The sequence below is a fragment of the Melospiza georgiana genome, chromosome 1, assembly GCF_028018845.1.
Source record: "Melospiza georgiana isolate bMelGeo1 chromosome 1, bMelGeo1.pri, whole genome shotgun sequence".
NCBI lineage: Eukaryota > Metazoa > Chordata > Aves > Passeriformes > Passerellidae > Melospiza > Melospiza georgiana.
In genome coordinates, this window is record NC_080430.1 from 42,164,677 (window position 1) to 42,307,912 (window position 143,236).

The 143,236-nt window shown below is 40.9% G+C and overlaps 4 protein-coding genes and 1 long non-coding RNA gene across 7 annotated transcripts; 3 read left to right on the forward strand and 2 right to left on the reverse strand.

Moving 5' to 3' along the window:
- The first annotated feature begins 482 nt into the window (after nucleotides 1-482).
- On the forward strand, nucleotides 483-35,210 carry CMTM8 (CKLF like MARVEL transmembrane domain containing 8). The gene is made up of 4 exons (XM_058035584.1): nucleotides 483-650; nucleotides 27,952-28,125; nucleotides 31,994-32,110; nucleotides 34,655-35,210. Exons 1-4 carry the CDS (start codon nucleotides 483-485, stop codon nucleotides 34,736-34,738), a joined length of 543 nt encoding a protein of 180 aa, XP_057891567.1. The 3' UTR covers nucleotides 34,739-35,210.
- A 3,896-nt stretch (nucleotides 35,211-39,106) lies between these two features.
- On the forward strand, nucleotides 39,107-63,534 carry CMTM7 (CKLF like MARVEL transmembrane domain containing 7). The gene is made up of 5 exons (XM_058031427.1): nucleotides 39,107-39,268; nucleotides 58,076-58,249; nucleotides 61,305-61,403; nucleotides 62,435-62,516; nucleotides 62,874-63,534. The coding sequence occupies exons 1-5, from the start codon at nucleotides 39,107-39,109 to the stop codon at nucleotides 62,885-62,887; spliced, it is 531 nt and encodes a 176-aa protein (XP_057887410.1). The 3' UTR covers nucleotides 62,888-63,534.
- Nucleotides 63,535-77,586: 14,052 nt separating this feature from the next.
- CMTM6 (CKLF like MARVEL transmembrane domain containing 6) lies at nucleotides 77,587-85,309 on the reverse strand. Its single transcript, XM_058026062.1, has 4 exons — nucleotides 84,801-85,309; nucleotides 79,814-79,990; nucleotides 78,738-78,833; nucleotides 77,587-77,752 (listed from the first exon to the last, which is right to left on the reverse strand). Exons 1-4 carry the CDS (start codon nucleotides 85,257-85,259, stop codon nucleotides 77,597-77,599), a joined length of 888 nt encoding a protein of 295 aa, XP_057882045.1. The 5' UTR covers nucleotides 85,260-85,309; the 3' UTR covers nucleotides 77,587-77,596.
- Nucleotides 85,310-92,162: 6,853 nt separating this feature from the next.
- DYNC1LI1 (dynein cytoplasmic 1 light intermediate chain 1) lies at nucleotides 92,163-117,675 on the reverse strand. The gene is made up of 13 exons (XM_058029640.1): nucleotides 117,473-117,675; nucleotides 117,106-117,179; nucleotides 106,385-106,501; nucleotides 104,657-104,887; nucleotides 101,341-101,510; nucleotides 100,093-100,186; nucleotides 98,316-98,451; nucleotides 97,847-97,958; nucleotides 96,396-96,455; nucleotides 96,225-96,269; nucleotides 95,572-95,692; nucleotides 95,245-95,403; nucleotides 92,163-93,109 (listed from the first exon to the last, which is right to left on the reverse strand). Exons 1-13 carry the CDS (start codon nucleotides 117,637-117,639, stop codon nucleotides 92,997-92,999), a joined length of 1,599 nt encoding a protein of 532 aa, XP_057885623.1. The 5' UTR covers nucleotides 117,640-117,675; the 3' UTR covers nucleotides 92,163-92,996.
- Nucleotides 117,676-117,776: 101 nt separating this feature from the next.
- On the forward strand, nucleotides 117,777-140,975 carry LOC131093925 (uncharacterized). 3 transcript variants are annotated; one of them, XR_009115635.1, is made up of 5 exons: nucleotides 117,777-117,928; nucleotides 131,232-131,294; nucleotides 136,933-137,105; nucleotides 140,047-140,125; nucleotides 140,484-140,975. It is a non-coding gene; the product is annotated as an uncharacterized LOC131093925 (long non-coding RNA). The 3 variants fall into 3 exon arrangements; XR_009115637.1 differs by lacking the exons at nucleotides 117,777-117,928; nucleotides 136,933-137,105 and adding exons at nucleotides 128,630-128,796; nucleotides 130,014-130,116; XR_009115636.1 differs by lacking the exon at nucleotides 136,933-137,105.
- Nucleotides 140,976-143,236: the final 2,261 nt, after the last annotated feature.

Here is a 143,236-nt window from a genome sequence, read left to right on the forward strand (position 1 = left end):
GGCCCCTGCCAGCCTTTGGGGCCTTTGGAGCCAGGAGTGACGGCCCGGAGCTGTCACGATGACGGCCGGGGCATGAGGCTGGCCCCTCCAAGGGGCTGTGGCACACACAGCAGTGGCTCAGCCTGGCTCCTCGCTCGCACTGGAAGCAGACGGGATCCCAAGTGTACAAAAGTCTGCGAGGTCAGAGATAGTTTTGAGGAGATGGTTTTGAGAGGGGACGCGCTTTGTCCCTCAATCCCCAGCGCTGGGGATGCCTCGCACCGGCATCGCTGTCCCGCCCCGGGGGCAGCGGCGGGAGGGCTGGGCGGTCTCCGGGGAGGGCGGCCCCGCTCCGGACCCGCCTCCCCGGCCGGCCCCGGGCGCCGAGCACCCTCCTCCTCGTCCCCCTGGCCCAGGCGGGGGCAGCCCGCCGCGCCGGGGCCACACAAAGCGGCGAGCGGCGGTGCCTCCGCGCCGCCCGTCCGGCGACAGCCGCGCCGGCCATGGAGCCGCCCGTGCCGCCTCAGGAGCAGCCGCCGCGCCCGCGCTCGCACACGGTCACCACCACCAGCAGCTCCTTCACCGCCAACCTGTCGGCCAGCTCCAGCACCCTCGCCTACGACAGGGAGTTCCTGCGCACCGTGCCCGGGCTCCTCATGGTGACCGAGATTGTGAGTGCGCCGCGGGCGCGGAGGGGCGGGGGAGCCTCGGCCGGCGCTGGGGTGGGGAGGGGTCGGGGCGTCCCTCAGCGCATCCCCCCGTGCGGGGCCCTGCCCGCAGGTGAGCGCGGGGAAGGACGAGCCCACGGAAGCAAGAGCGGCTCTGCGGCGGAGGCACAAATGTCCCGCCTGGAAATTGGAAAAGGGAGCGCAGGGCACACGCGGTCTGCTCAGCCTCCCGTGGTATCTGCGGTATCATCACGTCCCGTAGCGGAAAGACGAGTTTTGGCAGACAGGGAGCTGAGCTTTGGAGACTTTTCTGTAACCACATTGGTTGTATATGCTTTGCACTTGATAGCACACGAATAGGCATGATGTGAGAGTTTATTGAACAATTTATCTTTGTTTCCTAGGTCAAAAAAAACCCAATTTCCTTACGTTCTTACTGCTTTGGTACACCTGTGCAGAGTGGGAGATGAACTGATGCCTTTTGGGTTTGCTAGTGAATTTGTTTTTTGCAGGTAGTCCATAAGGTGTAAATGAACACACAGAGAGCCAGGCAGTGCTAAATTCGGTCACTTGCCTTAGTGGTAGGCGCTGAACTGCGCAACGCCGGGATCCCTCTGCAGGCCCGTGTGCCCTCAGTGCGCTGAGCAACAGATACTCAGCATCTCCTCATAAAAATGATCTGTTTCATTCCACTCATCTACACTATTAAAAATTAAGAGTCTTAAAGAGCTGGCTGCCCCAACTAACTTTTTGAGTTTCCTATGTGAAGTTTGTGTTGTACTGAAGCTTCAAAGATTAACTTATCAGATCACATTCGTTTTCACGGCTTGAAGACGTGCTTCACCAGAGCAGTGGAATGGCTGTTGGTTTTGCCGACTTCAAAGTTAAAATAACCAGGCGAAGCTTCAGGCTGATGTGTGATGTGGGACCTCTGGCAGGAGCAGTGCCATTGGAGAGAGGATGCACACTGAGATGCCAGATTGCTGTGCAGGCCAATAGTGATGGGGCTGTGAGGTCAGAGCCTGCTCCCAGCTGGTGCCCTGTGTGCCAGTGTCCTTGGGAATTCTGTCGATCTCCAGCAGATAGGTGATTGTCGGCTTGTTTTTGGCTGTTAAATACAGGAGATGCTTCACTGTCAAAGCTGTGGTAGATCTGTGAATAGACAAGTCTTGGAAATAATAGCTGCTTTCTTTTCCACTCTTTTTCAGTTAGTAATTACCACGGAGTTATGTACCTTTCTAGTACTTTATCTGAAGAGTGATCCCACTGTAGATTGTTACAGAGGTGCCCAAGGCTTTTCCAGAGCCCTGCTGGAATGTCATATATTCATCCTGGCTGTGAATATTGGATCAGCTGCACTCACATTGAGCTACATGGCCACAGGGCATGGACAGGCTCCTGCTTACTCTTTGTTGGAAGTGTGCCTTCTGCTTTGTGCTGACAGGTGGTGTCGTGCAGCTTACCTTTCTAAACAGTGCTGATGCTTTTTAGGGGGATTTTGTTTCCTCTCAGCCATTCCTAGTTCCTGGGATAATTATAAAATGTGAAATGAGCAGTTCCTGGCCAACTCAAAGGAGCTAATAGAAGTCTCTAATGTAGATTAACTTTTACAGGTTTGCAGTGGTGTATTTGAGAGAACAGAGTACAGTTCTGATATTAAGCTGAAAGGTGTAGGGCAGGTCCTACAGAAGTGGAGTACTGTTAGATAGTGCCTTTAAGGAAATACTTCTAATTCCTAACTCCACTTATTTTAAAGCAGCTAGACTAACTGTTCTTCTGTGAAATTAAACAAAAATATATAGTGAAGACCTTTATATGGAATTAGCTGAAAGAACCCCAGCTACTAAAATCAAATAGTGAGTTTATATATGTATGTGTGTATATATATGTGTATATATATTTTTATATATATATATATATTTGGCATTGGGTTTTGGTTAAACATTTTCCACCAGTTTGGTATGTTCTTTTTTATTCTGAGAGAGAATGTGCTTTAACAGAGCATGACTAGAGATCCCAAGATCTCTACTTCAAAACTTGCTGTGCATATTCAGCAGTATTGGAGTTGTGTACCCTAAATCATCCTGTTCTGATTGCTGTGCCTTGCCTGTACCAATTGGCCCTTCAGGATATTTCTGATGCCCCAGCTTATAGCATAATCCTTCTGCTAAGGATTTGCAAACCTGCAAATGAGACCAGCATGTAATTCAGTCTCAGGAGTTTGCAGCCTGGTAGATCTTTTCCAGTCTAAGCTCTGAGCTCTAAAGAACAGCTGCTGTGATAGGAGCATCCCTTTGCTTCTGGTGCCCCTTCTCTGGGGCATCTGTGACACGGACAGGGAAGAGGACTGTTTTTAGTGATATCTGCTATCAGTGCAGCTTCTCATCTGCCAGATCCCATGTCCATGTTAAAGCTGAGCTAGGGGCATTAAACAATGGTGCTAAATGCTCTGAGAGTTTGCACTGTGGGGCTGCATAAATATTTGATTTTTGCTGCTGTCAGTCAGCAATGTGCATGCAGCAAGAGGGGTGCAGTCTGTGTCTCCTGGCTCTGAAACTCTCTTCTCTGTGTAGGCAAAGGGCAAATCTGTATTACTCTTTGACCAAAGAGAATGGAAAAGCAGAAAGTTACCCCATAAATAAAGCATTCCAGCCCCTTAAATGGAGAATCTTGATCAGGTTTTGCTCCCACGCCCCTGATTTGCGTACTGTGAAGATGAATTAACTGCTGTGTGGGTTTCCATGTGTGCTGGTAACCAGCCTACATCTGCACTGAGGCTGTGGTTTAATGGCACAGTAAATTCAGCTTAACAGTTCCTACTAAGAGATCCTTTGTAGTCATGCAAAGCACTGGTCTGCTGTTAACTCGGTCTCCTGTTTCAAATTTGTTCAAAATGAGTTAGCTTTATAAAGACAGGTTTTATGATGGATCAGGTATTATCCATCCTTTATGTAGCTGCTTTAGAGCCTGTGTAAATGAGGGGTGAGGCTGACTGTGCCTATTCAGCAGTAATAGAGTTATGTACCCAAACGTGGTTAATCTTAATTCTGTAATGCCTCTTGGTCTAGCACTGCATACATCTAGCATGAATGAGCTCAGAAATGCAGCCTGAAGTGTAGGCTAAATTACCTGGTGCTGACAGATTTCCATTGCCTTTGATGTCTGCCTCCATGACCAGAGCAGGTGCAAGGTTTCCTGCCACTCACTTGGAAAGAACTGGGGTCAGTTCATTTCAGTGGAAAAAGCAAAATGGAAATTGACACCGGGTTTCTGAGAGGCCTTTGGAAACTGGCATAAAACACAACTTTGCTGTGTGGAAGGCTGTCCAAAGCACTTATATACAGAAGTAGTGGTGTTTGCTGGGCAGGGCAGGGGGTTCTGACTCTGGAAACTTGCATTTACTGGCCTTAGTTGGCCATTGACTCTGCAGGTTAGTTTATCTGCATCTCTCTAACTTCTCAGAATGTCTCATCCATTCATGGAATATGTGTACTAATCTTTGTAAAGAGCACTGAGATCCATTGGTGAAAAGTAGTACAGAAGATGTAAGTGGTGTTACACCAAGTCTGTAAATGAGAAAATGAGATGTCAATTGCCTGGGTTGACACTGAAGTAAAAATACATCATATAAAGTAATTGATACTGATTCCTACAGTGTAGCACCCCCAGTCCCCCTGGAGGATTTACAGTTTCAAAATGAGCAAGTATAGCAATTTCTAGAGATATCTTTTGAGTGTTTCTTTTCTGTGAAATGATGGCCCAGCAAAGCTACATTTATCTTCCTGGGACTTTTATGGCCAAGAAAAATGATGGCAAGTGATACCTTCTCAGAGCTTTAAATCAGCTTCTCAAGTCAAGCATTGTGGATCACTTTGGGGAGGTGGAGAGTTTTGTGGTTGCTATGGATGTAGTTATAAAAATATTTACTTTCTAGCAGGATGACATTGATCTCTTCGGATTGTTGCTTCACACCAGTGTGTTGTTAGATGGAGTCTCTTGTAAAATTTGCACTACTCATTTTAAGGCTTGTCATGGCTATTTGACCTTGACAAAAACAAATACTTATATAGCTTGGAAAGGTTTAGAAGGTTGATACTTTGCTGCTGCTGCATGAGATCTTGTGATGGTGTAAGTTTTAGTTAATTGTACTTACAGTTGCATTTCTTTGTGCTGTTCTGTGCACATTATTCTTTGAAATGCCCAGAATAAAATAGATACTTGAAATATAAGCCTGATAGGAATTCATTTACTTTATTAGCACCACATAAAATTGGAGTTCAAATTTATGTTTCTGGACAATAAAAATAAGTTTGATCACTGGTTCATTATTCTTCTTCAAATGTTAGACCTTTGAAGGTTTAATTCATAAAGGAAATACTGTTGACTTTGTTTATTCTAGTAGACTGGTGACCCTCAGAATATTAAATAGATATTGAAAGTTAGGTCAGATCTAAGATATTGAGGGTGCCAAAACCAGAACAACTGGAAATGTGCAAGTGTTTGTTCAACAGACTTTTCACCTTTGTCTTTTTCCTGAGAGATGCATCAAACTCATCTACCAATACTCAAGTGTTAAATTAACTCAGCAATAAAGTCATATAAATGTTAAGAAAAACAGAAGTAATACAGAGGGGATGATCTACTGTGACAAAGTTAAAATACAAAAATTCTACTTAAAGCTCTCCTTGCATTTAGATTTTCTTTTAGTCTTACAGCCTCTCTGACTGCAGTTCAGTTTTATGTATATTTACCATCCTCCTCCTGCCCTCCCATGTCTTGGAAAAGCTCAGAAGAAGCATGGAGGGAGTTCCAAAGAGCATCTTTGCTCACCTGAGTAGCAGCAAGACTTTCTCTCCTTTCAGGAACAGTAGTGATTTTTTCTTTTTTCTTATAAGGTGATTTTTACTCCGATCATAGCATGTCTGCTTGCAAGTAGTTGACAACACTGAGCTACCTCCTGACATGTTGAACAAGTGCTCTGCCTGGAGGAGATGTACACAAGCACCATCTTACTATTATTCACTTTGAATTACTGAATGGAAAAAAAACAAATCCTGTAGTGACTAGTCAGTCACTTCATCCAGCAGCTTCATGCTCCTATGCACGAATAAGAAAACACACAATATAAACTCTCAGCTCTCTCCTTTGGTCTTGATCAGACAAAACTCTTGCTGAAGTCAGGTTTCAGCTCTGCCTTTCTTAGGTGCTGTTGTTCCACTGCTAACGCTTAGCTGTCTTTAGTGTACTGAACACACACATCTATATGGTTTCCATCTTCCTTTAGGATCATATAGTTATTTAAAGTTCTGTTTCCTGTAAGGTCTTTGGTTTCCTGGACAAGATCAGGGTGTTTCCTTGGGAAGAGAGAACTGTTTGGGGGACACAAGGAAACAGAACCCTTTGAACGTGCTCCAAGTGATGATAGAAACAGTGTTAGGACTAAAATGGTGGGAGGGTGAAAATGCCTCTTAAAGTGAATGAAGATATTTTACCAAAGGTCAAAAATGCAAAATATTCTCAATACGTCAGAGTTAAGGTACAACACGTATGAAATGTCTTTATCTCTTCATGAGAAGAATGCTTTCAAGTCATACTTAAACATCTACTTTGTTGTTGGGTGGGTAGTGAATATAATACAAATCCTCCTCCCCCCCCCCCCCCCCCCAAAACTGTAGAAATTATTTTTCTTTTGTGCCTGCAAAAATTCTTATGTGCACAAACTTAATTTTAAATGAATAAATGAATAAATAAATAAATAAATAGATCTTTTGGGGCTTCAGTGGCCTGTGTCTGCATGACAGTGAAATGTGCAGTCCTCCCATTATTCCTAATGGACTAGGCAGAGCTTCCCAGTTGCTTGGCTTTAGCATGATGCTGTGGCTGGGTGTGAGTCCTGTGTGAGGGTAAGTGCTGAGGGGACCATCATGGTCTGAGGACAAAGGTCAATGATGTAGTTGTAAAGAGACTATGACTGCATTCCTGAAAATTGCCTTTTCCCAGATATGCACAGGAGTCCCAAATCCCTGGGTAATCATGCTATGGGAAGACAGTGATAATGCCAGATACCTGATAATGATGGAGACACCTGATGGTGCATTTTGTCCTAATCCTGGACTTGTCTGTTCTCTTTTCTTTGTGGTTGTTCATTTGTTGTTCAGTTCAGATTGTTGGGATTTTTTTTCTCCCATTGTGTTATTTTTTTTTCTTTCTACACTGTCATTCCTGCTTTTTGTTTGGAATTATTTATTATACACTGTTAAGCCTGCAGATTAGAGGATCATGAAGTGGTGTATGCCTATCTAAAACCCTCTGTATTCCATGCAGTGTATGATGAAGAGGTGTATTTGTTGGCAGCAGAGTAAGAAGGTGAGCAGGAAAAGGACACAGAAAGAAGTTGCCTTTGGGTCACACTGGATTCTTGCAAAATCATTAATGACCCCCAGGTTTCTGAGTCCATTAACAAAAAATGCTGCTTCTAGAGCAAAAGCAGATGCCTTTCACTCCCTGCCCTTTGGATGGGAGTACTCCTGTGTACCTGGGGAGCCCACTGATGTCTGCTCTGTTCTGTGCTCTGAACCTCCTGTGTAGTACCAACAGGCAGGGTTGGAGCAGAGGTGCCTGAAAGAGTCTTCTTAAAAAGAAGAATCTCAAAACTGCAGAAAAACTCTCTTGGGGACTCTGAACCCTTCAGTATGGAAAGTGTGGAGGGAATGATGATGTTTTGTTCTTGTTTGTTGATTGCCTTCTCATTCAGCCTACTGTTTTTTCCTGTTCTCTTCTGGCAATAACAGTGCCATATATTTAGTTTATAATGGTCACGTAGACAAATATGCATATATATGTGTACACATACATTTATATATCTATAAATAGGTCTTAACTTCATTTTACTTTGGATAAAGTATATATTGTATTGTGTGATATTTCTGCACTTTTTCCCCTTTGAATTCCAGAAAAACAGCATTAAGTGTCCTTGCAGAGAGGACCTAGCTCTTTTTTTTTTTTAGTGTCAAACAGCAAATAGCTTTTAGCATCCATCAGGCCTTTGGCAAGGTAGTTCTGTTCCTGTGGCCTGAGCCAGTTCCCCGTGGAAGCTGCTGGTACTAATTCACCTGCCTCTGAAAGGACCAGATCAGGTATAAAGCTCTTGAAACTCCAGTGGAGGAGGGACTGAGTAAGGAAAGAATCAAGTCACTGCTTTCAGTGGCACCTGGGACTGGTCCAAGGAAAGTTTGGTGTCATGCTTATGTTAATGAACTTGAAGAGGCTGAGCTCCTGGTTCTACAGACATTAACATGGTATCCAGGCTTTGCCAGACCTCTTCACTGCACAGGCTTGGATCAGTCCTGGGCATGACTGCATTTTTGCCAAGCTAGAGAACAATATTGAGTGTTTACGCTGACCATTTTTGCAAGCTATGGGTGTGCAGATGACACTGATGCAAGCACACGTTTGTTGAGAGAAAAATCTTCAGACCAAAGCAAAACCAGTTTCAACAAATTGGTATTGTTAGAGGTATGCAGCCTGTGCAGTTTGTTCTGGGCAGCCACAATGTTTCTGGTCTGATTTAAGATGTGCTAAAACCAGATTTTGTAGAACTGAGACAAAGTAAGTAGGTGTGGTAATAATCAATAAGGTGTCAGTCTCTGGATATATCATAATCTAGTTATGAAGAATAAGTAAATTGAAAACATCCCAAGCAGGACCCTGGAAAGAGGCCATGTGGGAAAAGCAGCCTCTCTGATCATACTCTGGTAATCACTTCTGGTCTTTGACTGGTAGCCTAATGTGCACAGCTTGAAAGGAAATCTGTCAAGAACCTCTGCTTTATAGCAGAAAATAAGAACAATTTGTATCATCAGCTTTAAATGTGGCTGCTGTGTCCAGGCCTGAATTTAAATAAATTCAAGGTGGCTCTGTCTTTGCACGGATCCATTTATTTAGCCTCGAAGTTGTGCAGCTGCTAACAGGCTCCCTTTTTAAAAAATCTTTCTGGGCTTTTTTATTTTTTCTTTTTTTTTTCTCTGTCTGTCCCTTTAATATATATTTTAGCATAGGTTCTCTGCATTCAAAAATAATGGTATTCCAAAGGCTTCAGCTCACATGGCAGGTAATAGCTGAATGGGGCAGCATGGTTTTGAGACAACTGTTGGTGAAACTTAAAAACTGAGACAGTGTTGCAGGCAGGAATTCAGTGCTGAGGGACAGTGGAAGAGATTAAAAAAAAAAAGTCCTCTACCAAGAGGAAAACATCTACAATGTGCCTTTAAAATGACACTTCAGCTGATAGCATCAGCCTTGGTTGTGCCCAGCCAGAGACAGCCACTGCAGGGCAGACTGACAAGGATCAGCCGTGATGATTGCCTGTTACTACTGCTGTAGGTTGGAAAGCATAAACAAATGCACAATTGTCCTTTACAGGATCAGGATGCAACTATGATACATGCTGGCGAGAGTGGTGCTATAATTCAGTCCTTAGTGGGGAAAAAAGACCAAAAAATGACAGCATTTGTGCTGATTTGGTTGTAGCTTAATTTGTAAACAGTGATGTACCTTGCTATCAGGGACCTCATGTGCTGTTTCAAAGAGCTTCCATGTGTATAAGCACTTAATAATTACAATCAAAAAACATTATTATGTTATTAAGGTCCTGGATATTAAGCACCAAAATTAGTTTCACCCTGGCAGTGTTGGTTTCGTATTGAATTGTGTGCAGGTACTGGAATCCAGTCAAAACCTGCTTGATTATGGTTTTTTTATCAAGAAACTTCTGTCATGGTCATTGCACAGAAGAGCTTTTCTAGGCGTGACTGGGATATTGTGCACACAGCATTGGAGGAAGTCAAGTTGTGAGTAAGGAAAGGGATTATTCAAAGGGAGAGGATGGTCTCCTGGCTAATTGCTTCCTTGGAAAATTTGATTTTTATCTTCTCCTTGAAACACAATGTTCCTATGGGATGCTACACAAGGCAAGTAAGCCCTACATTTCATTGTGTTCACTCTACTCCTTGTTTTCTGAATCCCCAGCTTTGGGTCTGAGTTGCAGAAAAGCCAATTAATTCTCAGATGTGTCTGAAAGTCAGTAGCAGCTCTGTGTTCTGAAGATGCAAAATGCACTGCCATAATAAATGCTGTGGGAAAAGAGTTTTCCAGAAATTTGGCAAGAATTGGCTTTTGACCCTAATTTTAGTGCACTGTCTAAAATTGGGATAGCATACTACTCTATCTCAGAGATGTGTTTAATAATTTATTGATGGACTTGTGGGGCAATACAGATAACACAGTGTTTTTCAAGAGCCCAAATGCAAAGCTGAGTTGCAGTTCTGCAGGCCATGCAAGTAAACAGGCAGAAAACAAAATAAGGGGAGGCATTAGTTCTGAAAGAGGTTTTCCCCTCTGTTGCTGCATGCAGGTGGTTGTGGGGAGAAGGGGAAAGTATGTGGTCAGAAAATTATAGGCTATAGCATAATGTGTGCTTAACCAAGGATAGAATTAGGATGTGTGAAGAACTCGTTTCTGGAAGTGTTGCATACTTAGCCCCAGGTATTTCAACATGTTTGTCCCTCTCTCTCGTCCGCCCCTCTGCCTCTGTCCCAAGTCCTAATTTCCCATCTCTCTTCCGTGATGGGCTTGGTTTGGTTTTGTTTTGTCTCCCTGCCTCATTTCTTCAAGCCCTCTTGTCCAGCAGCTCTGGGCAACTTGCCAAAGGTCTGCTTTGCATGATTTTCCTCTGCTCTTCTTCAGGCTTGACAGAGAAAATCAACGTAGAAAATGCAGCTCCTACACTAAAAATTTGGCAAAATGTTGTTTTAGGAGAGGAGGTGTTGGGCAACTGAAAGAACAGGCTCTGCTCGATATGAGACATCCATCTTTAATGCTTTCATAAAGCTGTGGGTGGACAAAGCCATGAAAAATACCATAGTATTTTAGAACAGTATTAAAAGTAGTGATACAGTGATTTAGGAGGTTGTTGGTGAATATTGTGACATGTTTAGTTCTTCCATTCAGCTAGAATGCAACTTTTTCTAAAACAAAAGGCATAAAACAGGCTGTATAGAGCTGGATTTTTTGAGACCAACTACAGTCTTGTGGTGATCTCAGTGAATCTCTTCAATATAAGAGATTCAGGCAGCATGGAAAAGCAAGATCCCTGCTGAAATTTCTGATTGATGCTTCAAGGCCTCTCTATGTGCATAAGCCATGTTCATTGGACTGTGCAATACAGTCATAACAGTTACTGACAACAGTCATTGCCAGTTGGCCTCCAAGCTGAAAATATTTTCCCTTCCCCATGCTGTTACTAAGATATAGCACAGTACAAATCAATACATTAATTAGTGTTCTTTTTATTTCTCCTAATGCATGGGAAGGAGTTGGGATGCCAAATAAAATTCATACTTGACAGAAAGACAGTTGTCATTGGGAAACCACTTATATTTAATTTTGGAAAACCACAATCCTTATTACTCTTTTGAGTACATTCTTATATTGCTGGGACTTAACTTTAAAAGGCAGTGTGCAAGAGGAAAACAATTACCTACTTGAAGAGATGGCTCCTCTTGTGATGTGTTTTCTGTTTGAAACATGAGCATCCATGCAAAGATGTATAAACTAATCTTGAACATACAACACAGGCCTGTGGAACTGTAATTTAATGATGGAACTTGCCATGAGTGAAACAGTGAAAAACAGCTTATATGTTACTAGGTACCATTTCATTGTTCCATTTGGCATATTGAAAGGATTTTCTGTTTAACTTCTCAGAAAAAATGGTAGGAATTTTACCCAGGAGAATGAGGTTTCCAAGCAGTTTTTTTTTTCAAACTAGGGATTTCTTCCTAGACTTTGGCAATCATGAAACGTGACCAGACGCTTGTACAAAGAACTTGACATTCTCTTTATGCAGTAACAGACAACTATCTAGCAAATGTTTGCCTGAAGTAAGCAAGTCAAGATAATGTGTTAGAGGTGAGATGGGGTCTCTTGTAAAGTGTTTTACCAGCTGAAGTTAAAGTTAAACTGAGTACACAGCAATAAATGAAAAGGAATTCTCTAAGGTTGGTTACATCTAATTTTCACTCTCCTTATTAAGCTGTACAGTATAATGCTAGTCTTGGAGGGGAAAAAAAAGAAAAAACACAAACCACAAGAAAAGTCCCCCTCCCACCCAAAAAAAAAAAACCCAACCCACCCTATACTATGTCTGAAGTAATTTTCATTCTAAAAACTTAGCTTAATTTCAACATGCCTCTTCAATTTAGGTCTCAGTTTAAAAAAATGGCAGAGAAGGGAACTTAAAAAGAACACTTAATTTTGACTTGTGTTGGTTGGTGTTTCTGTAGATTACATGTTGCATGAACAATGGGCACGAGCAAGATGACGACCCTGAGAACTGGTGCAAATACAGTCTGGGTGAGTTGATGGGAACAAAATCAGATTAAGATCTAATGTACACAAACAATGTTGTTATGAAGAGAAGGTTTTAATGAATCAGTTCTTGATGCTCTTAAAACCTGTTGTGAATTTCCCATTGACTTCAGCCATCCCGCCATATCTGCACAGGAAATGAAGAGAACATGAAAGGAACACGAAAGCCAATCTACCGTGCAGTCTGTGTGCTCTAATGAGCGCTGGCATTGTTTGTCAGACTCCTCAGGACAGCAGCTCCTTCCCCAGAGTCGTTTCCTATCCCCTTGGTAGTGTTTGTGGAGGGCAGCTCTGCTGTTGCTTCCGTTTGGCACAGAAGAAAAGGGTATGCCCAGGAACTTTCCCCTCTGGTTTCTTCTGCCAGGGCCACGGATTAGCCTGATAAAAGAGATCACCTCCCTTAAGACCTTTCCTCTCCAATCCTCCTGCATGGAGCACTTGCTGTCAAATTAGATTCAGATCAGGAGGAGCCTAATTAACAGCTTGTACCATTTTCGTGTTGACCTGTTGTGCTAAAATTGACTTTGGAAGGATAACAGGCACGGTTAACCCACTTGGTACCAAGATTAGCCCAAAAGTTCCCTGTCATGCTACCTGTTTCTTGTGCACAGTTTCTTTGGCTTGAACATCTAGCTGATAGATGGTGAAAGGGGAAGCTGTTCAGATCCATTGCTTGGACATGCTCCTTTATAACCCAGCTGCCTAATTTATGTATTTCTTCAGAGCTCCCTTTAGTTGTGTATCCCACAGTCCCAGGACATACCTTATTTTGTAATGAAACACTGATAATTTTTTTACATCCACATCATGATTCTGTTAAATCCTGTGTATCAAAACAGCTCAGCATCACAACTATCAATCTAAATTTGTTTATTCAGTACAACAGATGGGTTTGTCCCGTAGCTGTCCTGCCTTATCACTGGATTATCAAATGATATATGCCTTTTCCTGTATCAAATGGCTGTGCATGCTGTGCTCTTCCTTTTCCCTTTGTGTGAACTAGCAAAGCCCCCACAATAGCAGCTTGTGATGCCTTTCAGTGCCCTAATTCCTTTTTGGTTTCTTGGTTTTATGTGCTAAGACCTGTAATATTGTTTGCAGTAGGAGATTACACTACGTGCCTCTGTGTTTGTGCACATTTCATCATAGTGGGCTGAGTTTTCAGTGTGTGTGGATGTGGGCATTTTGATATAGCAATAATTCATAGCTTGAAGAAAGGGATATCTGCAAAGTACTACTTTTTTAGTACTACTTTTTATAGATGTATAAAATTTTTTAAATTATTTGAAGATTTTTTTCCCTTTTTGATTTGAAACTAGTAATACCAGGCTTTGCAGGGAAAATGTGCTAAAGATCTCTGCACACAGACTTTTTGAACAAAAAGCTGCCATGTCATTGTACAGGCTTTCCCTTCCCCCCTCAGTGGGAAAACAGGAACTTCAGAGGGGGCAGTAAATAGCTGAAATACTCAACAAAGAGCACTTGAACAAAAGGCTGGTAACACCTCATTGTTGTATCTGCACTATTGTCATTCTAGGGAAGAAAATACTAGGCAGAAGAAAGCCGTGATCCAAATCTGAGGAAATAGAATGGGGAAAAGGTGTGGAAGTTAGCTAAGTAAATATAATTTAGTTGATTGTGTATATTGGGATGCTGTAATATAAACAGCACTACAGGAAAAGGCTTGGGTTTTTCAGAAGAACCATTTGGGTGGGAAGGTCAAGCTGTAAGCTTGCATAGTGATATGGAGGCTTTTTATTCAAAAAGCTTGTGTGCAGTGAAAGATATTTTCAAAGTGTTTTTCCCCCAAAGCAAGTGCAGAGCACACCCTCACTCTGCCTGTAATTGCTCAGCAACTTGGCTGTTGCAACCTTACCTGGAGCTCTCCTCCCCATAACCTTGGTGTGTGCTGCATCACTTGCTGCTCATGAATCGCAGCTCACACGCAGACAGCCTTTGACAAAGCCAGTGGCTGCATTTTTGGACATTGGTACTTTCAGCTGCCTGCACTGCCCCAGCAGCTGACCCAGTCACGGTTCCCCTCAGCCTGAGCTGTGACTGAGCACAGCAGTGGTGGTTGACTCCAAACTGCTTGGTGGTGGTGGTCTGACAAGGTGACTGCCCTCCGTTTATCTGCCTTTCTCATTCCCAAGTGCTCGGTGCTGTGGGAGCCTTGTCTTCCCTTCTCACAGCTCAGTCTGTGCACGAAACTCACTGTCTTAGTCTGCTCACTGGGCTTTGACAGTGCAGGGGATGGGTGGAGGCTGGATGGGATGGAGAGCAAGCAGTGCTATCTCAGTTTCATGATGTGCTGAGGAGATTTCCCTGAAATTTAGAACAAAGCTCTAGCCTGGGCTAGGACTGTGTGCTTTGCTAGATCCATCTAGGGGTTGTACCAGCTTTCAGTCTAACAACATGCTTGTCTCCCAGAGGAAACAGCCCTGCTGACAGAGGAGCTGGAAGGAGAATGTGTGGGGAATACCTTACCACTAAGAGGTGTAATTGCTCTAAACACTTTCAGCCATGAGGGATTCATTAATCCACAGTAATCCCTGTAGTTTGTAGCCATTCTGACATCTGTGAGCTGTATTGGGAAATCAGATTTAGAGGAGAAATGGAATGAAAAATTCTTGAAAACCCAAAATATATTAGCTGTATTGTGGAGACAGTGAAACATGAGGGAATGCAGTGAGAGCAGCAGCTCTTGGCATTTCTGTGTTTATGCATTATGGGAGGCAAATACAAAATTTCTGGTTGCAGACTGATAGCTTATAAATGCAGACAGCTGACAAGGTCTCCATGCCTTGCTGTTCACTGCAGTTCACATTCTAGCCTGTGGTGATACCACAAACCAGTGATTTGTTTACCTCAAATACACTGAGCACTAGAGTGCAGTGACTGAGGAGCAGCTTTGTCTGCAGTCACCCTTGCAGGGCATTAACCTCTGGCACAACAGCAGGGCAAACATCTGAGGGACATTAAATCATTTCTGCTCACATATTTAAATCTGGATAAGCCAATGGATTGAGGGGGATTTTTTCCCTTGATTGAAGACTTTTTTCTTGCACTAGAAAGCTGGCATTTGTCACCAGTTGTTCTGTTCTTTGTTTACATAAGGCTCATTGAAGCAGTTGGAGAACATTATACCCTGCCCCACAAATAGGCATGTATACTTAATTTATGACTTTGGTAGTTTGAATTTCGAGTGTCAGGTATCCCACAGACCTTTTTACTTTGTTCTTTTATACTGCATGCACTGCTTGAGTATTTATTATGGAGAGCAGACAGGCTGTGGGAAGTCCTTCAGGCTTGTGGATTTTTTCTTCAGAACCTTGAAAATAAAGTTATGGAGCTTGAGGAAAAGGAGTTCTCTAAAAGTATGACTCATGTGTAGAGTTGTTTTACTTGCTTGGCCAATTAATTTTTTTTCATTTGGCAATTAATATTTTCACTTGCATATAATTCTTCACCCTAAAGTTGCTTGTTTAGTACCCTAAACATCTCTGCAAAACATTAAATGTGGAACAGTAGTAATAAGCCTTATATAGGTCTTATGTAGGCCTCTGTTGAAAACTTAATTCTGGATTTGTTCTTGATTCCTTCAAAGTCAACTCTTTCTATTACTACCACAAAAATAATAAAGAGAAAGGTAAAGCAGAATTTAAAAACCCAATGTAGCTTGTTGCCAGAAGCAATGCTAGCATTTCTGATTATCTCTTGTTCAATTGTGTCTTGTCAACAATTTTGGATATGGCCCTTAGTTCAAAGTTATCTTTGATATATTGGTGACAGATGGCCATTTTGAAAAAGGACATGACTTGAAACTGACTCAGAAAAATTCAGATGAGAAATGGGTTGGGGTTTTTCACCAATGAAAGCAGGAGACATTACGGCAGTTTTTTTAGAGACAAGATGAATTTTATCATTGCAACACTTGTGCCAAGGTGTCATCTCTTTCCAAAAAGCAATGTTGTAAGTTGAAATCTTTATGCCATTGGCAACATGGCCAAAATGGTCCTTTCTGACAGTGAGGTCTTTGAACATAAATGCCTCCAAAACAGCATATGCAAGAGTTAAATATTTATAGGCATGCAGTTCTTCTGTGTTGTTATTGCAAAGTGTACTCAGGAAAGAAAGCAATTTTGTCAGAGAAGGAAAAGGATTTTTCATTAAGGTGCTTCTACAACATGTGGATCAGTCTTTGTAAAATCTTTAAGCTTTACCTAAAAATGTGAATCACAGTTCATAGGGTTGGATTATTATTCCTGGGACTCAATATAGAAGTAGTCTGCTTCTTAATAGGCAGACAACAACAGATCTGAATGCAGATTCCTTATTTCTTTATCATCTTATTTTCTCCTCTGTTTGTTGGGCAAGGGGAATTGTTTCAACTTTTGATGACGAGAAGATTCTGGCTCACAGCAAGAAAAAATTCTGTATTGTACAAAATCAATTTTCGTGGTTTTCAGCTGTGGAAATTAAAAGATATTTTCAGTCTAAAGGTTTTTTTTAAATAAACAGTTAAGGATTTCCTCCTGTTTAAATGGATGAAGAATGCAGCAAGAGGTTTTCATAGCAGGTACTCCCTTTGAATTTTCCATTGCATCATATCTGGCTTTATGACTTTGTATCTTAGCTGTGGGGCAAAATAAAAGTTATTCCCAAAGAAGTAATAAGCTTCCTATTTTAATGTAGCAGCTAAGATTTGTGAAACAATGCTGCGTGCCCGCTAATTTTAGGCATCTCTATTTACATGGCCTAACAGGAAGATGGAGATGTAAAAATAGCAACAAAGAGCCAGTGACATTATTAATAAAGCAGCTGTATACAGCATTGTTCTCTTGTAGACAGCCTTTAAACAAAGTGAACTACATAAATAATCATTTATAATTCATAAGGTAGTCATTGTTAGGGATTCTCCTTTAAAAATAATTCACCTTATTAATGTAAAAACAATGGCAAAATTACTTTTTTTTTTTTTGTATATGTGTATTTCACATGCACCAAATGTTAAAATTAACTTACAAAATCATTGCTATTTATTGAGAAGCTGGTATTTTTCTACCCTCAGGAAGTATGTCCCTTCAGAGGAAGAAGGATGATAGAGTGCTGCAAAACTTCTTTCAAGGGAAGAGTTTGTATGTCTGTAAAAGAGGCAAGATCAAGGTTAAGGAAGACTTTTCATGTATGTGATTTTATTGGATCAGAAGAACAAATCCTTCTGCCATCATGCTCCAATAAGAAACAGTAGTAGTTGTAGTAATAAAAAAAATAGTAAATAGCCATATTGGGGAAGACATGTTCAGACAGATACAAATGGCCTTATATCTTTTGATCTCAGAATCTGCTTCTGCAGTTTAAATAATAAAAGAAAAAAGTAAATGAGATTACAGACAGTTACTGCATTTTTTTCCTAGTTTTTCTGTACAAGGACAATCATTTCCTCACAATGCACATCCCAAAAGCAAGAAACAAACATTGTATTCAGTGAGCACAGCAGATCAAGCCTGCACATTTAATTTGTATAAGTGCTTTATAAAGGAGAAATAGTATTCAGAACTCAAGGGCTATACTGTGGTCATCACCTCCATAAATACGCCTCTACTGCTTGGCTTGAAGTAGTCCCTCTCAGGAAGGACTTCTCAGGAAAACTCTCATGTGTTTATGAACCAGGCACTGCATTTGTGTAAAGGAAAAGGAATATATTAAGCTTTTTGTCTGCCCCACCCAAGCTCCTGAGGTGGAAGGGGGCAACCCTATCCCAGAGTTAAACTGCAGCTGCACTCTGAAAGTCCTTTCTGTCTTGAGGAGAGATGTGAAATTCATCATCATCTGACATTCTTGGTGAATGTGAGGAAGCTTCTTTCTTTGTCCACATCTTAGGTTCATGTTTCAAAACAAGAATTCAAAAAGCTTGCCAGTGTGGTTTTCCTTTTTTTTTCTTTTAATTTAAATTGCCTCAAGGAAGCACTGCAAGCTCTTTTAAGTCCTTCCACCAAGCAGCTGATGTTCCTGACTAATGTGAGCTCTCAAATCTACACATAATTTTATAGTATGAAGATCTAAAATTTAAATCAATTAAATCATATGGCATTGTATGAGTGCAATGATAGGTCTCCTCACAAATCAACTCAGTAAATTGCAGCAGGATCTCCTGTGAGTCACATAGAATTTATTTTTACTTCTCTACTGCCTGTTTGGGGACTAAACTGTTTAGAGGACTAAACTGAGTGTTAATTCTCAAAGAAATCAGTTACAAGTTCTACTCAGAACTCCAAAATGTAGTAATATTTGAACCTTAAATTAAAAAATCATTCAGTCTTTTAGTTTCACCAATCTTGATTTATAAGGAGGCTTTTGAAAAGGAAAAATTATTGGAATATGGAATTTCATCACTACTTTTATATCCAAAGGTGTTTGTACTGAATCTTCAATTTTTTCCCAAAAAAGCCATCACCTCTAGAAGCTGTACAAAAGAAGCCACTAGGACACAAAAAAATAGATATCCTGTGCCTTCTGTGTCTCTATGTGACTATTCTGCTTTGTAATTGTCTGCTTTAAAATTCATACTTGAAGGCGTGGTTAAATGAAAATTTGCTCAGAAAGTAACTGGAAAGGCAGATTATTTTTTATTTGATTCTAATGTGCTATTATGTTACATTCTCCTTTCTCTGCTGCTCAAGGGCAAAATGTAGCAGCAATTCCAGTGAGTAATTCCCAGCTCCATGATAGTGCAGCGTTTACTGTAGCAGTACCACTTCACGGTTTCCTGACAGGGCTGGGAGGAGGCAGGGAGTTTGGAATCAACAAGCATTTCTGCACAATATCACAGTGTTTCTCTCTAGGAAATCCTAGGTGGTGAGAGAAACTCCTGCCACGGGCAGGCCTTGCTGAATTGGAAGGAAGAGGGAGTGGCAGCAGCATTCCTTTCAGTAGCATCCCTTGGGACTGTTTGATAAGAGGCCAGGCAGTCTCCTCTCCTTGGTGTTTAGATGCTCTTGTCGACCTTTAGAGATTGAGCACTGTGGAGGTCACTGCCTTGCACTGTCACCCTTCCAGAGAGGTGAGTAAGTGCTGCTAAGGTCAGGCTGCTTGTCTCCAGTAGCGTTTGTACCACCCCTCTTTATTTTCACATGACACTGTGGCCCTGATGGAGCCGCTGATAGCAGTAGCCAGTGTGGTCCCAGCCAGCTGCAGCAGCTCTGAGCCTGCAGGTCCTTCTCCTGTCTGCCTGTCTCACTGTATTCTGCATCAAGACACTTTCAGACTAGAGAATGTGATGGGCACAGACAAGGCTGTCTTCTGCTGCCTCTTTGTAGATGGTGGCACTGTGATACCAAGTTAATGTATGCACAGTGTACAGTAACCTATATAAATTACTCCATGTGTGCAGGTCCCCAGGCAAAACACAAGGTTGAGTTAGAATTTACAGGCATGGATAAGCAGTACTGTGCTCCTGAATGCAGCCCTCAAACTCCAGAGCATTTAATGTGGAAAGTGCCCTGGGACAAGGACCAATCTTTATGCTTTGTACACATTTTAATGGTCTGTTAATGATCAACCTCCACTCTGAGAAGATAAATTTCATGATGATATAATTCAAGCCAGATTCTTCACAGTTGTTTGAGATTATTGTAATTCTACTTTAGAAACAAATGATATATTGATGTGACATGTAATCATCTCATCATATTCTATTCACACTTCTACATCTTCCAGTCCTTGGTTGTCAGGGTTGCAGGAAAGGAAGGCAAGTTAAAACCAGAAGTAATGGATCTGGTCAGTGGTTTGTTTAGCTCAGTCTCTAATATTTACTGATACTGAAAACTTAGGGAGGAATGTAAGAAGGAGCATGTACTGCAAGCTTTTCTTCTCTATTCTGGTTTTCTAACTTCTAGCAAACTGCACATTTAGGAATTTCCAGTGCTGAAGATTGCTGACTATCCTGACTGTCATGTATGTCCATAATATATACAGACAGGACTGACCCAGAGTGTGTATGATGTTTCCTATGGCATTGTGTGATTTGGTTATGTACTGTGGGGTTTTTTCCTTCTTTTTGATTTTGTTTTTAAAGACCATTTCATTCTGTTTGCTTTTCATCTTTTTGTGTGATAATCTTAGCAGGATGCTTCTTGTGTTGCAAGTCCTAATCTACTCCTCGCTCCCCTCTTTGTGCCACCTGACATTGTGCAGATTTCTGTCATATCCTCCTTCAGTCTTCAACAGAAAATTGGATCGGTCTTTTTTTCCAGCTTTAACTTTCTTTTCTTGTAGGAGCTGTTCTCTGTGCCTTGAATAATCCAACTGAATCATTTTGTAAGTGGAAGGGAGGAATGAGCAGAACATACTCAATGTGTGGGTATATCATTGATTTATAAAGCACTATGGAATTTTCTCTTTGGTAGAGGTTTTTATTACTTTTTTTTTTTTCCTAAGAGTTTCTAATCTTCCATTGTAACATTTTGATGACACAAACAGAATTTACGACCTGAACAAACTCTTGTTTCTTATTTACCTTCTGAATATCCACTACTCTGCCTCTAGTTATTAATAGAGCTTCCTGAGAAACTGTAAGAAATCTGTTGTAGTGATTTCATAATTTTGATGTGGTATGTCTGTGTTTTCCAGAAAACATATCTTGCTTTTTTAATATAGCCTACCTCCTTAAATTTACTGTGTCACTGGTGTTAGCTCTGGTCTTCTGGTCTCACACATTCCATGCATATTTCTCAGGTGAAGCAACCTGTAATGTGCTGCTGGCGTGGACAGCACGATTTCCTTACTGACCCCCACCCCTGAGTGATTTTTCTGGGATGCCAGATGCAGTGAGCCGGAGCACCGCATCACAAAAGATTCCTCATGCATGGACTGCAGTGGAGAAGGAGTACCTTTGTGATTTACACCTTTTTAGTAGGTGGTAGATTACTAAGGTGACATGAAATTGGGCGTGCTGCTGCATTTTGCCTGGGTGCTGCTGTCTTTATGCCTGGGCAGTGCCCATTCTGATCAGACAAAAAGGTTTCTCACTTGCATGCCTCCCTCTCTCCACTCTTCCCAATGAGACTTCATAGTTCCTTGGGCACTCCTGAGTGCTGGCTGAACACCAGGACTGGGCTTTATTTACTGGCTCACACATGAGGAGGTCTGGTTCCCGGTTTTTTAGGCAGAGGTGTTCCTGGACTCTTTCTGGGGGGTTTGGGGTGGATGTGGGAGGACTTCCCTGCTTTGTGGAGCTGTGGGAAAGGCAGGGGAGGTCTGTCAGCCCTCGAAGGGCTTTGTCTGAAGTCTCATTCCGGAATAGGTGTGTTCCCTATTGAATGAAGTGTCTGCCAGAAGGCTTTGACCCATTTCAATCTTGGGTCAGGAGGTTTTCTGACAAGTCACAGGATTTGGACTAAACTCTGGGGTAAGAGAGTTCAGTCTTTGATGAAGATATACATCCGGAGCATACTTTGGCACGTGCTGCTTCCAGCAGTTTTCTTTCTTAGGAAATCTGTCCTAAACAACAACTCTGGGGAGGTGATTCTCTGAAGCAATGGTCAGTATTGCCACCATTTCAAGCCCATTTAGCCTGTAGTGAGAGGTGTGTGCTGGTGCTGCCACAGAGCCAAGAGCATGACAGAAATCTTCAAGATTAGTGGGAAGATTCAACACTGAAAACCAGTCACTTGAGAATAATTAAACAGGTACTCAGAAAATTTTTAGAAATTCTGGGTAAGTAGAAGAGACTGAATTTTGGGCTTTGATTAGGCAGAAGTGTTTTCAAAGCTAGGAGAGGCTTGAGACCCATAGCTGCTGCTTAAGTTTGATGCTAAGAGTTGTACTGTGCAAATTATAAAATTGGTATGTCCACTATGACCACTGCATGCTTCTGTGAGCACTGTGGATTTTAGAATTTTTTTCTAGCAAGGCAAAGCCATGAAAAATCTAATGAGAGGGAGACACTAGAGAGTGGCTGATGCCAGCTCGCTGTAATGTTTGGTGCTTGAAAAAAAATGTTTGAGACTGGGAAAGAGAAGCAGTAGGGTAAGGCAATATATAGATTAGATTGTTCCAGAGTACATTTGCATGGCTCTTGAACTGTCAAAGACACTTAAGCAAGGTTCTTATATCTCTAGAAACTGTAGCTGAAAAACATTTTTGAATTTCTTCATCTTTGCACCTTTACTCAGTGTTAATGGAAATAGTTGAAGTTTGAATCTTTCCATTTAAAAACATGCTTTTCTCTTTTTCACCTTTTCTCTGACTGCAGCAAGATTTTTATATTTTGTATTTTAGTCTGGATTGATGTTTTATTTATCCAGCAATTACAGGCTTTCACCTTATTTTTTCTTACACTTCTTTTTTTTTTAGGTTGAACACATCAAGTATTCTTATTTTGACTAGTTCGTGAATAAACTTGCAGTTGATGTTGCTCTTGTTGTACCTGGTAATGAAATGAACCTGTTAAATTTTCTTGGGGAAGACACTCAAATTTGGAATTACCCTAGTGAAAGATATGTATATATATATTGCTTATTTTGAGTGGTCCTTCCCGATTTGCAGGGGTTGCATTGAATGGCAATTGCCCTGATGCTGCTGCTGGGCAAACTGCTCCTTTCCCTGAAGAAAAAAGCAATGATTGTGCTCGCTCTAGTGGCAGAAGGCAGAATTGTTGTGTCACTTCATGGATCATGTGTGAGAGCACAAAAATTCTGATTTAAAGACACTTTTAAAGTGCAGTGCAAACACTTACTCCATTTAGCCTGAGCTGGAAAAAACATTAAAAAAAAGTAATTCTGTATCTGTAAATAAGCTGCAAATAAATCAATAAATCTGTAAAATAAAACCAGCTGGAAATGCTACCATTAAATCTGCCTGTTCTTATACTGACTGTCCTGGATATGTTTAACAGGAAAGATAGAGGGAGAATTCTCTTTTTCTCACTCTTTTTTTTTCCTCATTAAAATCCACACCAGCACCACCATCTTGGTATGTAGCCAAGGCAGAAAAGGATGGAGGTTGAGACATTGACAGGCTGCTTGTGCTGCTGCTAAGGTAGCTCCTAACTTGTGATTTAGTAATGAAATAATGATGTGCAATAATTTAGAATGGTCTCTCTGTCTTCTAGTCATAAATCTCCTCTGCTAGGAAGAAGAGGCAAGATGTCCTGCTTTCTCCTTGCTGGATGCTGTCCATGTTAAGTGGCTCTGCATACAGCAGGCAATTCGTGCTGCAAATGCACAACTCTTCTAGTATCCATCTGCCATCCTTTCCATCTGTGCCAGCAGCAACTCCATATAAATCCTGCAGTGCTTATGGTCACAGGAAGCATCTCCTGGATAAAGAATAGGAAAAGCTTCTGGCAAATGTACCAAATTTTTGTTTTGGTTTGGGGTTTTGTTTGTTTGTTTGTTTTAAATAGGTGAGCCGTGGGTTTTTCTTCCTGTCAGTTCTGCTACATCGAGACTTCTTTTATTGTGGAAAGGACATATACACATTTTTAACTGTGTTGCTGAGTTAACCACTCAGGAGAAATCCTGGAGAATTCCAAACCCTGGTATTACTGGAGAGGAGTTGTTACATTGTAGTCTTTTGAATGCAGGTGGCAAGTACAAATTTTCTTTTGCAGTCTTTAAGCTGCTTTGAAAAGCAAAACTGGAAACACAGATTCAAGCTCACACCTTGAAGCTTTTATACCTGCTGAATTGTGACACGAGACAAGTGTCTCATGTACTAACAACAAAGCCCTCTTTTTTTTAAAGTGACTAAATAATCCAATACTTTTGAAGTTCTCAGCACTGCAGAAGAATTATGGCGTTTATTTAAGGGTTTGAATATGTAATTAAGCATCTAATTTTATACCTGCACACTCAATAATGTTGGATTTTGCTACCAAGTTACTTCCTTTTTACGGTGTCTGCCAACTGCTGAAGTATGCATTAGTGCATTGACATATTAATGCATTTTAGTAATGGAGGTACCTGATCAAGCAGCAGCCAAATGACCACAAAATAAATGTCTGAGTTGAAATCAGAACCTGCCATAAACAACAGAAAACTGCTTGACTTTATCTTGCACTGACATCCCTATTCCCATCTGACTGGAAAAACTGGACCCATTGGTGGAGCCCTTATAGTCTTAGGACCCAGCATCCCCTCTCATCCATTTCCACATGAATGCATTATTTTCTTGGGCTTTCTTCATGCCTTTCCCTCCCCCTTTCTTGGGCTCATTTTTTCCAGAGTAGTAGTATGTTCCTGTAATTCTAATTAAGCATATTCTGACTTGCTCATAATTTAAAACCAAATACTTAGCTATTACTAATACACTCTAGCCTACCTGGTCATAGTGAGAAAGAGACCTTCCCAGTTCCTGGGTGGAGCCTTCTGCCTTGTCTTAGAGCTGACCTGGAGCAGGGAAGGTGTCTGTGCACCATCTGTGCTCACTGAATTACTGCAGGCACTCCCCAGCTGTTGCTGATGTTGGCTTCCCAGTATTGCTTGCCTGTCACTCACTTGCCAGATTCTCTATGCTGGATGCTCATTGAGGTGACATGTGAATACAGTCCACTTTTTCCCAGTGGGGAGGTGTGATACCAAACCAGTAGGAGAAGTGGCATTCTCAGCTCCAGCAGATACAGCAGTGTCACCCAGTTTGTACTGATCTGTTGAACAGCAAAGCTGTCATGTAAGGGGCAGTCAGAAAATTACAAGGCAGGCATTTAACACCAGAGAAACAATCTCGGTATTTAGCATGCTGAGAATACCAGCTAATCACGGAAGGCTTGTCTAGATGTCTGGATTCCTTTGGCTCCTGAGGTATTTTGTAGATGCTGACGGCCAGTGTGAACTTTAAATCAATTTATTGCATATGTTTACATATGCAGTGAAACCATTTGCCATATCATTTAACTACACGGAGTGAATTGTTGACCATGAGCTGATCTGACCTTTTCAGATCTAATCAAGAAGTCTGAAATATTATTTTAGCCTGTCAGCTCCAGTAATATGCTGTAAGAGTATCTGGATCTAACTGAAAATGTCAAATGTGCTCTAATATGCAACCCATCAAAGTTACGATGCAGGAACCAGTTAAGAATATAAATCTGTAACATCTGTGGTGCATCTCAATTGCCTGGGTGAGTTGTTCTGCCATTGATACAAGCCAGCTAAAAACATAGGCTAAAAGCAATTCTTCAGAATACACATGAGGTGTACAGCCACCTAAATATTAAAATGATCTTGGAAGAGGGGTGATGACTCCAGGTTAGAATACTACTGGAAAAAACAGGGCCCAGCATGAATACTTGTGTTCTAGGGAATGTCTTGCTAGCTCTAGTGTGTGGTTACATAAGATTAGTGGTCTTGTGCAACCTCAGAATTTTCCTTTTTAATTTTAATAATTTGCCACTTGTGAAGATTTTGCTCTTTCAAATAATAATCCATTATATAAACTGAGGTATCCTTATCAATCTTACTGCATTTAGTACAAATTTTTCATAGTCCTGTGCATTTCATGAGAAATCTACTTCTATATTTAAAAGTGTTCTAAACACCAACACTTATAAGAGTATTTAATGATTAAATTTTAAATTTTTTTTTCCTCACATTCAAAATAGGTTCTGTTCTTGGTATTTTATAAGATACTCAGACCTAGGATAAATCTGCCTTTAATAATTATTTATCAAGCACGAGATCAATTGTTTATCTGTATAATTTCTGGATGATGAATTTAAATTTGGATTCAAGTGTATGGGTGTAATGAAAAACAACTTTGTATCCTATGAAAATGGTAATTTTTTTTAGCTAAACAGTCTATCAAAATGGTTTAGCCTTAAAACGCTTGTTACACTAAATTTGAGTTGCTTTTTATCTGATTGTGGGTAGTTCTTGCAATTTGAGGTGCTATTAACTGAATTGCTACTATTAGTAAAACGTTGTTGGAAGTAGAATTAAAATGAACTATGGGAAGCATTGCTGAACCGGTAACTTTGCATTGTAAATAGTGTGTTTTAAAGGCTCCACTTAACCCTGTTTGAGCTGTTCTTGCTTGGCAATGCTGCCCTCCCCTGGAATGCTGCGAAAAGCAGGATTTTTTTATTCCAGTTCTAGAGCTTCCTGTTGGAGAGAAATCGGTGTATTGGTAAAAACGTTGGGAGGAAAATGCTCTTAAACAGACCATTGTATGCCTTCTCTCTTAAGAGAGAAAAGCAAACTCCAAACAAACCATAAAACAGACATTAGTACAGGGCTTTTATGTATGCATGATGTACACGTAGATGAATGTACAAATAACATATATCTAATCTACTGTCAATACATGGTAGAGGGCTGAATTAAGTTTGTGTGGCAGTTTGGAGGATGAATTGAAGACAAACAGATACAAGGTGGTAGGAGGACCAATGACAAGAAGCTTTTCTATAACAGTATAGTTTTGTATTGTAAACATGAATGATAAATCTCAAAACATTATATGTATGTTCAGTTCTGCAAATGTAAATGTAAATGTGACCATGGCCAGCAGCTTGCATGGGAATAGGATTGGCTCTTGTGCAAATGAAGCTGTAGCAAAACCATCATCTGCTGTCAGGGTGTGTTGATGACAAAGATGTCACCACCAGCTCAGGAAGTCCCTTCACTGCACAGTCCTGAGGGCTGAAGAAGGTAGTCCAAGGAAATATTGCTGTTGATGATCTGTTCTTTAATGTATTTCCTCAGGTGTCTGGTACTAACTGCTGCTGGAGATAGAATATTGGGGTAGAAGGTACTTTAGGCTGTCCAGCTGTGGCTCTTGTGTGTTAAATGCGCTGCTATTTGCTTTAATTTTGTAATCCTTCCATTTCTCACTGCTAGATAATTTCACCATAGTGCAGATAGAGCAGAAAGAGTTAAACCTTGTTGCAAATACAGGAATTTTAGTTCCCACATTTGAGTCTAATAAAGTGTGTGGAATGAGCTTTGCTTTTTTGTTTGTTTGTTTGTTTGTTTTTAAGGTATAAAATGCCACTTTCATTTTATGGTAAAGATTTTTCTTATTGCTGGGCAACTTGAAAAACACACTTTTTTTTCCTGTGTCATATGACTTACATTTTGCTTGCTCCTCATTCCTTTTAATGCATTGGAGATCACCTAGCATTGGAGAAAACTGGAGAGAGTATGTTAAAACCTCTGGTTTGTGTATTTCTTTGTGTCTTAGATCTGAACAGACTGCCACATCAGGAGGGAGGTTTTTCTCCCACTGGTTTGCTTGAGAACTTTGCTTGAGTGTGAGTCCTTGTCTACTACTTAGGGTCAAGTCACCTGGGAGATGTTTTAAGAGCTGTGGAATATAATGACATTCCCAATCTGACTTGCTCTTCTCCAGTTACAGTTGAATGTTGTAGTGGTGTTGATACTTTACTACAGCCTTTTACAGCAGGGTCTAGGAGTTGTTCTGTGTCTGTGGTGCCTGCCAATCCACAGAGCAGCTGTGGGCCATTCTGAGCTCCACTCCAACTAGTAAGTGACCTGTGACTGTGGCAGGTAGAACCTGAAGATCCCAGTGGTCTTTCACAGGCTGTTGTTTCTAAAGTGACATTGCTGGCAGGAAAACAGCAGCATTTGCCTTCATGCATCAGCAAGAAAGTTACAATAATCAATCCTTTTGGGAGCTAGCTGTAAAACCACTGCAAGTATGGCTCCAAAGTAGTTAAAGGTTGGGCTAAATCAACAGATAAGATGCCTTTCCCTTTGTGACACCCTGCTACAGCAATACCAGTTTTATATGTTCTTTTTTGTTAGATCAGTATTTTGCCAGTGCAGCATCCCCATTCAGGTCATCAAATGGTTCATGTGAACAGCAGTCTGAGGTCTAGAACTGTGACAGTTTTCTTTCTTCCCCATAACTTTTGCAGGTGCTGGGGCTGCTGGTGTGGACCCTGATTGCTGGAACAGAATACTTTCTCTATCCAGCCTTTGGCTGGGTGATGTTTGTAGCTGTGTTTTACTGGGTTCTCACCGTCTTCTTTCTGATCATCTACATGACAATGACCTACACCAGGATCCCCCAGGTGCCATGGACCATGGTGGTAAATATACCCACTCTTTGTTGTTCCAGCTTTGCTGGGTTTTGAAGAGAATAAAATATTGGTGCATTCTACATGTATATTTTACCAACTCTACTTGTACTCTTTGCAGATTTTTCCCTGATTACTGTGTGGCTGCAGTGTTTAACTTTCAAACTACCCAGACACATTCAAAGCACTTTTTCTGTGATGTTTCACCATTTTGTTCAGCCATTGATGTAGTGACTTGATTTTTAATGTGTGTGTGACTGATACTTATGCACAGTGACCTCTTTTTCTCTCTGTAGTGGTTATGTCCCATGAAGAATGAGTCTGTTGCTGCCTCTGAGGTAACAGACTTGGCCATATGGCTTAAACAGCAGAAATCCCTACTGGAATCAACACTATGCATTAGAAGCAGGACTTGGGCTCTTAAAACATGAGTCTTCCTCTGCTGAAGTTAAAGCAAGGATAGTTCAGAGGTAGCAACACTCTGACAATCCATATGTAGTCTACTGTGAAAATGGTGCTGAAAATTATTTATATGTAAAATATGTACCATGTAAAGGATGTACCATGTAATCCTTTGCTTTGAGCTCAAGAGTTAAAGCAAATCAGATAAACAGCAACTGTAATTACAGAAAAAATTCACAGGCACTTAAAATGCAGATCCAGTTTTTATGGTTTGAGCAAACCTGGCCAGCTCTAACTCTCAACAGTATATTTTTACCTCATTTGCATAACAGCCTGGTCTTTGGGACAGTAGATCCTAAAAGTCATTGTCATTTCAGCCAACTGGCTATTTGTGACCCATCTAAGAATCACTATAAATTTCATCTTTACATTTGTTGGATACAGTGAGATACTGTTATTTTTTATTTTTTTTTAAACAGCTAAATATCATTGACTAGGATTCTGTTATTTCTATGATGAAATGTATTTGACTTCTGTGTTGCTAACAGCCTGTTATCAGCTATATTGTGCATGTGACTAAAATTGAATACTAGAATACTCTCCTCTTTTAGTGTTCCCATTTGCTGCAGCAATAAATAGCCAGCTATAGCAATTACTAATAAGAACAACCAGGATTATGTTCAGATAGCTTCTCTATTTTCGAGTTTCATAACCAGCAATTACCATTAAGGCTGTAACACTGCTATAGAAATGTTGGATTATTTCAATTACAGCAGTAATGTATCTGGGTATATTTAAAGGTGTGTTTTTTTTTTTTTTTTTCCATTGCATTACATGTAAGTAAAGTACATTCAAAGGGAAAGCATCTTTATATCCATTTGAATAAAGCTTTGGTCATTACCCTTCTTTCATCTGTTGAATGCTATTATGAGGCAACTGCACATAAATGAGTTGCCCCTGATCTATGTGGCAGACAAACTGGAATATTTGATTTGTTTCTATTTCATATCGAGTATATTTCTTGCTCTGAGTTCCAAACAAATGTAAGTCCAAAAGGTAGTCTCCTTTTATATAAAAGGGTCATTTAAAGAGAAAATAAATACAAAACAAATAAAAGATGCTTGTGTTCCAGCTTGTTTTGCCCTAAGGTATTAAAAGAGCTTTTGGGAACAGCCCTTGAACTGGTCCTTTGCTGCTCCTGTATGGCCAAGAGCAACGTTGAGTCTCTTTTCAGAGAGGTGCTTTTAAAGTCTTTGTTAGAAAGAGCATGACACACACCTTTTTGAGGGAGTTCACACCCACCTTTACCCTATTCTCTGAAGAATCCTGAATTTCAGTATCTGCCAGTTATTGCTGTGCTTCCTTAGGTGACAGTTAGCTCAAACTGCTCCTATTGTACACAGTATCCAAAATTACATCTGGACATCTCTGTCATAAATTCACTTTTTGCAGGTTAAGCACATTACCAAATTGCTTCAGATGCAGTTACTTTTACTGCAAATTAACCCAAAAGATGTGCTTCAAAACTGACTCTCCTTCATCGTGCAAGTTTTTTGCTAAAACAATCAATGGAAGCTTTTAAAATCTGGTGAATTTGAATTTAAGAAGCAGATGGTAATTTAGCATGAACCATTTGGTTTGAGTAATATATTGGCAGCAAAGGCCCAATCAGCTTGCACTGCATTCCATCTTCCCCAACAGTGTTATTTCCCAGAGCAGCACTTTGCAGAAATTATGTGCTTTTCTCTTTTTTCTACATGACAAGATATTGCAGGGATTTGTAGCTTTCCAGGGTAATTGAGTCTTTTTGGAATGGGAAATCTGAAAATAACAACAAATATTCTAGGTAATCAAGTTTGGGGTTTCTAAATCAGTGCTTTACAGAAGTTCACCAGAACCTGCCAATTGTTGGCATCTCATCCTAAAATTGACAATTTGATATTTTATTGCTGTACTGCCCAGATAAAACAAGGGGAGAGATCTGTGGATAGATATAGTACCTTTTATTAGACAAGCTGATATAGGTGAGATGAACCCCCACTCATTTGTAAGTGTGTGAATCAAATCTCAAGTGCCAGTCCCTGGACTCCATCTGAGTGCTGAGGCACTGCCCAGCCCAGTTCCCTGGGAAGGGATGGATGGAAGGATAGAAGGATGGTGGATATTTTCCACTGTTCCTTCTTAACTTCTCTTCTTGAGCTGCAGCTTTTTTTATATTTTGCCAAAGCTGGTTAAAAGTGAATTAAATTGTGGGTAATTGGCATAAATTCCTAGCATCCACTGGGTCACACAGTGGGGATTAGTAAGTTGGAGTTGCACCAGCTTGGCAATATTTAGGCAACTAGAGCAACAGAGTTAGGGGTTATATTTGTGTGACAGTCTGGAGTGAGAAACTGGGGTCAGAAGCTGAAAGGAGCTGATTATGTACATGAGGAAACCAGGTCTATATTGAGTTACCCATTCCTGCAATTATAACTAGATGCAAAGCATATCAGAGGCATTCCACTTAAACATGGCACCAAATTTGTATGCCTTAGACAAGTAGCAGAGTAGAGTTTAAAAGGATTTAACTTTTCTTTTTTCAAGAAGAAACTTCCATGGCCAAGTAGTAAAAAAGCAAAGGACAAAGTTTCATACATACATTTTTCATCTTCTTAGACATCTGTTCTCTCTTCCTTTCCTGTTCTCTCTCACATGCAAATACCAAACAAACTTTTTGTTTGCTCTCTGTAGGGTTATGTGAGATCATTGTTATCTGCTTTGCTTCTTTCTTAGTAATAAATATAAGTACCCTGAGACATTAACTTTGCCTCTTGAAAGAGAAAATGCATTATCTGCCATGACTACATGATGACCCATGTAGTCCAGTCAGACTCTTCTCCTACTTGGATTTACCTGCTTCTTTCTCCACTTAAAAACAGGCAGAAGTGAAAGGTACTGAGAGATGGAAGAATACAGCTGAGAAAAAAAGTCACTCTCTTTATGTCCTTCAGTAGTGTAGAAGACAAAGTTTTGGAAGCTTTATAAATACTCTCCATATGCCAGGAGTTGTTGGTTCCTATCTTTGTGTAGGTTAGAAGTGTAATCGAAGTGCAGTTTGGTCTTGTTTCTTTGTTTGTTTTTTATCATGTAGAGTCATATTCTTACTGCCTAACTCTTCGATTGTGGTAACCAAACTGAGTCCTTACTTTCACTTCTGGAAAATCACGGCACACCGACTTAAGGACTTTTCTGGATTTAGTGTGATGGACAGAACAGTTTGTCCAAAATATCGTTCAACGTTTATGGATTTTCAAAGCAGTTAAATCTTAATCTTACAGATAGAAACATTGAAGAGGGCAAAAAGTTAAAAATGTTAGTTAAGAATGACATTTCTGGTGTACACTGCATGTGTTCACTGTATTTCAGAAGAAAGTTTTGTAATGCTGGAAAATGAATGCCTGTTCATATTAATGATGTATGTTTGTCTTTTCAACAGGGTTTGTGTTTTAATGGAAGTGCCTTTGTTTTGTATCTCATTGCTGCCATTGTAGATGCATCTTCAGTTACCAAAGATCTGGACAATCACAATTACAACAGCTGGGCAGCTTCTTCAGTGAGTTCAATTTTTGTTTAAATCAATTCTACATCCAGTAAAGTTATAGCAAATGAAAACTCGTTGGAAGTATGGGTTGAAGTTGCAGGTGTTCTGCATTTTGAAAAGCTGCAGAGTAATAGGGGTCACATGCAAAACCTATAAGTAGCTGCAATTTAGTTCATAGTTTTTAGAGGTGACTAGAAATTTCACCAGGAGATGATGGTCACATCAGAAAAGGCAGTAATGTTTTTAAGATCACACTGATTTCCTCCTCCCTTGCCCCCATTTATAACCAGCTCTCTGGCTGAGGTCAGAGCCTGCACATCAGAACAGACAAAAAAAGTTTGTGTGAGCATTGAGTCACCCCAATGCACCTGGACAACTTCAAAAGCAGTTTAAACTAACTCAGCTAACTTTGCATACTTATGCACAAGATGCATTCAGCTTCCTGTGGCCTGAGCTATTGTTCACACTGTCCACACAGCACCTTGGAGAAAGCCCTGGAATGGTATTGCTGTTTCCACACTGATCTTCCTGTTACAGCTTCAACTTTTAATAATCTTTCCTTTGAGTTGCAAGGGCAACATGTGAAAAATCATGTAACATGATTAAATCACTAATTAGTCTGACATTACTATCTTAGTGCTTAGATTTAGAAATCCAAAACAGTCAAAGTGGACAAAAAATAACTTAAAACAAAAAAGGAATAGAAATCAGCCTAACTTTTTGAGATAGGTAAACACATTCCCTAGCAAAGTGAAGGGAGTTGTAGAAGAATTTATTTCATGTTGTGGCAACAGGAGTCAAATTCAATTGTATACAGGAATTCCAAATTAGTGAGTGTTCATGCTTCTGCAGTTGTCCTACTGACTATTCACAAATCCTGTCTGAAGCTTTTTTTGTATGGCCATGAACACAGGAACTATGAGCACCTGCTCTGTTTTTGTCCTGGGAATTTGATCATTAAATCCCTGTCATTTCAGTGGTGTTCAGGGTCTTCTCTTGGCAGTTTGTAACTACAGATCTGTTACTCAGCCACTGCAGCTGACAGGAACTTGCTTGCTGCTAGATAAAGCTTCCATGCTGATTCAGGTTTTATGCAAAATGCATGACTGCTCAGTGTCTCATGGGAGGTTTGGATTCTCTTCTAATACTTCCTAATAATGTTTATCTAACACAGTGTCTAAATAAACTATTAAATGTGGATTCTTGCTTTCAAAATCCATTAAGGGTTTCAGGGATAGAGGATTTAGCAAATCATCTATCCCCAGTAGTCATTCTGTTAGAAAGATTTTAGATGGAGCTTTTATTTAATAAGAAACAAAATCATTGGGAAAAGAAGAATGCTCCAGTATTTTATTGTAATAAGATTTTACATCACTATCTACAGTTTTTTGGAGTTAGAGATTAAATTAGCATTAGACAATGCTCACCAAGAGCCCCCTGTTAAAAGGCTTAGATTTCTGCCTGGATGCTCAGCATGTGAGCATCACAGTGCCTACTGTGCTCAGCAGTGCCTACCCATGCCAATGATGGCATATAAGCCAGGAACAACTGTAGAATCATAAAATATTTTTAGGCTGGAAGGGACTTCTTGGAAGCCATCTGGCCCAACTCTCTCCACTCCTACAGCTGGGCTAACTCATATCAGCTTACCAGGGCCTTGTCCACTTGAATTTGAGTATTTCCAAATATGGCCATTCCACAATGCCTGTGTTTGATTACTCACACTGTGTGCTGGGTTTTTTTTTTCCCTAATATCTAATTGAAATTTCCTGCCTATAACTTGTGTTTGGTTCCTTCTTGTCCTATAATTGCTCAGCTCTTAGAAAAGTGGTGTTAATCTTATTTGCAGTGACAGCTTTACTTGATTCAGTTACTAGCATAAAACATTCTGGTATTTTCTTTAAGACCATGTTGAATATTGTCTGTTTTGAACAACATGCAGTGATTAACAGGAACTTAAGCACTAGTGCTGAATTGGACTTAATCAGTACAAGTGAAATAAACCTAGCCTGCTATAGAAGGCTTATAATGGTATCAATTTCTGACAATGTAGTAATATGACAGCATGGTTGCTGTCACTGAGGAATACCTTTATCCATCAGTAGAGGACCTCTGAAATTGGTAAGCTAATCAGCAGTGCTGTTTGAGAACATGTCTGGGCCTGCATTTAAATCCAAGCTTTCTCTGTAAGCAAACAGATGCATTGTGAGCCGTGCTGGGGTACAGATGGGCTGTGAGCAATATCTGAAACACAGCAGCAGGGCAGGAGTGCTAGCTTGAGCTCACATTGTCCATATAATGAGGAATTTATTTAAAAAGTTGAAATATGTCATGTTTTGTCTGCTCCAAGCCCATATTTCTAGGCATAGTGTAAGCTTACTTTTACACAGTGCTGGCTGTGATGGCCACACAAGCGCAAGGTGAGAGTGTGCCATTTTTTCTCAGCTCGCTATTTTCCTTTTTCCCAAGTCCCATAACTATTTTTTTTTGCCTTAGAAATTACAATACTTTCAAATATCTTTATTTCCTAATCTGTTTTTTCCTCTCTCTCAACAGTTCTTTGCCTTTGTGGTTACCTCCTGCTATGCTGGAAATACGTATTTCAGCTTTATATCCTGGCGATCACGAACTTTGCAGTAAATACTTTGTTAAAGTGAATCCTGTTGTGTAAAGTACCTTGAGGATTATTCAATTTTGATAAAAGCTCGGAAGAGGGGTGAGGTATTTTTGAACATTTCTCCTAGAATTGACATGATATAAACTGAGATCAATGGATTATTTATAATAATGCCACCTTTAGAGACATTTTTAACCTGACTTTGTACTATATAATAAAATTTCATACTGCTTCTTTTAAAATCAACATAGTATTTTTCTAGACATTGTATAGTTATTACTACTAGACCTTTAAAAAATCTTACTCAATGTGCCACTTATGTAAATGTAACTTTTTAAATGTTACAGTTATACTTTTGATACTGAAGGCTACCAAAACTAAGATTGATATTGTATCATTATTATGTATGAAAAAGTGACATTGTGCATAAAAAAAAAACACCTGAAAGTTTAAAAAATAAATAAATAAATGATCCAACTGTACATGTTTTGTAAACTGAGAGTAGAAGCTTGCTTTTTTAAATTTCTTTTTCAGAGTACAATAGATACTACCAAGAATTCTGATGATCCTGTCGGTGTGCATAGTGTAACAGCTTCTCAGATCACGAGGTTGCTTTTGGTTACTGTAGGTCTGAAGCTCAGGTCTGAAGCTGAAGAAATGCTGTTCCTGGAACACATTATCTTAACAGGTTTCTCAGATCCAACAGGCTCCAAAGCAGGAGCCCAGACAACACCCCCTTAGTGCTCAGTGCTCAGCCTGCTGAGGGCATCACAAATCTCTGGCTGAAGGTAACAAACACTTCTTGTTTCTCAGCAGACTCTGGTTGTTTGGGTTTTCTTCTCCTCAGATTAGGCCATTTCTCTCTCTTATTAAAATCTGGGCTTCTAAATCCTATTAAATGATACAGAGATTAAATCCACAGCAGAATTGTCAAGACACCAGTTCTACAAGAAAGGAATTTCCTCCCTCCTTTCCTGTCTACTGGCATCATCTGCAACTTGTTAGTTTAACAAATGAAGTTGGTACTCCTATTTAAATAACTTTGAATCAAGCAGAAGTATGACAGAATATGACTTTCAAAACAGATACCTTTGAAAATTACTTTCAAATACAAATTACCTAAGGATTTTTTTCCAGAAATTACATGGTGAGTGAAAGGTTGTGATTATTTTATGATGTTATTTAAAGCTTTCCTCATTTAAAACTACTGGTGAACCTTTTATTCTTGGATTAAGAAGGTTTGGATTCCCTTCTAGTCTTCAAAAGCTTATTTAGTTGATAATATATGGCAGCAGAGAAACCTTACTGCTTAAAAAAATCTTCTTTATTTCTCCTTGTAAATAAATGGTGTGTGGTTACTTACATATGTGCCTTGCAGAAGATTTATCAGCAGACAGCTAATTCCCTTCTTGATCACATGCTTTTTTCCTTGATTATCTGTCAGTCATAAGATTTCAGTGTAAGGGAAGCCAAGATATTATTTAAAAACCTATACTTGTCTACAAATTGCATTTGGCCTACACAACATGGGTCAGGCTGTCTGCTGCTTGCTAAATTTATCCAGTTGTGAGAAGGAAGAATGGCTACCAACTCTGCATTTTATCTACACAGATAAAATGTGTCATTAAAATCCTGTATGCTCTTTTCCATCGCTGGGAATAAAAAGAATCAAAGGCATTGAAATGATCCAAGTGCCAACTGATAAAGTGTGACTTTATCACTCACACTGTTAGAAATATAGCCAAAATTAAAGTTTCATCAGTGACTTCTCATCAGTCAAAAAGCTTCAGTAGTGATAGAAATTCTTTCTTAATTGATATTTGATGTATCTATTTCAACTCCAAAGGATGTGACTATGTTTGCACAAACATTTCAAGATTTTGTAGTAACTGCAGTGGTTTGGTCTAAACTCATAACCCAGACCTCATTTGTGGACAGAGGCAGTAAGAGGAATAGAGCTAAGAGGAGGTTCTGATTCGTCCAGTTTACTTAAAACTGTCATGGCAACTGTGTGTTACATGTCAGAGTTGCCCTTTAATGTAAGATAAAACCAGATAAGGAGTGAGTCTGGAAAAATATCTACATGCTCTCTGAGACTTCAGTGCTGATCCTCGAGGGAAGATTTGCAGAATGACTTCTGAAGACAAATCTGTGAGTTGAACCCTTAATTCTGAATTTAAAAAAAATTACATACTAGGCAAAAATTTGCTTTGTACTTGGCCTTGGTTTTTTTTATTCTTTTCTTCACAAACCATAACTTACCTTCCTTGCTCTGTCCTTTCGCAAAGATAATTATCTTACTTCCCATGCTCTTTTTCATCTGTTGCCCAGGTACCAACTGTCTTATTTTTGAAATGCTCTGAATATCTAGTTAAAATTGGAGGAGTCAGCACAAGCTGACCATTCCTTTTGGAATTTGCTTCTCCAGTTTCAGGCCTGAAGAAAGGCATAAGCACCCAAAAGATTATCTTCCAATTCACTAGTCTTAAATATTGATTTAGAAAGTATGAGTTAAAATGCATTTGTATATTCTAATATTGATAAAGAAGATAAGCTAGCTGTGGTTTATCATATAACAATTAAAACATGGTTTGTATCTGCTGTAGGTTATAACTTGTAAGATTGAAAGAAGCCTTAAAAGAACAACTAGTAAGTGAAGTCATTACTGAAATGCTTAATACAGGTATTTAGAAGAATAAACAAACTGCTAATAAACTTGCAAAATGAAGGTGTTTGACTTATAACTAACTTGTTTCAGACAAAGTCTCTGAAAAATCTAAGTCACATACATAAGGGTACTTGATGTCAACTTATGGCCATTAATTTTCATTTATTAAGGAGTTGTCAGCACCTTTTTTCATCCTCATACACAATGCCCCTAACAAGACAAAGTAAAGAGCATGAAAACTAATAAAAACTTCAAATGCAGTAGAGTTAGGTTGACTTTGTCCCAGTGCTTCACAGAAGATGCCTGTATTGCTGGGTAGAAAATATGTCTTTTATTCTACTGGTATTAATTTAAAGTTATTTCTGTTTCACTGCCCTGAACTCAGATCAGCAGGGTCCCAGTCACACACACACATTTTCAAAAGAAATAGAGAACTAAAGAAGCTGAACCAGCAGGTAGAACTGCGTATTTCTAAATAGGAAGTGAAGAAGTTACTGGAATCTTCCTCCACAGGGCTTATAGAAACCTGTAGCCATGCATGCTTCCGAATGGGAACTGTAAGGAGAAAAAAAACCAAACAGCTGTTTAAAAGTGGAACAAATTTTTCTTTTATTTCTCTGCAGCTAGCATTTTACTCTTGTGGCAGTAGCCAGTGTTGTAGCTTTGATATCTAGTGACATGAGATAAAATGTGGTGGGACCACATTTAAAAGGTAATACCTTTTACTGCTACCACAAGATGGCTTAACAGAAGTCCAGAACTATGTACTGCTTAATCTAATGAGGACCATTGCCCACATTTTGCTTCAAGTAAATTGCTTATGCTGGGGCCTTATGTGTGTTGGGGGTCATCTGGGCTTACACGTCTCCCCTCTTAGGACAATTTTAGTTGCTGAAAAAACTTATTAAATACTAAATATGAACAGAATCTGCATCATAACTGCAGAACAAAGCAGCAGAAGATGGGATCACTACTGCAGTGAGTACAAAAGTAGCATACACCCAGCTCAGAGGCCTGCTAATACCTCACTTGTCAGAAAGCAGAACAAGTTATTTTTAAACGTGAAGAAATACATAGCTTCCTTTGCTGCGTTTCATTACAATTGCTGTACGATTTAATTCAAACACTGGGCCTGAGGCATCTGGACAGCCCTTATAGTTTTACCTGTTGCTGCCCATTACTGCAAATGTTTTTATCTTTTATGAGAACGAGAATCAGAGGGCTGGGAGATTGGCAAGAGTGGAAGCCGTGTGAGAAGGCGCTGTTTGCAGCTGTGCCTCCACAGCAAAGCACCGCAGTCGCTCCCCTCCCAGGGGTTTGTCACTGTCCCCGCCGAGCTGCTCGGTGCGGAGTTCCCTCCCGGCAGGCGTCCCGCTCCCTCCGGCCTGTTTCCGCGGGTCCCGCTCCCTCCGGCCTGTTTCCATGCATCCCGGGCGGGCTGCAGGGCGCGGGGGGAGCCTCCCTGCGCGGCTCCCGCTCCCGGCTGTCCCGGACCCGCTGTCCCGCCTGGGTGCGGCGGCGTCTCCCCGGCGGCCGGGAAAGCCCCGCGGCTCCCCTCGGCCTCCCCCGCCCCGCGGCCCGGGCGGGCGGGGAAGCGCCGCGCTCCGCCCGGCCCCGCCAGCCCCGGGGCGCCGCCGCCCGCCCCGCCCCGCCCCGTCCCGTCCCATCTCATCCCGTCCCGTCCCGATCCCCGTGCCGGGCCGAGGGGAGCGCGGTCGCAGCCATGTCGCACGGGGCTCGAGTGATCCGCACCGGGGTCAGCAGCGCGGGGCCCGCCGCCCCGCCGCCCGTCACCGTAGCCTCCTCCTCGGCGAGCTCGGACGGGGAGCTCATGGACGGCGGCTATTTCCGCTCCTGCGCCGGCATGCTGAAGGTGGCCCAGATGGTAAGGGGCGAGCGGGGCGGGGGCCGCTGCCGGGGCTCCTCGGGGCCCTCGCAGCCCGCGGGAATCGCGCCCGTCCCGGCCGACGGCTCCTGTGGCGGCGCGGCCGGAGAGCCCTCAGGCTCCGCGCGGGTTTGGCCCCTCAGCCCTCACAGCTGCCAGCAGCACCAAAAGCCGCGTTCCTCTGGCAGAGGGTCTGTCGGAAGCTGTCCTTGCCTCCTCCTAACGCAGCGATGATCCCTTCTGAGCAGACGGACGTGTGCGAGCCCAAAGTGTCAGTGTTAACTTTTTGCCATTGACAGCGGTAGCACCGTGATGCGATGGCACACCGTGCAGCGCAGCACCTCATTCCATAGTGTGGGTAAGCTTTTAGGAGACAGCGGGGACAAGTGGCGGTGCCCACAGCGACCTGGGTAGAGTTGGGCACCACAGCTGAGGCTGCAGCTCCCGCTGGCTCCGTGCCCTGCCTGCCAGAGACCTCCAGCAGTGACCCAGTGACACGGGGAGGGATGCGGGAGATGTGTGGCTGAAATTCAGTAGCAGTCGATGGTGGAACGCTGCCAGGATTTGAGCTGATGCCTTAAGTCAGCGCATGAAATTCAGCTCCATGCAGATGTGGAGAAGATTAACAGATGGATAAGCTCTTTCTCATTTTTATGGGCCATAATTATCTGAGGGGTGATTTGTCAGCTTAATTACGGTAGTGGCAGTGATAATGCCCAGGAAAGAGCATGAAAGACATAGTGTACGGATAGCTCCACACGTACGTTTTCATCCTGCAAAAACTTGTGCCTTAACAGAGTTTTATCCTGGAGTTGTCGCCTTCATTTTTTGTAAGCTCCCAATGCCTTCTTTCCCCATGCCTGTATTTGTCTGGTCATTTTTTTAAAGTTGTGTAGATTATTAGATTTCTAAACTGACATTCAAAGTTAGGATTCATTATGTTCTAAGTTATTGAGTAGTAACATCAAATCCTCAGGTTTCTCTTTAAAAGCTGCCTGGTTTCTTCCAGTTTGTTATTAGCTGTCAGCTGCCCTTAGAAATGACCCTCGGTAGCAGGAGATGAAGTTGACCATGACTGTTCATGGCTGCCTTTACCTGCTGAGCATCTGCCCTGCCCTCATGAGACCTCGGAGCTGTCCCTCACTATGAATTCTGTGCAGTAGGAACACACAGAGTTGTCTGCTGCCTTCTTCTGTCCTGGGCTCTTCCCAAACCACTGAGTGGATCTGGGGAGTCTTTGCAGGAGACATGTGAGCGTGTGTCTACATTGCAGCTGAACCTGTAGCCCTAAAGCAGTAGCCTTGTGCTCTGCTGATAAGCTGAAAGTCTATTTGCTTTCACCACTGTAGAAAGAACAGATCCTTTTATGGGCTAGAAATAACTCATCCTCTCTGCCCTCCATGCTGCTCTGGTGTCTCTCCAGCTCTGAGGTGTGACTCCTAAAGCTGCCACAGCATGGGTATTGGTGCTGTAATGTCAGTTTCTGGTGTGCGTATTAAGTGCGTGCATTCTTTACATGCTTGACATATTTTCATGTGCTGGATGTAAATCTATCTAATTTTATGTAATGCTTCACATACTTTGCATAAAGTCATATTTTATCGATGCCATTCAATCTAAAATTCATCCAAATTTAAGCAACTGGCTTTCTGTGGTGACTTTAACAAAAGTTAAAATAATCTAAATTATTTTTGGGGCTGCACTCTTTCAGCTTCACCTTCTTATATTTTTGTGCTTTTCATCTTGCCTGTAAATATCAGTAGGAGTTACCTCGGGTATTCAAGGAACTTTGGCAAATGAACTTCTTGCAATATCACATATCACAATAGTGCCTTCTCAAGTAATTCCATATGAAAACCAAATGTTTGTGCTGTAGCCTGTAGAAATAACCACGATACATTAGTTCTAGATATACTCCTGCACCCAATAAAATAGGAAGAGCTAAATATTTTTGCAATTCTCTTTTATCTCTTCTCAGACCGTATTTATACCCACAAGTCCATTTGTATGAGCATTCAGTTCTCCTAGTACAAAGTGTTGGCAGTAACTTTTCCTGGTAAAGATTTCTTCATGCTAAGTCTGTAGACACTCCTGCACTAGTGTAGGTGTGGCTGGTGGCTGTAGTCTTACTGAGAAGCAGAGCCCTTATGCTGGCAAAGGGGAAAGGTAAGGTCATTTGGGTTAGATATATATCACATTAAATTGTATGCTGGGCCTCTGAGTGGTTGTGGTTGTGACGAGGAAACGTTACAAGTTTTGTTTTCTCTTTCTTTGTGGTCCCCTTTACCAAGAAGTAGAGGATGTTGTAGAGAGCAGGAAAGAAACATTTCATCATTTACTGTAACATTGAGGGCTGTTTGCTGTGCTTGCAAGATAAAAACCCCAACGGTTAGATGTATGTGTGAGTGACATTAATCTAATGTATGACAACAACATGCTATGGAAATCATAGGAAGAAAACAGAAGATAATGTTACAGCTGTTCTGCTGTAAGACAGGACTAAAACTCAGGATTATTGAAGAGATTGTGCAGCCTGAATTGTTGCTAATTTTGAGTGTTACCCGTGCTTTCTCTTGAAATTCTGGGTGCTGTGGTGTCTAGCATAGAATGAAACTAAGAAGAAAAAAGTGTTTCTTGCCTGTAAGCCTATGCAAGTTCCTTTACTTTTTTTGCTAGAGAATTTCTTTGACCTTGCAGAATGATTATAGCTTTGAAAAGACCTTGTATTTTATGCATTTTCTTCATGGCCTAGGGAATAGTCTATAAATATGTTGAAAATAAAATGGAGGAGAAAACATAGTTATGCAGACTTGTGCATTTTGTGTGGCACTAAGACAATTTGAAAGTTGCTTTTCCATATGTGACTGTCACTAACCTTAGTTGGGGCTCTTCAAAATCCAGTGTGAACTGACATTCTGATTTTAACAGGAAATTGCAAAGTATTTCAACATCTAACTTGCTCCAGCTTGTTTAAATTTATGTTGCTAATACAGATTTTGCTTTTTCTTTCCTTTCCTTCTCCTTTTTTTTTTTTTTTTTTGGGTATTTGCTGTTGTGCCAAGACCTCTTAGGGATACATGCAGGATCCCACTGTGGCCACCTTGGTTCTGTAGCAGCAGTGCACTAAGCAAGTGTGTGAGTGGGTGTGTATCAGTGTGTACAATACACTTAGACCAGAGAAACTGACTTGAATGACTTGAATTTTTGCCAGCTTGCCAACACTGACACAGGTGGCACTCTCCAGCATTCTGCATGAGCTGTGCTGGTTTGGTTGAGGCACATTTGCTTTGTGTTTGTTTCTTTTTCTTGAAAAAGAAATTCACAAAACCAAGTTCTGCTTGGAATTATTTGAGAGCTACTCAGTCTTTTAACTTGATCTTCAGAATGGAACATCTTTCTGTCCAAGGAGGTGATTGAAGTAAAACATCTAATTCTGTGCTACTGCTAACTTGTTTTATTGTAAGCCTTTGTAGGAACTGTTGCTAGCCTGGCAAGTTCTCAGTGGATGGGTTCTTGGGAGTTTTTTTGAGGTATCCTGTGCCATTAGGGTCAGTGGTATCAGTGTGCCTTTGTATTGTCACCAGGGTGGCTCGAGTGCCAGCGTTGATAGATTGAAACAAGTCTGGTTCCACTGAACCAGACTCAAATGATTGCATTTGTCCTGGAGCCTCATGTGCTTTTTGTATTTTTACAGCTGAAGTCTGGAGGATGCCACTGATGCTGTTCTGGATGAGATCCTGCTTCCAGCCCAGCCCATGTGAGACAGGGAGCCTGTGCAGGTGTCCCCCTCTCCTAGGCACTCGTAGGAGTGATTGTATCACCTGTGCACAGTGTCTGGGGCAGAGCTTTGCAGGAGTGTGCCCATACAGAATGAAGAGAGAAAATTGAAGAGCTGAGAGCTCACATGTAGGAGAGCCATCATGGCACAGCACATGCTTGTGTAGGTTTTCAGGCTTCTCAAACTGTTGTTGGACCACTCCTTTTTCCTGAGAGGTGCACAGTGAGCCATGGCCACTTTGCCTCTCTTTCACCTCCCCCAGGTTGGGCCAAGCTAACTGTGCTCACAGTTCAGACTGAAGGCCATTGTTCCCACAATGACACCACTGTTACAGCTCTGTCAGAGAAACCACAGCCTCAGAACACAGGGTGCTTTAAGCTAAAACCAGTGCTGATTCTGTCAGCTCAATGTGAGCCATCAGACAGAGAACAAGACAATCAAGATTACCTTCTCAAGGCTGAAGAAAAGATTTACAAGCAATTGTAATGTGAAAAAAGGATAAACTCAATAAAAGCTGACTTAACAACGTCATCTTAACTTGTTAAAAATGCTAAAGCAATAGCTAAAGCTTTTCTGCAGAGTATCTATTTAATTTCCAAAGTATGCCTTGACAAAAGCATGACATACTTGACAAGTGAATGGCCAACAAGACAGTGTGTAATTCTGAGCAACTTTGAAGTGTGCTGAAACCTCTCTGGGTTATTTGTATACTAACATATAGTTGCATAATAGCATTCAAGAGAATATTCCTTCATCCAACACTGAAGGCTAGAGAATGCTGGCAGTGAGGCTGCTGTAGCCAAGCTCCATTTCTGAATGTGTTTCCAAATTTACTGAAGAACTATATTCAGAACAATTTAAAATATGAAAAGAAAGCAAAATCTGTTAGTGCAAGAAAACAATTTCTGATTAAAATCATTGATGCAAGAAAAAGAAATTCACAAAAGCAAGTGGTGCTTGGAATTATCTAAGAGCTACTCAGTCTTTTAACTTGATCTTCAGACTGAAACATCTTTCTGTCCAAGGAGGTGATTGAAGTAAAACATCTAATTCTGTGCAGCAGTGTGTCAGTGACATGATTTTGCCTTTATTCTAATAAAGCTGTTCAGTCAGAAGAGAGGCATTCTGGTGACATGCAGAGGTGCTGAAATTGTAAACCTGTCTGTGAGTCCTGTATAGACTGTGCTTTCTGGGGGATTGTGGAAAATCACCCCAAAAATGTGCAAGATAAACTACTGGCTGAGCAATGAGATGCATTTTCTGAGGCCAAGGTCAGAGCTGTTGTAGCTGCTCATTATTTTTGTTGTTCTGCTGGAAACTGCAGTAAAATCACCTTGCTGGGCATGCTGAACAAAGAGAAAGAAAAAAACTCTCTGAGTCTTAGATGGCTCCAAAGCTGGAACACTCGAGTAAGGAATGTCCAGGCTTAGTAATTAAGCCCAGCAGGACTGGGAGGTGCTGTTATTTCCCCTCTGAGGACACAAAGCTGCCTGCCTCAGCCAGTGGTGTTTTTAACGTGCTGCTGCTCTGGGTGGCCATTTTTTCTCTCCAGGTGTTTGTGCAAGAGCTGGAAGCAAACACTGTGTTCTCTGCATGCCAGCCAAGGAGTGCTTGCTGGGAGCCTGACACACTTTTGTTTGATGATGTGAAATTCCACAAGCAACACCATTTTAAGGAGTTTCCCCCTTCTGTCTTGTCTCCATGCAGCTGTTCTCAGCTGCAGTGATGTAGGTGTCTGCCAGGTTACACAGTACCAGGGAACTAATGGAGCTTCACTTCAGCTCTCTGGTTTGCTTTTTCCATAAGTGTTTTTAGGGAACAGTGCACCCACAGAGGCTGCTGTGGGCAAGAAGAGGTGTCTGCCATGGAAGGGCAGGAAATACATGAGCTTGAAGTGGTTCCATGTGTTTCAAACCACAAACTGAGAATGTAGTCCTTTTGCTTTTTCTCTTGGGCAGGGGAAGGTTTTGTACCATCTGTTTTAATTTCTATCTGCCTCTTTCAGGAAAAAAAAAAAAAGAAGCTTGTAGTTTTTCTGATGTCAAAGCTGCTCTAGAAAGCTCAAAAATCAACTCCAAGGCAATTATAGTTATTACTAAACACTAGGATATCTCTGCTCTGAATGTGTCAGTGAATGTTTTATTTTTTACTTACTAAAAGAGGCTTTCTAAAAGCTCAAAGTTGGAGCCATCTTTTATTGCTTATTTGGTGCATCCATTTGGATTTGTTGCAATCCATTCATTAGCAATCTCTGTGCATGTAGAGGTGACTGTTTCTGTAGAGGTGATTGAACAGGGGTCAACAAATAACATTTTCTGAAATAACAAAGAAAGGGAAATGAAGCATAGGAATTTACCACATCACCTGAGATGTGTTCAGTATTCCTGAATGAGCAGAGTGAAATATTGGCAGTGGTTTCTTAGCACATTTGTTTTATGGGAAGTTAAATTTTAAGGTGGTGTTTGAAAATCTTAGGTCATACGGTGTCTGCGGATAATAAGATATGGTGGAAAATGTGGATTCTTACTGCTCTGTGACTTTCTTTTAAGATGTGCAAGAGCAATGTGTTCCCTGTCCTCACTTTGTTTGGATTTGGATCCCTTTGAACATGCTCCTCTCCTGCCACAGGGTGACAGACCCCACTGAATCCCTTGTTTACAAGCTCAGTCTCCCTCTGCCCAGAGCCTGTACATGACACAGAGCACCTTGCCAAGCACCCTTCACTGGGCTCCAGGGCTGCAGGGGCTGGGACGATTTGTTGTGTCTCACTGGGATCCAGCAGAAGCCATGAGTGAGAGAGAGAAGCACACCTGACCCCGAGGCTCTGGTACCTGCTCTGCATTAGTGGGGTGTTGTTCCCCAAAGCCAGACAGTGTTTCCTTCTATGAGTAAGTGTTTCCTCCACTGCCCTCCCTGGGGAGTCCCTGTGAGGTGCTCACTCAGTCCTCTGCCTGAGCTGTCCCCTTTGTGCTATTGTCATATCGTGTGTGCTGTGGTCTTGTCCTCCTATTTTGTGGTCATATGTAAAGTATGCAGCAGCCAGAAATTGCTATTTTCTGTACACAGAGCTCAGACTCTGGAGTTGCTGTGATTTCCCTTCACCCACCTGTAAGCTTCCTCTCCTTTGTGTAACTGAGATTCCTGAAGGGGTCATTGTGGCTGAAACAACTCCCTGGCCTGTGATGATGGTCATCTGATGAATGTAATGGCAAGGACAGATGTGCCTGACTGGTCAAGGCTAGCTGTCTGCAGCTTTCAAAGCCAAAACAAACCCGGCTGCTGTTCCTGCAACAATAGCAGCAGCTGCAATGCTTAGGGCTTCCTCTTCTGCTCACAGCTTCCCTTAAGGAAAATGGAAGTGTTGTGATGACAAAATTGAAAACTGCTTCAGGGGGAATTTTCTCATAATATTTTTGGCAGTTTGTTGTTCTGTTTCTGTTTTTTAGGAATACCACTAATGAGTTCAAGACACAAGTGCTGACAGCTGGGCAAAAAGTATGCTGTTAACGTGAGATGACCATTAGCAGCTGCAGAACTGCAGACTTACTTGGCCTATTTTCCTCAAGTCTGTAATCATGCTCTGCAAGAGCTCTTTTCTTTGTTTGGGAAAAGCACAGTCCCCACTTGCTGCTACTCACCTGCTGGCTTGTTGAGCCTTTTGGCAATTGCTTGAGTATCCAACTTCCCAGCAGACACAGGAGTGCTGTCCCGGCCTGTTGGAGAGACCTGTCAGTCTCCAGGCACTCACTGAAAGCTGCCAGCTGCAGCAGTGCCACGGGGAATCTCATCTCTTCTCATTTTTCCCTCTCTTTCAGTGCCCTTCACTCCTCTGGCACCTTGCTAAGCATGGAGTATTCACACTTAGAAAAGGTTGCTCTGTGGTGTGCAAAGACCCACCCTGATCCAGCAGCTAGGCTGTGATGTTGCCAGTTCATCTGGGCATTGTCTTGATGTTTTCTGGAACTCTCACCTGTGTTTTCCCGATGAAAATCATTATGTACCAGCACAGCTAACAAGGTGGACTGGGTGATGTAAATGAGTCCTCTTCTTATTCAAGGAGACCTCCTCAAGGATCCTGTTTCCATGGCTCAGCAAAGCCCTTACTGGAGATGATAGATAACAACTTTTTAACTGCTGTCTGTGACTGCCAGATGTCAGTGTGGTGATCTCTGAGGCAGGGAGAGATGTGGCAGGTGTCAACTGAAGATCTGAATCAGTCAAGCACTAAATGCCTCACTCAGACAGTGAGAAGGGGCCGTGTTGTGAGCAGCATCTCTACGGGGGAGTGATGAGCAGATTGCTCGCTGAGGGTTGGCAGGCAGAGGCACGAGGCATCACTGAGCCCTTCACATGGTATCCCTTGATCTCAGCAACAACTTCCAGCAAGATGAGCTTGCTGTTTGTTTTTTCATGCATCTAATTTGATAGCTTAGTTAGAATGATTGTTGCCCTGGGGTACTGGTTTTTGTGTTGTATGTTCCTATCTTAGTTTTAACTGGCTCTGTGCTGCTAGATACGTGTTGGATGTCCAGAACATGGTGGAAACTTTGCTGCCTGTAAATATACACAATGTACCCTGGGCTTCTAGCAGCCAGGCTTGGTTGGCCAGCCAACGTGGGCTCCTTCTCTGCAGGTGATATTGCCATGCACAATTGGTGGATCCATTTTTAGACAGCCATGAAATTGATCTACAACATCTCTATAGCTCACAAGTATGGATTAAGCTCTTTCTAGGTTGTGTATCACTGGCAATATAGGACTTCACTTTGGGGCTTTTTAATGGGCCAGCAATACAAGCAAGCCAAACAATCTATCTGAGAATGGTTCAGAGTGGTGGTCTCAGAGGTGCCTGGTTGCTGCAAGCAGTTTATCTTCCCAATCAGCTAGAAGGAGGTGTGGCAGGTGAGGTGGGCAGCCTCCTGCAGTCCTTCTCCACTTACACAAACCTACTCACACTGGGGACTGTCTCCTCCTGACCTTCTGTCTGACTCTCAGGTTTACCAGATGGACAGAGCAGCTGATGTGGCTCTCCAGGAGGATCTAGATGTTGGAAGTGCTTGACTTGCAGAAGACAGAAGTATCAATCACAGCTTGCTGTGCAGTTCTTGAATCTGGAGAGATTTGGTTATACTAATTCCCCTCATTTTTGGCTGCTATAACCAGATACTCCAGTTTCTCCTAGGGGAGTCTGGAGATTCAAGTCTCTTACAATGTTTTTACTTCCTGTAGTCTTTTGAGATGAGTTAGAGATTCTCCCTACTATGCAAGAGAGATAATCTTCTGCAGTGGGGTGAGCCACAGCAGCAGCCATGGGCTTATGTGGTTTTTTGCAGCAATAAGGTTGCCTGCACAGAGGCAACCTTAATAATCCCTTATTAATAAATAAACAAGCTACAAAGTAAGGGTTCTCCTGGTCCACAGTAATATTTCCATTTGTTGCAGGTGGCACTTCTTTGAAAGTTAGAGGGAAAGCAGCTGTGTTTCCCAGAGCTAGAACCTTGCTAGGGCATTTGCTGTATTAAAATTTCTGTTCCTATCCATTGCAGACATGCTAGCAGTCAGCTGTGCCATTAATAGGGTTTTGCAGTGGATTTTACGTGTTTGGGGAATTGTTTGTAACTTGCATTATGTCACTTGTGCAATGTTACTCAGTTGCTGCAATACTTTGAGGGCCATGTGTGCAGCTTTTATATAGATTGGGAAAACTTACTGATAGTGCTTTCACAGTTGGAATGTTTTAAATTTAAGTAGATTTTTAAACAAATTGGAGAGAAGAAGAAATAAAATTATGAGGTTGTTGTGGGTAACAAGCTTTTATTTTTTTTCACTAATTCACTGCCTGATGGGAATATATCATATTGCTTGCCATGTAACCATGAAGTCCTCAGCTTTCAGTAAATAACGTGCAGGATTGTGTGGTGCCTTTCAGTGTGTGCAGGCAGCTGTGGGATTGAGGCAGGGAGCTGGTTCAGCTGGCAGGGGTGGGATTGAAGTCCTGCATGCCCTGTGATCAGTGGCAGGCCGGGCTTAATTGCAGCTAGTCATTACAAAGACTTGCCTTTTTAATGATCATGGCTGACACCCTGCTTCAGGGGCTCTTTAATAATGTCCTTCATATGCTGGCTCTGGGATTACCCCACATCCTTTTCCACCACTGAGGCCTGGGCCTGAGCAGATAGATAACTTCTTATTAATAGATACACAACACCCCTCGCTTGTACTTAGGATTGTCCTCTTATCTGTGTTGTAGAGGGTCTGAATAAGATTATTTTGCCTTTTCTCACCCTCCCACCATTTTTATCTTCAATAAATAGCCTGTGGATGGTGGTGCACAAGAGAAGTGACTTATCAGAGGCCAGGCAGCCTCCTTATTTTAGCAAAGCAGCCAGACAAGAAGGAAATCTGCCCAGACGCAGGGGCTGAGAGATGATTGTGCAACCAAAGACTGACTGCTTCACAGAACCATGCACTTGCAGGCAGCTGATTTCATCTGCCATTAATGAAGTTTCAAATGGACTGTGCCTTTTATCTTCTTTTTCTGGTGGGGGTTTACAGCTCACATTTCCAACACTGCCCTGGGAGAAGGAAATCTCGTTTACAACAGCAGTCAACATTGCTGCTTAAATTAGCTGGACCAGTCTTGCCTGAGCTGCAGTCTTGGTCTGTGCTTTGCTCATCTTTCTGATTTGGGAAGCTGTTAAAAAATTATTTTACTCCATCCAGAAGTATGAACTTAATAATATGTGGGTGTTGCTGCACTGTGTTGAGGTGTAACATTTGGAAATGTCCAGCTGTAATCAGTGACATTTCTCCAGGGCACAGTTATCCTGATTGGCTCTCATAGGGATGGAAAATTCCATCTACTATCTTGGCTGGTGTCACAAGCTGGAAACTTTGACTTTTTTTCGTTCAAATACAAAAAGCATTTAGCTCTTATATTTAAAAAATGCTGTGATGAAACTGCATGAGTCAGTGCTGTCCCTTGCTCCAAATTTGCAGACACACTTTCTGTACAATTGCTTGCATTAAAACTTGGGTAAGTTTTAAGATAGTGGAAATCAAACAGGTTTTATCAATTTTATGAATAGTTCTCAGGGTCCTCCTCTTTTCAGATTCAGGAGGAGGGACATTAAAGCAGTACAAAGGTTCATCAGTCCTCCAGCAAGTACAATGGATGAAAAAGAAAACCGCTTTCAGGTCTTACCAATAGGAAACTGGTGAGGCAGAGCTGCTGCCTGCAGTGTTTGTGCAGGTGTAGCACTATGCTGAATCCTGTCCTCTGACACTTCTCCCCTGAATTGTGCTAATTTTTGGTTAGCTAATTTCAATACGTGCCCTGATGCAAGACAGTGGGCGAGATAGTTAGGAAACATTAAAAGAGGGAATTGGGGTGCACTGTCATGTGTAGAGGGAGATTTGGATGGGAAAGAATGAGAGATACAAAAGTAGAAGAAATATGGAGTGTAATGGAGGGAAAGAAAAGGAAAGGGAAATACGGAGCAGAAAAAAAAAGGAAAGGAAACACCAGAGACAAAATGTCTCTTCTTATGGGAGGATATGGTAGAGGGGAAAAGTCAAGGAAAAAAATACTCTGAGAAACACGAGGATGTGGTTATACATTGCATGGCAAAGTAATTAAATGAAAAGATAACACAGAGCTGGGTGGATTATACACGAGAATGTGTATGTCCTGGTATTATGGTAAAACTTTGAGATAAGAGTTATAATGTTCCTCTGTTACTGTGCACCTTGAGGCAATTTTGCTTCATATTAAGGTTATCTTTCCTCCTGCAGTTAGGCTGGCATTTCACATCTTATTTCTATATAGAGAAAGAAAATTATTATCCAGAGCTTAAAGTTACATGGTCAGATAGCAGTTTCAGCCTGGCAATTCAGTACATCATCTTGGTATTTGTAAAAACCATAGTCTGTGTGTTTCTGCAATGAAGCTTTTTAATATTGTTCTTTGTACTACCACAGAAGATAGAAATCCAGATAAGGGGTAGGCCACATGCAGTGAGTTAACCCCAGCCAGCAGCCAAACACCCAGCCAGCCTCTCACTCACTGCCCTCCCCTGCAGGATGGGGAGAAAATAGAAGGAAGGCAAAAAGACCCATGGATCCAGATAAAGGCAGTTTTATAAGGAAAGCAAAAGCAGCACACACAAGCAAAGCCGTAAATTCTTCCATTACTCTGTTCAGGGCCAGGCTGGGTAGGTGCTCTAGCTGAAGGTGCCTCTGCCCATGGCAGGAGGCTGAGAACAGATGGTCTTTAAGGTCCCTTCCAGCCCAAAACATCCTGTGATTCCATACATATTGGTTGCTTGGGAAGAGAAATGCCATAACCTAAAATATTCCCCCTGAAACCTGCTTGCCTTGAGCTTTTATCACTGAACACATCATATGGGCTGGAAAATCCCATTGCTCAGCTGGAGCCAGCTGGCACTGCCAATGTCTTGCCCACTTGTGAGTGTGCTTTGGGATGAGGGGAGGGAGAGGAGAAGCAGGAAGCCTTGCTGCTGTGTGAGCCCAGTTCAGCAGGAAGCACTGATAGGTTATCAGCAGAACCACCTTTCTGTGGATTTAACCGCAAAAAGGGCAGCCCCTGTGAGCTGCTGTGAGGGCAGCTGGTGACACACCCACAGCAGGGCATCACCACTGTGCAGGGGCTTGCAGAGCTGCCACAGTGGGAAGGGGCAGCCTGTGCTCCACTGGCAGAGTGGTGACTGAGAGTGTGCAGCTCTGAACTGTCAGGGATGGACAAGAGGATGAGCACTGAAGCAGTCCTAGCGTTAAAGGTCCGAAACCAGTTTATTTGCAATGTCTTGTGCATAGTGTGCTTTCTGAATCACTGCTCACAGTTGGTTTTAAGTAATAAGTGACAGACAGGAAGTAAATACTGATTTCCATTTTACAGTGAGCTAGTATTCTCATTTTTATCTTGTGTGCTGAGCTAGCAACTCAAAGCAACTCTCAGAAAGTGAACCTTTTCCTCCTTTTGCTTGTCGTGTAGCTTCCTCCTTGGATGATTTTCACACCTGCTTGTCTGTTACATCTGTTGATTGTCCATTTGGGCTTTTGGGCTTTTTGGAGAGGGAAGCAGGGAGGAAAAGGATATGGGTATTTTGGTATGGCTTTGGGGGGTTTTGTCTTGTCTTTTTTTGATTCTTTGCTTGTTGGGGTATTTTTAGTGAGCATCTATTTTCATTCACTCTGTAAAAGAAAACAGCCATCTTGCCCTAGACATTTATTAGCAGTCCTCAAAATTTTTGCCTTTATTTTACATGTCTGAAGTGTTTTGAAGGAGCAAAAGTTTAGCACAATGCATGTGAAGTCTTTATTAGTCCTCATTGGGTGACTGGAGGAGCTGAAGTGGGGAAATACATGATTTACTGAAGTTCAGACAGAAATGGGGTTACAAAACTGGGGTCAGGATTCAAGAGTCAGTGACTTACAATTTCTCCCTTGTTGTGTCAGTGGAAATGGGCCTCTCATCCTCAGAACATTAGGCTTTCCTTTAAGAGTATGTTCTTGTCAGTTTTGGAGATCATGGGATTTATGTTAGTGCAGGTAGCTGTGTCTGTGGAAAATTTAGTTCTCTCCTGACGTTACAGAGGAATTACGTATTGGCAATAAAGCCAGAGCCTTATTTATGACATCCATTATAGCAGGACAGTAGAAAAAGATCATACAAAGCACTTGCACAGATTGATTCCTGGGTTATAAAATTGTTCTGTGGTCAGATAAACTACAATCATCTACCACATGAGCAAAAAATGCTTTGTGGTACCAGTAGGTACATGTGGAGCAAAACAAGTCCTTTCTTTTGTTATCCTCAGGACACTAGTGAATAAAATTGTACATGTAATCTCTGGGCTGGTGGGCATGCACTCCTGCCTGTTCCTTCCTTGGAACAGGTGGTTCTCTGTTAATTTTTTGAACTTTCTGGCTTGGCCTGGGCTTTTCCCTCTGTGCTGGTGCACTCCAGCCCCGAGTGTTGGTGCAGGAGAGCCCAGCCCATCAGTCGTGAGGGCAGGCAGCTCTTGGGCAGTGTTCCTGGTGGCCTCTGGGGCCAGTGACAGGACTGGGAGCCACAGGAGCACCCAGGCAGCAGAGAGAGGGCTGAGGGTTGTGTGGCTGGCTGGCTCTGGGTCTCAGCATCATGCCCAGCCCTCTCCCATGTGGACAGGGGGTTTGGAGCTAAGCTTGCTCTGTAACCTAATTGCAGGACTGCAGCCACCCAAGAGTGAGCATGGGGAGTTAGAGGTGGAATTCAAATCATCTAAAATGAGGAGTACAGCAGCATCTGGGCCTAATGCCATGGGGCTTTTCTCCAGTATGCATTTGCCTTAGGATAATTGGAAGTTAGATCTTCCTTCTATGTATAATTTCTTCTTCATATGAAGGCATGATTCCTCTCCTTTTATTAAGAAGGTGTTGAATTTTCCTGCAGTGGAAGATTCATTTCCTTGAAGTCTTGATACACATTTTCTCTGTTTTTTACCGAGTATAATAATGATCAATAGACTCCAGATGCTCATGCTTTGTCAGGGACAAGAAGAAACAAGGAGGAAACCAGCTGATTTTTAAAAAGAAGCAGCATTTCCAGCACTTCCAGAGGCATTTTATAGCACAGGGGAGGAGAATGTATCCCTCTTGTCCAGTCTTTCCCTATCTTCTCTAGCCTGAGAAATACAAAAGGAAGCTGTGCCATTCTGAACAGATTGAAGTAATGTCTATGGGTTGGAAGGAAGATCCAGGGAATTACAGGTTTGTCAGCTTCACCTCAGTCCCTTGGGAGGTGATGAAGAAAATCCTCTTAGAAAGCATTTCCAAACACATGAAGGACAAGAAGGTGATCAGGAGTAGTCAACATGGATTAACAAAGGGGAAATGATGCTTGACCAGCCTTGCTGCTTCTTTAATGAGGTGACAAGCTTGGTGGACAGGGGAACAGTGATGGATGTGGTTTACCTTGATCTTGGTAAGGTTCTGGTCTGCCATAACATCCTCACAGACAAGCTGACAAACTGGGTATGGGGGAAATAAGTGGGCAGAGAGATGGATTTAAAACTGAACAACCCAGCCCAGAGGGTTGTGATCAGTGGTGCAAGGTCCAGTTGGAGGCCAGTCACTAGTGGTGTACCTCAGGGGTCCATACTGGGACTGGCACTGTTCCACATCTTCATTAATGACCTGGATGATGATGCAGAACACACTCCTACAAAGTTTTAGGTGATGAAAAACCTGGGAGGAGTGGCTGATGAGCCAGGGGATTGTGCTGCCATAGAGATATCTTGGCAGTCTGGAGAGAGAGGAGTCTCAAGTTCCTCACAGAGAAATGCCAAGTCCTGTATCTGGAGATGTTTGAGGGTAAGCCCCTGCACCAATACAGGCTAGAGGTTGGAAAGCAGTTCTCCAGAGATGACCTTGGGATCTTGGGGGACAGCACAATGACCATGAGCCAACCATGTGCTTATGTGGTGACAGTGGCCAACAGCTTCCTGGGCTGCTTTAGGAAGGAGACCACATCAGGAAAGAAAGAACTGTGTTTCATTTTTTTGTAGATCTGAATTAATTTCCAATACAAATGGGGTTTAGCTTGTGAAGGTATGTCAGTGCCATTCAAGAGGCAGATTGTGAGGATGTGGTTACCTCATCTTCAGCTCCAAGTAGGGAAGAGAATGCAGGTTCTGTGAAAGTCTTGCAGGCTCTGTTATGTCTTTTCTGTCTGTAAGTGCTGACTGCCTTTAGCTCACATTGCCTTGACGGCAAGATAGTTCCTGATCTATACCAGTGTCCCTAAACGTGCTTCACAACTCATTTCATATATCTGGTCCAAAGGAGAGTCAAGAAGTGGGTTCATTTAAGCTGATTGACTTCTGTAAAACAGAGTAAATGTGGAACTTTATTTAAATCCAGAAATCCCTCCTTGGGGTTGATTAATGCATATGGTCTTTATTTTGTTCTCAGAAACCAGAAAGCATAAAGGATAAATAATGCTTTACCTGCAATGTGTCCCTCACCCCTTTTGTAGTGCAGGTCTGGAGCCCAGGTGTATATTGTGGAGCACACTGAAATCTCATGAGACTGCCCATCACTTGACCTGTACTTGTGCTCACCCTGGCTTGCTGGCTATGGGTTATTACATCTGTGTTGCTGTCATGACCTGGAAAGTGCTATATTGAAATGGAAATAGCAGTGCCCTGGTTTTTTTTTGATTTTTTTTTTTTTTATGCCTCCAGTTTTTATTTTCAGGGTGTATAAACCTGCTCCCCTGAGCACAGATGCATAAAGAACACTCATAGCATTTGATCACTTCAGTGCTTTGCCATTCCTTTCTCTCTCTCTCTGTGCCTCCGACTGACTTTTCAGATAGATGTTCAACTGTATCTCAGACAGTTACATATTTACCACTTTATCACTCAGTTCTCTGGAAACCAGAATCCCAGGGGGAAAAAAGGTACAGTCATCCCCTGGTATATCATGAGAAAGCAGTATCTGGTGAAGGAACTTCAATATTTGTCAGTTTCAAAGAACAAGTGATATTGGGTGGCTCTCTTACTTGTATTTGTTAGCTTTCTTTTTTTAACAGGTGAGTTTTAAACTCTGAATGGATCTGCAGGCAATATAGTGTGGCAGATAGGGTACAGCTCTATAAAAAGTTGTTGAAAGGTCCCCTTTCACCTGTCTGTGAAACAGAATCACATGCCTGTGAACTGAGGACACTCTTTAGAAATCTCATGTTGCAAGATTTATGCTAAGAAAGTAAATCTTTGAAAGAAATATCTCTTTCCATGCAGTGTTTTCTTCCTGTCTGTGTGCTGAGGCACATCTAAATTAAAAAAAAAGGGAGAATCTTTACTAATTGGATTTGGAGTTGTTTTAGTCATGAAGAACTGTTGAAATGGAAAGCATGTTTGTTCAAATCCATGGTTCTACCCTGTGAGGAGTTGAGCAGATTCTTCATTGGTACCATGTATCTTCTGATTTCTGAGGATTGTGACACCTGCGATGTATCTTCTGTCCCTGGATGACTCGCATTCTTCTTTATGCTTCTCAATTTCTTTATACCTTTTAACTGAAAAGAAAAATACTGCTATGCTTCCATGAAATTGAAAGAGCTGGGTCTAGCTTAAACTAAGGGTTTTTCCCCACTGCTTTTTATTATTTGGATGGTGGTTGTACTTCAAGAGTCCAGTCCTCCTCGTTATCCTTTGTACACTGAAAAAAAACTGCTAAAGTTAATTGTTCATGCATGAAATGAGCCAGTGAGCAGATTTAATATTTCTGTGAATTAACATTTCCTTCTTGATTTTTACCATGTAAAACCTGGGAACTGATTATTGTGAAGACACCTAAATAAGGGAAACTTCTTCCAGCCTTTAGTGGTTAGAGAATGTTGTCCTCATCCCATCTTTATCCTAGAGCAAGGCTCAGTGCTTGCTGTGACTTGTTGTTGAGTCTTCCTATAGAATAAAATTTCATTAAATTTACTTTTAATTTATGGAAATAATAGCTTTGTCTTGCATCACTTAGAGTGTGCTCCTAGCTTATAGGGTAAATTATCTCCTTCTGATTGTTCAGGTTATTTTTATTATTATTTAAGTTATTATTATTCAGTGGCTAAGTCAGATGACTCTGCTTAACTGACATTAAGATTCAGAGAGCAGGGCTCACTTACAGGACTAATATCAGCTCCTTGGACTGCCACAGTAAAAATAATGGAGCTGGACCAGGTGTGACAACAGCTTAGCCACTTGTGTGGGAAGGAATCCTGAAAACTTTTTCCTCCAGAGCCACCGTTTTGAAGTGGTTCACTGTCAAGACATTGATGTGGCTGCTTGGATGGAATTTAGTTTGGTGAAGGTCCTTGTGAATTTTGTACATACAGACCTTTTGGTTGCCCTTGTACATGTGTATATTTATCCTGTCCACTCAGAACTGAGCAGGTGAAACCTGGCTAACACTTAGGGAGAATCTAAGCTATGTTGTTTGGGCGTTGTGGTTGGGTTTTTTTCCCTTTTAATCTTAAGGAAATTATTCTGATAATTAATGCAGTTGGTTAGGAGTTTGGAAGATGAGTGTGCAGGAAAGGATGGTGCAGTCTTGAAGTGCTGGCTTCCTCAGATAGCTTTTAATGTCCAGGAGAAACACTTAAAATGTGAATCATTACAGCTTCTGGCTGACTTTGAATGAACTAAAAATTACAGTGGCTGAAAGCATGCATTGACTGAGTCTGTAATAAAAAAATATTTTAGTATATTCTTGGTAGATTTATTTTGATCACCCAGGTTAGCCAGGCTGGTGGAAGCAGCAAGATTAGTAAAATAAACAAGTAGCTTTAGATTAAAGAAAAAAAGGAAATAACTTTTGTCCTTAGCAAGCATACAGCTGTAAGAAGTTGTGAAATAATGCTTTATATTTTATGTGGCAGTGTTAACTTATAAAGGTTTTGGGGCTGAGGTGAATTAAATCAGTTCTTCCAAATGTTTCTATTATTTACTCTGATACTGCCTTACAGTCCACTAATACTTCTGCTCTGTAGGTGGCAGAAAAGGAAGAGTAAAACTGTTAGCTCAGGTCCCCTGATTGTGCATGTGAAAAATGTCACTAAATGAAAGTGAAAGGTGTGTTCATGGACACCTCCATTTTCACAGCTTTCAGTGGACTCCTGAAAGTCTCTGGGCTTCAGATGCTTCAGTCACTGGTGCAACTCCTGGCATACAGTTCCATTTCTCTATTTGAGACCTCTTCTGTTGTACAGAGACATCTTCAAGTTGAGTTCTTCAGGCTGAAACTGCTGCTTTCCTTCTGGCCATTGTCGCTTTCACCAGGGAGTTGCTTCAGCTCATTTATCAGCTAATTATAAAACCTTATTATCATGCTTGTCCATTTTGTTGGGACCACCCCATTTACATTAGATATTTGTCTTTTGTTTCTAAGTGCCATTTTGTTGTGCTTAAAATCATCTCCACAACCCTCTGAGCACCAAAGTGAACACCTTGAATGTGCCTTTTGTCTTCCAGATCACGCTGCTGATTGGATTCATCAGTGTAAATAATTCTCCATGGACAGATTACAGTGCATACAGCTTCTTTCAGATTGTCACCATGTGCGACCTGGTTATGATTTTGTTCTTCTACATCATGCACATTTTCAGAGTCTACAGGAAGCTGACTTGTGTTAGCTGGCCGCTCGCGGTAAGCCTGGGCTCCTCTCCTCTCCTCTCCTCTCCTCTCCTCTCCTCTCCTCTCCTCTCCTCTCCTCTCCTCTCCTCTCCTCTCCTCTCCTCTCCTCTCCTCTCCTCTCCTCTCCTCTCCTCTCCTCTCCTCTCCTCTCCTCTCCTCTCCTCTCCTCTCCTCTCCTCTCCTCTCCTCTCCTCTCCTCTCCTCTCCTCTCCTCTCCTCTCCTCTCCTCTCCTCTCCTCTCCTCTCCTCTCCTCTCCTCTCCTCTCCTCTCCTCTCCTCTCCTCTCCTCTCCTCTCCTCTCCTCTCCTCTCCTCTCCTCTCCTCTCCTCTCCTGGGGTTGATGGGGCTTTCTCAGTCCATTCCCTTGTGCTGTTTTTCACTCAATTCTCACTCAAGATAGGCTGTCTTTCACTCAATTCTTTTTTGCCTCCTGTGCAAATCCTTTTGTTGCTTGCATTCAGCTCAGCAGATTATGTAACTGTAAGATTTTTCAGCTGATTTGGATTTGATTCTGCCCTCCTTTGCACAAACATAAATCTAGATTTACTATATGGAAGGCAATAATTTCATTAAGAGACAATTGAAAGGAAGCAACTGATCATCAAGCCTTCAGCAGGTGGGTCCTAGCTCAGGTTATTTATAGCAGCTCAGGGATTGCTAAAGTACCAAATCATAGCTTTAGAATTCATGTACTACATACATCCTGTCCCAAAATAAAGCCTGTGAGTGCTATTTAAATCAAATGTGCCTCTTTTTGGTATGGTTTTAGATAACTTAAACAACAGCAAAAATAGTAGCCTCAGCCTGATTGCACAGCCTGGCCATTCCTGGGGTATCCTGCAGGATGTTCCTGCCTCATTCCCTCATTTCCTGTACACATCCATCTCTCATACCCTAGCAGAGAACCCACAGGCAGCAGCAAAAATGTGAGACCTGAACTTCCTCAGTAGCTCTGCTCAGGTCAGCTAACAGAAGAGTTCTGCATCCTAGTGTGGGATGGTGGATTTTAACAACCTCTTAGAACATATGTTAGTGTCCCTTGCATATGTTAGTTCCACTGAAGAAGGGCCAAAGGAGTGGGGAAAACCAACTGGAGAGATCGAGAGGAATTTTTATACCCAAGAAGTGGTTGGGTGGTGGTTAATGGAAACTATGTAAGCAATTTACAGATCTAAGATAACAGTTTGTCCATCCATCCACATATAACCAGAGAGAAAAATTTAATTTTCTTTTTCTTTTTAGCTGAAGAATATGGCTAGACTTTTTTTCAAATAGTGCCACCACTATTTGTTTCTAAAGGTACTTATTTATCTAGAGATAGTACAGATGCAGGGATTCAAATAAAGGAGTGAAGTAAGCTAATAAATGACAGTTTTGCAGAGCAATCTTTAATGTGTGCATTGCTGTAGCAGGACTATGCTATTTTTGCCTCTGCATTGGCTGCTTCTGGGGGTTTTTTTTGTTATGTGTTTAATTATTCCTCAATGTTCCAGAGTTTAAGGCACTGAAGTTTGTGGCTGCTCAGCTTCAGAAATCTTTATAGGATGTGATGCTTGAACATTGCTACTCTGTTGCGAAACAAACAACCTCATTTTCAGTCACATTTAAGTATCTTTAGAACAGAAGAGGAAGACGTGAGAGAGTCTGGAAAACTACAGCTAGCATTTGGATGAGTTTCCTGGCAGGATCTTTACATTGCAATCAGGGGTGTGATTTGCAGCCAGTAAAGCTGAAGTGGTTCAAGAGGTTGTTCATTGCTGACACCTTTTAAAGCTTGGAAGTATTTCTCCAGAGGGGCACTCTTCCGGCCCTGCCGGCGTTGCTTCTCCACCTAATGTGGCCTCTGATGACTCTGTTGCAGCTTTGCCCATCCCTTGGACTCCTCTAAAGTAGTAGCCTGTGCACAGTGCTTTATTTGATGTCTCTAAGGAGGCAGTGGAATGTCCCATTTGCTGCTGCCTCATGGGCTAGTCAGAGAAGCCTCCTTGTGCATATCATTTATTCTGGCAAATGCAAGGCTTGAGATTTTGATTACCCGAAACAAGTTTACAAATTAGGAAAGTAACTTGTGCTCTCAGAGCCTACTTTACAGGAAAAATTCTCCTCAGCTCTTTTTAACACCTGAGCAGGGTGAAACTGGTATGGTAGACTGTTCATCTTCTGGGCTTTCCTTGGAAAATTTCCTTTATGGATTGTATTCCTTCTTATGATTTGAGACAGAATCTCTCCTCTCCTTTCCTTTGTATTTGCTTGGCTCAAGCAGATATCCACCTGCCCCACCCCACTATGCACAAAAAAACAACCCATGTTCAGTGTCCAAACACTTGTACTGGTATCATAAGCTTTGTGGGGATTCAAAATCAAAATCCACAGATACACCATGCTTGTAACTAGATAAAATTGACTCCTGGACTGATACTTATCATCTCAGAGAAGAATTTAAATGTGGTGCCTTGGTCCTCTCTCAGAAAACCCCATGGCATCATGTTTTACTACAGCTGTGCTTTTCATGGCTTCCCTCCCTTCCCTCCCTTCCCTGTGGTTCCCAGTCTCAGCTGATATAAGTTTTTTGTAAATGCAGCAGTAGATCCAGTGCTGGCTTCCTAAGATTATCAGAAGTAGGAGCATTTGGTTTCCCACTTATGCCATTTCATATAGGCTAGAGAAATATGTCCTTAAGGCTCCTTCCTTGCTCCAGAACCATCTCTTTAGATAAGGTGCATACTTAGTGCAATGAGGTAATGTACTGAATTGAAAGGACTGCATCCATAGCCAGCAAGTAAATCCTATTCCAGTAACATTAGTTGACCAAACTGTTGTTTTTGAACAGAAACTGAGGTTTGGTATAGAATCCACTCACAAGGTGAATTGCTGGGTTTTGGTGTTTGCTTTGTTGCTTTGTTGCTTTGTTTTACTTTGCTTTTTTTCCCCCCCCTTTTTGGCTATGTTTTGTCCTCTGGGTTTAAGGGTTTGAGTCATCTCTGCCAACTTACTTTCTTTCTGAGACATATCAAAATGCTTTGTAGATAAGTTTCCCTTCTGATGCATGCTGTGCTTGTCTTTTCAGGAGTTTCTTCATTACTTAATTGGTACAATTCTGCTTCTCATTGGATCGATTGTAGCAGCATCCAAGAGTTACAATATAACAGGACTTGTGGCTGGAGCGGTAAGACTGTGTTTATTAGGCTTGACACTTTTAAAATTGCAATATATATTAAGTAGGCCATTGGAAATCTATCACTTGTACCTTTGTTTTCTTACAGACTTGCCTTACTTGTGTCTTGGTTGGGTGAACAACCTTCTAGCTCATTTTAGTGAATGTTCTGTTACACAGTGCCAACAAAAATATTTTGTTGTCAGATGCTGGACTCATCACTAATGTTGGTATTTGTCTTGCCAGAGCATTGAAACCAAAGGCTTCTGCTTTAACTCACAGGAACTAATGTGTTTAGGTGAAGAATTAAGACAATTAACTTTTGACAAAAGACTGTTGTAGCAGCTGGAAATTACCTAAAGGATTTCATTCCACTTTTCAGCTTTCAACGCTTCCTGCTCCTGAACAGAGCCCTGTTCAAGATAATTTCTCCTGAGCTAAAACCCAGTGAGGCTCTGAGCTGACTTCTGGCAGGTGCTGTCTGCTTCTCTTGGCTGGAAGGCTTTACAGAGAGAGGCATGACTTCCAAGTGTGGGTGACAGTATTTTCACAGCAGCAGGACCTGAAATACAACTCCTCCACAATAAAGAATTACTTTCAGAAACTCACGGTTTGACGGTGCAAACAGGCTAGGAGACCTACCTGACTTGTTTATTTGGCAGACAGCAGGGAAATACTTGTTTGAATGGGGCAGTAAAAGAGCAGTAATCAGAGGTGCTAGAAACAGTCTTTTCTTTGTTGCAGAATCCTAGTGAGAAGTTTAGAACTTGACATTCCATGCTGCGGTCCAGCTGTTTCTCTCTCCTTGTGCATGACTCTCAGTCTGTCTTTCAGCTTTAACAAGACATAAGCTGCTATTATACTACAGAAACTTCTGGGTTTTTTAGTCTTTTGTCAGAATGGAGTAAAAAAACCCACAATTTTTTGTGTCTGTTAATCCCATAAAATGTGTAGCTGAATATACAAAAGTGTCCATACATGCATGGAATATGTGTCATCTAATGCTCCATAAGTATTTGTGGTTTGTTTGTTTTCTCGTCCAGACTTTCGGGTTCCTGGCTACGATACTCTGTGTTATAAGCATGTGGTCATCCTACAAGGTTTCGTGCATCACACAGTCAACAAGTAAGTATCATGCTTAGTAACTGCCTGAATGCTTCCCAAAATGAATATTTATATTGTCCGGCACAGGGCTGTGTCTACCTGGAAGAATCTATTAATGCCCTGGTTGCTGTGACTCAGAATTACTCAAAAAGCAATAATTCCAAATTTTCTGGCATCACAAACATTGCCACAGCTACTGACAGCTGTTAACAAATAACTACTGGAGCGAAATAACTTGCTTCTAGCTAATAGTGAACATAGCAGTGCTTTCTTTTCTCCCTTCCCCACCCCTTACCAAAAAGTTTCCAGTATGTTGCTTAATAAATTGGATGAATTTGTTTGTGGCAACACAAGTGACACTTGTCTTCCTTTTCAAAGATGCATCTGTGTGACTCCATCACCTGTGCAAGATGTCTGCCTTACAAAACAGGATGCCAAAGAGGAGTGTCCACTACTGAGGAGAGAGACATGGGTGTTTTGTTACTAGCCTGGACAAGCTGGTAGCTTTGGAAGATCTACTTGAATTCCTATGCAAAACAATGTTGTGAACCAAAGTTTTTTTGCTCCCCCCACCCAAAGAAGTTTATAATGGAGAATCTGCTTGTTTCAGAGAAAGACAACTTCTATCTCTCAAGCTGGGCTGTGGCTGTTTCCTGCTATTTGCAATAAGTGTTATTTAAAACTCATTTGGACAGTTGTTTGGTTCTCCTTTCAGAGGGATGGAAAAATTCCTTCTGATTTCCTCCATCTGTTTACACAAGGGAAATCCTGCAAATTCCTACCTGATTCTTAACTTCCAAGGATTATATGTTTAACAAATGAACAGTTACAAACTAATTCGTGCCTGGATAAGCTGACCCAAGCCTTTGTTAGCTCTTTCTGTCAGAACTGTGGACTTTTTCTAACATCAGCTCAGCTAGCATCAAAATTTAAGAACTGCAACTTGAAAACATCATTGCAAGCACTTCTTCCTAACCCCAACAGTACACGATGAAATCAGGGATTTCCTCCATGAATTTTTAGCAAAGATTATTCTTTTAAAATTCCCTTGCCAAATACAGGAAAATATGCATCCAAGAACACACATTTAATATTTTATGGGGTCTTTTTTCTCCTTTTCATAGTAAGACCACTTCTTTAGAAAATTTGTATGCATTTGCTATAAATTATTTGCTTTGTAATCTACCAGTGTTCATGGAAAGCCCATTGTGAATGGAGCAATGTGCTTCTTTCTCTCTCTTACATGTGGTATTGTCACTTCTCTGCCTCAGCTGGAATCTGTGCTCCTGGGGACTCTGCCCAGAGCCTGGACAGGCAGAACAATTCAGTTTTGTCCAACCTGGTATCATAATGAAATTCTATGTAACTTCAGTGCTGAGACAATGCCTTCTTGGCACCTTTGTCTTTCCTTTTGCAATCCATCTCTGGTGAGCTGGGAGTTCTTTGCAGGAAAAAAAGGAAGCATGGGCCTCTCTTCCTCTTTGGTTCTTCTCCTATCTTGTTTAGCTGTGAAGTAGAACTCAGTTTATTCTGTTGGGATAACTGCATGATGGTGCAGCAGAAGTTGGGTTTATACAGTTTACCAGGGACAGTCTGAAGAAAAAAGCATTTTCTGGCCTCCTATTTATTTTTCTATTTGTCTGAAATTCTGCATCAATAATGCTAAGTAATTTAATGGTTGTCTCAGAAAATTCTTTTTGTGCCTCATGGCAGGTCAATATATATTGCTATTTTTTGCCACCTTTTTTTTTCCATCCTAATATATGTATCTTTACTTAGAATTTATTTTTTAATTCTGACAACAGAAAATTGGCCAGCTGCTAAAATGTCAAAAATTTTAAGTAAGTAAATGAAAATAGATAACTTGAAGAGGTAAGAATCCCCCTCCTCATGGTGCACAGATTCTGTGATTCTTTTTGCTATTCCTTTTCAAAAGTGTCCTGTTTGGAGCAACACAGGGCAGGAAACAATTCAAAAGGACACAATTCTGGTTTTAGTGGATGGAGGTACATACATTCACTCCAAGATAAAGTGCTTCAGTATTAATACAGAGGATTATTCAAATAAACCATATAACAGGCAGGTATATTGTTACTAATTTCATATTGGCGATTATTTTTCTACAGTGTTCAACTTCTGCCCCCTACCTTCAGATGATGTGTTTTATGTTTAGTCAGGAATGAGCCATTTTTTTTCTTTTTGACAACCAGAATTGAGCATAGCTCAAAGGCTTTCTGGCTAGAGAGAACAAACATTCTCCTCAGCTGGGAATCCATTGTCAGCAGTGTCAGTGATAGCTCAGCCTTCCTTGTGCTGCCAGCACAGGACCACTCAAATGGCCTTATGTGACAAGAGACTTCATTCTGGGCACTGAGTGAAAATACCTGCAGAACAAGGTACTCACACACACACACACACACACACATATGTGTGTGTATAATTTTTTGCAACAGGGGTGCTTGATCTCCAGTCCTCCTGCCAAGACTGACTTTACAGTTTTTGGAAAGCAGCACTCTGGCTTTAATTTGCACTGATATGACAGATGTTTGAGGATACAACCTCTCCTGTTTTCCTAGAAGAAAAAGGCTGTGTTATTTCTCCTTCACCTCCTGAGGTATGACCTCAGATTGACAGTAGGAACCTTCCCACATTAAGCTTTAAGCCCACTTGGCAGTCCTGTGGCAAGCAGTGTTTGCTGAGACCTCAGCGCTGCAGTGGCAATAGGGAGAAGCACCTGCTAAGGATTGGGGCTGGAGCCTGAGCTTGCTCTGCAGAAAATGCTGTTTCCACTTTCTCCTGGAACCATGCTCCCTCTCCTGGCACTATACTGGCTTTTTTTTTTTTTTTTGCCTCTCACATCACTACTGTCAGTTGTCACCATATGGAGAAAAAAAAAGTCAAGGGGAATTTCATGCAGTCTAACGACCAAAGAATTTCTGAACTATGTTCTGTGATCATCCAAAGAATATGTTTTGCTGTAAGTGCACTTGCTTGTACTGGATCAAGAGATATGAGTTACCAGTTCCCTTTTGACTTTTGTGCCTACTGACAGGGCTAAAATATTCCTGCAGCTTTGGCTGTTGTGACAGCGCCGGGTCCACAGACCCACCAGATGCTCCTAATCAGGATGCTCTCAAGCTGGAAGACTGACATCTCTGCTGCCAAAGTTTCCTTGCTTTCCCCAAATCCTCCTTGTGAAGCATGTCTACCAAGAAGAGCACAGATTTTCTGTTACCACCAGCTCCACCGGGGGTTGCTGAATGACAGCTCCGTCTGGCAGGGAATTCAACACCTCTCTGCTGTACCTCTGCCAGCAAAAGTGTTTTAAGTCTCCTTCAGTGTCAACCTGGTTCTGAAAGCTCCATCTGTCTGCAACTTTGTCAAATATGGGATTCCAGCTGTTTTAGAAATAAACTCTGTTAGCTATCTGGGTGATGTGGAGAATCAGACTGTTGTCCTGGTCATTTTTTCCTTCCTCTACTGCAGCAGTGGCTTTCTCTCAGGGGAGTATCAGAATACATCCTGTAACTGGAGGAAGATAGGTAAGAGCCACAGAAAAACCTGCTGTTGAGTTTGGATGTGCTCCCACTATCCCACCCAAAAGTTGTCCATCCTCCTCAGCTCCAAGATGAGTGTAGTTTATCATTTGAGCTAACACAGAGTTTGAGATTCAATTTTTACTGAAAAATTAAAGTGTAAATGTTGGGAGAAGAAAACTGGTAGTACAAACTGTTTCATACTGTGAAAAAACCGAAACCTCATGTTTGAGCTCTGGGGATTTGAGGTAAGCTAGAGAGTGAATGGTGCTTTTGTCAGGTAGAAACCAGGAAAATGAGAAGGGGAAATGAAACTTTTAAAAAAGGGGAAGAGTGTCTTTGAAAAGCTTGAGGACCACAGTGCTGGATGAAGACACTGCAGGTTATGTGACCTGCATAACTTGCATGCTTTTTCTGTTGCTGCGAATTGGTTGTGCTGTTTGGAAACAGTTCACTATGTGGGGCAGCAGGACACCAGGATAATGATAACTTGTAAGGAAGTGTATGTGTGCTGGTGGGGTGTTGAATGATGCTCCATGGAAGAAGGCTAGGAATTTTCTAGCACAAAAAGGAGCAGTAGAGAAGGAAAATCAGGTGCAAACATCCATAGAAAGCTAATGAGGGGAAATTAATGGGAGTGCCTTGTGCACTAACAGAAGTGGTGGCAGATAGTAACAGTTTCTGTGCTGGTTATTAAAGGGCAGATCTGCCTGGAGTGACAGAGAAGTCTCTTTACTGCTTGCCTGCACTTTATACCCTGTGTCTGGGATTTTCCTGTTCTGCTAAAGCTGGGGGGGGATGCACAAGCCCTGACCACAGGCTGTGGAACGTGGCATCAAGTTGCCACATGCTCTGCCCTGTTTAATTTGAAATTGCTGTGGGCTCCACTGTGCTTAGAGACAGCATGGAGCCACATGGGCTGCTGAGGCTGTGTGCTCCCCAGGGGCCTTGGCCATCCCTGCAGCTTGGGCAAAGTGTGGACCTACTTTTAGGCTGAGTGCCATCAGAAAGCCCAGGAAAGCTGGATTTACCTATCTTGGGCCCTGTTGGGCATCCTGGAGGTGCTGCTGGTTGTGAGAGCCAGGGAGAAGTGGGGAGCAGAGGAAGGGAGGCCCACATCCTGTTCTTTCTGCCTGCAGAGATTTACACCCCAGTGGCAGGAGAGAGCCCTCACCACAAAGCTCTAGGGTGCTCTTAAGCAACCCACCTGTTTGGGCTGTTTCAAGTTTCACACTGGAGCCAGTGCAAGTGCCGTGCCCTTGGCTTACCCCTCACTCCTCTGCAGACACACAGGGCTGCACACTTGGGAGGCCATCCTGTTTGGAACAGGTGGCTCATGGTTCCAGTCCCTGATCCCAGGGCTTTTCTAACCCTAGCAGGTCAGAAAGTGGCACCAGTGCTTGTTATCTCCCTATCCTGGAGAAGAACAGTTACTTTTTTCCAGCACAACGGCAGCTGGAAAACAGGAAAAGAATGATGTCCTATCCAGAGGTCACTGATTACCCACAGCAGGCTACTCCAGAGTTTATTTCTGTTCTGCCTGTCCCTGAGCCCAGTCCATCAGCCTCAGCTGGTCCCCTGGGTCAGCACACTGGTTTCTCACAGCCAGTATGGCAAGTACACAAGTTTGTTACTAGGGACTGATCAGCATCCGCAGCGGGTTCCCACCACCCCAGAACTTGCACAAAATAAAGAAAAGGACATATTTCTAACCATCTGATGATTCATCCTCTTGTTATCTCATATCTGCACTGTTCTACTGTCTAAATGACTTGCCAATTCATTAAGGATCAAACAAGCCCTCATCACATGCCTGAACCAGTCCCTCTGCCTTGGGGCAGTTGGCAAAAACCCCAAAACTGTCTGCTTTTTGCCCTTTACCAAACCTCTACCTGAGCTGTGCTAATAGTGAAAGTGAAGCTGTCTGGCATGCCCAGAAGCAGCACTTCACAGGTGGGAAGATTGAAAGTTATGGGAAAAAAAAGAAAAAAAATAAGGCAAGAAGAAGAAAACAATAATTAGAAGAGTTGCAGCATCACAGGAGTTACCTGCCTCAGGGATGAGGTGGCTGCCAGCTTTCAGTTTTTCAGGTGAGCTTTCAGTTTTATATGGAGGCAGAATTTAGGTACCAAAATCCTTGGCATTGTTCTGGCTTAGTGCTGTGAAAGCTTGGCTTTAGGATTCCAGCACTGAATAGTCAAAGGTCTGGTTTGACTGTGGCTGCTTGTACTGTGCTGCAGGGGACAGCAGCATGATAGGGAGGGCTCATGAAAGGAGGATGTGAGGGACCTTGGCTTTTTGTGTGTTGATGGTGAGGAATAAGGGCAGAGCTCAAAGAGAAAGTGCAGATGAGGGAGCTAAAATCCAGGGGTCACTGCAGAGTAGCAGCACTACCAACCTTTCCTGAGGGAACAGCTCAGCACAGTGCTGTTCCTTGGATTAACATTTTTATATCGCTTCTTGAGCATAACACCACCTCCAGCAGCACCTGGTTTTGCCATATTGCTGAACTACAGCCTTACAGAAAGGCACAACTGTATTTTCAAAAGCAGTTTTTGTCACTGGCTCTCAGGTGAGACATGTATTTGGGTGAAGTATGTCCTTCAGAGCACTAGCCAGCCATAAAGGCCTGAACTTTTGAAGCAGATAAAAAGGATTAGGGCATAGATAAATTTGCTTCAATTAAAATTAATTTTTGATAATCCTGGCTTGGACTGATTTAAATTCAGAGTGCCCAAGATTGTGTAAATTTCATTTATTGCTCTTTAGATGTTTGCAGACCTAGAGTAACAGCAAGACACCAAGCAACCACTTGAAAGGAATAAAGTGCCATCTCTAAAGGCCAAGCCAAAGAACAGCAGTCCTGCCCTCCTCACGGTGACAAGAAGTTCTGCCTGCAGAGTGATGTAACCCAGGAATGCCCAGGTGCCAACACGTGGTGCTGCAAAGCCCCCAGGTTACTCTGCTTGGCCCTGCAGTGATTTCAGCCCTGCCTGGTGCACAGAGGCACTGTCACATCTGTCACTTCAGAGCCCTTCTCCCAGGGGGCTCCAGACAGCTGGGGCCATGCAAAGGCGGGCAGGCAAGTGTGCAGCAGCCAAGCCCCTGGGAAGGAGGGGATAGCACAGAAGAAAAGGAGCAGGCTGAGCGCTCTGTGCTTGCATGTGTGGGTGTGTGTAGAAAAGCAGTCTGTGAGGGGATGAAGGAAGCACCTGTGTGTTTCTGTGGGTGCAGAAAGACAAGGAGAGCACACCAGCTCTTGAGGCAGAGCTGGCATGTGTGTGAATGCCATGACAGCTAGGCAGGGTGGTGGGGCATTCCTCCCCAAAGAGGGGAATGTCCCCAGGCCACTAATGGAGAGTCATTGCTAAATTAAGTGTGTCTGAGCCACTTGTTCTTTTCTTACATGTTTGCACTTGTGCAGGAAGAGCAGCAAACAGAGGCAGCCCTCTTAGCACAGGAGGAATGGTAACAAGAAGGAACTGGAATGAGGGGATGAAGACTCCCTAGGTCTTGAGGCATATAACCCTTGGGCATAGGAGGTCAGACTAGGAAATTAGAGACAGCACTCCTTCTGCAGTACTTTTACAGCTCAAAGAGGGTAAATATCCTTGTCCCAGGAAAAAGCACAGTGTATCTTAGAGACCATTTGCATGGGACTAGCTTTAATACTCAGCTACTCTCCCCTGCACATCTGATGAAGGAAGAGAAGAATCTCTTCTCAAGAGTGAATCATAGCAGCGAGTCAGAGTGCAGGAGTTACCCTTCCCCTCTGATTCACCCTCTAGATGTTCCTCTTCCTCCATCAGCTACCAGGGCAGCTTGGCCTCTCAGCTGGAACAGCTCAGGGTGGAGCTGAGACACTGCTTACACCTTCCCATGTGCAGCTGGGGCAACAGCCACCTTTTACTTCTAGCACTTGTATCTCACACATAACAGAGCTGCTGCTGTAGCTGGGTGGATGGAAAGGGACCAGGCTAGGGGTTTGATACCACCTAAAAGCCTGTAGCCAGCCAAAAGCACCCATTTGCAGCTTCCTTCTATTACATCTGCAAGCCAGCTGTGATGGTGGGGTATGACTCCCCTCCTCCCCCTGCCAGCACACACACACAGTTACACTAACACAACTTTCCTTCATTATGATTATTGGGGGTTATATGAGGTGGACTGGTGCCGGGGGCTTTGCACCACCATTAGTACAAATTACAGCTCTGCTGGTGTAACAGCTCCTTTTCCACCAGAAGTGCTTTGTCTGTCTAGCATAGTCTACTGTTATTGCTACATCTGTAAATCACTCTTAACATAAAGCTTAATGATCTGCATCCCCCTTTTCCATGAACTCCTGCCAAACAAGAGCACAATGCTGCAGCTGTAGCTATTAAGCTATGGTGGCAGCAAAGCACTCCATTAATACCTCATGCTCAGCAGTTTGTGGTGCATGAGAGCTGAATAATTATGCCCTTGTTACCCTCAAATGAGATACACAATTGCCAGAAACAAGCGTTTACAATTAAAAAAAAAACCCAAAACTGTATCAAGTCAAGGACAACATTGGTTCATTCATAAAACAAGCCTTTCTGAGCAAAAGGACGATGAGGCAGAAAACAGGCTTACATTAATGAGCCAGTTGTTTCTAGAGCTCTATTGTACCCTCTCAGAAAGGCCTTCACAGCCTCTTTATCCCAGCTGTTTTGAGAAACTTAGCAGGCAGAGATTTAGCCAAGGCTCTTGTTGCTATGAGTTGCACTGATAGGGAGGTTTAGTTTAGGTTTGAGGTGCAGGAATGGGAAGCAAGGCTTTAGCAATGTGAGTATCAAATCCCAGTGCTCTGAAAGCATTTGAAACTGAGCAGGCAGGCAAAGGAGACTGAAAATGAAAATAGGAGTGATGAGTCTGTCCTCTTTGCTGAGGATGCCTTGCTGCTCACATCAGCATAGCAGCTCCACACCTTTGGTTAGTGGAGTGCAAGAGACCACAGAACAATTAAGTAACTGCCCCTTCTTCACCTAGACCTCAACATGAGCAGGGATTTCAGAATCTTGTCTGCACTGATATTTCTGGGAGAGGAACAGCTGGTGCAAAGGAAGTAGCTAAAAGGAGAGCTGTAGTGCAGACAGGCTTGCATTATTTTGAGCAACATTGCACCATTCTCTAAGCAAGGGTAGAGCATATGGTCACAGAAAAGTTGTCATCCTTTTTGTCTTCCCATGTTATGCTTCCTGTAAGTCCAAGTGAGGACTAAAAAGAGAGCTCTGACATACAGCCCAAGCTTAGCACTGCAGAGTAGTGCCTGCCTGTGTGCAGCACATCAGGCAGTGCATACCTGACTGGGGATGTGCTGTCCCCATCTGGCTGTGCATGCATCAGGCTGCAGAAGAATGTGTATGTGCTGTCACCTCCTCATGAAGCCTGACTCTCACCTCAGGACTTGCTAAGTTCAAAACAGCCACGTCTGGTTTATTTTCCCACCAATAATTCAGCCAAGAGATAATAGGTCATAAGAAACAAACTGAGTAAGTGATCAGGGCACGTGGGCTGGCCAAAGCAAGTTCCACTGGGATGCCTGGAGAGGACTGGAACTGCAAGAAGTCCCGTCTGGCACGCTTTACAGCTATGCTTGCCAACATTGCTGTTTGTGGGCCCTGATTTTTTTTCCAGCATGCATAATTTGCATTTTTGGATAATAAGCTTCCCTCATTTAACTTCTTCAGAGTCTAGGAAATGCACAGGTACGCCCTACTCCATTCCTCTCCCACCTGTGATCCACAGGCCTTTCATTGAAAACCACAGCATAGTACAGACCACAAAGTTCCCCAAGACTGCAGTGCAGTGTTTCAAGTGCAGGTGCTGCCATGCAGCTGAGGCTCGACTTGCATTTTTAAAAACATTTATTGGCAGTTACAAAACACAAGCAATGCACGTAAAACCCTTTCAAACTGCTCAGGCAAAGTATCTCCCTGGGACAATACTGATGAGATTATATTACCAAAAATACTTCAAGCTATATATTAAGAAATAAGAAAATTAATGGAAAGAGTATCCCTAAAGAGCACAGTTCAATTTATAGAGGGACATGAGGGCTTCAATCCCACTGGAAATACAGGGGGGAAGAGGACGGAGTCCTTCAGACCAAGTAATTTCAATCCCAGGATCATCTCTGCCCTCTTGTGGACAACCTTCCCTCCTGCAGCTTCTCGGCAGGTTCCCGTGCAGACGGCAGGAACAAGGCAAAACCATTTCTGCCCTTCGCTGTGCTTCCTTCCGCGGGCTAGGAATGGCCATTCCCAATCCAAGGGGCAGCCACACCCAAGACCCAGCCAAGCAGCGACCCTCGCTTGGCTCCTGCTTGATCGCAGCTGTGTGAGAGAGCAGGTGGCTGGTCCTGCTCCTCCCTGGAAGGAGAAAATCCCAAAGCAAGGAAACGGATCTGTGCCTGGGCCGAGGGATGCACACACAGTGACCAGGTGGTGCCTGTGCACTCCCAAAGGAAAGCTGCGTGCTGCCAGCCCATATTCTGCCCTGCTGCACTACATTCTGCCATTTACACTGAACCAGCCTGGATTAGGCTCCTGAGGAGGGGGTTGTTATGATTCTAGCAATAACACAATTATACTGTCTGGTCAAGCTTCAAATTATTAAATCTAGTATTTCTGAGTTATTTTCTCATGGTGTAAAATCCACCACTGGCATACCTTTCTAATACAACATTTTGCCTTGATTGTTTTCTTGCATCTAGGTAATTAAAAGTATTTGAGACCTTTTTCCCTTTGAGTCCTTACAATTGCACTCATGTCTGGCAACTTCATCAAAGAGACAATTTCATCTTTAATATGATTTCATCTTTTCGTGTTACAAAATAAAGAAAAGCATACTGTGGCACCCCAGTTTCTGTGCCAATGATGAAGGAAGCATCATTCTCCTCCTGCGGACAAGATGACCACCAGCTAATAAGTAATCTGCAGGACTAGGAAACAAAAAGGTGCTCCCCTGCCAAAAAGCAAAACATGCAGGTTTGCTTCCTTTTCCTCACCCCTTACCACTGACAATCAGCCAAACAATTTTTTTAAGATCAGGCGGCTCTCCCTCAACCAAGGAAGTCAGTGACCTGTGTTTTTCTACACCAGAATAAATTATTTGCTCTCAACACCTTTTGCTAGGTTGTGCTCCTTCCTTTAGCAAGTCTGCCCCTTTATTTTTTCAGTTCCATGGAATCAAGACAATAGGAAGCAGCACCTGATTATGCTTCTCACAGGAACTTACAGACCACACGTAAAAGCTACTGCAAACCACTTAGGCTGGACCCTGTGTCAGGGGCAATACTGACCTTATCAGATCTTTTTTCCTGGGAACTTCTAGTGAGAATATCCAGCCACTTGGACCCTCTTCCCCAGGAACAGGCAAACACAATGCAAGCTCTTTCCTCCAAACCAGGGACAAAAGAATGATGTTATTTCCTATGGCTGGTTTTGGGAAAAGTACATAGCAACACCAAATCATAGCAGCACAAACAAGACACACTTATTTACTAAACCTTTATTTTAAAAAAGATTACAAAATATTTTATAAAGTTCCTTAGATCAATAAAACATAATGTGTTAAAAAAGATCACAGGTTTAGAACGATAAAAAAATATTTAGGCATTTAAAAATTATTTAGATGGAAATTCAAGGCAACGCTGGAAACGACAAAATTCTTGCTTTATATATAGAAAATTATTGTATTATCATCCTGCTTTAATAATAATGAAAAATTCACTTAAATTCTTAATGGTATTAAAAGCGACATATAGCTCTGTCCAGCATAAAATTTAATATCCAGAGAGCTGCTTATGTTTACAGCAATAGACTAAAACAAAGATGAATTTTCATCTTGAAGGCAGTATCAGCATCTTTATTTGCTACGATTTTATGGAACCTTTGAAAATTTTCACTAAGAATTTCCCTTCTGTGTAGAAAGCTTGGTACTTTATTGCACAATTTTGATCAAGGATCACCACGACAGCCATTACACAAAACCATCTTGTGCTGAGCTCTGAGAATTGTGTGAGATCATTCACTGCTCTCTCAGGTTGGAAGATGCAAAGGTAGAACTCACCTGTAACAGACCACAACCCTTCCCTGCTCTTTTCAAGCACAGGGTACAAGCAGTAAGGCACAATTCCTTCCCACACTCAGAACCAAAGGGCACTGGCAGCACTGTGTTTAATGTGGGCTAAACATCAAACACAAAAATTAACATTCACAATCTATGCAATGCCCAGTACAGATCTTCAGAGCAGTTCACAGTCCAGCTACTGGACAAGTCCTCATGTATCCTGAAAAATCCTCTCCACTGATTCTCAAGGTACTACAAAAAAGCCTTGAAAGTGGTTGCAGAGCCTTAGCCTTGACAGGTTCAGCTGGAAAACACCAAAGCTGAGTGTCCAAGCAGGCTCCAACCCCACTGCCAAGCACTGTGAGAAGAATGGAGAAGACAATCCCCAGACAGATGTACTGGGCCAGCTGCTTCCTTCCAACAGGCTTTACTACCAGTTATGATGTACAGAGATGTTCACTTTGCCAACAGAAGAAATTTGAGGCAGTTGTATCTAACAGCACTTCTGCCAGAGCTCCTATCACTCTCCTGAACAATCCCTAATCTGCTTAAACCAAAATCAGCCACCTTAATGGAAGCAATTTAAATAGCTGGTTTAAGTAAGGTTGGCAGATTTCATCAGAAGCAGGCTGGGAAACAAGCAAAGGGCTTTGCTGACAGAGCACAAGGAGTAAGAGGCATCCAGCATACACAGAGCTCCTGCAGAACCAGACATTTAATCCAGCTCCAACAGCATTCTCTAGGATCAGTCTAATTAAGAGACAGACATTTAAAGCCATCACCTGACACCAGAGGCATCAAAGGGGCATGTCAAGACTGCAGACAAGTCTGCTCAGACACTGCAGCAAGGAAGCCTCTCCCCCACCTAGACTGGGAGGGCAGAGGACCTAGGAGTGATAAGGAAAGCTAGGATATAGGAAGCTGATAAAGCAGTTTAAAAAATAACCTCACAGAAGCAGAAAACAGCATACACACACGCGCAAATCTGCTTCTCAACAATTTTAAAACAGAGCAAAAACATCCTACAAGGTGCAAGAATTGACAGCACTATCACACATGTTAGCCAACAACTGGTTTGGAAGCAACATTTTAGGCAACTGCCTCAAACCTACAACCATTCTGTGACTTGCTCCTAGGATTTAACTACTATGTGAGACTATGGCCAGGTAAACTGCCAAGGCCAGGAGATGACTTTACAGATCCCTTTCTGTATTTCCAAGAATGGACATCAGTAACACACTGATGTGGAGAAAAGCCTATAGAAAAAAAAACAGCCAAAACCTAGACTTCCATTAACTTATCCTCAGGCTGACAAAAATAACAGGAGAAATTACCTCAAGATAAAAGTCCTTTCATGGTGCTGCATTGCTTAATAAATACTCAGCAGCACAGTGTTGCTCTTACACTATATTTACAGCTACCAATTACAGATGAAGATTTAAAGACTATAGACATTTTGGTGTGGAAAAAAAAATCAGCAGGACTCTAGGCAATAAAAAGAAACCAAAACAAGACTGTCGGAATGTTACTTATATGGGTATGGTCCCCAGAGTAAGACATTGCAGATCATAGAGGAGATATTTTTCATTATGGATATTTTGTATCACCAGTAACACTGCTTGTAAATCAAACATCTCTAATCAACCCAGTTATCAGAGACAGCTACAGCAAGCACTGACCGAAAACAGATTTTAGTGCAAACAGACACTAATAAATACAAGGGAAAAAAAAAGCCAGTCCAAAGAGCATTTCTCCTTTACAACACAGAAAATTCTATGAAGGAAAGTATCTCTTCTATGCATAGTTCTAAAACCAAGCTGCAGCTTTAATTTGGTGCTTCACACCACCCAGCAAAATTTGGCATCCTCCAAGCAAAGTGTAGTGTTAGGCTTAAGTCTCAGACCATAGAGAGAAAGAACATCACAAAATCACACTCATCAGAAAGTGGCAGCAATGGGAAAAAAAACAATTTTGACTTGCTACTACAGTCCTTTGTCTTAAAACAGTTTCCTCTTCCTTTCCTAAATACAGCTCAGGCAGTTTCTGGAGGGCTTGGTCTCAATGCTGCCACAATAGGTTACAGGACTGGGAACACACCAGGCTGGGATACCGGCGAAATGCAGTTAACCCCTGGGAGACACAGCAAAAGGCTCAAGCACTCAGTCAGGTTTTTCTTATTTGCTTTGCTATTTTGAAACATCTCCTGGCTTACAGTAATTTGCTCTGCTTTTGAAAGCTTTCCTCTTAAGAGAGGCATAGCAGTCTTGCTTTTACCTCAGACATCAGAAAAAAATGCTTTTTTGGCACTTCATTCCTTTTACAGCCATCAACATCTGGGCTGACACATCTGTCACCTGTCCAATACGTGTCCCATCAGTAGTTTTCCTTGCAGTCCTACAGACTGTTGCTTCCAAAGTGCTTATTCACCTGTTTACCAACTGAGCTAGTCAGCAGCAAGGAGTGTCAAGCTACTGCCATATCTATAAACACAGAAAATGGTGAGGCTTAAAACCATTCTGGCAAAAATTAGCATTATCTATACATAAACAAGCTGCATATGGCATTAACCTTGCAAGTAATATTCACAGGGTAGAACCAACATGCTCTAAGGTTTTTTCCATTGATATTCAGATTGCTGCTTCTGGGGTCACTTCATGTAAAATACTTATTCTTTATCTTATTCCTCCCACTGCTGGCTTTTCAAGTTTCTTCCTGCAAATGTTACAGCTTTTGAAACCATCTGAAAGAAGATTCTGTCATACAAGTCCAAACTTTGACAATCATGGGGTGCAAAACTGTCTCTCAATATACCATTTACATTACCTTCCCCATAAACTCTCTACAGTCACTATAACATGAAACTGAAACTGATCTCCATAGACAGAACTGAGACACAGGACTAGTAAAAACAACCCAAAACCCCTTACTTAAGGATAAACATTCCTGTAAATTCCAGTTAGGTATCCCTTTTGCATTCAGTTTCACTAGGAAGTACAAAAATGAATTCTGCTGTGCTAATTTTTAACTCACAATAGAAACATCTGGTCCATTTCACCAGGAAATATCTTTAGGTTATAGGTCAGAATTTATGCCTCAGACATTAACCTTTATTAGTCATCTCTGTCAAAATCAAATCAGCACACTACTGTTCTGAAGTTATTCTGTTTAGACCCAAGGTTTCTTAGTACCTGTCATCCCAGCAGATGGCAGGACCAGATCAATAAAGCTAGCTGTGACAAAAACTCTCAATCTACAGGTACCTTAGAACATGATGCCCAAGATGCCATTACCTGACCAAGAATCCATAAAAATTGGTGATGAGCAATGTGTACAAAATCGACTAGAATAAAGAAACAGAAGTTGTTACCTACAGTGCACTGAAAGTACATTTTAGTTTGCTCCAGTAAAAAAAAAAAAAAAAAAAGAAAAAAAAGAAAAAAAAAAGAAAAAGAAAAAACCAATTTCAGGAAGTTATCTTTTTTTATTCAATGGCTGATTTTCTGTGGCACTCGGAGCGTTAGGAGGCTTCTCAGGGTGTTTCTTGACATTCCGTTTTCGTTTTATTATGAGACAGATCTCTATGACAAGTTCAGCTACAAATACAGAAGTTGCAAAAAATCCAAATACCTGTGAAAAGGACAGAAATATGTGCTTTCAAAATGCATAAACAGTATTTATTCTAACACTGTTTGGAAAGATTCACTGTACCATTTTATATACATTAATAATGCTTACAATATTAAGATTATAGTCCTCCTTAAATCAATAGTTTCATTTAAATTAGACACAGATCAGAAGTCATAATTCTAGCACATTCATTGTGGAAGTTTTTACAGTTGTCATTCTTTTAATCAAGTGTGAACCTTATACTGTGTTCTAATCAACCTTTAATAGCAAATGTATATTAGTTGCATTGCCAAAATCAGTTATTAAAGTAGCATGTAGCAGACTATTTATCTAAGAGAGGGCTGCTGATTGATGAGAGCAAATGAAGAATAACACAAAGAAGATGAAGGAAGACAAGATCTGCAGAGCCTGGGTCAGCAAGGGAGAATGAAATGACATTTTGTGAATGACATTTTGTTACCAGTCCTGGCAAGACGAGAGGTGGTAAAGAGAAGGCAGAGCTTTTTTCAAACAAGGAAAGAAACATATGCATTATTCCAACTCTACCTAAATTTTACACAACTGGTTTGGACCAAAGTAGTTTGACATTAATAAGTATTAAATCACAGTAGTTTCTATTTTTTCTGTACCAAAAAAAGCAAAGCTGACACCTAATTTATGCTCAACCTATTAGGTCTAAATAGATCTACATCACATAAGATGACAGTACAGAAGTGTGTATCTCGAATAGCCAAGGCTGCCATGGAACAGAATTATCTTGCTTTCTTTTCCACATCAGCTTTCCAGCAACCCTGAGGAATGCCAGCTCTTTGGATTTCCTATGGTAAGTTTCTGGAAGATGTGAAATAGCTAATTCCTCCTGAAACATCACAATGCACTGAGCTCTATTCCCTGCCCAATTTCTTCTCTGCAAATTGAGTGAAGTTTAGAGGGCAGAGAAAATAACATATAAATACAAAGTAAATCTTGCCATTTTAAGACTTACACATGCAGCATATTCTTCAGGCTCATTGCAGTTTGCAGAAAGCAGTATTGATGCTGACAGAAAAATGGCAACTATGAGCAGCACAGTCAAAAAATTCTGCAAATATAAAGAAAAAAATATATAAATATATATATAATTTAACTGTAGATAGGTTACCTAAAAAGAATGAACACCATAACAACAGCTGAGTTAAACTGCTTATGTTTTGATACTTTGAGGCTAGTGGAAGCTTCAGAAAATACATTTCACAACTAAATTCCAAATGACATTCAACATTATCAGCTATTTAAACAGCATTATCATCTACTTAAAGGAGTCTGCCTTTTTTTTTTTTTTTTGTATTTTTAAAGTATTTAATTAATTTCATCTAACCTTTTTAAAGTATTTAATTAATTTCATCTAACCTTTTTTTCACCATCAAATTCAAGCTCAGGACAACCATGGTAGCTTTATTCCTTATATAAAACATTTAAGAAACCAGAAAAGTGTAAGTAAACGTGCTCATTCAAACCTTTTGCTACACTCCCTTATCTGTATCCTCACATAAAGACACCACTGTTTGCTCTGAAGGCACATAGGAAGGGACACTTGTGAGGTGGAATAACGTTCCTACTGACTTTACAGAGCAACTTTCTCCCGCTGCTGGATCATCTGAAGCATGAAGCCATAAACTGTAACTGTAACAAGCTATGATTATTGCCAAAAACAAATAGTCTACACCCACTAGGAAAACAGATAGGGTAAACTTTTAATTTTTTTTTAATTGCAAGCATCATGCTGGTGGTAAATTGTATTCCACATGTGTACAGATCTGCAATGGCTATGCTGTAGTATTAGCAGCATTAATGTGGAAAGACTTTTCCACACAAGTCCTAAAATCCTGCAGGTAGCCAGCTTTGACAAACATGTCAATATAAACTCTCAAAGTTGGCTCATTTTTAAACTATAAAATACTTTAATCTACCCTTTACATGGAGAAGAAAAGGAGATTCATTTTGCATAGGCTTTTTACTCGACAGCAGACTTTATGCACTTAGAAGAAATGGTTTGTTTTTCCACAAAAAAAGTTTTCTTACCAGTTTCCGCACTTTATCTTCCCCCAGTGACTCATACAAATCAGTGCAATACACATACAGAAACAGGAGGCTCAAAAGGAAGGCACTGCAGCTTGCAAATTCAAAGTAGTAAAGTGGACTACAGTTGTAGCATTCTTGCACAAGTTCTTCACAAACAACAGCCACTAAAGAGAAAATCTGCAAACAAATAACATGCTTGAGTTGGATCAAGTCTCTAACATCTTCAACAGACATCTCTGATACAAACATTAATAAAGCTAGCTGTGACAAAAACTCTCAATCTACAAAGAGTTTGGTGAAGTTCCACGCTATTTTCTTACAGACAGAAATAATTATACAATGCCATGATTTACACTTGGTTGTTAAAGGTGGTCCATGAAGTACACTCAGGTAAGCTGAGCACACAGCCAGACAGAGACTTCTTGATTAGACAGACAAGATTTCTGTTTTGTGGTTTTGTGCAGCTGCCAGTTTGAAGGAGATGAGGCAGCATGGAGAACACACATCCTGCAAAATGCTGCTGCTTACGACGCACAGCTGCACTCAGTTCTGAATGTATTTGGGTTCAGGGCAGTGGGGGAAACTGGACAGCCCTGACACACTCAGCTACCTCCCTAAAAGTTCACAGCTGATGTTACCCCACTTGATCAAACTTCAGAGGAAGTCCATGAACCCAACGCTCACATGCTTGTGACCCAGTAATGACAGAAGCTCAACCGCTCTTGCAGGAACCGAAACCTTCGCTATGTTCAAGCATGCTGGACAATGTTTAATCTATGCACAGCTCTACATTCACCTTCCTGCCACAGTGTGTTTTGAGAAAAGAACATGACTTACTTCCTGTACTCTCACCATATCCCTGCTGCTGGATTTTCTACTGTTTTATCACACAAGAAAGAATATTGCTTTATTGAACCATTCGCTTATTTTGTTTTGGCCACTTCTTGCTAGTTCCTTCATCCCATAAATAGCATCATTTCCTTCATCCCATAAACTTGACATAGCTTTACAGATCTTTGTAAAAAGGAGTTCACCAAATTAAAATGAAACCGCAAGCAGGAATCAGACTGGGTCATAAAACTGAGACTGATATGAGAATGACGTGTATTTTTAATAAGAGTACGTGGGCAATAAAGAAGTTGACAGTTCTTCATTTAAAAAAAAAAAAAAAACAAAAAACAAAATCAAAATTTAAGATTCAGAATTTTTCTTGGAAAATAACATCAGTCTTTGGTTTCAGTTTTCTCACAGTAAAAACAAGAACAACAATTTAGCAGTAGGAAGTGTAAATTCCCCTTACTAAGCCAGGTTCAGAAGAGCACTTCAGAGAACCACGTTTTGGAAATGCAACAATATAAAGTAAACAGGAGTTCAGTAAGGGAAAGAATGGGAGCTGGGAAACATCAGCAGGGGAAACTATCAGGCCTCCTCATGTTTCCTTTCTCTCCACAGTGGTTGGCAACACAAACCTCTCAGCAGCCCTTGCACCTAAACCAGTGAACTACAATGTCAGTTTTAAACTCTGACTTTCCAGATTTTATGGGTTGGTTTTTTTTTTTTTTTCCATTTCTAAACATGGGCTTATAGCTGCATCCAATGACTTTCAATTTCACATTTTTCACAAGGTCAGCTGTGAGACAGCACTGTACATGAAAACTTATCTCTTTTTATAAGCACTGGAAAGAGAAAGTCATCACTTTCACTTGGGCTGAAACAAAGCAGAAAGAAAATAAACTTGTCCTTAAAGTACATGTCCAGATAACCATAATATGATCTAAATAGCTGAAAAAGCTTCTCTACAGAGTGTACAAGGTGAAAAAAAATGCCACTCAGACAACAGTTACTGTAAGTAACAACAGAGTTTAATGCAAATTAAAAGAGCAGTTATAAAGGGTTCAGTGTCAAATAACTGAGATTTACCAAGTACAATCCTGCGTGGGACTTGTCCAAGTCAATATTCATTTTTTTATTAATAAGCTGAGTAATAAAATAGAGTACATCAATTTAAAAAAAGTTGGCTTGAAGAACTTTAAGTAAGTGCTTTGATTAAGTTAATGTATCAGCAGCACATTTACAAGACGCCAGAGAGCTCTGCTTGGATTTCTTAACTTGCTCTTTGGTATCACCTTCAGAAAAAAAGGTATTCCTCTCTTGTCCTGCTACCACCAAAAAATAAAAGTTTTCAACACCAAAAGCATTGTTGGAGAAGCACTTGTTTCGTATTTTTAAAATTTTTTATTAGTCCTGTGTGTTTATACACCAGAAATTAAACACCTTCATCTGTCTCTCAGCAGCAAAAAATTATTCATTGATACTGACATTCGTGTTGGAAGTTTCTAAACAAATGTCAATTTAAAAGAAGATTTGACAAGTGAATTGCTACAAAAGAATTTAACAAATGAATTGCTACAAAAATAGAGCAGATCAATGAACTTGCCAACAATCCTGTGAAGATGCTTGGCATCTGGGAGGTACTGGGATTTCCTGTACAAAATCTTCTAGCTCAGGTAGGTGCACATATTAATTCTCTATTAAGTTTACATAATTCAGGCTACTACAGAACATTAACAGCTCAAAAAGGAGCTGATTTTTAGGCCTTAATTACAATTTTCCTTTCCAGCCAAGCCATTTTGACTCAAGTTAAACAATAATTGATGACAATTTGTCCTGCTTTAGGTAAGAATTCGTTTCTACCTCAATTTTGGCACAATACACATTGTGCCATTTACCTTTGTGCTGAATTTGGACCAGCCGTGGACTAACGAAAACATTCCACCTATTTAAAAAAGGCAAACCACAAACAAAACAACAATATCCTAGAAACCTGTGCAATAACATGCCTCCCAGCATCCTTTAGGCACTCACATTTGTGACTTTTAGCAGTGACATTTTCCTTGTTTCATTTGCTCAAAAGAACTGGCTTAGGTTACAGAGCATGCCATTATTCATCTGAAGAAAAGTATTTGTTAGGTCTAGAAGCCAGTTTTCTGCAGATGATTTCAGAGTGTTTCATAAAACTCCTGATCAGCTCTGCAATGAACAGAGCCCATTTTCTGATTGCAACACCCTGTTTAGCAGTCCACCCCAGCAATTATCAGGGCATAATCCCAGTAACAACCACTGGTGTAACACAAAGCCAAAAGGCAATGGCCATCACTGACATTTCCAAAATCAACTCTTTCCCAGAACAGGAACCTTTTACTGCAGAGACTGAGGCTTCCACCTTCAGGGCTTTCCAGGGCTTGTTTAAAGTGTTTTGACCCAGACCTCAAGATCTCTGCATTTTGATAAAGGTTACAAAAAAGGAGGGGGAAATGTTGGAAATTTGGAGGGTGAACAACTATAACTCCATTTTCTTTTTCCTCTCACTGACTAACAGGTTCAAGCTATAAACTGTTGCTTATTTAAGAACATGTCAAGCAGCTATCCATCCTGTCTAGGATAATGATAAATTTTCTTTTTTTCTACTTAGAAAGCATTTAAATAATTAAACAGCTTAAAGCTTTGGTACATCACTAGATTTGCCTACATAATCACTTATTTTATTTTAGTTAGTGAACCTATTTATATAAACATTCTGCTTGTTAGGGAACAGAACCCAGCAGATCTTGCTTTAATCATCTCCAGTAGATGAATTAAAAGTTTATGTTCCATTATATTTATTTAAAGCATTCTTGGGTGTTATTTTTGTTTTAAACACTCTTAGAAAACTTCATTTTTGGCAGTGTTACTACTTTACAAACACTAAAGAATATTACATTTCTAATTGAGCGTTTTGACTGTGTGTGAGATGAAGCTTAAAACCCAAACGTCCTGTTTTCTGCAATGGTGAAGTAACGAGAAAGGGTTGGAAATCACCTACAATTCCTGTAAGCATGACACATCTGACTAAAAAACCACTGTGTTGGCTGCAAAATGTAGGCTGACACACATTTGCAGTCAGCTGCCCTTTACCTCTACGGGTTTCACTCATTCCCTGCTAGTACCTAAGAGTGATGCTCCTCACATCCTTATCAGCACTCACACTGGTACATTTTGGAAGAGCCCATCACCAAACACTGAACAGGACTTTGCAGCAGGAGCCCAACTGCTTGATTCAGGAGCCACAGTATGTATAAAAGGCAGAAAATAAGCCTTTTATTTCCTGGTGAGCCCAGGAAAGTGATGTCTCATGCAATAGGCCACAATGATCATGGGTTTCTGGTGCAATTTTCTACCACAAATCAAAGGAGAAATAGGCTCCTTAATTTTAGCATGGACAGCCCAGACCGACAGGCTTAGAACGGGCTACAGGATCTGCAAGAGAGGAAGGTCTGGAGCTCATGATCCAGCAAAGCCCTTCCCAGTTCTACTGCCCTATGAACTTCAACCAAAGGCTTCTTCCTCCTGTTTTCATACAACCCGGCCCTCAGAAGAAACCGCTACATTTCCTGCGGGGCCTCCCTCTGCTTCGAGCCAGGGCGGGCGGCGTTTAAGGCCGGCAGGCAGCTGGGGCACGGCGGCCGCCGCACCGAGCCTCGGGCGCACGACGCCCGCGGCACCGGCCGGGGTCGGCACCTCCTCCTGCAGCTCGGACACTGGGAGAAGGAACACTCCCACCACTTCCCCACCAAAAACCACTTTGAACCAGCACTACGCCAGCTTTCCACCTGAGGTACAGGTCTGCACAACTTTAGTGACTCCATGCCACATCCTAAGTCAGGACACCTTCCCGGCGGAGCCCTTTCCGACAGGCAGAATCCATTCTCTCGAAGCCTGTGTGTGGCCATCTCCTCAGCCTGCCCTGGTTCACCGAGGAGTTTAATTTTTGAGCGGTAGGGGACCGTCCTAAAGGCGAAGGGTCAGCACAACACGCTTGTTTCCATCCCAGACTGGGGCAGCCCCGCCCCGCCGGCACACTGTGAGTCCCTCCCGGGCCCGGGGCAGCCATCCCGCCAGGGGTGCTCCCTGCGCGCCGCCCCGCACGGCGAGGGGAGGAGGCACTCACCGTCTGGAACACCTTGACTGGCAGCCGCCATCCCCGCAGGTGCCGCAGGGTGCAGCCCAAGGGGAGGCGGCGGGGACTCTTCGCCTCGGGTTCCGTGGTCGCGTTGTAGACTGCGCTGATCATGGCCGGGCCGCGGCGCCGGCTCCCAGCTGGAAAAAACCGAAAGCAAAAGAGAGGCGGGCAGGGTGTCTTCGCCTCCGGTTGCGTGGTCCGCTTGTAGGCGGAACTGTGCTCCCTAGCCGAGCCGGGCCGTCGGCTCCCAGCTGGAAAACGCCTGAAGAAAATGGTCGGGAGGTAGCGAGACGCGTCCGGTTGTGTGGTTTGGTTGTAGGCGGAGCTGTGCTCCCTGGCCGGGCCGGGCCGCCGGCTGCCGGCTGCAAAACGCCTCAAGAAAACGGGCGGCAGGCGGCGGGACGCCTCCGATTGCGTGGTCTGGTTGTAGGCGGCCCAGTTCTCCATGGCCAGGCCGGGCCGCCGGCCGCCATCTGGGAAAAACCGCAACAAAGGGGGCGGCGGGCGGCGGGACGGGAGAGGGCAGGGGCGAGAGGCCCCGGGGAGCCCGGGGGCCCCGGGGGGCGGCGGTTGCACCGACGGTTGGGCCCGGCGGGACAAAGGCGCTGCCGGCGGCGCCCCCTGGCGGCCGCGGGCGGGAGCGTGAGGGACGGCCCGGAGCGCGGGGCCGCCTCAGGCCCGGTCCGGGCTCAGTTCGCCAACAGGGGCTTGGTAAGTAAAGTTTACACGAGTATTCACTTGTCACACGAGATTACGGTATCAAAAGACGGGGGTTAAGGCAAAGCTTTGCCTGGTTACGTTCACATAATCAATTAGGTTGGAAAAACCCTCTGAGATCATTGAGTCCAGCCTTTGACCGAACACCAGCACTGTGTCAACCAGACCATGGCAGTGAGTGCCACGTCCAGTCTTGCCTTAAACATCTCCAGGGACAGTGACTCTGCCACCTCCTTGGGCAGCCCATTCCAGTGTCTACTCTTTCTGGGAAGAAATTCCTCCTAATGTCCAACCTAAACCTCCCCTGGGTGCTGCTTGAGGCTATGTCCTCTTGTCCTGTCATGAGTTGAGAGAAGATCCTGATCTCCATCTTGCTACAGCCTCCTTTCAGGCAGTTCTAGATATCAGTAAGGCCACCCCTGAACCTCCCTTTCTCCAGGCTAAACAATCCCAGCTCCCTCAGCTGCTCCTCAGACGACTCGTGCTCCAGACCCTTCACCAGCTCAGCTGCCCTTCTCTGGACACACTCCTGCACATCAATGTCCTGCCTGAATTGAGAGGCCCTGAACTGGACGCCGCACTTGAGGTGTGGCCTCACCAGTGCTGAGTACAGAAGAATCATTTTCTCTGAAGATATTTCTTGTTGTGAATGAGAAAATACTCATATCACTAACCCTGTTCTAATATACTCCCATACCTTTGCCCAGGTCAGCTTTTAAAAGTAGCTATAAAAGTTTTTGCGGCCTACTAAGAGTAGATTGAACCTTTTATATGTAAGCAAAGGTGTGTTATGTTTGCTTCTATATTATTGATGTATTACCCACAGAGCTATTATGGTCCTTTGTAGTCAAGTTCAATTATACTTGTTTAAATTCAAAGAAAAGGAAAATTGCTACAGGTTGAGAAAGGGGAGATTTGTTTGCTTAACATTAGCTGTATAGGGACAGATTCCCTGCTTAGGGAACAGGTCAGGCTGTTCAGATACTGCTTCTCTTTGGGAGCCACACAGTGCAGTGGGAATGTGCTACAGAGCCCCATGAGGCTGGGGCTACTTCTAGCTCTGGCAGGACCCCCCCTTAACTGGGCAGATGCAGAAGTATGGGCCACAGCAAACAGCTGGGCCATGCTCCCTGAGTGTGTACCAGCAGGCTGTGTGCTTCTCCCGGTTAGAAAACACAATCCAGGGGAATACAGTGTCCCTAGGCAGGATCACACAGACCTGCTGCTGTCACAAACAATGTGTGGCTGCAGGAATTGGCTTGGGAGGCAAGTGAGCAGGGCAAGTCCTGTGATTCCCAAGGCGTGGGCGTTTCCACTAAAACAAATGAGGTGTCACCATGGGTGTGCCCCAGCTTCTGCCTGGGATTGGGGTGAGTCTAACATGGCTCTGTTGGCAGCATCCCAGACTACAGGACTGAGCAGGCAGGTGCAGTCAGGAACATTTGCTGTTACTGCTTACAAGTTCCCAGTGCCTTCACTACCTCTTTTCACACTAGTGCATTATAAATTAGGTTACATTACAGAAGCTGGCATCTCTCTTCTGAAGAAAAGTTCCTTCTTGTTTTCTTTTCTTCCTTGATAATATTTCACAACTGGCTGAATAACTCCAAAGCCACAAAGCATATGTCTAGGCTATACTGTGGTCTGACAGAGACAGAACTGGACCGAGATAGAAGCAAGCAGCTGTCAGGTCTTTTAAGATGTTCAGTAGCATCTAAGGCTATTTTGTAGCCCTTCCCTTGTGAGTCTTTAGAATGCCTTCATGCAGCATTGCTAGATTATGAATACAGATGTTAGTAGTGAAGACAACTGTCCTGAGGACAGACTGCTTTTCAAGGAGCCACAGAAACACAAAACAAGAGTACAAGAGATAAAATAGATGGCGACCTCTTTCCAGTTTCTACTGCCTTTAAGCTGGTTTTCCTGTTCAGGCCCTCTCCAGGAAATACATATCAACGATGCATGAATGATAAAGGTTAGCTTGCCATTTAGAGCCTAACTTATTGAGGCCAATTTATTTATTTTTTTTATAAGAGGTTAAGGAAAAGTGAAACTCCAGCAAAACTAGGGAACTGTAAGGTCATGTGACAGAGAAGGAATGAAAACTGGACAACAGCATAGCAGTTGGTATCTTGAAAATATTTATAGCATTACATTATGCTGCTCTTCACAGAGGTACAGCAGGTGTTCTTCACCCTTTTTATCACACTAACTTTCCAGTACAGTGTTTTTCCTTCAAAGAGGGAATTGACACAACAGTTACTTAAGTAACAATAGAGTTTAATGCAAATAATAGTAACTGGCTGACTGTGATGTGATGGAAATCCCATTCCAGGTATATGGCTATTAATTTCCTTTTGCTTATGTGCTACACCTGACAGTTTTCCAGAAAAAGAAGTCTTTCTTACCCTGCCACAGCCTCTGCTGGACTGGCAGGAGCAGAGCTAAAGGCAGGACATGGTGGCAGAGAAGCAACCCCACGGTTGGATGCTGAGCTGTGGTAACATCTCCAGTCAGCCAGGCACAGAGGGACATCCCTGGAAGCAGATTAGTGATGAGTGACCTGGTTTTCTTTCTCCCTCATTACATCTCCTCCAAGACACCCTCCACAGTGACCAAAAATCAATGCCAACGGAGAAAGCCCCCTCACTAGAGGAGATGGCAGTGTACACAGCATAGCTGTATGGCAGTTGCCACTTCTTGCCCCCATGTTGAAATAATTCCCAAAACTGTGACTGGAGTTCCTTGAAGCAATTGGGTAAATGCCAGCTGCTGCAATAAGGGGGCTGCAGGCCACAGCTGCATTGCTGTTTTCATCAAGTGAGCCCCAGTGGCTCTTTGGCATGCTCTGTGCTGTGTTACAATGAAACACTACAGCCTGAGTCCCTCACACTCAGCACTGGCCTCACGAATTCATGTTCTCCTTTTCTCACTTTCATAAATGCAGTTATGGGGTTTTTTGCTTTTCTTGCCAGAAGGCAAGGAAGAAGGAAGTAGAAAAGTGGGAAAGCAGCTTGGAAGCCCAAACCACTGAAAGAGACAGACTTAGTTTCATTGGAAGAGTGATGAGGAAGAAATGTGTGTTACTGCACAATTCAGAAAGCTCCACTGAATACAGCCTGTCTGAGGCACATCTCCCTCCTTCATTTTGATGTTCTCACATGGGCACCTCAACATATTCTGTTCAAGACTATCCCCTTGTATTACATGAAGCAAATACAGGATGATAAGCTAGCAAATGGAATATTCCAAGTACTGCAACAATGAGCTCAGAGAAGACTTCAATGTGTTGCATCTGCTGAACTTTCTTTAGCTCTTGAGGCTCTATTTTTGTGCTCAGTATTGCAACTGAACTTCACAAACCGTGACACCACACTAAACAGGCTCGAATGTGTGATTTTTAAACAGCTGAAGATGAAGAATTAGCATTTTTAACAGCTATTACTAAGTATCCCTTATGGCACCAGAGATGAAATAAATCCCCACACTTTCCAAATGCAAGCTTAGGCTAACTCTTCTCAGTGGTTTTGTGCATGCATCTGCATGGCCCAGAGAAGCATTAAGCCATGAGGTATTTGATAGGCAACAGTTCAGCTGCTGTAGGTGTCCCACTGCAAACTGTTTGCTCCCCAAGAAGAGACTGCAGCCCAACAGGCAGCAATTCTTGCATTTCAGAAGTATCACTAGAAATTTAAGGTTAATATAGTAGCTAGTCCATCAAACCTAAAAGCCATGTGCATGTTCCAGAAATTGTAATTTTCAGCTGAAAAATATGACCTGCCTGGAAATAAAGTGGACATTTACTCAAAAATATCAAGCTTAAAATTTGCAGAACAGCTTTATTAGAATCAGTATACTCAAAAGAACTGACGTGGGAACAGGGTAGAGAAGGAGGAAGAGAAGATTTACAAAATTCCCCTGAAACCTTTTAGTTTCAATCTGATCAGCAACTTGTCTACATTGAACTAGCCCTGAAAGTCTAAAGGAATTTAGTTGATTTATATTGTAGCATTTTTTTCAGTGTTCATACTGAATAGAGTTTAAAAAGTGTTATTAAAATTGTGTCCTGTAGTTCTTGTATCACCTCTTTGCTTTCTGGATCTTATGTGCTAGTCTGAAACTTTGTACCCAACAGCACTAAAGGCACAGAAGAGTGATTGAGAGCAAAATTAATGTAATTTGTAATGTTACTCTTTCAAAAACTGGAGTAATCCCAAACCTAACCCCTCCCCAGCCTAGAGCAAGAAAGTATTCTTGCCAAATTAGCTTCACTGTTTTCACCCAATTTATTTATTTTGGTGCTTCACTTGATGGTGAAAGGAGAACAGGGAGGAGGGTTTACTGGCACTACCTTTTGTGAAAAGGGCCCTCTGTCACAGAGACTGTGTTTTGCATGGTAGCTGTGGTAAATCCCACTTTAATTGTCCACTCTCACCAAGGCAGGAGTTGGGGGAACTGCAGCTCAGGAGGACAAAGCAACCAGCCCAGGAGCCTTGGTCTCATCAGAGGGAAACAAGAAGCCAGAGACATCAGCTTACACAGAAATATTCTCAGGTATTTTCCTTTTGTGGTAAATTCCCCACCCCAGACAGCATGAGCAGGCTGCAGATAGGAAGTGACAGTAGCATTAATAGAATTTGAAGGAGGTAAGCAGGCTACTTTAGTATTTTAGAATGAAGAGGCATGGCAGGGGACAGTCCTCTTGTAAACAAGCATTTGTAAATAAGAATTTAAAAATCAAAGAAACCAACAAACTTCAAAGCTATAGGGGCTTAGGGAAAAACACATTTAGAAGCTTCAAATACACAGAAGTGACATCTGTTTTAAGAAGTGAAATTATAATGAGTCATTTGTAAGGTTTTCCCCTGTCCCAGCCTTCCCAAATTAGGGCACCTGGTGTAATAGCTCTTAATATATTATATGGCCAACTTCCCAGCTTCATAAAGGGTTTTGTGCTTTGATAGATGCTCAAAGGAACTAACCTAGGGACTGCAGTTGTCTATCAAAAATATGGACAGTATCCACTAGTTTAAAATGTTGCCCTTAAGATCCAGTTCCACCCTAAGGACACACACACTGCAGTTGTGTGAGAATGGGTCCTGTTTTCATCATCAGAGGATCCTTTCTCTCAAGCACGCTCCAAATTCAGTTTCAAGTTTACATACTGAACCTAGACAACTGTTCTGATACTGATGCATGCCATGCATCCATCATTGGAAACCTAATTTTTTTCTTCCAATCAATTTATTCTATACAGCTGTTCATCAGCAGGTCATGCATTTCCCCATGTGTCCCCTCAACCTTTACTCAACTCTTGACATAAGCAAAATTTTGAGGGCTGCAGTTAAAGACAGCTAAGAATATTCACTGAAACTTCTCAGTCCACTGTTCAATCTTCTATTTTAACAAGTGTGCTTAACTTGAGGGAGTTAAGTGCACAACTAGATAAATGTTGCTCTTAAATAAATTTAGGCATTTTGAAAATATGGAGGTAACTCAGGTCAAGGGACGTGATCCTGTCCCTCTACTCAGCCCTAGGGAGGCCACACTTGAAGTGCTGTGTCCAGTTTTGGGCTCCCCAGGAGCCCTGATCAGGCCCCATGGAGGAGAACAAAGACGATTAAAGGAAGGGAGCATCTCCCTCACAAGGAAAGGCTGAGGGAGCTGGGCCTGTTCAGCCTCAGAGGAGATGACTGAGAGGGGACCTCATCAATGCCTGCCAGTATCCAAAGGGAGGGTGCCAAGAGGATGGAGCCAGGCTCTTCTTGGTGGTGCCCAGCAATAGGACAAGAGGCAACAGCCAGAGAGTGATGCACAGAGCTCTGCTGGAATGTGAGGAAGAACAGCTTTACTGTGCAGGTGACTATGCACTGGAACAGGTTGCCCTGAGACACTATGGAGTCTCCCTCACTGGAGATATTCAAGAACTGCCTGGACACAATCCTGTGCCATGTGCTCTGGGATGGCCCTGCTTGAGCAGGGAGGTTGGACAAGGTGACCCCACTGTGGTCCCTCCCAACCTGACCCATTCTGTGAATTCACCAGAACCACTACAGAATGCAGGAACTGGGGAAGAAGAGTACCACCATATTCAAAATAGAGAGATTTCTAACAAATCAGAGAAATTAAGACTAATTAAAAAAAAAAAAAAAAAAAAAACCTAGAAAATCTGAACTCATTAAAATGTCTTGGCAATCATTTGATCAGGATATATCTTTTACATTTCCTAGTCTGAGGCTGTAAGCAGAAAATAACCACAAATTTCACAGAGGAAAGAGCAATGTTCAACATTTGTGTACTGGAAGCTTAAGTCAAGTCCTAACCTTGGTCAACTACTACTTAGACAACACACTGCAGCCAGCAGCAGGATCCTTAGTCTAATGTGTGCTCTGAAAACACTGCAGCACAAACCACCCAAGTCAGATAAGCTAGTTTCACTCCTAGGAACAAACACTGCAGATTTATCCCCTTCCTTCCAGAAACAATGTTTTAAGGAAGTTTAAATATCTGCCACTGATGTTATTAACTGAGAGATGAAAATATAAAAGCATGTTTGAAGATGTTTTGCACCACATCCTTAGATGTAACTGTAAACGAACAAGAACACCATGGCTCCAATGAAAGTTATTTAAATTTGAATGCAGAGAATACTTTATTAACTGATTACAGTTTTGATGACCAATTTTAAACCGTAAGTAGTGTGGGAAACATAGTGGGGGACATTAAGGCTGAGCCATATATATATAGACAAATCTCGATACTGATATTCTGTACATTTAACCTCTGCTTTTTCTTTATACATCTTTTATTCAGTGTCTGCAATTAATCAAAGAGTAATAAACAAAAGAAAAAAAACCAAACCTGGCCACTAATTTAGTCTTATACCCGGAATGAATTTTTGCATGGGTTTTTGAATGCAGTGTAAATTTCAGTGGAGATGAAACAGATTTTTTTTAACCATATTCCCAATTAAGTGTTGAAGTATAACTGGAGTTTGTTGCTATTATAGATTTGTGCAATTATTTTTCTCTTTGAAAAACGAGCAGTCGTTCTCTCATGTAGAGGTTAAATCTATTTAAGATAGTATTAAACTTACCTAACAGACTGGGAAATCAATATAAATTAAGTGCCCGTGGTGTGTATCAGTTTTCTTGCTCTAAGCAACCCCTATCACTTAAGTGGACATACTTGCAATTTTACAGAATTACACTGACTTTTCAACAAAACCCAGAAAAAAAATTAATGTACTGGTTTTGCACTATGAGCAGTGCTTCTACACAATGTGATAACTGTTTTCCATCTGTACAGCTCCCTTTTGTAAAGTTGGGCAACACATATAAAAGAAAGACAGACATGGTTTGTGTTCTGAAAGATATTTCAGTTCTTTAGTTCCAGTCACTGAAGGAAGAGGCAGAGGCAAGTTTGAATTATCCCAGAAAACTGAACAATTGGTTTTATTTGGTGTCTTCAAGATGCTTCACCTTCTGTGGGAGATGTAGATGATGTAGGAGAGACCATTTCAGGTTTTCGTGAAATTCTGTCCAATTCTGCCTGAACATCTGTTAAAACTGGCTTCTGACCTACAAAATAAATGTGTATCATTCAGTCATGTTTATGAAAAGCCTATGGTATCTTCAATTCTCAAATCAGACAAACCCCAGTAATTGTTACTGCATGCTTTAGGTGCACAACTAAGGCATAAGGCCAAAACCCAAAAGAAACAGAAAGGAAACAGTAGAGAGAAAGTCACATCCTTTCATATTTCTGAAGAGTTAAAGTATAAAATAATAAATACTGTTAAGACTAGCAGTTATGACTGCTTCTACACAATTTTCTGTATAATTTGAATTTGAAATAGTAAAAATCAGTGGTTTCACCAAGCCCAGCAAAGCCAGTTCTGTGTACTTGATCAGCATAAACCTGACACCACTGCTCATGCATGCACACAGACCTGCAGATGGCAAATCCCTTTCTCTCCTCACCCACTTATCTCCTCCCTAACTTGAACTGGAACAAACATTTGTGCAGCCACACTCTAACCTAATTTAAGCTCAAAACACACCATTCCCCCCCACCTTTTTAGTTCCTACTCTTTAGTCTAGGCTTCTAGCCCACTATGTTCTATAGCACGAATGGAGGAGCCAGCATGGGAAAAGGCAGTGCAGGATTAGGACTCCAACACTGACAAGAGTGCACAGCATCAGTAAAAGAATGTTCTGACACATGTGCAGTTGTAGCAGCATTCCAGCATCCTTTCTGAAGATGCAAATTAACATGAACTATCCATAAAGATAATTTTGGCCAGATGTACTTTGCTGCTCTTCAAATCATTTAACAAAAGAATACTGTATTAGAATCAAAACAGCTAACATTCCAACTACTAAGTAGAAGAAATTTCCCAAAATTGCTGCTGAGGAAAAGGTAATTCTCAAATCCCAAACTGCTGTCTTAACAGACAGTTTTCAGATTTGAAGAGTAAGTGACACAAATATCACTAAATACAGACAGCAAACATTGAGGAAGGTGAAGAGGCCACATTTAAACCATGTTTGTTTGTATTTATGGTAATTCCTTGAAAACACAGTCCTTTCTGATGCTAAACTGGCTATAACCCTAACCCTTCATTTGTTGCATAGCAGGAAATATCTGAGAACTGTTTTGCTCCTTAATAATTAAATTTTGTCCTTAAAGTTTCTGCCACAACCCCAGACAGAACACTTTTCTGGAGTGCTGCCTCTGTTTGCTTGGCATCATCCAAACCTGCTGCCAGCCACTCCCCACAGGATTTTTCAGTGGGTGCTCTCTGTGCCTCATATTGCGTCAGCTGCATTTGTTTGAACAATCTCCATATGCTGTTCAAACTGGCACTGCTGGCTTTGCCTACAGCACATTAGGAAGCACTCAAACTTTGCTTAGCCCACTGAGTTCTGCACAGGCTAAAAAAAAACCAGGGTTAATCTACACAAAGTGTTAGTGGGAAGTGTGAAGTACCAATGAAAGACCAGCATTCTCCCCTAAGTGCAGCACTATTAACCTCTGGGGAAGCAGGAAGGAAGGTGTCTGTGGACACATGATCGTAAATAATACAGAAACATTTTAAATTGGAATAGCAAGAAATGCCAGTATAGTCCTGCATCTAGCTTTAGCACTGTCACTATTAAACTTTCTAGATTAATAGTAATTATTAATTGCTTCATATATAAACAGCTGTCAAAAGAAAACACATTAAGTATTTTTACAGGCCGTCACCAAACTCAAAGTGCTCATCACATCAGAGCTAGAACTCTAGTGAAAGAAAATTTAAAGCTATTTTAATACTGACAGTATTGTCAAAAAGAATCAGCTTGAAATACAGTCCTAACCTATTTAATTAAGGCTAGAAAACCTATTTAATTAAGACTAGAAGAGGCATATGGCATAAGCCATTTCATTGGAATGGTGGAAACAAAGGGAAAAAACAAGGAACTCATGCAGACACGATTCATGCTTAAACAACTACATGAAGATTGTTTCTTTGATCCTCTGAAAGCCACAAAAAAGCAATACTAAAGTGCTGTGAAAACAAAAGCAAAAAGCCAAAGAGAATATAAAAGCATATATATATAAAACCATTCAGTTAAATATAATAGTATTCATACTTTTGATAAACAAAACTAACAGGAACAATCCATCACTCAATTTAGATTGAGTCAATCTTTAATGTCATTAATCATACCTGACTTTTTTGCTGATGGTGGTAAGTTGCTGCCAGCACCTCCAGTCCCACCTCCCCCTGGACTGCCACCAACACCACCAGGGCCACCAGGAGAACCAGTTTTCTTGCTCAGGAGACTATTGAAGAAGTTGGCCAGGACTCCTTCAGATGTAGCTCCAGCTACAAGGGGAAGAAGGAAAGAACAACCACAACACAAAACCAACACAGATTTTCTAAGTAAATACTTATTTAATGTGTTAATAAATCTAAATAAGCACATTAAAGCAAGCAGGCAAAGCAAGTATTTTGCTTCTCCAGCTGCATGTGTGCCCTCACAAGAAAAGGTACCTTTCATATTGGGATCAATCTTTTTTGACCCAGTGGGGATAGGTGTAACACTGGCAACATTCGATGTTACAGATCTATTTGGTGTCCTAGGAGATCCACCAGGAACTCTTGGTGAGGCATCCTATTAAGAAAAAAAAAACAAAACAAAAAAAACCAACAGAACAACAAATCTGAAGTGTAAGAATAGATTAAATGAAGCATTTTGTTATTTCTCACAGCTCCTGAGCTTTTGTATTTTAAATGTAGTATCTCATGCAATTGAAACGAGATAGGATTACATTTTGCTGATTGCGTACAAGATTTTTCACACTTGTAGGACATTGTTAAAACTATTAACTTTGGTGTAACTAAAGCACAAGAGAAGATTTTAGTTTTATCCCCATGAGAAACCTGAAAATGCCTCTGGCCATAAATGCCTTCTAACATACAGAAAGGAAAGCCAGCACCTTCAAGCCATTGCTGTCAATACAAGTTGTCGTGACTCACTGTGGAGTGTCATAATTTGAGAGCACTATTTCATAGAGTCTTTAAATACTGTGTAGTTAAAAACAGTTAGTTCAAACAATATTTGACAGTGCAGATAAAAGCAACCCTCTAAATATATAAAAGTTAATGATTTTCATGTGATGATATTTAAAATTTTTGTTACTAACCACTGGCCTTCCTGCAGCAGTAGGTGGTTGTTTAGCCAACTGTGACTGAAAAAGAACAAACATACACATGAAGTGTTAGATATTACAGTGACTAAGAATGCAACCCCAAATTTATATTGGGAATGTTGTTAAATGAAACTCTTGTTGCTTGTTTTATAGATAGAAAATTACCTGCTGCTTCATAAGAAACACTTGGTCATCCTCTGCCACAATTTCTTTTTCATGAACAAACTGCAATACAAAAACATGACCATAAATTTGACTAAAAGAAGAAAAAAAAATAGGGTTTTTTATCTGCTGGTGAATATGACCAAAACATTCAATAATGAAGTAATGTCTAAAATACTCTGATTGCTGCATATCACGTTTTTCATATTTAAGTCTGCTGCCTCATGATTTCATTTAGGCCAAGTTAATTAGAAGTGAAATACAATTATCATTAACTCCTTTGACCTGTTAGGCATAAAGCTGTAGATACATTTGTAGAAAGACCTACTAAAAAGTTCATTTAATTGTTCAGTAAGGAGGAATTAAGTAAATGGTTATAAGGCCCATTCAGGGGTCTCAGGATCTGTCAGAAATGTTCATGGATGCACACACTCTGCATCATGCCCCCGTCTCTGGTAATTTATTGAGGCCTCATTTCAGTATTACTTTATAGGTAACTATGGCACACATGACTCTTCACCTATGTTGCATCACATTGGTGCAGGAACTGGACACAGACATCTCAGATCCCAGTTCTATGCATCAAATTGCAAGCACTCCCCTTCCAAATGAGCTCATCAAAATTTTTGCCCAAGCAAGCATGGCAAATATTAGTATCAAAGTTTATAATCCAGGCCTGAAGTTTATAACTGTGCAAGAGGATATATTGTCAGTTATATTTTCCTTGGATACCTATTTAAAATGCTTTGATATTTTCCCTAAAGATTTCAGAAAGGACATAGTATTAGTTTTCTCCATTAAAATAATTCCCAGTTGAAAATAAGATCAGTCACAAAGTCTTAACTTTGTTAGAAAAAAGCTATAGAAATATTTGCCTTCAATAACCTCCGAGTGCATGGGACTCCACTGCTGCAGGAATTTTGTTCAACAACCTCACATATGTTTACAGGTTGTTCTGTCAAGGCTTTTGTTAGATAGCACATTGGAAAATACACTGAATATATGCAGAAGCTGGTTGCACATGTTTATTTTTTATTTTACACTGTCTCAAGCTTTCTTATTTTAAATACTCCAAAAGAAACAGAAAGTATGAAATGATAAACAGCTCTGAGAAAAATTAAATGTTCTTAAAAAAAAAATAAAAACAACCTGAGAAACTGGTAAATCATGTTTAGGCTTTTCAATACCAAATATGCCTTAAAAGCAAAACAAGTGTATTTGTAGTCTTGAATAATGTAACAGTGGAAGAAAAAAAGCTGAAGAAGAGCTATACAGAACAAAACACATAATGATCTTTTTTGTTAACTAAAGAGCAACTTTAAGAACAAAATAAGAACACCACCCTGTGGTACATGACACTTTTGATAAAATGGAAGCATAGCATCAATGAAAGAGAAAAAACCTGCAGACAAATAAATAGCAAAGCAGTTAAATGCAAAGTCATCTCAGTGTACCTTTCTGACTGGTGGTTTTGTTATGATATCTTCAAAATTGTCATCTGCTTTTAGTGTCTGGAAGTTCTCATGCAATATTCCTATCTTCTTGTCATTATCCCAACCTGCAGGACTAGAGAAATAATTATTTGGCTTAAAATTCTATTGCTACTTCAGGTTATTCTTGCATGCACTCCTGAACTGCACCCAGCTGAGAGCCAGCAAAGCTGTCACAGTGCCCATTCTCCTATGCAAGCTGGTTATTGATCAGTATCAACAAGTAGAAACTAGTTCAACATAGCAGAAAAAATCACTGGGCTTAACATTTCCCTTTGGAGCAGTGAGTGTTTGTAATCTTCATCCACTGGCCCTCACCAAATTCCATGGAACTTTAAAAAGCATAAGCCAAAAAAAGGCTCTAAATGCTGCTTTAAAGTATTGCACAGGTACATTTTGTAAACACACACACATAACAGTGCAGGTAACTTACATAAATACAGCATCTTTTTCCACAACAACAGCTGGAACATTGAAAGGAAATCCGTACAACTTCTGGACTATATATTTATACACTAAATCAATGTTTTTGTTTTCTTTTACTGAAGTGTAAATAAGTGCTGCCCCATCTGAATAAACATGTTAAAGAAAACTCAGTTTAGTGGCTAGTAAAAGAAAATGAAGTAACCTTTAAACTATCAAAAAAGAGCCAGCTACTTTGCAGAATTTTGAAAGGGAATACAAAACCAAAGCAAAACAGGTCAAGTAACTTCCAACATTTCATTCTGAAATAAGCTATTAAGTAATTTAAATCAATCTTTTTTCTGCATTTCTTTTAGGCCAGCTCAACTGGTTTTCAGTAAAACTGAACTTTACTTGAACTGATTTTCAAGTAAAATTAAGGCTCTTCTCACTTTCAAAGCCCCCCAGTACCAATTGTTTCAATACAATGCCTTTAAAACAGTCTTCTGCTTTTAGTGAACAAAAATTCTCATGCCACATCCTTATATGTTCTCATTATCCCACCCTGCAATCACTGCAGCACTAACACTAGCAGCTTCAAAAATGCCAAAGACCTTCCACTTTTCCCATCTGGGTTTTTTTAATTAGGGGAACAAACTCTTACATATACAGTGATCTGCTTTTACAGGAAATGAAGGCATATGAGTTTACTATGTATCAGTTACTAAGAGACCAAGAGAGTGCTTAGTATTCTAGCACAGTTTGGTATCAAATTAACACATTATATGCACAGGATTAATAAAAGAGAGATTTTTTTCTTTGGGATTGTAAAAATACCAAATTGCCTAATTTATTTCTACATGCCTGCAATTCAAATCCTAGAAGAAACTTACATAATGCAGTCTGACTCCTATTCTGTGAAATTTAGAATGGAATTTCCAGTTGTACAGGGCATATGCAATCATGGAGGTTAATCCCTACTATTTTATATTCTTCTGCCACACACAAGAGTTACTACATAATTCCATCTTGAAAAATTAGGTCTTGGAAGCCCTTTGAAGGAAGTGCCATTTCAACTGAAATTTCTGGCTCTTGAACTAATTTTTCTATTCATCACCTGCTGTCCCTCCAATATAATTTAAACTTCCCTTCACCACAGCACAAATGATGACAAAATGTAGGCATGTTAGTGGCACCTAAAATCTAGATCTCAGCATGTCTATCTGATTAAACAACACTAGACAGTATTTTATACCCTTCTTCTAAAAAAATTAAGTTTAAATACAGTAATAGCACAGCAACAGCTTCTGTGCATTGTCCCTGTACCAATACAGTGGACTTTGCCTAGAGCAATTCACACTTCTTTCCTTCCATCCTAACCTCATCCTGTAGAATTACTGAACATGGAGGAGACTTCATATTTGGGACAAAATTAATAACATGCCTTATGTGCATCTGGAGCAAGAACATAGTTAAATGAATTATCTTGTTGTTATTTTAGAGAGCTTGTCAGCTGAGATGTGCTGTTCTGAGAACTGATTTTCTAAATGTGGAAATGGAGGCAATAAGGAAATTCATGGTAAGGGGACATACTAGAAACTGTAGTACCTCTGTAAAAAAGAAATACAAGAAAACCAAAAAATTTAATTCAATGTTGCCCATAGGGGTAGCTGAAGCAGACTGCAAGCTACAGTAAAAGAGCTGCATCCTACTTTGGTACAGACACAAATATTCTTTTAAGCTTGTCATAATTAATCTAAATGTTGACATGAGTAATTATATCATCTTTGTGATGTGTAAAAGGATACACTGTAAGCAAAACCGTCTGATATGTGACTGAATGAAGTCGAAGTGTTCATCTCTGTAGTCATGCTCTTTTTCCAGAACACTGATGGCATCACACTGTCAAAATAAACACAAAATTAATACACTGCTTCCAGTCATCTGCTAAAATAGCAGTGCTGCTACACATCCAGTTCACAAGGGGAAAGGGAGATGGAGTGGGGTGGGGTAGTGCACAGGAAAACAAAAACCTGCTAATATAGTTCAGAAGCACAATTGAACCTTTTTGGTTTTGATAATACATAACTGGATGTATATGGAGTCAGCATAACTTGAGAGTTCAAGTGACTGGAACTTTTCATTCACTCTCCCTCCCCACTCCAATGCATTCCCCACTCAAAATCTCTGTTGAAAACTTACCACTAAATGATATCACCATTTTTTACCCAATGTTTTTTACACACTGTGGCATTAAAAGACAGTGGATTTAATCTGGTTACTAACTAGCTCTTTCCAAAGGCAGGCAAAAGCAAAGAATATGGAAGCAGAAAAAGAAAAAAGGTGTGGGGGTGGGTGGAGAAAAAAATAGAAGGAAACTAGCAGGTGAGAAAAAAATGGTGTTCAAATGAGAGGGTTAGCCTTCCAGAGAGGGAACAGCATATGCATCAAAAGGTTTATGCCTTCCCTGGGGGCCAGCAGAGGCTGCAGAAGCAGTATGCTTAATGCCAATGAGAACTGAGGAGCTGGGGGGAAAAAACCAACAAAACTATATAAAAAAATAGCCACAGGAGAACCACACCATTGTTTTCTTTAATATGGTTACATATCTAACAAACCAAAACAGATCACATAAACACCCTAAGAACTGAGAACAGTTAAAAGTGCACTGCTTCACTAACTACAATTCTCAAAGAAAGTTATCTTCAGAAAAATATCAAAAATATTAAGAAAACCCACTATTTTCAGAATATGGAGGACTGTGGAAATCAAGGGGAAGTCTAGTTGCTTACTGACTACCTCATTTTTGTGAACAAAACCAGGTCTGAGGTATTTCTCAATTCCTTAAAAACTCATGGAACTAAAGGAAAAGCTACTTCCAAAATAACATTAAATAATGGGTTCCAGAAGATAACCAGACTTCAGTATTAAACACTTTTAAGGAGTTCTTAAGTGAGGTATTAGAATAACTTAATAACTGTGTGCTTCCCACCCCAATCCACAATTGACAGAATTACTTCAATAAAATATGCAAAAACCTAAAACATGAAACAAACCTTTGTACAAACTACTACTACTGGAATGCCTAAGTTACATGTTAGTGTATCTGCACCCAGGGGTAAAATCACACTGTCATCTTTGTCTTCCTGTAATGAAGTATTTCTTCTCTGTGGAGAAGCTGGAAAATCCTCGCCTGGTTCTATATACTCCTGGAAGTCTCTTACCACTGAAAGTAAAAAAAGTTACATTAAAACATCAGCTGCTTTATTATTTCAACAATGATTTCCACTGCCATTGATCTCTAGCACAGTTGATTCTCTAGCACTGTACTTCTGCATCTTGGTGTTGAAAAAACAGAGCATGCACCTAATCCTGGCTAGCTGCGGGCTCTGTGCAGCACAAGGGAGAACTAGCAAGTCTGAGATCTGCTGGATCAGCAGCCAGAAGAACATGATCAGATAAAACTGTCCATAAGGACAACATGAAAGCATATTTTTTTATCATTATGAAACCACTAGGCAGTTGCTACTAAGGATTACTGTTTGATCTGCTTCCTAAAGGACATAAGTTTCCTTCCATTCTTATGGCAATGTTAATGGAACAGTTTGTCAGAAAAAAACAGAATTCAGCCTCACACAAACCGCTTAGTTACTACTGTATACCAGGTTTTACTTACAGACCCTTTGTCCACACTTCACACTCTGTACAGTGACTCAACAGTAGTATAAACAAAAAATAATAGAGTACATAAACACTGGTTTTAACTAGCTTTATAATTACTAAATAGCATATTAAACATTTGGTATGCTTTAAAATGTCAGATATAACTTTAAAATGTAGCAAGCAGGGTAAGTTACACTCTAACTTTCCTCTGTCCTAATTCTTGTTGCAAATCCTTGTCATGTTCTGCTGCACACGCCCAAGCCTCAAATTACACAGTCACTTACTATTCCTACATCAGGGATGCCATGTGAGGCATAAAATGCCTTCATTTTTCACATCACATGTCCTGTTCCACACAGCAGAAACAAGGCTCTACCAAACCAAACCAAACCAAAGCACTGCCTACTATTCCACAAGTAGCACATCCTGATGCAGCACAAGAAGCCAGGCAGCAAGGCAGCTGAGCTGCACTGTGCACAGGGCCAGTGAACAACAGCAGAACATCCTCACTTCTGTGTTAATCCACTGCTACTGTCACTAAACTGACTGAAGCCCTCTGAGTTCATTCCTAGAAAAGCACCTGTGCAATTGACAGAGTAAAACTAATTTCAATGCCCCAAAGAGGAAAAATTATATTAGGCCAAGATTATTCCATTTTTCTGCGGATCTTGGAGTTCACAATAACAAAAAGCACATGCACAGGTTATCGTCTCAAACTGTCAACACTAATTTAGGGAATGCTGCTAATTCAAGTCTGCTCCAAAAAGCTTCTTTGATTAACTGAATGTATCTGAAACCCAGAGTTCTCACCACAACATGCCACTCTACAATGTCTTTCCTGAATAATATCCTGTCCTGGGATAATTGCATAAATCCTCCAGGGGACCCTAAAATTCCCAATGTGTATCACACTAATCTTTATGTAAGTAGGGAAGGCAGTAAAAAGGAGGATTAATTTAGTATATCACAGCTCCAAAACTGTGGAATACTACCTCAGGTCTTCCTTAGAAACACAATTTCATTAAACACAGATTAATTCAGTGAAGAGGAAGAGCTATTTCAACCCTTCACACACTGCTGCTATGTATCCACAAATGTCTTTCTGTATCAGTTCTAGTCCTCACAGGGTCTGTCTTTGAGTGAGTGGAGTTAAGCTGCTAGAAATGAAGACACACACAAACCCTCAGTAGATTTCAGTCCTGGTAGCAAGTTAAATCAGTTCTCAGGAGCACTGAGCTTGACACAGGAATCTAGCAGGATCCCGTAGCCAAAAGCCAGGCAAGCAATGTTCCCTCCCTCCTTTGGCAGAGTCAAGCTCCTGCCCGCCTAGCAATGCATGAAGTCACTTCACAACAGGATCAAAACAAAAACCAGCTTCCAGTCACATCTGGATTGTGTCCAGGGCCTCTGTTATACCCAATATTCAGATTACTTATATCTGTAAGAATTAGACCAGATGATAGAAAACCAAAGCAGACAAAACTAAATGGAGTAGCATTTTTTTCTTGACTCATTTAATTGCTTACATTTTCTGGATTTTGTAGTTTCTCTATTCTGTTCAGTCTGTAAAGAAGCAAAACTAACAGCTATACACCTTTGATAACATAGATACTGTATCCATACTTTCCAGCAAAATCCTATCCTGAAAGTGTTTGAGGGGATGTTTAATACACATGCAGTAACATCCAAAACCAAACCAAAAAACACATCCAAGAGAGCTCAGCTCCTCCCACCTAAACAACTTCTTGTGGAAGATACAATCCTTGAGGGTGATACTTCCCTCAGAAGAATCTCTCTCTTAAAGAGACAAACAAAACAACTAATATTTCCCATACCTCATTCCAGAGTATCTACAACTGTCACCTTACATTCCACTTCATGACAGCACAGCTACAACCTGCATTTCTAAATTAGCATAAGCACTCATTGCTTAAGAATGTACCAGTCAGAGTGCAACTTCAGACTTAAAAATAAAGTTTAATCATGGTATTTGATCTCAACACACAGCTTTCTCAAATCTCTTCCTTGTAGTAATTCACTGAGAGATGAATGGGAAAGACTCAAATTCTACTACCAGGGTTGCTCAAAAGTAATATGGAGCTATAATGTAAGTTCAGTCAGCCAGTTTAAGAAACCCTGCAAGACCTTTGTGTTCTGCAGGTTTAAAACTAAAAAGACAAGACACTGGCAGAGCAACAAATATATAGCTCTGTTAAAATCAATAATAATTACAATAAAACTCTTCAAGTGGAAAGGGCCCAGACATGGCCATGCTGCCATGAATCCTCTCAAAATTTACACTTTTGGTAGGCACAGAACATGTCCCAGATTCTCTAACTGGCTAACTACAGAAACAGTTAAGAAGCTGATGTAGTGATCTGCCTTTAAAAAAATAAATGAAAAATTGAATGCTTAGAATATTTTTTTGCTTGGTGAATCTTACCTAGAAAAATATATAAAAAGCAAGACTGTAATTTCAGCTGTGTTCATTCTGAATTTTTCCCCCCCTACATTGTTATTTTGTTAGAAAGAAGTACTAGTATTGTTCACATAGCTACTTGAGACTTATCTGAAGCTAAACTTGCTTGGTAAGTTCTAATTTTAAATAACACTTCTAAAGAATGAAAAGGACTGCAATGGAGAGATTAAATGGTGCAGAAAGCATTAAGCATATTTAAATGGATTCCCATGTATTTGCAGAATACTCACATTTTTGCTCCATTTCTTTCATTTCTTCAGGAGGAATTTTTAACTTGTCAATATGTTCTCTTACAACACTTGCCCATTTTTGTAAAGAATCCAGTGCAGTCCAAGGTCTAGACATGTCTACTACCAACATAACTAGAGTGTCCTTTAGAGAGCTTGCCTCCATTGCAAATTTGAGAAGACCTTTGTGATACAGGTCACCATCCAAAATCCACACATTACATCTTGTTTGGTCTACAAAAAAAAAGGAAAAACATTTAATGAGATTTACTTGAAACACATCACTCCATAATGGCTACTGAATGTTCTTTGGACATGTGAAATACAAGAAGAAAGCAGATGATGTTTTATCAGTCCACTGAACACACATAATGACACAGCAATCTGCAGCTTGTGGGGAGACAAGCTCCTTGCCTTTCAAACTCTGATGTTTAATGGCTGAGAACTGAAGATCTTAAATACATTATCTGAAAGGGAGGACCCAGAGAAAGCATTCAACATTTTCAAAATAGTTGTTCACCATTTTTGAGTAGAAAAATGTTTTCTTCAACATGCAACTTCAAAAAGAAAAAGTGGGTGAATTCAGTCATCTTCCTGCAGCTGTTGGCCTGCTCAGCTCTCAAGGATTGCCATCTCCCCTTCAAAACTCCATCTGACATGCTTGGCTAACTCTTAAGAGTATAGAATATACCTCAGCCACTCAAAAAATCTGAAGAACGGTAAGATTTTAATGACTGAGTTTGACTTAACAGACAGTTTACTCTTCCAATTTGCAAAAGGACAATCACCATACAAATAGACCATCCTACTGTTTTTCCCCCTAAAAATACCACAATACTACAAATTCACACTCGTACAGTAAAAGAAGAGATGTTGATTCAAAATTAGTTGGCTTCATTAATTACATTTCCTTTCAGGTAAATTTTTATTACCTGTTACAGAAGTTCTGAGGAAGACATTTAAAGCAAACTCCCAACCTTCTTAAATCTGGTTCCAAGCCATCTTTGAGACCAATACCCAGACATGAATGTCAGTAAAGCAGGTGATTTCAAAAAAAAAAAAAAAGGGCCAACTTCTTCTAGTTCTCCTTCTACATGTTTGGGATTTTTTTATTTTTTTATAGTGGGAGTTCCCATTTTTCTCCAAAGCTTCCAGTATATCCTAACATCCTGTAACTCCAGGTACTGGGATATTAAATAGGATCTTAAACATATTTTTTCCTTTCTAACCATACCTTCACTCAAGTTTTTGGGTTTTCTTGTTTGTTTTTTAAATCTCCTTTAGCACTGTGCACAATTTCCTACCCATCAGCCAATGACAGTAGTCTTGCAGATTGTGTGCCAGCAAGACAAAGGTTTCTCTGCAGGTTCAGGATAACTGCTTGCCACAGCAACTGAAATGGAAGATAGAAGCCTGGGCACCTCCTCCTCTAGGCCTGAGGAACACACATCTATTCAGAATGCTGCAGCTAAGTCTGCTTCCCTGGTCTTTTCTTTTTAGCTTTTTCTTTTGACAGGTTCCTCTCCTCCTCTACCACTTAAGTGGTCATTCCTGGTATCTACCGGAGAAATTACACAGACTAAATTCCTTATGATACAAATCACTTCTGGCATAAGCTGGATTCCTGCATTCTATAAAGACAAAAAAACATCCCACTGTCATTTCAAATATCATACTACTGAACCATTGCTTTCAAACTGGTTTAAGATATTGTTACAAATACAGACTCACCATCTCGGTCTTCATCATGCACGTTTAAATACAAATACTCCATTCCTCTTCCTTTTTTGTACTCCTCTATTCCTTGAATTTTTCCTATTAAGCTAGTTTTACCTGCTCCATCTTCACCTGGAGAGACAGAAGTAAGATACCACTCAGTCTTTAATCACAGTTACATATTAAAAACCACCTGGGGCAAGAAGAAAACCATATCCTAACAGGGTGGCTGAGCTCATTAGAGTTTTGAAACACAGCAGGTTTTGCCCAAACCATCCATCTGTTCTAAGTGCATGTTTCAGCTTCAAATAATATTTCTACTTATTGATAAATGCATTTATACCACCAATTGTGCAACCTGAAATAGGCTCTTATACCCATCTTTAAAAGGATATGTTAAGGAGCAGTTAAGCACCTCAAACAATTTCAGTCTTTCAGCTACAACCAAATTAGTAATAAAGTTTTTCTAAAGTAGAGTTTAATTCAGAGTAAACTCCTCTTAACAGTTCAGAACTCTCTCATTTCAAACAGCACACTGAATAAAGCAAATCTGTTACCTCAGCTTTTATGAACTGGTTTCTTTGAATATTTTCTCTGTTACAGATCTCAAGACACCTTAAAAAGAAGTGACAAATCGGAAGCCCACTGCCTTACAGTACATGTGTGTGTGTTTGTATAGCATAGAGATAAGCTTGCAATCCAGATCCATTCACTCCTCTCCCCTCCAAAGGGAGCCTGGATAACCACTGAACCTTACAGCATATGCACAATGTAAACACCACAACTACTGCCAGAGACCCTTCTTGAAAAACTTCATTTGTAGTCACAGCTCTCAGAGTTGGAAAACTTCATGTGCATTTTTTCCAGTTCAAAAGAGTAATCAAGCTGAATTTGGACACAAAGTAGGGGTTTGCCAGTTTGGTGTTTTCTCTTATTTGCAGAATGATGAATATGTAACAGACATTACAGAATTCTTGAAACTCACAGCTTATAAAATTAAGGTTAATCCCAAGTTCCCAAGAAGCACGTTATTATTTTGTGTCAAACAGAACATTTTTTCCCAAGTCTCTCCTATAGAGGGAGAGTCTAAACACATGCTACTAATCACATAACAAAGACAAAAATTCAAGGGCAGTAACTTTCACTGCTAAACATAATGACATTTTCCCTTTAAAGAGAACTGACCATGCTCTTATAGATGTCCCTCAATGGAATGAACATATTTTAAATGAAATATATTTTGAGAAAGAGAGAGAGAGAAATAAGATCAGAACTGAAGTTTGAAGTCTAGTTAAGTATAGACAAGTTAAATGAAAAATGAAGTTGTATCCCTTTAACTTTTCCACAATTTAAGGGTTCATTTGTGAGTTCCTGTATTAAATCAAGATGTACCTGAGCAAACAATTACAGCTAGTTTTAAATAACCATTGAAAAGCAGTATTACTTTCTAGTCATACATCAAGCTTTTCCTCTTGCAAAAATATCTTTTAAATAATTCTGATGAAAAATAGGAGAGTTCAAGCTTCATCACCATAGATGAATTACAATTCTTCCTCTGCCCTCACCTCTGTACTTATCCAAGCTTCTTGAAATTGTCATGTATGAATAACTGAGAAGACTTTATTCACTGCTGCTCTGACAAGTTATGAAGCTGCTTTAACTTTGCCAACAATGTCTGTATGATTCATTGAGCTATTTTACCTTTCTGAATTGTTAGCTTCAATTAATGCGTGCCAGCAGCAGGCTCAATAGGTAAGACAAATCAAAATTTGTTATTCCTTTTAATGAGGGGTTGCACTTAAGAGCTTTCTGAGTTTCTCAGAACAGATGGCTTCCAGCTAAGTTCTTTTGCATACTAGAGTTTGATTCACACGGGTGACAATGAAGATTTCAACTTGCTTGAATTTGGGAAGCTTTATTATCTCCTCTGTGTATACACCAGTTCTTAAAGTAGCTGCAAGATGTCTAAGAAACTCCTGCAGTTGTAAAAGATTCTGCCCCTGATAAAAGATACATTCAACCAGTCTGAACTAAACCATACTTATACAGATGCTAATATCTAGAAAACTATTGGTACAAAGTGCTCAAGCTAAGCAATATAGGCAAACTTGAAATATACTTCCCACGAGCTTCTTACTTGTCATGGCTCTGTGTTATGTAATTTCCTCTCCAAACCCGTATTTCCAAATGACTAAAATAAATTGGAGTTCAATACTGTTAAATTAATACCTTATGGCAAAGTAAGAACTGGAATTTTATTTTTCCTTCTACACTGAAAGAAATTTTACCAGTCTTACAGCACAAGACAAATTGATTTGATGTAAAATTAGTACCTCTGGACACATATGCACACACAGCAGTTATTTCAGCCTTCCATCAGTTCCTTCCAAGAACAACTTGAATTTAATCTGTTTCATGAGGAAGCCTGTCTATTCTCTTGTCCTTAGCAAATACTCACACATTTCAAAACATCAAGACCAGGCAGGTGGATCACTGACACACATAACAGTGCTGTACAAGTTACTGCACGAAGAGAGCGGCACTCATCTTTCATGAGGGAAAGCTGCAATGATGCATCAGTGAAGTCTGAAGTTAGTAATACATAAACCAACTAGTTTACAAACAGGATGACCCACTTGCAAAGGTACAAAATAGCTGCCTAGTCAAATGTGCCATACCTCATAGGAGGTCCAGAGTTCTTGACACATTTAAGCCAAATTAGAGTCAGTATTATTTAAAAAGCTGGGAGGAAGTAAAAACAGGATCATCACTTATGACACAAGGACTTCCTCCTTTTTGCCCAAACAATTGATCATAAAGGTGAGGCAAAGAGAACTGTCTGGGCCAAGAGAACAGTTCATAACAGATGAACTGTTTCATGTTTTATGAACAGATTCATAAGAATACTTTGGGGTGTAAGGGACCTCCAAAGGTCAGCTAGTCCAACACCACATTAGTGAAACCCAACATGTTAGATCTGAGGTTTCATCTACTTCTGCTTTCTATGTGCAGTATGTTGCATATACCTTTTGAAATCATAACAACTGCAAATGTATTTGTATCCTTGTTATTATTTTTTCCCAGCCTAGTCTTCAATAGAAAACACTTGAAAAGTCAACACACTTTGAATATACTCAGTTATGGTGGGAAAGAGCAGCAGCAGATTTTTGCTTTGTAACTACTCTTCAGCAACAATAAAAACCAGAAAATCTTAAACCAGTGTTTATCTAAAACTCCTAGGTAGTTTTTAGAAATCTTGAGATCAAATTAATTCTAAGTGCCAACTTTTAAGACTTCTCAAAACTCAAACATTTTATTGTAATGCCTTTACTATTTACAGAATCTTCTCTCAGAGGAAAGGGTAATACATGTGAGGAAATTAAAGTCTATTAGCTGTTGTAGGTTTGATTGATAATGCACAACATATCAATACAGCTACCATTAACTGCTGCCTGGGACATATACAAAAGTATGTATGTTCAGAAAAAATGTCAACCACAATACATATATACTCACATATGGCCTTCCAAATTACAAATCTTAACACATTTAACATATTTACCTTATTTTTTTTGTGATACCTCTACAGTATATGAAAAAGTAATGCTGCTCAGTATCAGACAAAAGGAAAATTTCATATTCGCTAGTTGCAAACACCACTGCCTATAAATATTATGAAACAATTTTTTTTCAATTGCTACTGGAGCAATAGAGAAAATAGAGCTTTATGCACCTTCAAGAATAATGACCATCATCCTCCACTTCATTTCAGAATTTTGGAAAATCCTGTAGCTTCTTTATTTTTAACAGTGGGATGGATAATTAAATTAACAACTGACTTCCATATATAAGCTCACAGAGCAAAACATTTCTGACACAGCATTTCTGATATAGCATTTCAAAGTAGAATAAAAATCAGGTAGATTTTGCATCCTTCTTTTGCAAATAACAAAAAAAATACCTCCTTTTGCAGAGTAAATACTAAAGAACAAGATTTCTCCATTATACCAAACTGCACTCACATATTAATACAACAGTGAGGAAACAGAAGTGATGTTTCTAGCAAGCGGTTCTATGCAAAGCTGAATACAAGTAAAAGGAAAACAACAGATTTAATTTTGCACAGAAGTCAGGCTAGGAAGCAGTTGAAACAAAGCCAAACCAATCTGCTTACACACAGTACTTCACTGTCTTGTTAACAAAATGGAAAGTCTTATACTCAACTAAACAAATGCTGTCACATTTTTATCCACACACTGCCACTACTTCGTTCCTCTGATGAGCTCCAGTTTGGGGTTGTGAAAGCTCCTCTGTCCAAGGTGCTACTCCGTTCACAAAACAGATTTTGAAAACATCCTTCCTGCTGCTGCCCCCAAACATATAGGAAACTGTAACAATAGAAATCCTTCCCAGCCTCCTCCCTTCTCACTACTCCAGGCAAAAAAACATCTTTGCTGAGCAGAAAAACAAGTATCACTAAATGTTCTGCCACAATACAGAATTTAGCAGAATGGTGCCCCCAGACAGGAAGGGTGGGCAAAGAGGTGAGTGAGTCTCCTTCTGTAAGTGCAGGCAAACAGCATTTATCTAGGCCCTGCTACGCCAACTGTTCAGCCATAAGCTATTACATTAGAGAGGACTTAGGCTCTCCATTACAGAACTTCCTCAAACTTTCAATTAACATTTTCAAATTCATAATATTTACTACTCATGGTACTTCCACACTTCTTGCAGTTTAGCAAATGAAAAGATAAGTAGAATGTCACTGGTCCTACAACTAGACATTTCTTAAAGAAATCTGTACATGGAAGAACAATGTGTTATCTGCAGGACAGACATGAGCTTTGACTGTCTGTTTAAATTTTTTCTCCATTGTAAAGTGTCCATTGTGTTTAAAATATGTCAAGGCAAAGAAGCAAGAAGTGAAGACTTCTTTTGTGTCATCAGTATTGGTAGCATGCCCCTCTTCAGTCCAGGACTGTGATTTTTTTTTAACAGCTCTTTGAAAAACCCTTGATACCTTACTTGTTTGTAGTCTATAATCCTAGTGGTTCCTTGAAGGAAGTTTTGTGTTTGCATTTTAAATCCATCAATTAAAATTCAGCTTGATATGGGAATTCTACAACTCATCTCTAAAAAAATCATGTTCAAACAACACCAAACAAAACCAGAAGTAATGGTCCCAATTAACATCTGCACGCCCCACATCCCCAAGCATGCTTTTGTGAATCAGCTTTATACTTTTTACAATGCAAAAGACAGCTTCTGGGTAGAAAAATTCAGAACATTCAATATCTTTAGCATAAAATATTGAGTATTTTTATTAATTGGAAAAAATCTATCTTGCTTAAGTATGATAGAATAAAGCCATCAAGTCTGAACATGAGTTACTGAATGGGGCTAAGATGCCTTCCCAGAATCCCAGAGCAATCTCTGTTCCATACCATGTGGAATGCCCGAATCCCAACACAGTGGTGTAGAGACAGAATGATCTTCTTCCTACTAGAACCAAACACATGTGCACCATAGCTATTTTCAAGATAAAATACTTGTCACAAGCTAATAACTGCCTTTTCTACAGCTGCATATTAGTGAAAGAAGCTTGTTTACACATTTTGTACTAATTGAAGAGAGTCTTTTACAGAACAAGACCAAAATAATCAGAGTAAGCCAAATTTAGTTTGCTTTCAGAGAATTAAAGAACAAAATTCATGATGCTGAGGAGAGCATACAATCTCTCAAACCAACATGGAAGCTCACAATAAGTAGGCCATAACAAGTTTACTAATAACTTCTCACTAAACTTTCATTTGCTCATTGAATAAAAATTGTCTCCTTCTCCAAGTTTATTTTACTCTGCCAGATAAGTCTTTCCCCTCACATACTATTCACTTGGTATATCTGTGACACTGAAAAATTAAATAACTTTTCTGAGGAGCTCCTTAATTGCACTTCAGCCTTTCAACATGACAGAAAGCAGATTGCAGACAACTCTTCCAGCAAGTCTTTAGCCATGTCCTGCACCACAAGAATACATGGGCTGACTGTGGAAACAGGTACAGCAGTAATGGTGCTACCTGTGCTTGGAGAGACCCACAGCCAGAGAAAGGCAAATATTGCCAAGAATTCTGCAGTGACTATGAACAGCACCCATTCCTAACTCAGTCCTTCTCCTTTAACATAGTAGGAAGTGTCTAGTTATTTTATCCAGGTTCACTACCAAAATAGAATAATCCCATGTTACTATCCACGGGACACCTTTATTGGTACTCCTGCTATTAACCTGCCTGGAGAACACAGAAGCACAGTTCCTTTCACTGTTCTTCACCTTTGGAGCTATTTCTGAGATAGATCAGTACCCAGCAGCACCTCTGACAGCAAGGAGACAAACTAAAATAAATGCAATTCAAGAATTTCAGAACTTTCCATGCTGTTCTAAGTTACTTCTACTACACAACATCCTTGTAATTCTGGATTTTTGAAAGGGTATTATAGCAGGAAGGGCATAACAAAGAAGTACTACTTAATTCTAAAAAAATGTAGCTACAAAACAAGCAATTAGAATTTTATCTAGGTCATTGCCCCTTCAAAACAATTGACACTTTAGAAGCATAACTCTGCTGACCTAAACACAATTTGACTACATTTGCAAGGCTTTCATTGCCTGCAGAAGGTGAATTAGTTGCAAGAAGAGGACAAAAAGAAACCCTCTGAGTTAACTTCTGAAGCACTAGGGAATATTTGAAATATATTTGAAGAAAAGTACTTGAAATTAATAATATGGACATTATGAACAAGCAGTATTTTATCAGTTTCAATGATTAAATGACAACAATGAAGCTGTCAGCTTTTTGAAAAGGAAAAATAAAAGAGAAACTAATTTTTATAGTATTGAGTACAAATTTAAGTAAGCAGATTTTATACCCTCACCAAAATTTGCTGTATTAAAACTTAATTTTTGAGTTCTTCATATTCCACAGGTCCACTAGAAGAAAGCAACAAGCTAAACCTGCTCTTGAAGATATGTAGGGAATGGCTGTTATTTCAGAAAATGGTCCATGTACACACAGAAAAGTGTACCTGAAAATCAGCTGTGGATTTGGCTTCTTTCCAAGCATCCTTACAGCCACTGGACAGGAGCAGAGCTCCACGGTTCAAACAAACAGCCCTAGCCCTGGGAAGTGAGATGTCTGGGGTAAAGAGAAAATGTGGACATGAGGCAGCTGAACTCTCCCTGCCCATTAAACTCAAAGCTTTTATCATCAAATGCATAAAAACCCAAGTCCACTAGAGATTGTGCAATACAGACACACAGTCAGGCACACGAGTGTCACTGGATGGCTTGACATTGTTAAAACTTCAGGCAGAGAATATACTGTGCTTCAGAGACAGAGGAATGCACGAAACACAAAGCCAGATCGAAAACAACCATCGAATTCACTTGCCAGCTGGAAGCCTGTGTGCTGTGCATCCTGGAATGACTTTGAACATTGCTGCTTGAATGCATGCAGCAGTTCATTGGACACATTATTAGTTCAGGTCTCTGAATCAGGCCTCCACACATTCTACAGCACTGTGGACTCCATTCAGTCTGCAATGGTGAGATGTCAGCTGCTCCCCTCTACCCCACTCGCTGATATATCAGAAAGGGAATGAACAGGAGAGCTCCCAGCTATAAGCATCAGTTTTCCCATCACAAAAAGCATCTCCTGTGAACAACTACCTTTATTACACAAGTGAGCAAAAGACAGTCCATGAGAAGAAGAAAAAAGAGAAAAAAAAATTAAGCAAGAGCAACAGTAACACTGCTTCAGCTATCTACAAATGTAGCTAGAAATATCAATGAGAGCACTCAATTTCCTTAAGAAAGCATGGACATTTTACATTTTCTGCTGGTACAGTTTGCTAAACAAGGTAGCTATGGCCACTATGACAAAACTACCTAGGAATCAGAGCATAAAGGAGTTACAGTAAAGTTTAGAAAAGCTTGCACTTTTATTATTTGTTCATACCACAGAAAGATGAGAAACTTTCATGCCACATCTGGTGCCAATCAGAGTTTAAGCTTTAAAGAATAATAGTTATTGAAAAAAATGTCTGCAAGTGGAACAACTTTGGAGAAGTAAAACTGTAAGTCAACTAATTTTGGGCTGATTTTGAGCAAATAATTACCAGCATTATTTGTTAACCTTCGCTTCACAAAACTATGTGCCGTATCTAGAGATTAACATTTGGCATTCCAGTCTCTTTTAGTTAGATAACTCCAACTGCTTTCCAGGTTCTTAAAACTGAGATGTTAACACAGCTAAAAATAAATACTGAAATAGCAGAATTAGCATGCCAGACACAGACAGGTTCCCAGAACAACTAGGCATACAACTTCATGCACTGTTTGAAAAATAAAAATGCTGTAGGCAAATTAGAAAACCTGTCCTAGCAAACAAAAGAAACTACATGGTGGGGTTTACCAGCTGGTTTTTCAGGGTGGGGCCATGAGATGTTGGAGGTTTAAGGGATTTTTTTAATGCAATTTATATTTAAAATAAGCACTCATTTGTTACTATAAATAATATTTCATCTGGCAAGTTTTGACCAATATGACTGTTTATAAAGTAAATATTTGCCTGCCACAAATTGACTGAAAACCATCAAGATGCTGGTCAGCTTTACACCTTTTCCTCAAAAGTACTGGAAGTATAAAGAAACTGAAAATAATCATGCCAGGAAGTGCTCTGTATTAGTAACAAAAGTTAGTACAAAACTATCTAAAGGAACAAAGCTTGAACATAGAGAGTTTGATAACAGAGAAACTGTAAACACAGTTCAAGAATCCAAATAGACAGAATTTCACATACTGAATCTGTCCAATACAGAATACATAAGACCTCTCCTTTTCCTGTGATGTGGTGTGCTTCAGGAGAAGCATCATGACTTGCAAGTGAACAACAAAGATCAGGTATTCTCATGAAAAACATGCCCATGGTTTTGGACTCTGGCCAGTCCTCAGATCTAGTATTCTTTTTCCTAAATACGTGCCACATTTGGGGGGTTTAAAACCCCTCTTGGATCAAGGCCTTCCATGAAAACACAATTCCTAAGCAAGAATTAGAATTTCTTTTATAAATCTGTACATTTTCCAAAAACATGCATCAATCAAATAAAGGAAAAAAGGTACTAATTACATTAAGCCTTTCTATGAGCTCTACATAAATGATAAGAAATACATTTCTATACAACAGGTTGTACAGCACAAACTAAATGAGCATTTGGAAACAATCTATGCTATCCTTTCTAGCTCTGAAGGAAGAAGCCTCCAGTTACTGAGCACTAAGGATTACCTGACTACGAACAGAGGGGAAAAACAAACAGTGTAATCTTCTTGACAAGGATCACAGCTTGAAGAAGAATCTTCCAACTTCAGCAAGGACAATCATCCAATTTAGGTTCAAAGTGTCACATAAAATGCTATCAATTGTTATGAAATATTTCCTTTGTTTAATATCACTGCAACTTCCAATCTCAATATCCTACTTAATTACATAACATACAAAGCAACAAATTAAAGGGTAGTAAGTCTTGTAAGAGCTTCAGAAGACCATGCTATCATCCTTGCACAGTGTTCTCTTTCTCCTTCTCAGTTTTAAGTAACCACTCAGCTTATCAAAACAGGAAGAAAAGGATCACAGTGATTGCTTTAGGATTACAGAGGGGAAAATAAAAGCCTAACTCGAAGAACCTCAAGAGAGTATAAGCCACAAGACTATGCAGAATCATAGTGTGTACAGTCTGCAAGAAGATCTTTACTGAGTTTTAACCCTGTTTTCAAATATTAACACAGTTCTTTCTGAGGACAGGGAGGTTGGCAAAACGAACAGAAAAAGCAGCTAGTTATAAATCCATACAGCTGGACTCATTATATTGTCTACTGGTAATAGTATTTAATAGTCTTTCAGGAAAAGCAAAACAAAGCAAAATAACAAAAAATCACACCACACTAATAATAGTACTAATAATTATTCATACACATACACTTGAGAGCATCCATTCCTCTCTCTCCTCCACGAAGCTCTTAATTTTGACGTATCATTTTCCTTCATGAATTGCAGCTGGGTGTCTCATTACCGCCCTATCAAAGTCCCCTTCCGTACCTGTCACCTTGCCGAGGCCCGGCTGGACTAAGGCCCTGGGTGGAGATGCCGGGGCGGCAGCGCTGGGTGCGAGTGGGCAGGGCAGAGCCCGCCCGGCCCTCCCCGCCCTCGGGCCCGCAGGCAGCACCGTCATTGATGCCGCTCGGGCCACGGAAGCGTTTTTGTGTCCGCATGACACACCGCAAGCGCCGGCAAGCGGCACCGCCGGCCCCGGGAGCCGCACGCCCCCCGAGCAGAGACAATAACAGCTCCCCATCCCAGCCATCCCCGCCTATGGAGCCACGGTGGGGGAAGGACAGTAGGGTATTATGGCGAGGTACCTACGATGAGGGGCGTATCTAAAGCATCTGTGGACAATCACCAAAATGAAGCAAAGCCCATGCAAGGGAGGAAGCAGGAGGGCTAAGGTAGCGCCTTGCCACCCATCACTCCCCCCTCCCCTCGGGGCGCTGAACAAGGGAAGCCCCAGGCACTCAGGAGAGGGCTCAGGAGCCAGCCTGTGTGCGGCGGGGATGGGGGCAGGATCGGGATGCTTTGCTCAGTCAGTGTGCGGAGGGGAAGGCACAGGGATCAGGATGCTTTCCTCACCCAGCAGGAGGACGTTCTTCCCCGAAGGCAGCTTGGAGCGGGAGCGCGTGGACACCTCGCTGAGGATGCAGGACCTGGCACGGAAAGGCGACAGCGCTTAGGAAGGGTCTCCCGCTTCCTCCCGGTCCCCACCCTCGCCCATCTCCTGGGGATGGGGGGGGGCTACGGCATGAGGGGCGGGGGGCAGGGCAGGAGCTGCCACTGCCAAGGGGAGGTGCCCCCCCCAACTCAGTGACTGGGAGGCACTGAGAGCCACCGGGGGCGGGGGGATATTCCAGCCCCTTCCCCTCGCCCCCCGCAGGGCACCGAGGCGCCCCGAGGGCGGCGGCCAGCGCGCCCGGGTCCGCGGGGCGGGGCGGGCACTCACCAGAGGTTCTGCCCATCGTCCTCATCGCCCGCCCGCAGCTCCGCGTTGTTGTTGTTGGCCGTGGCCGTAGAAGCGGCGGAGGAAGCAGAGGAAAAGCTGGCAGCCGAGCCGAGCCCGGAAGAAGAAGAGGAGCCGAAGGAGCCAGCTCTCCCCACCGCCGCCGCCATCTTCGCTGCTGCCTCCTCCTCCCTCCCCTGCCCCGCCGCCTCCCCGGGACGCGGAGCGGGCGGCGGCGCCGCGGCGCCGGCGGGGACCCGGATGTTGGGGGGGCGGGGCCGGGGCGGGGGCGGCGGCGCTCCGGCCGCTCCCCTCAGCCGCTCCCGCAGCCGCCCGGAGCAGCAGCGAGCGGCTCAGCCCGGCTGCCTTCAGCGCCGCTCCCCCGTGCGAGGTGCTGCCGTGGGCAGGTGTTGCCCGGGCAGCCCCGGCCCTGCAGGAAGCACCTCGCATGCAAGAGAAGTAAGTGCGGCTCAGGGGCAAGGTGTGCCTGTTGGGGAGGACAGGGTGGTCATCCTCTCCAAGAGGCCTCGTCACTTGGTCTTCCCTCACGTGTATCGCTTGAGAATTCGGAAAAGATGGGTTACATCACCATTATCTTAACATCTCGGCTTTGGCTGGAAGTTCCAGAAGAAGCAAGCAAGTGTGCCAACTCTTTTTTTTATATGCTTCCTAGGGTAACACAAGGATGGTGCTAAATTCTGTAAAAGTTCAATGGGTGAGTTTTGTCCCTTAAGGGGAATTCAGGTAAAACCTAGCGCAGGGTATGTTTCTTTGTGTCCCCCCTTTTAATCAAAGGATGCACATTCCCAGAGACTCTGGGAATACAGAAAGGTATTGGCTGTATTAGTGACTCCTGTGCCAGCAGTTTGTACTTTTATGTTTCTTGATGCTGTGTTGATTTTTTTTTTTCCTCCGGAAAACACTGATTTTAAATAGTATTTTGAAACGGGGGTGAAAAATCTGTTTTTCTTAGGCATATGTTTCTCTCAATGGCTTTCTGTTGCTTTGCAACCCAAACCACAGACGTTTCTTTTACATGATTGTTATTTTGTTAGGGATCAGCTGTTGTAAGGTGTAGGTCACCATTCGTGAAAGTGTATTTCTTTCAGGTACTTCAGATATAAAATAAATGAAACAACGGTAGCCACACGCTGAATTGGAGGCATCTATCACAGTAGATACAGTTATTGATCAGAAGTATTTTGTCATGGACAGAATGTAGGTGCAGAAGACAAAGTTTTGACGTTGATGTAACAGGGAGCACTGAATAGAGGAGTGCTGCTGCAAAGCTTTCAAGAGAAAACCTTTCTGCATGACCACCCTGCAAGGTGTCCTTATGGCCTGCTGTAAACTGCCTTCACCTGTTATCTCTGGTTTTCATCACTGCTGGGTCAACTGATTTAAATCACAGAAATACAGAAAAATTGATTACTGAAATGGCTGAGTAATGCTGCTAATTTAATGAGCCCATTCAGCTTGTGGGAAGTGTTTGACAAGCAGCAGAGCCAGTACAAAGAGTGGGGAACAGAAAAGATCAGAGAGTAAGGGGAAAAGAAGGGTAAAGTTTGAATTTGGAAAGAGTGGGATGGGAATGCTTTTTCAGTGTCAATAAACAGATGAGCTCAGATGCAGGTTGAGTTCATGTTCTGAGAGAAAGAGGGAAACACACAAGGAGCCCCAACAGATTCTGTAAGGAATGCGCTTCCTAACAGGAGCAACTTCTAAGAGTCCAAAATTCAGCCACCTACTTCAAGCAAAAGGGATAACATTGCTTTCAATATAATATGAGAAATAGATTGCTATTTATCTGGGCATGTGGATTTTAGATTTTTTGTGAAACTTTATTTATAAGGGGAAAATCACTGAAATTTTATTAATTAGCTTTAAAAACCTCACTTAGAGGCACTGAAAGTAAGGAGAGTTTTAAACTACTTCATGTTGCTTGTTATTTTAAATTATGTTCCTTATCATATTGTTCATATGTGAACTATATTCAATTGAGATATGTAAATAATATAACCCTAGGGCTTTTTTGAAATTAGAATGTAGGTGGCAGAATTAATATCTAAATATGTGAAAGTAATAGAAAATAAAAGGCTACAAGGAAGAATGATAATAAAAGCTTGCTGCTTAGGAACATATTGATGTTGAGAAAAGAAAGTGCATTTTTCCTGATTTTTTACTGTTATAGAGGCTAGTATTGCTATCTGGGGGAAAAAACCAGGCCTGGTAATTATAAAGCTACCAAGGATTATTCACACTGAAAGAGAGACCGCCTCTTCTCTTTCTCCCTTCCTCCTCCCCCTGCCATCCATTCATTCTGGAGTCTTTTTAAGGTGGCTTTCACTGCCTGATCTTCTCCTCATGGAGGATTTTGCTGTGTACCTGTGAAGGGATGTGTATAGTTAAAATTCCCTGAGGATTCACTTACCAGATTGTCACACATGAAGTTTTGATGATGGTTGTGTGATGTGTTTTCTACCTTCAGCAGAAGGCATCCCACCCCCTCCCATTCTGCCCCCTCTCCATTTTATTTCTGTCTCGGGAACTGCAGAGGAGAAAGTGAAAATGGAAATGCTTGGTCATCATGCTCTCAGGTTAGGTTACAAAGAAATCAGGATGGAAGCAAAAATGTTGAGAGAATCAAGCCTTCATCAACTGCAGTGTGCTGATAGAGTATCCCAATTAAATTATTCATAGAGTTAGCTGTACAGCATGAGAGGAAGAGGAAATTTAGGAAAGCTGTAATGAAGCAACCATCGAAAAGCAGGGGGAAAATCAGTAATACATTTTTGCCTTTCTTACCCCTTGAAATAACTTTCTGTCTGCCAAAATGATCTTGTGAATGTATAATAAAAACCACTCCATGTAGTATTTTCCAAAATGTAGCTGTGAACAGGAATGGGTGTTAATGATGCCTAGCAAACATCAAAGCCTCATTTTCTCCTACCTTACCCAACCTATTAGCCAAGGGCATTAAATAGAATGTCTTCCCTACTATCAAATTGTAAGTTTTGAAGTTTAAGTTTTTGATTTGATACTATGTTATACTCAGTGGCTGTTACACTTGCAGAGATAGGTATGCCTATACAATAGGAAGGTAATGAAGAGACAGGTCCCTCAACTGTGCTGAGAAAAATCACATTTTTTCAGCTGATGATTGTTAAAGCCATTCTAACTGGAAACAGCACTGCCAACAGCTTAACCACATGCACAAGAGTAAACTGCAGTAGCATCTCACTGGTGAAATAATGTCATTTCCTAATACAGGCAAGCTCTCCATCCCTGTGTGAGCTGCCCTGGGGTGATGCTGAGGAGCAGAGGGAGGGAGGGGAGCCAGCTGTGCCAGCTGTGCTGTGCTGACCAAGAGGCACCAACAGGGACACCCCTCCTGTGCACAGCTGGCTGCTGATCCCAGCAGTGGAGTCTCAGTTTCTCTCACACTCTGTGCCTTTGCACTTTCTCGTGTGTTTTAACTCTGCTGTGCTTGCTCTTAACAGGGGGCTCCTTGTTGTCTGTCTCTCTTCACTGAAAAACTTTTGTCTGAGTTAGCAGTGTATGAAATTCAAGATGTGATGGTCCAACTTCCCTGTCTGCATCTATTGTCAGTAGCCAAATACTATAAAATTGGTTGCAAATTTAGAAGGCATTTTCTTTCATAAGCCTGTGGAAATGAATTGTTATAGTTCAATTACATTTAAAAGATCCAGTTTGGGCTCTCAAAGACACTTTTGCCTTTAAGGCAGAACTGGCTTCTTAGTGGTGTTGACCTTGTTGTTGAAATCAGAATTATAGAGGTCACTGTGCTCAATACATGCTTGTAGTTTGCTGTGCAAAAAGCTTCCCTTTGAAAAGGCAGCACTGAAGAAGCAGAATACATAAAATTTACAAAAAGATGTTTTGTTGCCTTTGGCAGCAATGTATTCAAAAATATAAACCTAAGTCTTTAAAAGAGGGTGATTTGTCATTATTTGCTGATTGGAATTTGTGTGCAGTTAATATTCAGAAAGCATTCATGGAGTTGGTAATGATTTTTGAAAGTGGCTTTTTTGTAGTATTAACAGCCAGTCATCTGAAACTCAATCTTAAAAGTGAATTACTGATCTTGTTTACAACATTCAAGTTATTCTGTCAAGAGATGAAAACAATACTGTATGACTTACCTGAATAGTTGCAATAGCACAATTTGCAAATGGATTACTTCAGCACAGAATTTCAATCTGTATGCTGAAATTCATTACAATACTTAAGAATAACAAACATGTCTCAGGAGCCTTATTGGGATTAATCCTAAGAAATACTGGACTCTGACCAGTTTTATGTATCACATTTCTATTTTTCATTTCACCAAGTATAAATCTTGTTATTCATCCAGTAGTGGTTTGTGTTGGCTGGTAATAGAAGCTCTGCAGACCATGCAGCTACAGACCACTTCGTTCTAAATTAATTTTCTGTGTACTGCACTGTAAATTTTTAAGAATGGTCAGGACTAGCTAACTGTGAAGTAGTATATTATGGTCTGCTGAAAAGGAAAAAACTGTTGTATTTCACATAGATTCAAGCAATGTTTGATTTCTTGAATGTAATTTGTTACCAGAGCATCTTAAACACATGTTTAAGTGCACCCTTAAATTTACTTGCAATCAATGGGATTTAAAATGTACTTTACATATATGCTTACTATGAATATATAGAAGATAAATAACTATGGAGGGTCTGATCAGCTAAGATCTGAGAGTCCTTGTTTTCCATTGGGAGACCAGGTACATTCCCTCTCAAGGCACATTCAGCTCTTTCAGTGCCACATGGTGTAAGTACAATTGTTCCATTGGTTTGAGCAGGTTAATTTCTTCCAAGAGAGAAATGTCTCAGGTTGTTTGGTTTGGTTCTTTAATACAATACTGTTTATTCAGGAAAAAATATACATGGGTGAATAATTTTTTCAGATTTTGTAGAGGCAGTCAGCAGCAGGCACTCCTTGTGTTTTTTTTTACAATTCTGCTTTTTCAGTGAGTTCTTTACCCCAGGGAGCTGAAAGACTCTTTCTCAAGTAGCTGGTTTTCTTTATAGAGGCTTTTTGGTTGCCTACTTGGATAGGCTAAGATAAAATAAGGAAGGATCTGTGTTTGTGGTGTTGCAGCTACTTTATGCATGTTGTCTCAAAGTATCCATGAAGATTTTTGTGTTTGCTCTGTATTCAGTAGGAATTAGGTAAGATATCTTCCACTTACTGCAAAATGAGAATGATACATGTGATTTCCTCACTTTTTTCCTTTCACAGTCAAGTCTTTGAAGCCCTACAGAGTTCAAATATATATGTACTTCTTTAAACTACTGGATTAGAAATCACAATTTTGACTAAGTGGTATGTTTCATATGTTGGAGGAGGATATTCTTTTCCATATTACTCTTGCTGTGAAAATCTTTATTGAGGATGATGTTTTTTTCAATAAAATTGCCTGGTAAAATCACCCTCCTCCTCAGAACTGTATAAATGGATGACTTTGGTTAGTATAATCAAGTTATGAATGTATGACTAAACTGTACTGTGCTCTCTGTGAATTGGTAGAAAAACATAGCCCAAACAGAAAATAAACAAAAATCGATCACATGAGGAGCTGCCTTAGAATAGCCTTAAAATGTCTTAGGGTGTTGAACAGAAAAGCAAAAAAAAATTATTAATATGATAAGAAGAGAAATACTGGCAATGAGAGTTGAGAGTTCTCACTTGAAAGCAAACCTAAAAGAAATAATACATTCAATGAGCAGAATTATGAAGGTTCTTTTCCATGGAAGGAAGCCTGATTGTTTTGGGGTTTTTTGGCTTTTGTTTAAGTCCTGGCAAGATCTGTCCTTATGTTGTATTAAGAGCTGTGATGCACAAAAACAGCAAGCAGAGCTGCCTGCAGAGTGCCAAGAATGGGGGTTGTTGAGACACTTTTTAACACATAGGGCAACATTTGAGGAATAGAGAGGGGGATACCATGGCACCAGGGGAGAGAATCAGATCTCAGCACAAGGCATTTGTAGCTGTCCTTGAGATAAACAGAGCCATGGGACAGAGCCATCATGGCCCTTTGCCTGACTGGTTAAAAATAAGCACTGTACACACTACATATGCATCTCTCCCTTGAATGTGTGGGAGGAGAGAAAAAGCCACACAGGAACAGATGCTCTGTTCTTGTCCTGTTCATGGCACCCTCCCAGGTTCTTATCCCTGCCCTTCACTCACTCCTGCCACACTCAAGGGAAAGGCCTCTGTTTGATTCTTAATCCCTGTAGGATGGGAACACATCTGTGGACTGAGCTGAGGATTGACTGATTTTTTTAATAAATTTATTGGCTCATAATAAAAGAATAAATCCTCTCATGCACCATAAAAACAATTTCTCATTACTTTGGTAAGAATCTTGACAGGATAAAGCAAAAGGATCAAATCTTAATTTGGGGAAGTACTGTTCTATGAAATTGATTCACAGCAAGTATACCTGAGTGAGTAAAAGTACCAAAGAAAAGTAAGGAAAGAAAAACCGTTTATTTACTCAATGTTACGTGTTTTCTAAGAAAATCAGGGTGTTTTTTTTTCCCAAAAAAACTTTATAGTTGTCTGGCATTCTGTTTGTCATTGGGGCTTCTTGCATTTGATTTAATTTTTTTCTCTAAATTCTTTGCAAACTGCCCGTGCAGCATCTATCTTTAAGATGGAAATTTGCTAACACTGACTGTATGACTACAATGAAAGTATTTCAGCTAAGTACTCTGAAGGTTTTGAAATGAATGTTGATATTTATTAATGCAGTGTTCCATGTTTTGGAAAGAGATCAAGGTCAGTTGAAGCATTTGTCTGGCTCACATCACATTACATTCAGATTGCATGTGAAATCTCCAGTTGCTTTGTTTTGCCTTTGGACAGGTGCTCAGAAGGTTTGTCAGGAATGTTAAAGCCATGTTGGACAGGTGTATTGTGGGGCTGATTCTTCCCTTGACTTGAACTAAATCAAGTGAAAGCCCTATTAAGCCAGAGGTATTGCAACAAAGCAAAATGGGCATGAAAGGATAGTCAAACAGAGACTGTTTCCTGCAGGCTGTTTCCTCATATTCATTCATTTTTCACTGTGTGAGGAGCACAGCAGCCTGGTACAGTGGCAATCAAGCATTAGAATGGCAGAAAGGGAATGAGAAAGTACCACTGATCTTTCTAATGACATAGTCTGATTTGAGATATATATTACAGATTTTCAAAATATATGTTACAGTAATTTATTGTCTAAGGTAAGCATTGTATGGTTTCATATTGGGGTAAATATATGTGGGCTGTATATTCAACTTCAGTAGTATTTTGCTTGCTTTCATAAGACTAAATATGCATACACAGCTATTCTATTTAATAACTAAATCAAAATTTGTGCAGAAGGCCACACATTTTTTGAAAAAATTGTCATTTTAAATGTTTTTCTGTGTGTCCTTTCTCTTAATCTCCTTTGTCTTTCATAACCCCTTTCTTACTCATCTATGAAACTTGAATGCCCTGTATTCTCTCACCCACCAAGTCACTCTGGACCATTAAGGTCCTGGAGCTTCTGGTGTTGTGGCACCTGGGGACATTATTTATATGATTTAGTGTTGTCAGTGTTAGGTAAATGGTTGTACTCAATCTTGGAGGTCTTTTCCCACCCAAGTGATTCCATGGTACTATGTTTCATTCCCTCTGTGATAAAGCTCTTCTTATGGTATCTCAATGTTTTGGAGCCCTTTTATGTCCTCAAATCCTTTTTTTGAGGTTTATGTTGATCTTTGTGCTGGCCTTTCCTTCATGCTTGTGTCAGGATAGAATCCACTGTCTGAGCAATTTCTCTCATTCCCACTCCTAGACCCCTGCCCTTCCTGAATTCAGAAAAGGTGCTGATGTGACAGTGAAGCACTCAGTGAGATAAGTGGTAGACTTCCTGAAACTGTGTTCTCTGTGCAGTGTCTGTTAGTAGGAATGACTTGCAGCAACAAATCTGCAGGATGGAGCAGAGCCAGAGAAACCACGAGGAGTGAAAGGGGTCCAGGTTACCCGAGCAAATTGGATTGTAAAGGGGAAAGATTGGAGTGTGTGAGAAATTAAGATAGACTGCTCTTAAAAAGTGCAGAACCATTGTCAAGTGTTCTGTCAATCCTGATTTCCTACTGTTTTAACTGCTTTTCTTCCCTTCTCAGGCTTCTCTTAGGAATCTGGCGATGGTGATGTCAGTGATCTGCCACTACTACATTAAGATGCTTCTTCCAAAACGATAAGTGATGTCATTCTCTTAGTAGAATTGTCACTAAGCTTCAGTCATTGTAGTGACGTGCAGGGCTCAGCATTCCAGCAAAGCCCTTAGTGCAAATGTTGAAAATCTTTTCAGTTTGTGTGTCAAAAGTTATCATAGGCTTTGAGATGTATGGAAAAACTGGAGTCTGTTCTATGGAAATTCGGCATTCCAGAAAGGCAAATCAGTACAGAGTCAGTGAGGAGAAAGAGATTGGTGATCCATGGGATTGGAAGTGTACAGTGGGAAACTAGGAGTGTAATTACACTACACAGTGAAGTAGAAGTACATAAATAATTCATCTAATCACCACCAAACTGTTTCCAGAAGTGCAGAATTAGTGCAGCCACCTTAGTTTGGCTCTGAATACATGCTGAGGAAGACTGGCTGTCTCAGTGACAGGGCACATTGGCCTGAAAGGAATGTGCTAACCTATCTGCACAGCTCTTGGGACCAGGCCATGTGGGTGTGGAATGTCTGCAGTGTCTCTGCTCTGACAGGCCTGGTGTCACAGCCAGCTGGGACCTCTTCACATTGCATACCGTGGTAGGAGAGATGTACTGTGAAAGGGCTTGCCTCCATGAGCCAAGCTAAATGAGTGTTAACAGATGATATAATTTCCTTCTCTGAATGTACCATCACAGAGGTAAAGCTCTCTTGAAGCCAAGGAACTGTGTTAGTAGAAGAGCATAAGTCATCAACTGACTAGGAATACACTGACTCTAAAAATCAAAACAGAATTTTCACATTGAGACTGCTATCTGATAGAGTAGTTACTAAAGGGACTTGGGTCAGTTTCTGAAATAAATGATTTCAGAAATAAGCCTAAGGAGCCTAAGTGATACAACTGCAAGTGTAAAAGTTGAGTACTTGCAGTGATTTAGGAGTTCCCTACTAGTCCTATCGTGTATGTCTCACAATTCTGTTCAAGCATCAGAGTCAACAATGCATCCCGCTATTGACTCATCTGGGAAGAGCTGGGTCCTAATTAAAACCTTGTGGAGTAATATCCTGCTCTTATCTTTCATGTATCTCTTATCTACATATATTTCGACTGTATTTCAGTTAACACAGTTGAGGTGTGAAAGCAGTGGCTTGTCTGGTAGCCAGAATATATAACCTTAAAAATGTGTAGGGAATTAGACTGCCTCAGTTGGACAGTTAATGAAGCACTTCTGTTTTATAGTGATTCTTTTTAAGTAGCAGTGATAGAAACAGAGAGCTCTTGACCAAATTTCTTGTAACAATATGCCAAACAATATACATAATTATTTCAGTCATTCTAGTCATGAGGACCTGAGAACTGCTGAATTCAGCCAGATGAGAAGCCTGCCTAACCTAGTAAGTAAATACTTGTGGAAAAAATGTCCAGAGGCAGTCATGCTTGCAGTGATTTTTCCATCATGCTCTTCGGGCCTTCCGTGACCAGGAGACTCTTTTGTTTAACAGTTACTGCTGACCTACAGAATAGAGCTGCTGAATCAATGAAGTCATGCTTTTTCTGCTCCATGTACAGTTTATGCCTCACAATATATAATGAAAGTGAGCTTAGTTTATTATTGAAAAAAACCCCATACCTTTCAATATTTATATTGGGAAAACTGGTGTATTACTATTAATAGGTCACCTTTTGAATAAAGTTCATTACTTGATACACTGCTCTTATATTCTTCTCTAGATGTTTTCCTAATTCTATCATAATGTTTTTGATAATGGAATGACTAAAGCTCCAAAGTATTCATAAAGTGTTTGCGGCCTGAGTGTTTACAGGGCAGATTTTTCATGTTTTTCTGTTAATTTTAAAATAAATAATAAATTCTGTTAATTTTTAAATAATTAAAAAGGTATGTTTGTTCCTTTAAGCACCAGATATTTTTAGGTTTCTTTCCTGGTGATACTAACACCCCATACATGTATATATATGTGTATTTTCTCTTCCCTTCATGGTGTGCATTGCACTTAATGACACTGAATAGCCTCTGGCATTTTATCACTCATTCAGTATTGAACCACCTCCAAAGCTTTTCATAGCTAGTCCTAGATTTCCTCAGCCTAATAGTTTTGTGTCATCTGATTTTTTTTCCTTTGTCTAATTATGTGTGTTCTTTTTCACAGTGTTTATGAATATATTGAAGGCCCACATCTGTCAGCTGAGCCTAAGTCAGTGAATCCTGAAAAAAAATACAAGCAATATAAAATACAACCAATTAAAATAATTCAGCCTTTTTTCTTCTTACTAAAATGAATTTTACTGTTTTAGTTTTATTATTTATTTATTACATAAGTAGATGCATTTTTAATTTGTTTTCATAATGCAGATCTGCTTTTCAAAGCACTTGTAGGAGAATGGAAATAGAAGACAAGAGAAATTCACTGCTTTCTGGTAATTTAAATATCACACATGTTGACATTAATGACTAACATTTTTATTTCATATTTCACTGTATAGGATTCTGACACATACTGACAATTTAAAGGTGATTGTCAGGAAAGAACTATATAAAAGAAGCTGTTCTTTTTATTTTTTTTTATGTTAGCATGTAATGGTTGTCTTTGACTGTCTTCAATTTCCTATTGGCTTAATCCACTATACTTACTTATTAAGCTATGAATACCTGCAAATCCTTTAAAGGATTAACTGTATCTGCCTGCTAAGCTTTCCGAGGCAGTTAAAAATAACTGCGGGCTGATTCTACTGACCCACTAAAAATTGGACCTGCTCTACATTTTATGTTGTATTTGCTGCTGCTGTGACAGATGTGACACAGTCTGGAGGTACTTAAACCTTCTGTGAAGTTGGGTTGACCAAGTGCTCTCAATCCCCCAGTTCTGACTAGCAGCTGTTTTCCCTTACAGCCCAAAGAGGATCAGCATTTGCTTTGTCTCATGAAAAATGCCAGAGACCAAGAACATACAAGCTGGACAAAGCAATTCAGCTTAATATAAATTCATGAAACAAAGGTGTCCTTCTCTGAAGAAAAGGCTTTGCTTTATACAAGTGGTCTGCAATGCAAATGCAGTCCTTCCTGTTTGGTATGGTTTTTTTCTAGCTGTGCTCTTTGACTTCAGAAAATGTATCTCTTTTCCACATTTACAAAACTGGTATATTCTAATACAGTATAAGCATGTGTGCTGGATGCTGCTAGATATTGTTAGGAAGGCAGCCAAATATATTATATCCATAAGTGGAAGCCTTACAGGGAATGCACAGTTTCTCTCTGGTCTGGAGAGTTCAGGAGACAGCAGCACATTAAAATGTGTACAGACTACCTCCATTCCTGCTGGCTGTCAAGGAAGAGTTGCACTTCACCACCTTCCTTGATCAAGGAAGTTAAATACTGCAATATATAAATGGAAACTTTGAGACAAGACTTAGCGCTTTCCACTGTCTTTTGCCAGGTATTTTCTCTCAGAAGTCTTGTACTGGTACAACAGAAATTTATGGCTTCAAAAGGATACCATAAATGCTGGTGTTTTCTTGCTGTCAAAGGACAGAATGGGACAGTGATTCTCTGCTACAGTGATTTCTACCTTCATTAACAGATTGTTTAGGTTCCTGTACAAAAAAGCAGAAGTGCATATAACAGCTGAAACTGGTTCTCACACTTTTATAAGAGCTGAAGGAATGTAACATGGCATAAAGTTACTTTCCCCACAAGTCATAGGCATCAGGCTAGTTAATACTTAGCTGAGTGCATGAAACTTGCATTTATTTAAAGCTGAAGGGGGAATATTAAAAACCAAATTCAGTCAGATGTAGGTACTCATAAGGGACAACTCTGTCAGCACTCCTTATAGTGAACTTACTGTAAAACAATATATGAATATAGAATAATATCAACTTGGGTTGGGCTTGCTAGCCACCCTGTCAGAGTGTAAAGCACTGACACAGGTGCAGAAGGAATATTGGATCTATCAGTGTGGATTCAGCCTTCAGTCCCCAAAAGTATGGCTCCTAGAATTCTTTAGCTTAGCTAGTTGAAGAGCTAAGTAGTTAGTGGTTGCTGATTAATTACTTAATTATTATGCTATTTGGCAGTAAGAGGACTGTAGGTTTTCCTGCTCTTCTAAATACATAAGCAAACTGCACAACCCAAGCTGAAGGTTCTAGCTCAGACACAATAAGCATTATAACTTTATTAGCATTAATATGTGCTAATTTATGTCTAAAATGCATATTAAAAATTGTGCTGAGACAACTTCATACTGAGCTGTATCACGCAATCACATTATGTTTTTACTATTTCTAGCTAAGGGAAGTCAACAAAACCTTGGGAGAGTTACATTTTAACCCCTTGTTCCAGTCAGTGTCTGTCTGCCTGTGGCTCTGGTCTGCCTGATGAAGGGCCATGGGTAAGCAGATACATTGCTTGTGGTCCTTCAGTGTTTCTTACAGCTAATTGCAGAATTTCTGCAGTACCCTGTATTGCACTACTCAAGCAACAGATGACACAGACATACCAGGTAGATTGTGTGGTTCTATTTGCTTCAATACTATTTTTTCTCATTAGGCATGTATTCCTTAATGTTTGGTTTTATCTGAACTTCACCACAAACTGTCAAGTTAAATTTTACTCATTGTGTATTTTTGGAGGCAGAAAATGGACTTGTGCAAAATGCACTTCCTAACATAAACTATTTAGTGTTTTGCTGTGAAGAGAAGGTAGCATTCTTATGTTTTAAAAGAGAAATCTTGTGGAACCCAAGCTTGTCAAATTTTTGCCAGAAACTTGCTGGTTGCCTGCCAGCTCTCTACCCATCCATTTGGCAGGTGGCCCAGCCTCCCCAGAGCTGCAGCTGCCTCTGCGGCAGGGCTGGCAGCACTTGCAGGGCTGCAGGTCCCTGAGCAGGTGGCCACATGGACTCCCTCCCAAAGGGTCCCTGCCACCCTGGCCTGAGGGGCTGTGCCTCCTGCTAAGGAACTTCCAGGCCTGGAAATGTTTTATCTTGTGCCAGCTTTTAGGAACCCACATTCTTTACTTTAGGAAATTCTTTCATAAGTGGACATCCTATTTGTGTCACTAAGGAAGGCCTCGTACCTGAAAGCAGGGATGGATGCCTTTAACACATCACTTTGTAGCAGTCCTGCTTCTGAGGAGGGTTCACAAAGAAATGACACAAAATGCAGCAGCATGTCTAGAGGAATGTTGCTTTTTAAGTTGGAATTTGGCTTCTGACATTAGCATTAGGTTTTGTTGAGGTTTTGTGCTTTCATCTTAACAGACATTACCCCCACCCCCACTCCCCCAAATAATATATAATCTTATTTGAGATTCAATCAGACATCAGCAATATCTTGTGGACTAATATGCAATTTTAAATGAGTTAAATATTCATGGTAATTGGTACAACCTTGGTATTAATAATCTATTGTGAAAGAACTGTAAGAATAAATAGAAGCTGATAAGCTTTATGCTGGTGTGCACATGGTTGCTGACCTTAGTATTTTTTTTATCCTATCTTTTTAGGGCTGAGAAAAGTACAATTGAAGAGCATGGAGCATTCTGACGTGTGTAACTCATTGTATCAAAGTAAGTGCCAACTCAGGTTAATAAATAATAAAAGTGCACAAAAGATTTTTTTCTTTCTTTTCCTGTTTATTCTTTAATATTTTGCTGCATTTTGAATAGCTTGCTAGAAATCTTACCTTTCCTAATGGACCCCTATTCCAAAAATAAATCAAATCCACGATAATAGGCAGGGTTGGGGAAGAATTATTTTTTTTTTGTTCCAGCTATTGTTTGTAGATTGCTGTTAGGTGTCATGTAAATAAATCAATCTATCTCAGCTTTATTGAAGCTAAATAATGATCTTGAAAGACACATGTGAATGTAATGAAGCAACTGTGATACATCAAATATTTTATGGACTGTTGTCTTGAGATGATAACTTTTTTGTGACTGCCCTTAAGGAAACGTAGTGAAGAATTTTTAATTAACATAATACAGTAGAGCATAAGAAAGTCTTGTAATTAATTTGGCAAATAGAAACAGTAATACAATAGAAGATGATATTCTGATAAAATTTCTCCAGCTTTGTAACTTTTTCAGCAAAATTGCTCAGTGATTTTACTTCAGACCTTGCCCCACTAAAGGCAGTAAGTTTATTCCTGAAGTTCCTAGTGGGGTAGAGTAACAGTTTCAGAGTCTAGGTGGACATTATTTTGGCTTATACAATGTTACCTCACAGTGCAAGAGATGAAGGACTAAACCCTGCCTTATTTAGGGAACCAATGGTCTGTCAAAATCAGTACAAAAGTACAAAAAAAAAATTCCTCTCCTGTTTCTCAGCTAATACAATATGTTGGAGTGGAGGTTAGCCTTGCTGTGTATTTTTAAGATGCTTCCAAATAGCTGCCCAAAATGACACCAAGCTCAATTGTGCTGCTGCAGCTTTATGTGTATTGAAAGCACAGGGGTGTCTGTTAATAATAAAATTAGAATGACATAGAAATAAAGTGTACACTCTCTTTCTTGCTGATGTGATGACAAGTAGTTTCTCTGATTTTATTTCTCTCTTGCATTAGCCAATAAAAAACTTTTGCCAACATGTTTTTCACAACGCTTACAGATCACCAATGACTGCCTAACTCCATTTCTGCTTACAAACTTAGTAACAACATGCTTACATAAAGTAGACTATGATGGTCACATCTTCTGCTGCATCCTGGCATAGCTCCAACTGCATAGCTGTTGATTTCATGAGGATTTGGATACAAACTTAAAGTTAAGCCCATGCTTAACTGCTTTGTCAATCTGTCTCTCTTGCCCTCTCCTCCTGCTGTTACTATCATGTAACATCTATGAAATTTAGCTTGTGCTGACATGAAGGAATGTTCAGGTATTTCTATACACTCCTTGTACACAAAGCTGTGGTTGGTTTACTCTTGTTTCAAGCCTGAAGAAAAGACTGCATCCACTGTAACTTCCAGAGTGCTGTGAGCGTGTGTGTGTGTGTTTATCTGTTCTCTAAGGTCACGTGTGGGTCTCTCATCCAACCAAAACTTCCCTAAGAAGGGAGACTGCATTTCAGAATAAAACCTTCTCTGGGATTCCATGCCAAAACTCATGCTTTTTGTAGCAGTTTTAAATTAAGTCCTTTTTTTTTGTTTTTGATTTAAATAATTTAGAGGTATCAATAACTTCATTAACATTTTTTCATTTTATTTAAAACATTTACAGAAAAATACTATATCAGTAATAGTACCAAAGATTTAGAAAGTGAGTTGTATAACTACTATTATATATAATCTCACATACAAAACTAAAGTTATTACACAAAGGAAGGTATAATAAAATTATGACTGTAGGCAGTGACTTTCATGAAGAGTGTAAGTTTTTCAAATACTTAATAAATAAGAGATTTTACCAGAAATGTAACCTTGTGTTTATATGATTTATGTTCATTCTTCTCCAAAACAGCATTCAGCTACAATAAGGTTTAGTTGGGCATTTATACATGACCACATTAATGAATGTGATATTTGACTGTCTAGAGAGCTGTGGATATATTTAAACAAAAAGTTTTATAGTTTCTTTAATTAATGTAATAAATCAGAGCTAAGTGCCAATATTGTCATAAATTAAAGGGAAAAATATTTTAAGCACACATTTCCTTAAATTGTATCTCCTAAAGAATTGGGCAGCATTTTTATGTATCTCTTCATAGTTTGGTATTTGCTAGATGTACTGTTGTTTCCCCTGGCATATCTGTTCTGTAAGGCAAGGGACAACAGAATCAAGAAATAAACATCTGACCATGTCACAAATCCAATTAACTCTGACAAGGGCTAGTAAAGTCAAGTGAATAACAAAGCACTGCTGTCTGGAAGCGGCTTTGCAGGCAGTAGGACACCAGCTGGACGAAGCAAAAGTACTTCAGGCAGCTGAATTTTCTGCCTCCACTAAGACAATCTTATACCCTGGTGAGGTCACAGTGCTGTAGCATTTTCAAGTGTCACATCTCATCTCTTCACTGTTCTAAGCGGCAGGGAGGAGGAGGAGGGAAGCATTCCCCTCTCAGAATGTAAAATATGTGCTAATGTCATTGCAAGGTAATGCAGCGAAGCAGAAACTGCAGCTACCATTGCACAGCCTCTCCTCAGCCACCACCACAGCACTGGGTTATGATAGAAACCTCCAAGAGATTTCAGTGCAGCAATCCTTGGGCAGAAATCGTGGTGGTTTTCTAATCCCAAGGCCTGTGCACGTTCAAAGTAGCTCTCCTTCTTCTAGCTCTTGATGCATGTAGCTAACCAATGTCTATTTAATGGAACTGAATGATTAAATGATTGCTTCACCGGTCTGCTGCGTTCATCCATGCTTGAGACTCAGAAATATGGGGGGATTTCTCATCTGGAGTATAGCAGTGTCAATCCAGAGACATTCCTTTGGCAAAGTTATTTTGAGTTTATCTTGAGAGGACAATCCACTCCCTGCCCATCTGACTGGAAATTGAAATTGTTCAGTGCTTGTTTCCAGATAGAAAGGAAATACGTGCTCCGTTTACCTTATCTGTGTAACCCAAACAACACAATGTTACCCTTGGAATCTTTCCTTGCTCCAGCCTATTTCCCTGTCATGAAGTATCCTTAAGTGAAATGCTTTCCATTTACACTGTAGTAATGGAAGGAATCTTAGACCCCTATACAATACTCAGTATTTTTACTGTTAATTGTCAACACTATTTGCAGCTCCTAATAACCTATCTTCTAGTAGCCAGAAGAGTCAAATATTTAATTTGTCAGCTTTAACATGGGTTATAAAACTGAAACAAACTGATATCCTCAGCTTTGAGATGGAGGAAGGAATATTTCTTAGGAAACAAGATGAGAATTGGGGTTAGCTCATAACTCACAGCTAGTTTGCATCTGAAATTTCCCAGCACTTTTCTAATAGTCCTATTAAACTGAAATGAAAATGATGTTAACTTCAGCAAAATTTTCCAAAGGGAGATTTATTTAGTTCAGAATGGGATTTCTGGGTTCTAGAAACCAGAAACATATACACACAATGACTCAATGATTAGGTTATTAAATTACTAGATTTAGAGCAGGAAACTGAAACTGTTTCCCCTCTTCTAATTCCACATGTTTCTATGCACAGCATCTTTTGAATCTTCACCCTCCCCCCCCACCACCACCAACTTTAAAGAAATACTTATTAATCTTGGAGTTGGTCCCAATTTTCCTGATACTAAGAAATTAACACAGGGTGAGATGAGTAAATTGAAGTGTCAGGATGGTCTCTGAAATCAGAAAAAGGAGCAAGGAAACAAGGAAAAAATAAAAATATGCAGGATTGCTTCTACAGAAAACTAAAAATTAAACATACCATCATGCTTGTACATTTTTAAAGTGCATTGAAACTTGATCTTGCTACAACTTTGGACACAAATAGAATTTAGCAAATGGAGATATGCTGTAGGAGCAGCACAGGCATATGCTGACATACGATTACCATATGTCAGTCCACAGTGATTCTCGAGCTCCTGAGACATGTTTTGTTCTTTAAATAGTTTTCCATCTTTTTAGCATTTTGAAGAACATAGACTATTTTCATTATGCCTTTTTCCTCCTTCCTTTGAAGCCACATGCATTTACAACTGACTTAGATTAGGCAGGAAAGACAGATAGAAAGAAGCTAAAATAGCTTTCAGAAATTACTACTGCAGTCAAATTTATTTGGAAATTCAAGAGTCAACATGAACGATTAAAATAAAATAAAGTCTACATTAATCTTTATAAATAAAGAAAACATGGGTTAGGATTTTTGTCCTGTATTCATCCAGGATCACATGCAATATTTTGTTCCTGGGATGTAACACAGCAAGTTAAAATTTAATTAAAAAAACAACAAAACCCCCTTTGTATTTAATCATGTATCATTAAAACCTGAGGTTTTGACTTGAACTGGAGACTGTCTGAGTCAGAACCTCACAGACTCACAGAGAGAACATAGTAGCTGCCAACAGGCTATTTCCTGTTGCTTTTCACAACAAACAAAATAGGGATATTTCAGTATGATCTGCAGATGTGCAGCATGATGACATTTAGATGCAAGTTGCCTACAATTTTAGGCAAATAATGTATAAAACACTCTCCTATTTCTTAAAAAAACAACTCCATCACTAAAGACTTAAGATCTTTCAAGAAATTGTGTGGCAGTCTTATGTTTCTAAGCTCCTAAAAGTTTTGAAGGAAAAAATACTTCAAATTTAATCAAATGCCTGTGAGAGCTTAAAAAAAAGGGGAAAATAATGAGAACATACATAAAAATTCTATTGCACATGTTAAGGTAGAAAAACTGTACTGAACACATTTTTTTGCTTTTACAACATCTCATACAGGCTTTATCAGCAAAATAATTTGTTTCTTTAGTGAAAAAAAGTGCATTATACTTCTCAAGAGAGAAATAATCTATCTCTGAATGTCTGGAGAAATGCTGAGAATAATAACTACAACAAACAAGTCATTAATAAGAATTTACTTTTTCAGTGCCTGGAGACATAATATAATTTTCTAATAAGCTCCAGCCTCCTAGCTGTTGCAAACCAAAGACATCCAGTATAAGAGTTTCCTACTAAGTGTGCATATCAGCTTGAGCCAGCACAGGAAGAATTCTTAAGGCTGGGCTGAAAGAACCAATGTTTCCTCAAAGCCTCTGATTCATCACAGCTACTATTTGCTTTCTAGTTCTGTGTCTTAAAAAGGGTCAAACTCTGCAATGTTTAAGGGCATAAAGTAGTGCTTGACACATTGGACATAAACACATATATCACACAGACATCCTCCTGTTAGGAATAAATCAATTCCTGCTTGCACTAAAAGACACCGATGTAATCACAAAAAGTTTTAGAGACCTTTTACTCCTAGTGGAGATTTTGCCCCTCTGCAAGTTATGGATTGGGTCTTAGCATACTATTGTTGAAATAAAGGTACTCCAGTCAATTTGAGAGTTGAACTGGAAACCAAAGTCCTGTAAGATTTGTGCTAGCCTCCTCTACAGGAAGGTAAACAACCCCAAATGAATGGTGATATGTGAATAGTTCTTCCACAACCTCTTTGTTTGCCAAAGTAATTGTAATTGAGTGGCCAGATTTCTTCTGGATGACACCAGAAGAGAAAAATGAAGAAGGTTATATAAAACCATATTTTGTTTCTTATCCTAGGGAAGCCTTACATGGCACAATTTGGATGATGTCTGGACTTAAACCCATTATCAGAAAAAGATAATGATGCTGTTGTGAGAGCCAAATGAAGGGACAACACATAATATCATACACAAGAAAATCAGAGATCTTGAGTGAGCAAAGAGGATGTACATGATGGAGTTATTTACCAGGTACTATAACGTCAAGAAAAGCAGATCACCTCTTCTCAAAAGGGAATTACAGAAATTAATTGAGGATATTGTGGCATCATTCCTTTAAATCCCTTATGCTCCAGAGTTCCCTGTTTCTCAGTGGCACCCCCTTGCTCTCAGAAATTTTGTACCCACTTGCTATCTTTCCACGTCACAACAACCTGTCTGTCCATCTGTCTGTCTCCTAGGCTCAGCATCTCTATCGAGCTGTGAACAAAACTGTCACAGTGGTAAATACTGTGAGATAGATTTCCTGTCTCCTTTTTTTATATGTGAAAGCAAAAGGTAAGAAGGGTGTACTCAAGGTGTTTTCCTGGCACTGCTACAGTGCCTGGAGGGCAAAGGCTATTCCTCCTCCCCTGTGCCACCAAGCAATCCGTGTTCCAGCCCTAGAGGGAAGAGCAGGATATGACACAAGCAAAACAGTGTCACTCAGAACCTGGAGGAGTGAGAAAAGAGGGCTGCCTCTGTTTGTGAGGTTTTTATGTACATAGTGGAGACTGGTGTGAGAGAGGTAGAGACTCCCATATCTATGGGAGACAGGTGAGAGGGGAACTGGTGCTTCTGAGAGGTCCTGTGGCCAAGGAGGTTTTGTGAGAGCTTTTTTTCAGGGAGTTTCAAAACAGGTGATGATGATGTGCAGTACCGGGCCAATTCCCACCAGATGCAAAATAACTTCTGTGTGAGAATATACTGGAGCTGTAAGGAACTTCAACCCCTGCAGTTTACAGCTGTCAATCTGCTCCTGCTGCTCTGAGTGACTTGCTAAAGTAAGCACAGCCTCTGCTGGCTTATTCATTGAGCACAGACACATCAAGTACGTGCAATACACAATAATTTTCCAGGAAAATGTATTCCATAGCACTCTGAAAGTAAAAATACTGTATTTAAATGAGATTCACAGCAGCATGTTTTATTGACTTTGAGAGACAGATTCAGAAAAAGAGGATTACCAAGCTGAGACTAATAGCTACGTTCAACATACTTATGCTGGTTTACATTGTAAACAAGAATTCCACAGACCCAGCAGAAAAGTACCTGGGGGTGTTGGTTGGCATCCAGATGAACATGAGCCAGCAGTGTTCCCAGGTGGCCAAGAAGACCAATGGCATCCTGGCCTGTAACAGAAATAGTGTGGCCAGCAGGACCAGGGCAGTGATTGTCCCCCTGTACTCGGCACCTCAAGTTCTGTGTTTAGTCTTTGGCCCCCCCCTGCAAGAAAGACATTGAGGTGCTGGAGCATGTCCAGAGAAAGGCAACAAAGATTCTGGAGGGTCTGGAGCAGAACTCCTATGAGGAGCACATGAAGAAGCTGGCAGTTTAGCCTGGAGGAGGCTCAGGCAGGACCTTATTGCTCTCTACAATCCCCTGAAAGGAGAGTGTAGCCAGGTGGAGGTCAGCCTCTTCTCCCAGGTCCAGCAACAGGGCAAGAGAAGATGGCCTCAAGCTGCACCAGTGGGGGTTCAGGGTGGACATCAGGAAGAATTTTGTCACTGAAAAGGCTGTCAAGCATTGATACAATCTGTTGCTCCTGGTGCTGGAGTCACCATCCCTGGAAGCGTTTAAGAAATGACTGGATGTGGCAGTAAGTGCTATGGATTACTTACATGGTGGTGTTTGGCCACAGGTTGATCTTGAAGGTCTTTTCCAACATTAATGACTCTTAATGAACATTCCATATTTAAACATGCCTTGTTTTATTGGACAGTGCCACCTAGGGGGTAATGGCTTTTAAACTAGAGTGGCAAAGGAGAGGGAGCTTTAATAATAACATAGGAAATAATTTCTTCCATTAAATTCTCTTTTGGAATATACTAGGCAGACAAAGTGATGCTGAGATTTTCATACAATGGAACATGACAAAAACCAGTAATTTTTATAGGTCTCTTTGGAGCTGCCCATACTCTTTTCCCTATTCCATAGTGAGAGAAATCTCTTCTGGCAGTGATTGGGGATGCCACAAATCCTGATTTTCTCCTCTGCTAGCCAGGTCTTGCTGGTATGATCAGTGGAGAGGTTATCTACATCTCATTACAGCTGTAAGGCTGGCTAGGAGATTGCCGTATTGCTGTGTTTTGGTTTCCAAGGACTTGAAATAGAGCCTTGAAAAGTTTGCTTTTTGAGGCCAAAAGCAGAGAGAAAACCCTGGTCTACTTCTGTTTAATTTAGTCTGCTAAAGGAAGGTAGTGTACAAGACAGGAATGAGATGCTGAGACTACTCTGCCTGAGGGCAGATAGGTTTTGTCCTGACACTTCCCCCACTGTCCTTGAAAGTACAAGTTACAGTTGGCTCCTTTGGACTTCTAACAATTTAACCTAGAAATGGACAAAAGAAACTTAGAAAAAATGCCCATCTCTGTACCCTGTTTATTTTCTTCAGAACTAGATTTGTTTTAAAAGCCTGAATTGTGGTAATTTCTTTCCTGAAAAAACAAAATTCCAGGACAGGTAATATTTTGGGACTGGGTGTTTGTTTTTTTTTTTCCCACATACTTTTTTTATTCTCACAAATGGTATTTGATTTTGTTCTGTATCTTCCACAGCAGATGGCATGCCTGCCTCCCTGAGACCAGAGATCCCAAGCAGCATGCAAATGATATAAGAAACTCATATAACGTAGAAACAATAGTATAATATAAGAAACAATTATGCAAGGAACCTGCTCCTCTTTCCTTAGAGGAAAGTAGTGATGCTTCCACAATATTTTTGAAGGAAAAATGTCAACATTTTTGATAACATGACTGTGTGTTTGAATTGTAATAAAGGGCAGGTCTCTTTCTTTCCTTCAGTAACCTCCACACACATAAGCAATTGAGGATTAATAAGAAGAGATTTTATTTGTTGTAAGTTCCTTTTTAAAATAATCCATTCTAAAAAAAAAAAAGGCCAGCTTATAAAAATTGTTTGGTCTGCCCCCTAGAAATGGAAAAAGAAATTATTTTGGAACTACAAGCCACAGACAGGGCAAAAAGATGATGGAAGTTATACAAAAGCTTGCTGTAAGTACATCTCAGGTAAACAAGTCCTGTGGTGAAATTATGATGTGATGGATTATTTCAGGCTGCAAGATGTGGCTGGGGGTGTTTATTCTGTTGCCATCTGTTAGAGGTGGGGCAGTTATCTACTGTTAATTGGGCCACCTGTCAAAACCAGCTAGGGCAGTTTTCTTTAGTTCTTCCATGACCAACCCTCCCTCCAGGAGATATCTGCTGTTAATGGGCCATTGAGTCTCACTGCATGACGGATAAAATTACATCATCCCCTTGGGAGATGCTCCGCCCAGGGGGAGGAGCCAAGCATTCCTACCTGGATATAATCTGAGATTTGGAGCACCACAAGCGGCTTTTTCCCCTCTAGATTCCCAGAGGAAGACCAGGTCCATCTACACCACCGTCAGAGGAAAACTACACCCTTTTACAGGATCACTGCTTCAGCAGAACCATGCCTGTGGTTCTGGATATAATCTGAGATTTGGAAAACCACAAGCAGCCTTTGCAAGCAACCAGAACCTCCTGTGCAGGAGGGCTGCAGCCACCATTTAATGGGACTGCTACCAACACCCTGACCAACAGGGTGCCAAGTCATACTCTGACTCTGACAGTGGTTTTTTTGTACTATTGCATTTGTATTTTTAATTTTCCTAGTAAAGAAATGTTATTCCTATTCTCATCTCTTTGCCTGAGAGCCCCTTAATTTAAAATTATAATAATTTGGAGGGAGGGAGTTTACATTTTCCATTTTGAAGGAGGCTCCTGCCTTCCTTAGCAGGAGCCTTTTCAAGCCAAGACATGGATAAAGCAAACTCTTACTGTCCTCTAGATGTCATGATGTGGAAGAGGAGCAGCTGGATACCAGGGCTGCCACACTTGAAGCTAAATAGGTTTTCACATGATCATTAAAGAAAAGCTACAGTAAGGCACGGCAAATTCACCATGGTGCCCATCCTGATGTGACATGCTCTGGAGCAAATGGGCTCCTGCTCAGGCACTGGCAATAAACACTGGACCAAGCCTGAGAGACAGGGACATGGACACCCACATCAGGTCCACACTGGCCATTCTGGATTCTGGCTTGGTCACAGCATAGATTTTTGGTGACTTCCTTGTTTTGATAAAATCAGAGAGAATATGCAGTTACACTTTTGGCACAGTGCTCTTCCCTTTATAGGTTTTATTTCTTACCAATGCAACATGGTTTTTACATATATATGCACATATAAATAAATAGAATGGCAACATTAATAAATAATTACAATGTTAAATATGTACACATTAGGAGGACTTGCTATTGCAGCTTTACTTGTAGATACTCACAAATACATACGAGTCTTGTCCAACAGCTCTTTCTTACAAAAGAAGATACAACAAATTCAGAGACTCGGAATAAAATATTTAAGAATAAGGATTGTGTGATTCTTTCATATATATGTGTCTAAAAGAAAGCCTGAAGATCAGAGTTGAGTGAAGATGAATTGAAGAAGTGCTGATAAATAGTAAGTTATTAGACATCATTTGGAATATTCAGAACTTCAAGTACAAAATAGGAAGAATCATCCTGCTCTTCAAATTCCTGAAATAATCCCGTTCCTTTTCAGAATCCGTCATGTTCCAGGGCCTAGCTCATTAAAAGCTGTGATTTAAAGGTGTTCAGAGCTGGTGTGTGTTAAGAGTGTATTTCCTCCCCTGTGTTTCCCTGTGTTAAATCTTTCCTTACCAACAAACCTGACCTCTCTGAGGCGCCTGACAGCAGAGGTAGGGAGAACACTGTCCCTGGAGGCCACTGCAAGAAGGCTGCTAAGAAATCCTGCTTCCACTGAATCCCTTTAGCTGTTGACTTTCCCAAGGACAACTTTCCCCTAACGTGCAAGAGGCACACCATAGGTGCTGTGTGCGTGAGACACTCTGGGCTGTCTTGACAAGTGTTGTCCGCTGGCAACAAGACAAAAACCATACAAGCTGAAGTCTCTTAATCAGAACTGAGTGCATCTACACTTGCTGTCACAAGTAGGGAAACAAGGTGATGCTTAACAGGAATAAATGAGGAAGGAGCGGGGGAAGGGGCAAATCTTGGAGAACCACATCTGGCTAAATAATAGAATGAAGTGTTCCATATCAGCAGATAACTGTCGACTATCACTCTGCAAGCAGTGCCTGGCAGGAACCTCACAGCCACACAGAAGAAGCACACAGTGCACATCGATGATGGCCATTAAAGGTGAATGTCCCTGTGTCTATGGAGCCTGACTCCAAGGGACAGAGACACAGGGAACCTTTTGGTGCTTGAAGGGGATATCTCTGGGGTGCCTTCTAAGCTCATCCTACTTCCTGTTGTAAATAACTATGAAGGTTCAAAAGAGAGCCCCCTACCTGCCTCCTCTGCACTCATCCACAGAGTCTGTGGCCAAGAGTCAGAACAAGTGGCTGCTGAGCCTACTAAGATACATTGTAGCACAGGTGAATGCTTAAATACTATGTATAGCAGATCCAAGTAATCACAGCATCCATTCGCTTGGAAAAGCCCTCTGAGATCAGGAAGTCCAGCCTATGACTCAACACCAGCACGTCAACCAGACCCATGGCATTAAGTGCTATATCCAGCCTTCCCTTAACACCTCCAGGGAAATCTATTGCCTCCCTGAGAAATCCATTCTAATGTTTAATTGCTCTTTCCATCAAGAATGATGCTCACCCTCCCCTGGCACAGCTTGAGGCTAGTCCTGTCACATGTTGCCCAGGAGAAGAGCCTGACCTCCATTTCACTACACCCTCCTTTTAGGCAGTTGTAGAGAGTTACAAGGTCACTCCTGAGCCTCCTTTTCTCCGGGCTAAACAACCCGGGCTCCCTTGGCTGCTCTTTATTATCCTCTAGACCTTATCCAGCTTCACTGACCTTTGCTGGACCCACTCCAGCACCTTTTTGTCCATCCAGAATTGAGGGTATGGAACTGGACACTTAAGAATCTTTAATATTCATGATTATGCCAGTGCCATTTATCCCATGCGTGTTAATTTAATGATAAATACAGTAACAACCATTACAAAGACTAACTGAGGTCTTTAGTGTGATGAGGGTTTTGTCCCCCTGCCCAGGCTTTGGGTGTCCAGTGCCCA

Excerpts from the sequence above, each read along its gene's own strand:
- CMTM8 (XM_058035584.1), top strand. The coding sequence starts at position 483 with ATGGAGCCGCCCGTGCCGCCTCAGGAGCAGCCGCCGCGCCCGCGCTCG. Across the intron at positions 651-27,951 it reads TCCTCATGGTGACCGAGATT|GTGCTGGGGCTGCTGGTGTG; the intron begins GTGAGTGCGCCG and ends TAACTTTTGCAG. Across the intron at positions 32,111-34,654 it reads ACAGCTGGGCAGCTTCTTCA|TTCTTTGCCTTTGTGGTTAC; the intron begins GTGAGTTCAATT and ends CTCTCTCAACAG.
- CMTM7 (XM_058031427.1), top strand. The coding sequence starts at position 39,107 with ATGTCGCACGGGGCTCGAGTGATCCGCACCGGGGTCAGCAGCGCGGGG. Across the intron at positions 39,269-58,075 it reads TGCTGAAGGTGGCCCAGATG|ATCACGCTGCTGATTGGATT; the intron begins GTAAGGGGCGAG and ends TTTGTCTTCCAG. Across the intron at positions 58,250-61,304 it reads GTGTTAGCTGGCCGCTCGCG|GAGTTTCTTCATTACTTAAT; the intron begins GTAAGCCTGGGC and ends TTGTCTTTTCAG.
- CMTM6 (XM_058026062.1), bottom strand. The coding sequence starts at position 85,259 with ATGGAGAACTGGGCCGCCTACAACCAGACCACGCAATCGGAGGCGTCC. Across the intron at positions 78,834-79,813 it reads AAGATAAAGTGCGGAAACTG|AATTTTTTGACTGTGCTGCT; the intron begins GTAAGAAAACTT and ends TTATATTTGCAG. Across the intron at positions 77,753-78,737 it reads CTGAAGAATATGCTGCATGT|GTATTTGGATTTTTTGCAAC; the intron begins GTAAGTCTTAAA and ends TCCTTTTCACAG.
- DYNC1LI1 (XM_058029640.1), bottom strand. The coding sequence starts at position 117,639 with ATGGCGGCGGCGGTGGGGAGAGCTGGCTCCTTCGGCTCCTCTTCTTCT. Across the intron at positions 117,180-117,472 it reads GACGATGGGCAGAACCTCTG|GTCCTGCATCCTCAGCGAGG; the intron begins GTGAGTGCCCGC and ends TTTCCGTGCCAG. Across the intron at positions 106,502-117,105 it reads GAAGAACGTCCTCCTGCTGG|GTGAAGATGGAGCAGGTAAA; the intron begins GTGAGGAAAGCA and ends CTGTCTCTCCAG.